The sequence below is a fragment of the Spea bombifrons genome, chromosome 1 (genome assembly GCF_027358695.1).
Source record: "Spea bombifrons isolate aSpeBom1 chromosome 1, aSpeBom1.2.pri, whole genome shotgun sequence".
NCBI classification, from domain to species: domain Eukaryota; kingdom Metazoa; phylum Chordata; class Amphibia; order Anura; family Pelobatidae; genus Spea; species Spea bombifrons.
In genome coordinates this window covers 88,357,695-88,495,937 of record NC_071087.1, presented here as the reverse complement: position 1 = coordinate 88,495,937, position 138,243 = coordinate 88,357,695, and the positions used below count along the sequence as shown (strand labels likewise).

Genomic DNA, 138,243 nt, shown 5'->3' with positions numbered 1-138,243 from the left:
TCACAAAGAGGTACAATGAAAGACCTGAGGGAAGAAAGACTTTTAGGTGACTTTGTGAGTTTGTAAAGTGTCATGGGATAATGCAGCACATTCCACTTTTCAGCTGACCTGCACAGTTAGATCTGGGATGATCAATATAACTACCAATTAAAGTAGAGGGGATGTGTATCACTCTAACACCCTGCAGGCAGGTATACTAGCAAGTTAAAAGTAATGTAAGTAAAACCTGCCACAGAGAGGATTATCCCCCAAAAGCCATCAATCAAATGCGATTACATGCCAACACCTTCCTCGCATTGGATCCCTAACTCAATTGTTGTAATGTTCTTGTTTCCCAATAGAAGACGCACATTTAATCATTTGATATTTTTTGTCAGTTTCAAGCTACCAGAAATGTACCCACACTGTGGGTTTTTTTGTTTCATGTGTGGTTGTTATACATTCAGGAACATTTTCAAATGCCATGAAAATGCATCATGAAAATGAACCCAAATGCAGATAAATAAAAACGTGTAAAAATGTTGACATTTTAGAACTTGGTAGAAAATATACAATCTATCATCTACCTCTTACCTATCTTCCTGACTCTTGGTGAGAAGAAACAGTTGCCACAAAGGACCTTCATACAAATGAAGATAAATATGTTTTCACAATAACTAATTGATGAAGGGATATTTACATCCATTGGAAGAGCACTGGAATATAAAGGCAATGTTTGTAATCAGCTAATACGAGGTTTCGAATACTGCTGACCAATTGGACTCCTGTAGGACATATAGCTCTCAAATGTTCTTTGCATAGTCCCAAGTAAATGTGAAAAAACCCTTATTTTCTATAAATGTAACAATGTCTGGCTCTTTAGTGTATGCTGCCAAATGGTATCCATACTAGACAGTTGTACAACTGTTTTTTTTATTTCTGAGGGCCACATTAGATCCTCCACTGGACACAGAAAGGTTTACATTTGGACTTGTCTTGTTCATCGTTGGCTGCTTGTTAGCAGAGTGCCATAATATATATTTTTATGTACTCAACACTGTGATATAAAGTAAGGGTTATATAGATGAGTATTGCTATTCACACATGTGCCTCTTGGAACTGAGTATTTGTTGCAGCCAACATTAACTAGATAACAAGACATAGCATAATTATTAAGCACAGTGACGGACTATGCCCTAAATACATTTGATTGGGGAAAGTAAACGCATAGTCAGCATCCCACATCTTGCTGTAACCCTGGTCACATTCTCATACAGCATTCCATTGTTCTTTTAATAAGTATTTTTGCTCTGAATTTAATTTTCATTGCTACAACACATATTTCTGAAGCCTTGCAGTTTCCATGACCATATGTGAATAATGTGCGTAATGTTCAAAACCACCCAAATATGGAACAAAAAAGCAATAAAATAAACATCAGGAAACCCAAATCCATGTAATCTGGTTTCTATGCTATCTTTTCAAGTCCTCCTAGAGATGGACCAGAGGAGAAGGATTGGTTGTTATTTAGCTTGCCAACAGTAAATATCACATGGGATGCTGCTCCAGGATGGACTTCCCAGTGAGACCAAAAAGTTGGGCAGCCATGTGATATCTCAAAATATTTTGTGTTTCTTACATATACCGTACTTCACCAGGTATGGTATACGTGTGATACTTAGTTCATCTTTTTTATTTGCATTTTATGGCACTGTCTTGTATGCTTTTGTGTCTATTTGCCAGAATTGTTTAAACATATGTCATGGAGACTATTTGTTATATTATTGCAACTTCTGGATGTATGATATCAAATGAAACATAAATGTATTTATATTATACATATTTGTCACAGTGATCTTTAGAAGTAATTTGCAAAACAAAATACCGTTTTCCTTCGAGTGAAGCAATTAGTTTTATTTAAAAACCACTGTGTATGTAAAATTATGTTGGCTATGCATATTAATATCTCTAGAGTTCTTAAAATGCAATCAGTGAAAGCACTTACCAGATGTACAGATTAGCAGATCTTTAAGGTAAACTGTAAGTGAGTGTAATTCCATGTTCCATTGAATTAAAACCCCTTTAGGCTCTTCCCAAAAAGAATGAAAGTCACTTGTAAGTTGTTTTTAGACACAAAACCCTGCTGAGACTGCATCTGAGGATGAAACCCATTACAAAATAATTATTAATTTCTGTCAGGCAAATGTTCTTGGCTTATAAAGAACTAAAAGAAATTTGTGTTTGATAGTTAAAAATTGTTTACAAGTGTAAACATTAGGCTATATCACACTAGTATTCAATGAAATGTTAATTAACGCTCTTTCTGTTTTTCCATGCACTGATCGCTCAGGAATACTAACGTTATAGATAAGTACTTTCAGCATATTTGTTACTTTGCCCAAATCTTGTACTTTACTGTTCTGTACACTAAATAAATTGAATTAACTAATATTTACACGTTAAAATATGCAATGTAATGGTATTAGAAACCCATATATTCTGTGGCATACTTCTCTCCATCCCCCCCATGTTTGACCCAGAATCTTTGGATGAAATGCAAATTCTCTGCGTCCCCAGGTCAGTTTCATCTTTCTCTGAGTAGAGGAGCAGTGTGTGGTCCTACCAACATTACCTCTTCTCCCTGTACACTATCCCATTGCTTTTCAGTTCCCTTCCACTAAAGGTTATTCTGGCCCCTACATGCAGTTTTCCCTGCCCCTGTGTAAAGCTGTTGGTTGTTTGATAAAGAATTTACAGTAGGTAAACCAAAGGTATAGTGAAAAGCTGCAACAGTTCTCCATGAAATCTTTCATGCAGATCATGGCCTATAAATGTATATAGTTTAGTTCTGAGCTGATCTGCAACATCACCTTGTGTATCTAACTGTATATACACCACATTCATTAAAGAACAAAGCTTAACATTTATAATTAAACATGGGGAGTGTGCAGTTACCTTGCGCAGAGCCTTGTCTTCACTGCAGTTAAGGGAGAGGTAGATCTATAAGAGCTTCATGAATGATGGAAGAGTGTATATAATTGTATATGTACTGTGTGTGTTATAGTTTGGTGGTAGAGTGTGTATTACTGTAAAGTGTGCGAGGGTAGGGTGTTAGTGTGGGTGTGTTACTATATGGAGTTGAGTGTGCATGAATTAGCGCATGGTTTTAGCGTGGGTTAGTATATGGTGTTAGTATCTGTGTTATTGTATGGTGTATGGTGCTAGCATGAGTGTGTATTGGTATTTGGTGTTAGCATCCATGTGAGCGTTAGCATGTGTGTGTTTTTTAGCATTCGGTGTCAGAGTGTGTGCATATTAGCGTATGGTGTTAGCTAGATTGTAACTGTATAGAGGTAGAGTGTGCATGTATTAGCACATGGTGTTAGTGTCTGTATTACCGTATGGTGTTAGAGTGTGTGTTAATATATGGTGCTAGCATTAGTGTGTGTGTTAATGTGTGGTGTTAGCATGTGTAAATGTTAGCATGAGTGTTTAGCATTTATTGTGTATGTGTATATTAGTGTATGGTGTTAGCATGAATGTGTGTGTCACATAATGTTAAAGCCTACTTGAATCTGGGCGGTTTGGAACCTTTTTGCAGAGCAGTTACTAGTCTGTTAATACCCACAGGGTGATAGTTGGTCTGGCATTGTGTTTCAAAGGGCAGGCCAGGGTCAGCAACAGGAACTGTAAGGCTGAGTCAGAAGGCAAGCCGGAGATCAGCAACCGGTAGCAGACCATAGACCAAAACCGCGTGGTAAGGTCAGAGGGCAAGCTGGGTCAGCTGTCCAGGTAGGAAACCATAGGCAGAGGCAAAATCCGCAGACGGATTTGAGATCAAGCTATAAAACAACAGCCAGGAGGGATACAGGAGAAATGATTGGGGCCTGGAGCAGGTCTCAGGCACAGGGGAAAGGGCAGAGGCATATAAAACAAAGTTAAGTTGAAGTGGCAAGCATCAAGAGACAACTGAGCAATTAACTAAATGTGTCTTCAATAGTGCCGTAGCAATCATTGATCATGCTCCATTAAAAATTGGATGCAGGGCCTTAAAAAATAAAAGCTCTGCCTGTATAAGCATGCTGTTAAGACATAGAATAGCTGCTTCCTGACCGTCTCCCCCCATAGCATCAGGCAGACATCGTGGTACCATGGCATGACACGGAGGGATCCGTGTCTGCTGCACAGATGTTCCTTCTGACTGCCGAAAGACCAGAGACCACTGCAGGGGTCTGTGAGCTGCAGCGGTTTGATGGGCCCTTGTTTTGAAGTTAAGTGCCAGTTTTGACAGTGTGCTAGTATCTGATACTAGTTTTTATATGTGGGTGTTAGTGTACACTGTTAGTGTGAGTGTGTGTGTCAATGTATGGTGCTAGAGTGTCAGGAATAAGCTTAGGGTTAGTGATGCCAGGGAGAGGGGGAGATTGTGTGTAAGTGTATGGTGTTTTAGTTGGTGTTAGAGTGAGTTTGTGTGTTAGTATGTGCATGCATGTAGTTACAGGGTGCCACCAACCCTAGGCTCACCTACATTATAATATACTATCAGTGTCTTGTGCAAATTGTTGTTACTTTTACTATTTTCTTTGGGGCAAAATACATTTTCTGGGGGTGGTCAGGTGCACTGTTTGCCTTATCTAGGTATATATATATATATATATATATATATATATATATATATATACCGGTATATATATAATTTGTGTGTTCCTATGTATATTGTAAACTGCTTACTACAAAGGATAGCCTGACCTTCCACAAGGAAAAGTGTGTCCATACCACAGGACTCTTATGCACTAAAAAGTTCATAGAAACTGAATGTGTAACCACTGGTGTGTAACACATCAATGGGAGAAATTGCAATATTACAATATAGTGTATCTTTTTTTTAATGTTCTGGTTACATATGAAAAAATAGCAATTTTTGCCAGCATATTTATAATCGCATAAAACAAAAGTTTTATAAAAATATACTAGAAGGCACGGACCGAAAAATGTTTCGCAATTTATCGTGTTGCATGGCTGAAACATTTGCACATCCCAGGCTTCTTTTTACAATCACAGCATGAAGGAAGAGCAGAGATGGCAATACAGCAGTCACCTCTACGGAGGGGGCGTAATTAAAACAAACATTTAATTACTTTATTGGCATGAAAGGCAAAAGAGGAAGGGCTGGAAATAAGGATCACAGGGGAGAAGAAATGCCCGTTATACTGTAAAATACACTTTTTGTAAGCAAAATGTAAAATGAAATATATAAAGAAGATATAGAAAATATTGTACCGTGTCCTCTCTATATATCTTGATTAATTTATAGAGGTATTTATAGAATAGATTTATTTACCTATTTCATTTAATTGATACCGTCAATCACTTTTAAACAAGTAAAATAAGACCTGAAAACTGAGTCTGTACAGACGTCCCCTATGTAGGGTCTCCTTACATGCAATTACTACAAAAATGACACTAGTTAAAAGGACAGTCTAGCCCCCGATGAAGGAATCCAATGCATGTCACTGGGGTTAGAAAATGAGAATTCTGTCTCATTTGACTCCTCCACCTGCATGCTACTACTGAAGCAGGAAATTGACTTAAGTGTGATCATAAATTATTTTTAATTTAAGTTCTGCTTACATAAGCAGCATCCATTATTCATTTTATATTAAATTGGGGTTTCCTTTAGGCTTAAAGGGGCAATAATTGCCATTTATTTTAGGCCTCAGTGTGCCAAACCCATAATCCTGACAGGAAGCACTCATTCTCTTTTTTGTGATAACTTGATAATTATGTGATCTTGCAGGAATATTGTGTAGTTTGTGGGCCTTAGTGTCAGATTAGTGCAACATGTTGGAACAGAGTTCCTGTAATTAGTCTCAAATTCATAGTGGGTTGGGTTCTTGCGTACCATCATTCTTGCTTCTTAAAATGAATGAGTCATGTTGCCACATTGGCCAGTAACAGATCAAAATGACAGAGTATACAGGAATATAAAGTACCGGGTACTTTTTATCTCCTTTAACTTGGTATGATGATCAACAAATGTGACATTTTGTTTAAAAAAAAGAGGCTCTGGGCCTTAAAGTGCCAGGGTCACTTTTTTTTCCCAATCCAGCCCTGCTCCCTCCTATTGTGGAGTCTGCTGGGGCTCTTTACATAAAATGCAATGTAAAAATCTCTACTTAGGGCCTTCACTCCTCATCAAGTTTATAATTATTTTTTTTTTCTAAACCAAACGTCATTGCATTTCTTAATAAATGTGTAATCAATGTCATCGTGGACTATTCAGTTTTGTTATTTATGAAGCCGATAGTTCATTCATGTTGCTAAATCCAGATCGCTTCCAGTTTCATGCTCCTATAAAACTATTTGATCATAAGAGGTTTTGGACACTGATCTTGCAATACTGCTACTTAGTGAATTCCTTTCTGTCGTTCTATGTTTTTTTTAGCTTCAGACTAATAATTGCTATATGATTGCAACAACCCATTCACAGGCATATCATCTAGTTTGATATTGCAAAATATCCACTTCTTTTAATTCATGCCAAATAATATATTTTTCTATACCCATATTTTCCCAGAAATGCCTGGCTAGCTACCTAAAAGAAATATTGTTTAATTTATTAGACCTAACAGAGTCAAACCCCATAAGTGTACTTTAGGGCCGAAATACCAAAATACTTGCTGTGTAAGGTTATTTAGATTGGTACCACTGCATTTTAATTTGTCAAGGTGTTCTATATGATTGTTTATCCATGCAATGAAGCAGGCAAAACTAAAATGGAAAAACATATATTGTTAGTGAAAGGTGAACAAAACACCTAAGGATAAATAAAACCAATTATTTTCTCTTCCGCTACAGACTGTGAACTAAGACCTTGGCTACCGTTAGGTCATGGTTTGCTCATTTTTAATGAAAATGGAATCATTTCATAATATTATGAGACATACCTTTTTTTTTCCTTTTCCACTCCTTAAAATGCACAGTTTTTTGACATATTAAAAATTCTTCTTGTAGTCCCCCTTGTGTAAATTACAATTTAGAAATGTATTTTGAAAAAGTTTAATTACACAGCCCAGGCCTCCATCAGGGGGTACACTCAGTACTGGTGTACAGGGCTCGGCTGGACAGGTTGGACTGGCCTCCTTCTTCTTTCACTTTAGTTTATTCATATGCCATTTTGTTTTTCATTCAAGTAATGGATAGGAAAAGAGTTTTGAGACAATCGGCTCTGATGGGCATTAGCAAGCACTGCCTACCAAGATCTTCTTCATGTAAGGATAAAGTGTAATGTGTTCCTCCATGGTGGGGAAACAGTTTAAGAAATAGGCAGGGCTGAGAACAGAGGTGTATTTATCTTGGGCATTACCCTGGGCCTGAGCCTTCCACAGCAGCTGTCCTCACTGTGGAATGGCGGGATATGACATTATATCCTGGCGCTCCCTGACACAAACACATGCTGCACTTTTTAGAGCATTTTATGTAGGATGTGCCGGCTCGATACAGACTCCGTAGTATAAATGGGCCGGTTGGGGGTACCTTCCTTATATCCTGCCAATTGAGCAGCGACACATTGTGGAGCCTGATCATCAAAGGGGGCAATCTGCTTCCTGTTTTTTTATCCCGGGGCGAATGCTAGTCCCCTGTAAATTGAAGATAGGAAAGGATGAGATGTAATTAAAAATGGCAGGGAAGAAGGGAAACTGAAAGAGGTGGAATACAAGATTTACTGCTTTGCCTTTGACTTAATCTCCCTCTGAAAATTGTGTCGACAAAACCACAAGGAGTTAACCTGAGAATCGAATTCATGTGCATCCCTGGAGGACTCATTCAAGAAAAAAATCACAATAATTAAAAAACATATTCATGTGAAAAATAACTGCAAACAAAAAAGATATTAAATACCTCTGTCTGCTAGTTATTATCTATGAGACGCTATCATTGACAGGTGTCAGTAATAATTCTTAATTTGACTTACAGTTGAGTTTATCAAACTTCCGTTTGTTGTGGTATAGCTGTGTAGTAAATTGTGTAGTGTTTGTTTAGTGAAGTAGTGAGCTTTCTGGTGCCCTCTCTGCGCCAGTCTGAAGCCACATGTTGCCAAAAATAAGACCACATTTGCAACTTTTTTGAAATAAGTGGCTTCTGTATGGGACATTCAATGCCATTTGCAACCACCTTATTTACGTTTATATACATTGTCATCAATACAGACTTCCAAGTGTATGAGTATTTATTAAAAAAAAACAATTGTTTTTGCCTTTAATTATTGCAACGTTAATATAAAATGTATGAAAATGTATAATTGACAAATTTTTGCCCCTATGGTGCACCCTCTTTTTAAGGCTACAATTCCCATAATCATCATTACTATGTCTGATGTTAATCAGAGTTGTAAGTCACAAAATCTTACCAGCCTGTTTTTTTTTTAACAACCATTTATTTGAATAGATTTTTCTTTTTTTATGGCTGGTGGTGGTCACAATCACTAGTCCTTGCAGCGAACATGCTCCATGGTAACTAAAAATTTAATTTAATTAATTATACTGTTCTTTATAATTGTAGAAGTTGCTGGTCGGCCTGTGACGAGAAGAAGTTTTAACATCTAGCTATAAAGGTAAAGCTTCTCTCTTTAATGAAAGTATGGTGTGTAGCGATAACATGCAAGACTTTGGATAGGCGGGAGAAAGATGGCTGCTGGTCATCCAGGAGAGGACTGAGAGCTGTTCTGGTGCCAATATTTTGAGCAATAGCCTGAGGTACCCAGGACTTTTACATTCTTACTGGATGCTTTCTTTGCTCTTTTTATTGGTTTACTACACATTGTCTTGTTGGAAATGTGTCTTAGAGAGGGTTGGATAATACATTTTAAACATTTTTTTTCTGGCAGGTATATTAGACTGCTTTATTACAGGACCATTACACTAAACAAAACCGATTTTCTGTAATTGCTTTTAGCAATCACAGACAGGGGATCCTAAAATGCCACCACATGTTATGTGGTGAGTTATGTCATTGTGGTTGGTATCTCGGGTTCACTTTATCAACAATGTATCACAAATGCTTTATGCCCTGAAAGAGTTAAAGGGAAAGACTTAGCCAGAAGAGCGAAAAAAAACCAAGTCTATTTAAAATACTTGATGCCTGAACCCGGGGCAAGTCTGTTATGATTAAGCACTTTATGGCAGACAGCCTCCAAATAATATATATGCAGCCACCAGCTGGTAAGACGCGGTCACACCTTACATTATTACCGTATACCCTCACAGAGTGTGGTCGTGTGTATCCAGCCAGCACCCGCACACTGCACGATTCAATCTCCACGGATAAACCACTGATCCACCAGACATTTGACCAGTATGCCATATGGCCAGTATGAAAAAAAAGGATTACACATACTGTTTAGTGTAATTGATTTAAGATGGAGTAAAATTTCCATAAGCCATCTCCCTTAAAGTGCGAAAGAGGCAAGGATAAGCTTGCAGTCTTGTCAACCTACCACTAACCCCAAGACAGTTGCAACTGGGACCTCCAAGTGCTGGCATAAGATCTCCCTTTTTCATATGGGAGCTAGGAGTAATTAATCCAGACTAGGGATGCTAGGCTATTCATACAAGGATACCCTCGCAAGGGGAAGTGATAGAATTGGTTGGGGAGTAGTTGGGGACAAACAGCTCTACAAAGATAAAATTTCTGCCTTACAAGCCCACTAATTAAATGTTGTACCTGATGCCTATAAGGCAAATCTAAAGAGAACCCAGATTACAGTAAAATGTAATTTCATCCACAACTGAAGGACTACTAGACCTGATGATATCAAATAACACAGGCATATGATATGGTCATTATGATCTAACCTTCTTGGATGAGATTAAGTGAGTTGCTCAATTCAATTTATCTGAGTTTGTGGATGTGACAAGCCATCCCTCTATAAAGCGCAGTTTAGACGTCACCGAGAATATGCCGAATTAATGGGTATTATGACTATCATTAACACTTAGGAAGCTAAGATATAAATCAAGTGTTCATGCAGAGAATTCAAGTGCTATATATCAATGAGGGAAGCACCATCTGGGATGTTCAGGTACTATTAAATCAGAGTAGAGTATGATAGTGTCAGCTCCAGGCTCTATGACCTTGAGAATTTGCCCATTTACCATAAAGAGACATTACATCAGCATAGACCCTGAAACTCAAGTCAAACCTGAAAGTTCCTATTTGGTATTATGATATTAAAAACAGTGCTTACCAGATGGAGGATTTCTTTACAGAGGGCAGTAGATCTGTAGAACATGCTACCTGGTGACATAGTTTCTGCAGATACTGTTAATGCTTTTGAGATTTGAATTAATTTAAGGCAAGTGAGATAATTCATAAAGGCACAACTCTAGTTTTTAGAAACTGAATCAACCTTTAGTTTTAAACAATAAGAATACTAAATTACGCCTAGGACACAGTTTACTGCTGTGAGTAATACATAAAGTTCTATGTGTTTAAGGATAAAAGTATTCTTTTTAAAATGCACACTGGTCCTTCACTATTTTGTGCTGGTCAGCATATTTTTATGCTGTTATACTACCTTTTGAGATGGATCCAAGCCCTACCTTAAATGCATTGTCAACTTTTGACATTAATCTCTCCATTGCCATATATTTTTCTATTGCATAAAATTTGCCTATACAAGTTATTATGATATGGGTAAATTAATTCATGCCAAACATACTTCCCATACATACGTATTAATATCTCAGCCAGTATAAAAGAAAAACCATCCTAATCTAAGCTTCTTCAGTGGCATATGTGTTATTGTTCCGGTTAGCAAATATAAAAAAAACACACACACACAGCTAACAATGCATGCAATGATTCCATCATTCCTTTATGCAAACAATTTAATCATCAAAACCCTGAAAGGCATGATTTTGAATTACATAAATAATCAATAATATTAATAGATATTGCATAATAAGTTTTATTCCTGGGCAGAAACAAAGTACAACTATATATATATATATATATATGCATGTAGGATCATCTAACAGAGCCATTCATCATAATCACAAGCAAATTTAGAGTGGAATTTATTTTTCAACATTTTTTTTTTGAAAATAAAGACATTTTTAAATTCCAGGAGGACCTAATTTTTTCTTCAGTTTTTTCTAGGTCACACATTTTCTATTTGTTTTTTGCATGCCTCAAGAAAACAGTAATAATAATAGTAGAAAAAATTACCCACTGTGTACCAGGATTGTATTATCCATTACAAGCCTATGCAATGTACTCTCAAATTACCTTCCATCCAGTTCAACTGGTCATCAATGTGTAACCTTAGGTTTTGGGTCATATATGTTTTATTAAAGAAATGGCCCTTACTAGAAGACAAGATATATCTCACGAGTTTCTCATCTCATCAATTTGCCTCAGCTTCTATCTCTACATTTGTGTCGTCTGTAACATTCAATACACATGTCCTGTGGTCCTGGTTCTGATCCATATCAAGGCACTATATTGAAAGATGACATAATTGGTCCAAGTCGGTAGAAACGAATAAGTCGCTCTTAACATGCTGGTCCATAGTAATAACATTTGAGAAAAAAGGTTGTTAACATAAGTATCTGGGCTGCTTTCAACAATGACCCAGAACCTCCATGCAGTGCAATCCGTTTAAAAAAAGGTTTGTTTGTAAAGATTTAAACAACAGTCTCTTGGTCCCATTTCAATTCCGTGGGTTTTACGTAACAGCAATACATTTTGTTGGGACTGCCCTCTTTTTGAGGACAGACACTGGCATCCTTATCCCTAGGATCAAAAGTAACTTTCTCATCTGTAGCAGTGTAAATGACTCTGTCCGAAGAACATGTCTTATCAAAAACAGAACAGATGTTATGGCTCCCCCCTCCACCTGGTAATGTGTTTTTGGAATAACATTGTTCCAGATACTTGACTACCACATCTTCTTCCACTCCACTACCGAGCGTCCTGGCATCCCCTATAGTGACAACTTTTCCAGACTCAGCATCCTCACCTTTTTCCTTTGACTCTCCTTTTTTGTCCAATTCATTAGAGCTCCCTTTTCCAGACTCCATTTCCGATGGGGTCTTTAAAAGCTCAACATCTTCTTTATCCTTTGTTTTCTTGCAGCAGGAGTATCGTTTGTAGGGCCACTTGGAACAGCCTTCGGTTCTCCTCGTAATTGCAATTGCAGCTGCTCCAGGGAGAAAAATAGCTGGGCCTATAGCAATAAGAGGAATGGAGCCCAGAGTCTCTCCTTTGAACCCAGAAACAGTAAACATAAAACCAAAAACAAGAAATATGCTCATCAAAGCCACCACTAGTCCTGTACGAGGGTTGATATCATCTGGTCTCATCTCTTTATACCATTAGACAGTGCTTTTTGATCACAGGTACATTGAGAGCCCTTGTTCCTTGTTATTCTTATCCGTAAAGAAAGTAACGTAGTCTTGACTCTGTAAGAAGCAAATAATTTCCAGTTTCTCTGCTGGTTGCACAGAAGGCACCAAGCTGGAGCCTCTTAGAATTCTTTTATTCCCATGTAGGGCAGCCTAAAGACAACAATAATAACTCCTGAATGCGATAGATTATTCTTCTGTGCGAACATTGCTCCTGGAGCAGATGCGATCCTAACATTGATGTCCACTGGGAGTCTTATGCTGTAATTTCGGATGCCAGAACAGTGAAATTCTCCGTGTGTTCAAACTGTGCCTCAGTGCAAACTGAGACAGTCATCTCTTAATGCAAGAGTATGTGAGAAGAGGGAGGAGATAGAGAAAGAGCAGGGGAGTCGAGTTAAAATACTAGAAAGGGAAAGCTTCATATAGCCCCTGCCTTATTATTCTGAAGAACAAAATAGAAATGTGATCTCTAACCGGTCCTAGAAGCAAACAAATGGGAAAAAATGCGACATGCACTCTGTAAATATTTGTAAGTCACTGAATTTAAACTAGTTATGATGTCATGGCACAGATATGTTACAAAGGGCTCTTTTAACCTCTTTGAACATGAGAGGGATTAGAATACACTAAACACACGGACAGATAACGTGTACATGTTACTTATAAATATTGCATTTTTTAATTGAAAAAAAAAATAGGAACGGTTTGTTTTGCTATCATGGGACACAGAATAATTTCAGTGAAAAAATAGTATATTGAAAATGATCTGTTAAAAAACAGTACATTTCTCGTAGCATTTAACATTACTTGTTCTTTAAGCTCTCTTTTAATATATTAGACTATATACCGGCATATTATATTTCCTGAATATTTACCGTTATATCTTTCTTGAAAAATATACAATATTTGTTTGCCTGGTAGATGTAGCAGATTAAAAATTCTCAAAACATCAGACTTTTTTGTCAATGTTTTTTTTTTTTTTTTTTTTTACAGTAAAATACATCTCAGACAACTTATGACCTTGTTGCGCCTCACTGCTTATATTTTTTTGGGTCGGTAAGCAACTTCATGATTGCAATGTATAAGTGACGGAGATCAAATAAACCTTATTATTTTTAATCAAATAAAATAGGTCCATCAAGTTTTATGTGGTGTAAAGAGATCTGTCTCATATACAAAAATAACAAGCAACATATATATATGAAGTGCCTCGGGAAACAAATTAGTGCAGACAGAATGTTTTAGTGTTGTTTTAGAGCAAAATGCAAGATCATCATACTTGTCCACTCCTATTTCTCGGGCTTATATAACACTGACCTTTTAATGACACATACACTTCATTTTATGATTAAAATGTTCTAGATTTATTTTTAACCCTACGACTACTTCAGAAAAAGTGCCGTACAAGCTAATCTTTTACTTGCCCATCTTAGAAAGAAACAGATTTTAGAATCAGCATGATTAACCACACACACTCACACCTCATACTGTTAAATTGCTGATTGTTGTTGGTAAGTAAAGGTAAGGTAAGTAAAAATAGATATCCCAGTTCTGCCATCTTCTGTCTCAAGTTTTGATTTTAAACCAAATTTCTCTGTAATTAATTTTATGTATGAATAGTATATATATATATATATATATATATATCACATTTGCTAAATTATAAGACTACCCTGATTATAAGATGACCCCCCCAAAATGTGAATATTAATTTAGGAAAAAAGAAAAAGCCTGAATATAAGACTACCCTATAGGAATTTTTTTTACTAGTAAATTCACATGTAAACGATTTGTTCATATTTAATAAAAACTATTATTGAAATAAAAGATTTTTTTTGTTTATTATTTCCTTTTATTTCCCACTCTGCCCCAGTTACGCCTTTTAACCCCCTTATTTGCCACTCTGCCCCCAGATATGCCTTATACACCCATTTATGCCACTCTGCCTCCCTGACATGCCTTTTAACCCCCTACACTCCACTCTGCCTCCAGAAAACCATTAAACCCAACCCTCATGCCACTCTTACCCCCTCCCCCCGACTTACCAGTACTTGTCCCCCGTGTTTCAAACTCCCTGCGATGCAGACCTCCACTGCTGCTGGCCAGTACTTCGGCCGGGGCTTCTATCACGGAGCACCGGCATCACATGACGTTTCGGTGCTCCACCATAGCAGCCCCGCCGGAAGTGCCGGCAGCAGCGGAGGTTGCCTGCGTGCAGACGTTCACCGGCTGCTTTGAATTTAGTTATGCTAAAAACTGTGAAGGCAACAGTACCCTTTTAGAATTAGCAACTAAGTATGAGAAAGAGAACATTGAATGAAAGCTGTGCCTTCTAAGAAGTTCAGCAGAATGGTGGGCATGTGACCAGTATGATAACAAGACCCTTAAATAACCCTTTTCCCTCGAAACACAGGTGTTTTCTTTACATTACACCTAAACATACTGGAAGGTCTATAGCATCAGAAGAGCTGAATGAAAAGGTTTAAAACAGCAAAAGCCATTGTGCACAAAAAAATACTATCCAGTCAAACATCAGCCAACCTGATAATGCATTTTGTTTCCATAGCAACATCAACCAACTTGGCAATGCAGATAAAGTTTCCTCAGCAACTTCATCTATCCATCAATTAACATTTTCAAAGGTAAAGAACACTGAAAAAAAGAATTACTATCTTAAGCCATTTTAAAATCAAATTTGTCGTGCTAGAACATAATCGTACCTTATTTGGTGGAAGACAATTGTACTGGCAGTGGAGAAATCAGTTGAAAAAAGAAATGTATTAAATAACTTGCAGAATTTTAGATGGAGTGGTTTTTTAATGTAATATTTTTGTAGACTTATGATAATTCACAAAAAGCAGAACTTATGCATCAAAGTACAGATATTAAAAAGTGTCACTGAACCCCAAAGTTGGAAAACTTGCATTAGAACTTGGGCCTAGACGCATACATACATGAACAGTGGCCTATGAGTTCATACATGATCATGCTTCCCATACTCACCATCATTTCCTTGCTGGATCCCGGGACCAGGGGGCAGGTCCTAAAGACAGCGGGGATACATACTCATGAGATCCTGCAGCATTGAGCGCTAGTAACTGTTGGCAAGTATGGCCTAGCTGCAGTTGTGTGTCTGGCACTGGCCACTGGATTCAACTCAGTTCATCATCTGAACCAAAGGTAGCCTTCCATATACCGACAGTCATCATCATACCTGGCAACTCTCTGGGTTTGACCTTCAGGTGAAGCACCGCTTTCAGGGTCAACACCCGAATCCTCTGGACCCCGCTTCCCTGCCCATTTGTCCTTTAAATGGGGGTGTTCTCACTCAACGACGGCAGCGGGACCGGCCACCGATGTCAGCGGGCAGTCCTGGCCACGTCCCGCAAGGGAAGGCTCTGGGTAGCCGGAGTGAAGAAGTTCCCAGGTATGGTCAACATGGGCCTTCATCTGGGTCACTGAGAGGTTAACAAAATAAATAGGAACAGAAACGTGATTCTAAGCTGAACTTTTTTCTTTTTCTCTGTCTTTTGGCTCTGTCTCATCTGTTGCAATATAACTGTCTGTGTGAGGCACATGCTCCACTACACACTGCTGCAGTAAGAAGATACCACCACTGTACTCCCTGTACCTGGTGTAGATGCTTTTGGGAAAAATAGACCATGTGGGCCAATTGTGGCGATCATCTGATCTCCCCTGACCAGCCCAGTAAGCTGTGACATTAAGGTGTGTAGTTATCCAGTATAGACCTCAATCACAACTCCCATTGGCCGGATAGGTAAGAAAGGTAAATGGTCCTGCCCAGCCTGGCCTTCAACCCCACCTCACCTCTTAATGAACGGGTCCCAATTTGGACACCTAGTTTATGTATATGGGGGATGGGGTGTTTGTACCTGGACTGTGGCATATTCAGTGCTTTATGTCATCATTTTGCCGAGTTCACTCTTAGACTTTACATCATTTTATTGGTTATATAACTTACCTTACCCCACAAATGTTATGTATAAAAAAAAGCAATTCTGGTATAAGTTCATCAGTCAACAGGAACATTATATTGTTGCTATGGTGATTGCACAACTTTTACTAATTTCCACTAAAGTAGCTCTTAATGTGTAAAGTTAGATCTGTTCAAAACAAACAAACTTTCTACATAGATTAGCCAAGTATAAAGTCTGTAAAAAAATGCTTTTCTAGTTCTTAATCACTGAAAGGTTTTATATTCTACACAATTTATGTTAAACTGTGTCTTCCCCGGTTTTGGAGAAGGCATTGTACGGCCACTTGACCTAATTCTTTCTTGTACCTTCAAGACGTTGTTTTATTATACCACTCCAGCCAAGTATGGTACTGGAATAGAAAGAAGCAGACAAAAAAATTTGGGTCAAATGCTTTCTGCGTCTCCTGCATAATTAGAAATGGCAGTTTAATGTAAAATATTGTTATAATAAAACAGAGTAGGAGAAACTATTGTTTAATATTTCTGTTCCTTAAACTTAAGAAACACACAGATAAAAATAATTTATGGACAATTTAACAATTTACTAGATTAAAAAAATTAAACAATTTTGAAGCTCTGTCGAAAGAATATGGTTGTACTTGTAATCACAGTTATCAGTCAATATGTAGTATTAAAGGGATCATTGCTAGACTGGGGATAACGATACAAACCTGGCACTTTATGGCCGATGGCCACCTAATGATGGACTCAGAGCCAACGACTGGATACGACAGGCCACACGTAATGTTTTTATGCTCACATGGTGTGCGACCAGGCCTATCCAGCCATTGATCATGCACTGCAGCACCATCATTACACTTTATGGACAAAAGTATTGAGACACATGATGATTATACCAGCAGGGGCTTTTATTACATTGCATTAGCCCGTCTAGTCAGCCCAACCTCTGAATAATTTCCTTACTCTCTGGCCTTGTCTTATATCTAGCTTAGCCTTATGCTGTTTGAAAGCTATTCCATGTATCCACCACCGTTTCAGTACAGTAATATTTCCTGGTATTACTTTTAAACCACCAATACAAATATTAAAGAGAATGGGTCCAATTACAGATCCCTGAGGCACCCCGCTGGTAACAAGACCTTGCTCCAAATGTATTCCATTGACTACAACCCTCTGTTGTCTGTCACTCAGCCGCTGCCTGATCCATTTAACAACATTGGGATCTAAACTCAGAGATTGCAGTTTTTTTGGTAAGTCTTCCATGTGGGACAGTGTCAAAGGCCTTACTGAAATCCATATACGCAAAGTCTACTGCACCACCTTGATCAATTACTTTAGTCACCCTATCAAAAGTCAATGTGATTAATTGAAACCAATGTGACTTTAGATGTTTAACAATCTTATCCTTTAACATAGCTTCCATTGATTTCCCCACTACTGATGTAAGACTAACTGGCCTGTAGTTGCCCGACTCCTCCCTACTGCCTTTTTTGTGAATTAGCACAGCATTCGCTAATTTCCAATCTTCTGAAACCACTCCCATTAACAATGATTTGCTAGTACACCACTAAGCTCTAACATGGGGTGTATCAGGCCCCATCAACCTACTTGTCTTTACCCTTTAGACAGCTGAATAAGAAGCTCTTACTCAATAAATTCATGTTTACCATTAGTCTATACTGAACGGTATACTCTAATCCAGTATACTCTAAAATGAACCAAAACAAAGTTAATTAATACTTCCAATCCCAAAGGTATATATATACATATAACTATATAGAGATTGCAATCTTTTGGCCCCAGGACATACCCATTATATTTATTATATACTTGCCCCGATTATGGGCCACACCCTTAAAGTTTGGTGCTATTTTAAAGAAAAAAATATATTTAAAGAAAAAAACACACATTAGTGGAATGGTAAAACAGTATTTTATCTAATGAACAGGAATACATGTATTTTAACATTTTTGGTATCTATTATGCAGTTAGTCAGCATAAACTTGGAAAACCAATAGCCATTTTAAGATCCTCCCCCTTAATTCATAATACATCTTACTTATATATATGTCACTCTAACCCCCTGCTATGCCACTCTGCCCCCCTGATATGCTTTATACCCCCAGATATGCCACTCTGCCCCCACTCTGTGCGTAGACAACCTCTGCTGCTCGCCGCTTCCGACAGGGCTTCTATGACAGAACGCCAGAAGGTCATGTCACGCCTGCGCTCCACCATAGAATCCCCAGTGGAAGTGCCGTCAGCAGCGGTGGTTATCTGCGTGGATCGCGCAGACGTCCACCAGCTGCCAGAGAGGAGGATCCCACAAATAGGGAGGAAAAGTGTGGCCTATAATCGTGCCAATACAGTATATAGGAGGCAAAGAAGAAAGAACAATAGTACAGCACTGTATGGTTTAACAGTGTAAATGAAAAATATTTACAAATGCTCTCACAAATAAGACTGGACTGAGATCCTGCTTAAGTACAAAAACAGCTTATAAAGTATGCAGGATACCAGTACATCATTGGGGAGGTCCTGAGGCAATCAGCTAGTCCTTTATCCTTGTCTACATACCGTATTTGCTCGATTATAAGACGACCCCCCAAAATCTGAATATTAATTTATGAAAAAAAGAAAAAGCCTGAATATAAGACGACACTATAGGGAAAAAGTTTTACCAGTAAATGTTAATTCATGTAAACTATGTGAATAATTTTTTTTTTATAAAAGCTATGATTGAGAAAAATATTTTGTTTTTATTTCCTTTTTTTCAACCTGCCCCCCAGTTATGCACATCTGCCCCCTGGCTTGCCACTCTGCCCCAGAAATATACCCCCTATATGCCACTGTGCCCCGTGATATGCCTTTTAACCCTCTAAATGCCACTGTGCTCCATCATATGCCTTTTGACCCCCCTATGTGCCACTCTGCCTCCAGAATTGCCTTATACCCCTATATGCCACTCTGGCATTTAGGGGGTTAAAAGGCATATTATGGGGCAGAATGGCATATAGGGAGGTATAAGGCATTTCAGGAGGCAGAGTGGTGTATAGAGGGTTAAAAGGCATTTCTGGAGACAGGGTGGCATTAAGGGGGTTAAAAGGCATTTCACAGAGCACTCTGCCTACAGAAATGCTTTATGCCCCCATTTAACACTCCCTCCACCTCCCTCCTCCAAACTTACCGGAGCTTCTGAGTCCCGGTGCGTAGTCCGTGCAGCGTGTAGAGCTCTACGTGATTCGCGTAGACAACTTCCGCTGCAGCCGGGAGGAGGTGCGGTTAGCAGCGGAGGTTGTCTGCGTCCATCGCGCAGACCTTCCCCGGCTGTCAGAGATCACGGGGAACTCTGATCTCTGACAGCCGGGGAAGTACCACGCACTTTTTCACAAATGTTTGTAAATGCAGACTGCATGGCTAGGTGCTTGATTTTATACAGTTGCTGCAATGGGTCTGATTAAAACACCTGAATTCAATAATTAAGAGGTGTGTCCCAATACATTTGTCCATATAGTATATATATATATATATATATATATATCTATATAAATGCCAACTTGTTCACTAGCACAATGTACATATAAAGTGTGTGTGGAAAACATTTATACAGGTGTACATACTGTATACTGGATTATATTGTATAGTACATCAAAGAAAATAATTGACACACCGAGAAAGTGGCATGTCGATTACTTGACATTTGTCTTAACACTTCTGAAACCCAGAGTCTTCTGCTTAAATTAGCAGGTACAGTTGTGTATTGTGTTTAGTGATTTAGTATGTTCAGCAATAGGTTTCCTTTGGTAAATGATCCCAGAAGTGTTATGAAATATTTTGTCCATTCATGTGCAACATTTTTAGCAATGTGCTGCAGCCTAGAATTTCTGCAAGAACATCATTAGTCAGGCCTAATGATGTAGTGCAGATTCCTGTGGCATTCCCCATTATTCCCTTAACGTAGCTCTGTCTAACTTTTACATGGGGTCAGCCGAAGAACTTCATGAAGTATATTCTGGAAGCCTAGCGAGATTGATGACACAACCTAATAACGTCTATAGATTAATTAAGCAGAATCATCAGACAGAGGATCTTTCATGTCAAAGTCATATCTTAACTTGATGCCCTACTTAGCTAAACTCAAAAGCATCAACTGAAACAAAAAGAAATTGTCTTGACTTGTATGGAATAGTATCAAAGTAGACTAATGTGGAAATAAATCTTAGTTAAACACCTGCATTATGAGATTGAGAACATACTTGGAGGCCATGACAGATGAGACAGGCACTTGTAGTCATAAACCAAGACAAGTTAGCCACTGGGGTGAGCCTACTATAATCTGAGCTCAATGGTTATATATAAAATAAGGAAGATATTGTCTTTATATTTCATCCAAATGCAGGACCTCACCCAGTATCCATCCAAAGCAAGTACTGTGCATGTTGACAGCACATCACCATCCATTCAACATAGTTGAATGTGTTCTCACTCCTATCCCTAAATATTGGGATAAAATTCCTTATGATCATATCTGGAAGCACTAATTCCCCAGGACTCCAAATTAGAGCCTTCCATCTCCAGAAAGAGGTTTTTGGTCATGCCCGCTCTTGCTTATTCTTTATCTAGACATCAATCTACTTCCTTCCCCTTTAAAGTCTGGTTGGGGCTAGCCCTACTCATGATGGCAACAACACCCTCTAGAGATGCGGTGCTCTGGGCTACCAACCAAGGAGAGGTCTTAGTTATGCCTGATCTTTCCTGTCAGCTATTAGCCCCCACAGACAGCTAGACCCCCAGCAAGAAAAACAGACTGTGACCATTTATTTAGTAAGAAAAAATAAATATCCATTCTCTCTCATTTAAGGATCCATTATTCTAACAAAGGTACAAAGAAAAGAGTCAGTTACTGAGAAGGTGAAATTTCTACAAATGCTAAAAAAAGACTGAACATGGAGCTATTTACAAAAACCCTTATGTGCATAGGCTGCAGCTGTCTTCCGACTATAATTAATTGCATGTGAACGTTAGAGTTAGTATAATAGACCTTAATCTTCTGACATTTTTTAATCTGTGGAAATACCATATCAATAGGCCTTTACTAGCAAATGAGAAAGGCATTCAAAATTGCTAATTAGCGAGGTGCCTAAGCAGCATTTTTTAGGAAACATGGGAATATCTGCTTGCATTTAGTTTAATGATGAGGCCATTGAATACATTTGCCAAGGATTATTCAGAAGAAATTCCTCAAAAAAAAAAAAAAGGTATGAAATTGGAAATGTAAGTAGAAATATTTTTTTTGAAGTCACAAAAAAAGAAACAGTGCTGGAGGAGAGTTATAATATTATAGTCGTACAAAAAACTGCAGCCATGGATAGATTTGTGCCATTTTTTCCCCCAAAATCTGTCTGTATACTGAAAACAAGGTTTACAGTTACTGTAGAAAGAGTGGTATATATATCTATATCTATATATATATATATATATATATATATATATAAAGAGGGTATTTTCACATATATTTACATGTTGACATTTTATCTGCAAATGGAAAAATGCTGAAAATAAAGAAAAATAAAAAAAGATGGCTTAGAAACTTTAAAAAAAAAAAAAAAAAAATATATATATATATATATATACTGCCCTATATGAAAAAGTCCTAAGAGGGAAAAAAGAACATAACTAGACTCCAAGTACCCTGCTTATTAGGTCACATTTAGTTAATAAACTATAGGTAATCCTAAAACTAATCCTATCAGAGATAGACTACTATACTACCTAAGATAATATGAACTAGAAGGAGTTGCTAGTTATAAAGAGGAGCAGGAGATACATGAAAACATCCATTCCTAAACTTTCCCTAATTGGGTTAGAAGTTAAGCTTTCCCTGCACCTCTCAGAGGAAAGAGCATGCCCAACGTGCGTTTCACTGGTTACTGTACTGTCTTCATCAGATATTACGTGCCACTTTCAAAGTGATTGTGAAATAGATGCTGGAAGAGGGTAGAAGCAGGCAGATAGTGGAGCCAAAAATCACTGCCCCCATCCTAGGGCTGTAGGGCAGTTCACCCACAGTCAGAGCCCGGGCTGCTCGGTGGCAATGGCCCTGTGCCTCCTCAAGATTCCCTCCACTATCGAAAGTGTGTTTGACATTAGCATGGGACAAAACCTTATACCAGACATCAAGATTCAAAGTTACACGTCTGCTACACCCAAAACAAGGTGTCCAGGAAGTCTGCCCATGAGGCCACACAATCAGCTGTGGCCCCATAAGTATAAACGTTGTAAGTTGTCAAAAAATAATTTGAAGCGCAGATGTGAGGTTTATTGTAAGGTTATTTGAACTAATGTTAAAAAATAAAATGTAAATTTAGTTCCTAAACAAGTATTAACTAATTCACTAAGCTTTCAATCATGGTAGGGATAAGGCCCATGAGGCAGACAAGGCAATTTTGGGTGAGACAAATGGAGCAATGGCAGTTGATGACCCCTGCCCTGTTTCTTTTCTGGCTCATCAGAAAGTATTTTTAATGTTTTGTCATTTGTTAATCTAGGTATTGGGTGTGTATGTCTAATGTGTGTGTAAAGCCAGAGAGCTGACCTAGTAAAAACAATTAATTTTAACATAAAATATTTTGTAGTTTCTTGGCCTGGTCCTGGCCCTTGATGGCTCATTAGTCTTTTTGGGCTAGAGTATGTCCGATGTGCTAGGGTTAAAATAAAGAAGTTTATCTTCAACTTTTTCTAATACTTTCTTCTGAAGAATGACTTTATTTTCCCTTGTATATTGACAGAGATTAATGAAGTTCATATTGTTGGTATATGCCTCCAGTCAGTGTTATTACTGCTAAAATAATCATATTTGTCCCATGAGTGGCAGTATTGGTCAATGAGAGATAGGAGCCCTTCATCAGCTATCCTATTCCTGTTGTAATGTTACATATATCACAGTCAGATATGACTATAGCTTGTGGGCAAGAGTTATGGAATTAACAGCTAGGCAGCTGCTTAAGGGTATAGGGGTTAAACCAAACCCAGCCTTGCCTAACCCACTTTACATCCACACAATGAGGTTTTATATATATATATATATATATATATATATATATAAGTTACCCCAAACTTTTAAACGTTATATATACAAGTATCTCACAAAAGTGAGTACACCCTTCACATTTTTGTAAATATTTTATTATATCTTTTCATGTGACAGCACTGAAGAAATGTCACTCTGCTACAATGTAGTGCGTGTACAGTCTGTATAACAGAGTAAATTTTCTGTCCCCTCACAATAACTTAACACACAGCCATTAATGTCTAAACCTTGGCAACAAAAGTGAGTACACCCCTAAATGGAAATGTCCAAATTGGGCCCAATTAGCCACTTCCCCTCCCGCTGTCATGTGATGTTATTGTTACAAGGTCTCAGGCATGAATGGGGAGCAGGTGTGTTAAATTTGGTGTTACCGCTCTCACACTCTCTCATACCGGTCACTGGAAGTTCAACATGGCACCTCATTGAAAAGAACTCTCTGAGGATCTGAAAAAAAGAATTGTTGCTCTACATAAACATGGCCTAGGCTATAAGAAGATCACCATGACCCTGAAACTGAGCTGCAGCATGGTGGGCAAGACCATACAGCGGTTTCACAGGACAGGTTCCATTCAGAACAGGCCTAGCCATGGTCAACCAAAGACGTTGAGTACACGTGTTCAGCATCATATCCAGAGGTTGTCTTTGGGAAACAGACGTATGAGTGCTGCCAGCATTGCTGAAGAGGTTGAAGGGGTAGGGGTCAGCCTGTCAGTGCTCAGACCATACGCCGCACACTGCATCAAATTGGTCTGCATGGCTGTCGTCCCAGAAGGAAGCCTCTTCTAAAGATGATGCACAAGAAAGCCTGCAAACAGTTTGCTGAAGACAAGCAGACTAAGGACATGGACTACTGGAACAATGGCTCTTATTTTGGGGTACAGACTGTTGTACTTCAGATAAGATGATTAAAGTGCAAGATAAGCTTGTACTCCTCACCTGGCAGCAACCAGGTGAAGCTTACAAAGACAAGTGTTTCTTGCCTACAGTCAAGCACGGTGGTGGGAGTGTCATGGTCTGGGTCTGCATGAGTGCTGCCGTCACTGGGGAGCTACAGTTCATTGAAGGAACCATGAATGCCAACATGTACTGTGACATACTGAAGCAGAGCATGACCCCTGCCTTTCAGAGATTGGGCCACAGGGCAGTATTATAACGACCCCAAACACACCTCCAAGACAACCACTGCATTGCTAAAGAAGCTGAGGGTAAAGGTGATGGACTGGCCAAGCATGTCTCCAGACCTAAACCCTATTGAGCATCTGTGGGGCATCCTCAAATGGAAGGTGGGGGAGCGCAAGGTCTTTAACATCCACCAGCTCTGTAATGTCATCATGGAGGAGTGGAAGAGGACTCCAGTGGCAACCTGTGAAGCTCTGGTGAACTCAATGCCCAAGAGGGTTAAGGCAGTGCTGTAAAATAATGGTGGCCACACCAAATTTTGACACTTTTGGCCCAATTTGGACATTTCCACTTAGGGTGTACTCACTTTTATTGCCAAGGTTTAGACATTAATGGTGTGTTGAGTTATTTTGAGGGGAACAGCAAAGTTACACTGTTATAGGCTATATTGGTTACAAAGTTACAGGCTGTACACTCACTACTTTACATTGTAGCAGAGTGTCATTTCTTAAGTGTTGTCACATGAAACGTTATAATATAACATTTACAAAAATGTGAGGGGTGTACTCACTTTTGTGAGATACTGTATATACTATTCAAGAGACATTTCCTTACTATTATAGTAACTAATGGTATGGCCCAATCGGCTTAAACATTTCCTTGGCTGCTGTGGGCTATAGTCACTTTAAATACCGTATTGGCTCGGACTAAAAGTTTGGTGCTTTTTTAAAGAAAAAGTTTTGTAACAGATATGCTGCCACTCTGTCCCCCCCACCCCTGAGATATTCTGCCACTCTGCCCTCCCCGATATATGCTGCCACTCTGTCGTCCCCCACCATATGCTGCCACTCTGTCCCCCCCCCGAGATATGCTGCCACTCTGTCCTCCCCCCCTCGAGATATGCTGCCACTCTGCCCCCCCCCAAATTTACCAGAGCAGACTCCCGGGTGTCTTGTGGGGCCGGAGGGGGACATCTACGCAATACGCGTATACAAGTACCAGTGCCGGCACTCAGCGGAAGTGGCGGTACCGGACGTTGTATACGCACATTGCGTAGATGTCCCCCGCCGGCCCCGCAAGACACCCGGGAGTCTGCTCTGGTAAGTCTTGGGGGCAGAGGTAAAACGCATCGTGCAGACGTTCACCGGCTGCGGCGATGCGCGTAAACAACCTCCGCTGCCTGCACGTCTGAACGATATGCTTTAACAATCTCCCTTGCCGGGACTCCCCCCGCGAGGGTTGTTTACGCACATTGCCGCAGCCGGTGAACGTCTGCGCGATGCGCTTAGACAATCCCCCTTGCAGGCTCTCCCCCCGTGGAAAGTGCCGGCAGGGGAGGCTGTCTGAGCGTATCAGAGAGTAGGATATGGGTCCCCTGCACCGCTGCGGGGGATCTGTATCCTAACCCTGCTGCCTGCCCGGTGCCCGGAACTGCATGTCCCGGGCGTCGGGCGCTAGACCCCGAATATAGGCCGCACCCCCACTTTAAAGACTTAAAGTGGGGGGGGGAGTGCGGCCTATATTCGGGCCAATACGGTAAGTATAACTCGCACTCTCTCACAATCACACTCCTAACTTCCATCAGTCTGTGTCTGCTACTGACAAGTTGAAAATTGTACGAATCCAAATGCACAAGTCTATCAGCAACCCCTTTGGCTACCCCTGGTGTGCATAAAATCAAGTATAAAATTGTATACATTTTCAGTAATAGTGTATGTATTATTATATCTGAGCGAGAGAGAGAGAGAGAGAGAGAGAGACAGACAGATGATAGATGGATAGATCTTGAACACCATTTAGAAGGTTAAATAATGTCAATATCCTTCAGCCTTCCATAATAGAAAATCTCTCCATGTATTTCAAGTGCTTTAAAAGAGATAGATGTAATGACAAATATATGATCTTAATCTATATGGCTGATTCCAAGTTTATGAAACTGCTGATGTTAAAAATAAGGAGACTGACTCAGTCAGTGAGCGAAGACAGATTTGCTGATTCTCATATTTGGGAACTAATTGCACACTTTCCTTAAGTCAGATATGTACTTTCTTAATTGGTTTATAGAAAACTATGTGTGTTGCGTAATTTTCCTGTGAGTTTTTTAATGGGCTTCCGACTCCCAATGAACCAAGTTTACAGGGTACTCAATTATATAGCAGATATATGCTGTACTAGTGTAGCTACTGTTCTAAGGTGACACCGATATATGTTTTTTGAGCAACACTATTTCCCAGGCTTTTTTTTGTCTTGGTTTTCAAAAATGCCTGCTCAGCAGTAAAGCAAAATAAAATAATTCCTGCACGTGTAACTTGAAATATTGTAAAAATAACCACAAGGCCTCAGAGGCTTTGCATACAGGGATTGGAACAATTAAACAAGACAATGCGTGTTGTACTGTCATGACATCAAATGATGCTGATGGATAATGATTGTGAAGACATCTTTTCTCCTTCACTATATATATATATATATATATATATATATATATATATATGTAGTAGAAGCATTATTAAACACTCATCTACAGACACCAGACAAGCGAGAAGGCTTGTTTTTCCCCTCAGAAACCTCATGGTGCTGCCACAACCACAAGGGATTCTGGGTAGGTGCATGCAAATAAGGTCAACAATGATCACCTTTTGCCTCTATATCCAGAGGCAAAAGGCGATTATTGTTGACCTTATAAAACTAGAGGGTTCCAAGAGAGTTGCAGATAAATGGAACAAACTCCCAGGAGAAGTGGTGGAGGTTAATACAGTAAGGGAATTCAAGCATAATGCACATGGGACAGGCATATCACTATCCTGATTCTAGGACGAGACAAAGGACTGATTATGGTTTGGGCAAACTAAATGGGCTAAACTATAAATTTTCTGTTAAGGCAAGACCTAGCTCAGTTGAGGTTTTATTTGGGTTTCTGGGCTCACATACCAGATATTCAGCATAGGACCAAATTTCTAATCTGTACCAAATTGTTTGATGTTATCATTGTTTGTATAATCTGCACTGGTCAAATCAATGTTTACTAATTGTTTCTCATGTTTGCAGGCAATTCAGAGTTCACATTATATGACCCATGTTTTGTTATAATAGACAAATATGTGCCAAGGAATGGCAATCTTTTTATACCATATTTTGTTTCAATTAATAATATCACTACTACGAAATGTAAGCCAGTCAGTGACTGTATATTTCGTTTGCAGCCGTTGGTGGCTATATTTGGAAACACAGAGGAACACAGGTGCAATAAGTTATTCTGAATCATGGTGAACATTTACATTTTCAAAATAAATGTACACTTTTAAGAAAAATATGACACCCATGTGGATTTGTTTTGTTAATTTCAACAAATATTCATTATTTAAACCCCATTTAGCATAAACAGGTTTATAAAGAATGTGAAAATCACTACTGTAAACCGTAATATTGCAAGGAGCAAGTGACAGATATCTGTGTGATATTCTTTATGCTTTTGGGTAGCTGGTACAAAAAGAAATAATAGATGTTAATATTGGAAAAATAATAGTTCTATTGTAATGCCTGCACTGAAACTGTGTTTATTACTTGCAATCCACTCATATTACACTGTCTTCTTTTGTTATATCATATATAACACTTTTGTTAGTAAAATGTATTTCACTGGAAAGTATATAATGTATCACATGAAAGAATAAAATCTAAATTAGCAATAGCAAGCTGATGTTTTATATGTACTGCTCAAGTCGCTTGTGAGCTGTGACATCGTACATGAGATATATACAGTATATTGTATGAAGTCCCACGGACTCTCATGTGATCCTGGGCCCTCGAGGAATACCACAAGCAGGTGTTGTCGCTTGACATACAGAAAATGAAGTGACGCTTGATCACTTTTTTCCAAGCAAGCAAAATCATCTTAATAATAGCAAGATGATGGATTTGGTAAATAATCTTCAGGTCATGACAAATCCAAGAGGGATTAGTAATGAAGTATGTGCCAGATGTACTGACTGTACAGGCCCCAAGAGAAAAGCATATTATCATGGACCATCCCCCATCATAAAAAAAACTTCAAATAAAAAGAAGCCTCTGTGAAAAATAAATAAAAATCAGAATAGTACTTTATACTTTATTCAGAGTATAAATTGTGGTAGCCATGTTTAATATTAATAGTCATTGGATCAAAAATATTTCATTCTCCCTAGTCTTGACCACCTTCTGTTTTTTATTCTTCATGCCCATTGATTGTTTAATAATCCATGCTTGTGATACAACCATAAAATAACAAAGTGGACTAACATAGCTCCATATTTTAACAGTGTTAACCAAACCAGGTTCTACCAGGCGATTGGGCAGTTCATGCAAACTCACAGTATGAAGAGTCTAAGTCCAGGCGTGCCTTAAACCCCGGGCAATGACAGCCTAGTTGCCCCATCTCACTAATAATACTTGTACCTGTCTAAGAACTCTATTAAATATACTCGGACCATTGTGGTTTGCTGGGCTCATACCAAACCGGTCGAGGAATGACCTCTGACCAGATTATGTTTGATATCATTAACTCTATAGTACTGTTACAATCGGTGGCTGCATCTAGGTGTCAGGAAACCACAGCCCCTAGAGCATCCTGATTTCACCAGAAACACCTGGCCATAAAAGTCAGTAAAGGTAAGTGTTACCAGATAACAGAAGAAAACCCTCTACAATAAGTAATAATAAAATAAAAACAACAAATAATATGTTTATGGACAACTGTGAAGTCATATCACATTATCAGGTATACTGTCGTTACATGAGAAATCCTTGATGTTTATAGAGAACCCTAAGAGATCTTTAGTCAAGTTTAAAAAGGCAAATAATAGTAATAATAATAATAATATATCAATGCTATATGTGAAAACATTTTGTACCCTTCCTAGTAGAAATATTAAGTGGTGTCACAGCCATGGTCGCAGGGGTTGAACAAACATATAATTAAAATTGGGGGGGGGAAATCTGGTCTTTAAGGCCTTAAATGACCTTGGTCATGAATGGGTTGAATCACTTCCGGGGCAAAGTTTTATAAGTTGTCATATCACTAAAGGAATGAACCTACTGGAGGTAAAAGCAGGTTTTGCCAACAACTGTCACATACTAAGATAAAATAGATGTTATTTTAGCCAAATATTTATAAACAAATTGAACTTCCTAGAAGAAATCACACAGATTTTGGACAATGCAGGAGGCAGGTCAAGTGTAAACATTAAGGAGAAACGATCTTGAATAAACAAAGGAATTTTATTCCCACTAACAATTATGTGTTATATACACAGTACAGTTATATACGACGAGCCGCTGTTGTATTTTTGTTACTGTAACCTCTTGGAAAATCCATATATTTGTTCACGCTAGACTCTTGCCTCCAGTAATCCCTGTCAAACTTTCTAATCCCACAGGGCTGCTGCAGTTTATACCGGCGGCTCCAGTAAAATGTTGCTATTCCAAACAGTGTCCCAGAAGTGTTACCAGCAAAAGCAGCTAACTGATCAGAGATTAGCACCCCCTTCATTATACAGTAACCCTTGCTGTCTCTGCTTGTCTGCATTGATCATGCCAAGCGCACGAATTAGTATAAAACATGCTCTCTCGTTAAGGGAAGCATTGATACGTTTGCTTTAGTATAGGTTATTTCAGCATACGCTAGCCCATTTTTTCAAATTCAGATTTTCAATGTAACAAAGTACAGGAATTTCACTGTTACATTGCATTTTCCGTGTCCACACCGGCAGGACACATATACATTTTAGAAGTACTGTCCTGCCGGATGTAAAATGTATACATTCAGTTACTCAGTTATTCCTCCAACATCCTGCAGGACAGCACTTACTTACATGTGCTGGTGAGCAATATGTGAAATATTTACATGTCCTGGAAATTGTATATAATTGTAGTTATATATATATATAGTATGATTAAAAACACCATGATTTACGTGTTGTTTTTTTTTAGAGAAATAAAAACTAGTTAACAATATTTCAGTTGAGATAACTCCTGAAGAAGGATCTTTACAGCAGTCACTAACTAGCTATTTATAATCATTACAGAAGTAGAATTGTTGGTAATTTTTTAAACCATAGGGAAGAGAAATTCAGACAAGAAGCATCTGAGAAAAAAACAAAAATGTGCTTTCTTTTTGTTCTTGTTATCAGCAAGGTTATTATTATTATTATTATTTATTTAGTGCCGTCGTATTCTGCAGCGCGGTACAATCTGTAAAAGGAGCCTTAAACACTGATTAAATATCAAACCAACAGATGGCAAATATCCCTGGGTAAACATGATAGTCAATAGCACTTAGTGATCGTTGCTTCATGCCACCTTCCTGTAGTTGTCACCTGTGTCTTCAGCCGGATTTATTTAAAGTTATATAATGTACTTCAAGCGTCAATCCCCAGTGCTTAGCAAGGCATGTCACAAATGCCATTCCTGTCCTATGACTCTGATACTTCCTTTCGTGTTCGCCTGTTACAGCAAAACTTAGCAGCAGTCTAAAAGCAAGAGTGCTGTTTTCATCTAGGGTGTCTTCTTACGATGACTGACAAACGCCATGCCTTTTTTATTCATAATTAACGGCTAACATCAGGATGTCCAGACCATACCGACATCCTGATAAGGTTACTCATAAGTTGGACTGCATCCGTAAGTTCAAATAACTAACCATAAACCTCAAAGAGTAACCAGTTTGCAAATTGTACAAGGAAAATATATACCTTTATGGACTGCATTCAATAGTCTCTACTATAAAATAATGTCTCTCAAAGTGTAAACCATGTAAAAATGCAAATATGAAACATGACCTTATACACGGATTCAAGAAATTTATTGTTACATTAAGATGTAAGGTTTCTGGGGTTTTTTTGACATTCTTTATTTTTAGCAGATTTGGCATGACAAACAAGGACACTGGCAAAGTGTTCAAGATGTTCGTACGTATACATCCATCTGCCATAGATCTATCCCCATAAAGGCAATATGTTCCCAGACACTATGGAAGATCTAGCTGTTTCATGGACCAAAGTTGTCAGTCTGTCCATTTCTATTGCTTCCAAATTTTTTGTCCTAACTACAAAGACGGATGGGATGTCTGGTGAATTCCATTTCTCGCCTATCGTTCTTCTAGTAGCTAGAGCTTTTTTAAACACCAGTTTGTTTTCATTTTAAGTGAGAGAGGGGGTCTGCCTTGACAGTAATTATAACCATGGGTCTAATGGGATCAGCTTACCAAGCGCTCCTGTGATCAATTTATTTCTTATACCCCATAGTATAGCTATCTTTGAACACGACAACGAAATGTGCTTATGGATGCTCACCTGGCTACAGTGTTTCCAGCATGAATCAGTGAGCTTAGACCCCATAGAGTGCAGCTACACTGGAGTCAAGTACCATCTATGGAGGGTCTTGAAAGCTTGCTCTTTATGATTAACACAAATGGAAGCACTAAATGTAGCACTCCACATCTCCTGCCAATCCTCAGAATCCAAGGAGGCACCAAAGTCCCTCTCCCATTTGCACATGTATGGGAGACCATCCTCAATATCTTATTGTATAATATAGATATTTGTGATTTACCCCAGGTAAATTTAATAATGAGCTCTCTAAGAGTAAGCGAGACTGCGTGATAAAACCCCTGAATTGCAAAAAGAGAAAATAATGAAAGCTGCTTAGCTGCTTGTGTCCTTCAATGTCTGTGAATTGTATGGGAGCTTTTCCTCTGAATATGTCACTGTATCTCATTATGCCATGTGACTGTAGGTTCTTAAACAATCTTAAACATCCCTTGGGCAAAATACCTGTTTTTAAATAGTGGTGTGAGTGGCGAGGGGGAGCTGATAAGCTTTCTCCTTACAACTGTTTTGTCCCATACATCTAGCGAGGTACAGATGCTCGGACAGGTAGGGCAGGGAAGCGGTTGAGAAGTCCTAGATAGCCAAATATGTTGTATGAGAGCAAAGCATGTTCCAGATCACCCCATCGTTACTCATCAGTACATCCTCTTATTGACATGTAGTTGATGAACTAAAACAAGTTGTGACACTATAAAATATTGTGTTAAATTTGGTAATCTCACATTTTAAAATACATTCAGGCTTCATTATACACCGGTGTGTGAGTGCTGGTGGCCAAGTTGCAAGCTCCTTTCTATTGACCTGTGGTATTGGTTAGGAATGGGATATTTAAATGCTGAGTATTTACATAAAGTGCTATGCATTATATTTAACGTTAAACACGGTATGTCATCCTCAAAGCAATAGTTCTTTGTGACCATGAGGACAGCATAGATATCCACTGTTCTAACACTCACCACTCCTGCAGTGAGTGTGATTCACTGGAGATGGGGCTGTCTAATGACAACCCAGTCTTCCCTTTGTCAGCAAGAACTCTATAATATACCGATATTGGACAGAGGGTACAAAAGGTAGAAGAAAACAGTTGATCATTTTCACCATATAGTCATATTTAAAGGAGAAAGTAGCAGAAATGGTTTCATGTCATTGTTATGCTTATTCAAATCAAGGCTATGTCTTCTATACTCACAAATACGTTCTAGTTAATTTTCTAGTATTGGGCTGTAAGGCTCATAAAATGCTATGTGTCAGTTACTGAATATAAGCTTTCAACAGCATTCATGTTCCTACAGAATTCTAAATGAACCTACCACAACCCTTACACAGCATCAGGCACCACAGTTGAATGTACTCATCTATTCACTCATTCTTTTTCCCAGTGTCTGCATATGGTGTACAGACAAACATCAAATTTTATGTAAGCAATGATGTCAACAATATACAAGAAGGGGTGGCTCTAGGTTTTTAAGCTTCTGCGTAATATTAGTGTGAACCTCTACAAAAATTATACAGTAAAGGAAAAAATTATTTGACCCCCTGGTGATTTATTACTGACATCAATCTGTAATTTTAATGGTAGGTTTATTTGAACAGTGAGAGACAGAATAACAACAAAACAATCCAGAATAACGCATTTCAAATAAGTTATCAATTGATTTGCATTTTACTCAGTGAAATAAGTATTTGAGGAGAGTGTTCCTAATCTCAGCTTGTTACCCGTATAAAAGACACCTGTCCACAGAAGCAATCAATTAAACAGATTCCAAACTCTCCACCATGGCCAAGACCAAAGAGCTCTCCAAGGATGTCAAGGACAAGATTGTAGACCTACACAAGGCTGGAATGGGCTACAAGACCATTGCCAAGCAGCTTGGTCAGAAGGTGACAACAGATGGTGCGATTATTCGCAAATGGAAGAAACCTCAGTCAATCATGTCAATCTCCTCAGTCTGGGGCTCCATGCAAGATCTCACCTCGTGGAGCTTTAATGATCATGAGAACGGTGAGGAATCAGCCCAGAACTATCAACTATCAATGATCTCAAGGCCGCTGGAACCAGAGTCACCCAGAAAACAATTGGTAACACACTACGGCGTGGAGGACTGAAATCCTGCATGCCCGCAAGGTCCCCCTGCTCAAGAAAGCGCATGTACAGGCCCGTCTAAAGTTTCCCAATGAATATCTGAATGATTCAGAGGAGAACTGGGTGAAAGTGTTGTGGTCAGATGTGACCAAAATCTAGCTAGTTGGCATCAACTCAACTCATCGTGTTTGGAGGAGGAGGAATGCTGCCCATGGCCCCAAGAAAACCATCCCCACCACCATGGAAACATTATGCATTGGGGTATTTTTCTACTAAGGTGGCAGGACAACTTCACCGCATTAAAGAGACAATGGATGGGGCCATGTACCGTCAAATCCTGGGTGAGAAACTCAGCCAGGGCATTAAAAAAGAGTTTTGGATGGGTATTCCAGCATGACATGAACATAAACATCAGCCTCTAAACCTTAATGACTTGGAGAGGATGGGCAAAGAGGAGTAGGATAAAATCCCTCCTGAGATGTGTGCAAACCTGGTGGAAAACTACAAGAAACGTCTGACCTCTGTGATTGCCAACAAGGATTTTGCCACCAAGTCATGTTTTGTAAAGGGGTCAAATACTTATTTCACTGAGTAAAATGCAAATCAATGTATAACTTATTTGAAATGTATTATTCTGGATTGTTTTGTTGTTATTCTGTCTCTCACTGTTCAAATAAACCTACCATTAACAATATAGACTGATCATGTCATTGTCACTGGGCAAACGTACAAAATCAGCAGGGGATCAAATAATTTTTTCCTTCTTTGTAGGAGGATGTACTGCTATATTTATTAAAAAGACACTCCAGTCATCAAATGTACTTTCATGCATATAATATCTGAGGGGTCCCTTTAAATAGCCGATTATTTCCTTGCAAATGCATGGAGGGAATGTGTATGTGCATAAAGTGCAATTGGACCATGGAGGGGAGTGTGCAACAGTTTGTCCTAATAGTATTTTTTGAAGAAAACAGGTTGAAGAATAAATTAAATACACTATATGACTAAAAGTATGTGCACACTTGACCATCACACCTATATGAGCTTAGGACATCCCATTGCAAAACTATAGACATTAATATGGGTCCTCCCCACCACCACCACTGGCACTTTGCAGATATAACAGCCATTCAAGTGTCACACAGTTGGAGACAAATGATTGTCTAAAATGTCTCTGTATGCTCTATTAATTGGAAACCACTGTCACAGTATAAAATATTACATTTTTTTATTTTAAAGATGAGATTTCAAGAGTATCAACCTCCCTTTATCAAGTCAATAGCAGTAGTCCCCCAGACCATTATCTCTCCTTCACCAAACATTACAGTAGGCACTATGCATTCTGGTAAGTAGTGTTCCTCTGGAATCCGCAAACCCAGATTTGTCCATTGCAGATAGTAATGTGTGATTTATCACTCCAGAGAACACCTCTCTACTGCTCCAGAGCCTAGTGGTAAGGTGCCTTACGCCACTTCTGTAACTGAACAGAAAATACCTTCTGTCAGTAAACTAGTTCAGATCCCGAAATAACGTAACACCAAACACACTCTTGAAAAAAACAGAAATATTTTATTTAATAAAAGACAAAAAAAGAGCATATACTTTGGTTACTTCAGCTACGTGGGGGAAGCCCATGTCAGTATCAGCCAATGCCCACGATCAAGATTACACTACACAACAGTTGTATGCGACGCTGTAGTCCCTCGTTCCAGAACAGCTTCAAATTAATAACCGCACAGCAAGTCTTTTTATTACTCTCAGAACTGGGAGGTGACGACACAACCTTATCTAAATGGAATGTGGCCCAAGACCCAGCAATAGCCTGTGCGCAGACACTATGCAAAAACATTGTGCGTAGGAAAGGAGAAAGATAAGAAAGAACAGAACAGCAAGGAGAAAGAATAGATGCATGAGCACTGAGGAGCCATAGAAAAAATGACTCCCGTCAAAACTCAGCTTGGCATTGTTCATGGTGATCTTCGGCTTGTGTGCAGCTGCTCTGCCATGGAAACCTATTTCATGAAGCTCCCGACGGACAGTGCTTGTTCTGATGTTGCTTTCAGAGGCAGTTTAGAATAATGTAGTGATGCTACAGAGGACAGATCATTTTTACGTGCTATGAGATTCAGCACTCAGTGGCTCTAGTCTGTGAGTGTGCGTGGTCTGACGCTTTATGGCCGAGCTGTTGCTACACCTACAGGAGATGCTTCTACTTCGCAATAATAGTAATTATGGTGGGTCGGGGCAGATCTAGCAGGACAGAAAGTTTACAAACTGACTTGTGGCAAAAGTGGCATCCTATGACACTGCCATGTTTAAAGTCACTGAGCTTTTTAGTACCACCCTGCCAATGTTTGTCTATGGAGATGGCTGCCTATGTGCTTGATTTTATACACGTTAGCAATGGAGGAGACTGAAACACCTTAATTCAATAATTAGAAGGGATGTCCACATACTTTTGGTAATATAGTGTATTAAAGTACAGGGTACTTTAATATGCATTGGTTTCTTTTTGGCAAGGCTTCACGTCACACTAATCTGTCCCTTTTACTCTTTCAGAGTGACACAAACATTAGCCTTGCCTACTATTTGCAAGTTATTTGTTGGTGCTCAATGAATAAAGTCACAAAAACAGATGTTTTAACTTGAATTTGGAACCTGGTTTTGTAATTTGCAACCAATTTAAAGTTGATCAAATTCTGCTACTGGAATTTGCATTCAAAATCTGGTTTCCTATTGAAAAGGGAAAAATACATCATATTGCTCGTATTTCAATTCAAACCTGCACAACAGCACAGTTGCCTCTTTCTTATTGCAGTACCCATAAAGAGTACAAAGAGTGAAAGCACATTGTTAAAATGTAGTACAGCAATGGTCTCTCTTTTCTTTTAACCATCATTTTCCTAAGAATTAATCTCTTTCTTTTCAAAGCTATAACCAATTGTATTGAGCCACTGGAACGAGCTAAAACAGCTAAAATATAGCTGCATTAAATGAGCAGGAGGAATGTTCAAAACTATAATTAACCCCTTAAGGACAATGGGGGTCCCTAAACCCATTGAAAACAATGCATTTTGAGCCCGTACATGTACGGGCTTTGTCATTAAGGGGTTAAATAAAATGAACACCATTTAAATGGTGCTTTCTCCCATGTAGGATCTTCCGGGGCTGAGATATGTGCACTAAACTGGTAGATCTAGAGATAGCTATCACGATTCAGATGAGAGTCCGTGATATAAATGCTGATGCTTCTATAGGTCTTTTCAGTTCCTCTGTTATTCTTAATGTTTATAGAATGCCTTTCTCACTAGTTTGCGGTTTAATTAAAGAGGATACTTTCTCTGGTGTCCAGTCCTATAGGCAAAGTAGGCTGCTGCCCAGGGTAGTGAGCTAGCAGGGGATTACACCAAGGAGTTCTTCACTATGTTAGCAGTCAAGTGCATGCAAGAGGAGAGATGTGGAGGCATACCTCTGCCCTCTCCTCCTCGAAGTCTGCACTGCCTTAAAAAGCATGCGGTGCCTTTAAGACACAGAGCACCTGGATATGATGTCATATCCTTGTGCTCCGTGCGTTAACCCCTTCGAAACCGGGACATACCTGGTATGCCATGGTTACATGGCAGCTGAAGACCGGGACGTACCAGGTACGTCATCTCAAAAAAATGCCCCCACTTTGCCACAATTGTGATGATCGCAGGGGCGCTGCTGCCGGGTTTTTATAGGTGAAACTTTGAAAATATTTCCTTTTTTCCTAATCTTCCCCACATTTTTAGATATTTTTTATACTTAATGATGGTTTATATACATTATTATTTTTTCAAAAGAAAGCCCTACTTGAGCTGAAAAAAACCAATATATGATTTGTGTGGGTGCACTAATTGAGAAGAGAGAAGACATAGCAAAAACACAAAAACTGCTCTGGTCTTTTAGCGGAAACGTAGTAACAAAAACCCAGTCCTGAAGGGGTTAAAGATGTGCAGACGATGCAGACTGTGTTGAGTCGGTAAATGAGCCAGTTGAGGAGATCAAAGATCTTCCCTGTAACTGGCTGATTGGGGCTGCCGCCCCTCCTGGACATGCAGCCATTGTTCACTATATATATAATTTTTGGCTTTTAGAAAAAGTGTACAAATCTACAACTGACTGTAGTTCAATGCAAAAATATTTATTATAATATGGACTGTCTAAATACATTATTATACATCTAGAAAAATATGTTTAGGAGACCATTTGCCATTTTGAGAACAGTTACACAGAAAATAATTATTTATTATTTAATTTGTCTCTATAGAAATCTCATCATAAAATTAAACCAATTAATAAACTCATGCAATATGACATAAGCTGAACATCTTTTGTTCGTTTTTGTAAAGAAAAAAAAGCTGAATTGCAGACACAGTGGATAGCGTAATGGTGTTGATCTGTGAAGCATTAAAAGAGAACAGATGCTTTCATGCAATTGTTTCGTTGAAGTAGATTGCCTGGTATCACATTACTGCATGAACCTCCTGGGCTAAAGGAGCCTGTGCTTATTACCTGTCTTTTTAGGAAAAAATAATATGACACAATATAAATTACATAAAAAAGATATTTATCCAAAGCAAAATGGACTTTTAAAATGGGAGTCCTTCTAGCTTTCTAACATATTGGTTTATACAGTGCCATCATATTCTGCAGTGCCTGTACAGAATGTTATTAATATTTACAAAATAACAGGACCACAACAGACAGTAAAAATGGTCATACTATGGGAAAATAGACTTGTGCATTCGGATTCATCCCAAATTTTATTCAATTTCAGTAATTACCGGTAGTATGAATGTCGAAAAATGAGTAGGGACCTCTGACTAAATAAACAAAAGCAACGCAGAAAGCAAAACATTTTTTAGTTAGTCTTCTTTCTTGGTCTACTTGGTCTCCCCACTATTTGCTCCATTAACCTGTACTCCCGGAGCACTTTCCGCAAAACGGTGGAGCCTCTGTGCACACCTTCTCCCCAGCGGAAGGAATGGGGAGGAGGCTGTCCTTTTGCAGAAGTGCTCCAAGAGGACAGAATAATGTCTGCGGAGAAGTTTAGAAATTGGGCAGGGCTCCTCCCTGTTGCAAAAGTTCTCCAGAAGGGCCAGTTTAACTGACCAGGTTGTGAGAAGAATAGAATGGTATGCCAAAGTTTACTATCTGTTGTGGTCCTATTATTTTGTAAATATTATGTCCAGGCACTGCAGAACACAAGGGCACTATATAAATCAAGATGTGCTATTCCCTGTTGGCAGAAGCCAACGTCAGTGTCCCTCCTAAACAGATATATAAGGAATGCCTGATCATGTGATGGGGCATTCCCTTCCAGTAGGTGTAAATGCTGACACTCACTGAAAATTCAGTGGAGAACAGAATGTTTTTTAAGAGTGCCCCAATATCCCTTAGCCCTAACACTACAAATAAACATATTTAAATAAAAAAAAAACACACTATCTCCAAACCTCTTAAGCCAGTAGTATTAACAAATGTATAATATAGGGTATAATGTAAAATATGGATGTGACCCTCTTGAACATATAAAAAAATATGTATGTTGGGTATGACTGTAATTAGACGATGCTGCAGAACATAAATTGGATCATTGTTCAGCTGTGCCACCTACTGTGTAGAAGAAATTCTAGACAAGATTGCAAAAAAAAAAATTGATTAGCATTGCTATATACTGTAAATGTTATTTATGTCATTATGTAGCAGTGTGAAAGCCAATGTGGCAAATCAAAGATAATGAATTGGTGTAGAAAACCCCCAACAGGATATATTCATGTAAAAAAATGTTTTTCAATGCTATAATCTGTATTTGTAATACTATGTAGAAAATGTCTTCTTTTCCCTGATTGTAAAATCAGATGTGTTTTCTCATCATTTTAGAATTGATTGAATTTAATGATATGATTAATTAAATCAACCTAGTAAACAATGATTAAATGAGATGAGGCCTTGATCTGGAGCAGTTGCCATGAATACTAATTTCCTATTACAATAATTTAAATACGAAAGGCTTCCACTCTGTAAGATGTCTCTTTTAAATTTGTATGGAAAGATGATCAAATGAACACAATTAATGATACAGTTTTAAGGATATGCTAATACTCTCTCAATACAAATTGTAATTACTAGAATTAAAGTAAGAAATATTTTCCCACTGCAAAGTACTGATTTTTGACAATAATGTGAGCAAATAGGAAGTAAATAGTGAGAGGGGAGCAGAAGAAGCTATAAATGCCTTCTATACTCCCACATTTCTGAAAGGATGAAAGCAAGAAAACACTGGTATCTAAAGGGGTGATCTGGCTTGGCTCGTGCACAGGTTTAGGGAGATGAATATTTGACTCTGTTCAAGATAACTTCTGCTCTGTATCATGTTTAGAAACTTACCTTTAGTTTCATGGTGTGGGCCTGCATGAGTGCTGCCATCACTGGGGAGCTACAGTTCATTGAGGGAACCATGAATGCCAACATGTACTGTGACATACTGAAGCAGAGCATGATCCCCTCCCTTCAGAGACTGGGCCACTGGGCAGTATTCCAACATGATAACGACCCCAAACACACCTCCAAGACGACCACTGCCTTGCTAAAGAAGCTGAGGGTAAATGTGATGGACTGACCAAGCATGTCACCAGACCTAATACCTATTGAGCATCTGTGGGGCATCCTCAAACAGAAAGTGGGGGAGCACAAGGTCTCTAACATCCACCAGCTCCGTGATGTCGTCATGGAGGAGTGGAAGAGGACTCCAGTGACAACCTGTGAAGCTCTGGTGAACTCCATGCCCAAGGCAGTGCTGGAAAATAATGGTGGCCACACAAAATATTGACACTTTGGGCCCAATTTGGACATTTCCACTTAGTGGTGTACTCACTTTTGTTGCAAAAGGTTTAGACATAAATGGCTGTGTGTTGAGTTATTTTGAGGGGACAGCAAATTTACACTATTATACAGGCTGTACACTTACTACTTTACATTGTAGCAGAGTGTCATTTCTTCAGTGTTGTCACATGAAAAGATATAATAAATATATTTACAAAATTGTGAGGAGTGTTCTCACTTTTGTGAGATACTATATGTGTTGTTCACCCTTTTTGGTATGAAGAATGATCCACAAAGGTTCTGTTAAGTCAACATTTATTTATTCCAGTGACACCTTAGGTGCTTGCTTTGCACTCTACTCTGGGTGTCTGCAGTTTTGGTTCTTGCTGAGGCATGATGCCACTTCCTGTTATCTGACCCTTATGCATATTCATAAGGCTCAGCTCAGCACACTATATATATATATATATAGTCCACACATACATTCTACAGCTGTTTTCTTGTGCAGTGCTATATTAGATGATGATTTAACAGTATTTTTTAAGGTACCGTTTTATTGTATGAGATGCCGTGGTGAACTTATTGAGTGACCCTCTTAAGATAAAGTGTAATATTTGAAGTTGGTAAAATTTGCCTTAGGTGAGATTAACACCTAATACACTAATGACCATAGTAAATCAGTTCATATCAATGATACATAAATGAACAAAAAATTAAACCCGGATTATGCATTGCCAAGTTTTAGAGAACATTGCAAAGGTTTCAAGTCCTGACTGATCTCCATAACATTTTGAAAAGTAAAAAGAGCAATCATCATCTAATGTACGCTAATAGTATAGCTATTCTCCAGCTGTGCTGAGCACATTACAAAAGATACATCACTGCTGACATAAGTATTAGGTATTTGTAATTAATTGATGAATTTGTACATTCCTAAATGGAAGTGCAGGAAGACATCAGTGTAATCAAAAACAAGATGTCAACAAGAAGTGCCTCATCATTGCTTTCAAATAAAGATGTAATTTATGTTCCTTTAATATCTGAAGAATCATAAATCCGTATAGTCCTAAAAGGGCTGTGTTGGTCAGTTCAGGATTATAGGGGTCCGTGAAAAAGCAGCACAATCTGCTGAAGGCTTTTCCCTGGTGATTCAATTTCCTAAATACCTACTTTATTTGTAAGAGCACATGAAGAATGACTAGAACGGTGTTATTATGAGTACGTACATTACAATTGCCATTAGAATCACCAGATAATGTATATTCCTTTTGATATTCCAGCTATTTATGAGATGTCGATCAACTGCCATGGTGATGGATCCATTCTGGATAGAACTTTCTGAGCACCACTTAAATATTGAGCCTTCTGAGTAGGAGTATCCTTTAGATGTAGCTGATTAAACATGAATAGGCGCTATTGAATGAAGGAGCGTTAGATACTGTAGGTTAACAGAGAAACAAGAAAGTATGACCAGAGAAGTATGCTGGCCTAGGCTGACCAGGCCTAGGGTGGCAGGTCCAGAAGGGGCGGCAGGCCTCTTCTGCAAAACTAGGGGACAAATAACCCTCTAGGATGATCTAGCCTTCTAATATGCAGCTACTTCATAGGCTGTTTAAAAATAAATTTCTGATCTAGTTCTTAACCAAGTGTGGGGTGCGGGAGAGCAAGTATGTTTGTATGAATGTGAGCATGAATGTCTATGTGTAAGTGTATATGAGCATGGATGTCTATGTATAAGTGTGTGTGGGCATAAATGTCTGTGTATAAGTATGTGAACAAAGAAAAGGAATCCTAGCACTCCAAACAGCTTCCAATCTTTAGGATACTTTATTTAGAGAAAGCAAAAAAAAAAAAAAAAAGCAAAGTTTCGGCCAAACAGGGCCTTTGTTGGCCTAAGGCCCGTCCTGCTTACACCCCAGCACTCACTACAATGAAATCACCCTCATCTAAGCATTCCTTTTACGTCTATCTCATTCCCCCTCAACCACCTAACAGTTAAGCTTTCCAGAGAAGAGCTTTTCTTTCTGTATCAGCGTGTTTATCTTATTGTATTATTGAATATCATAAATGTTATGGTTTATTTTCACTTGCCCGCTATTGTAATATTGAGGAACCTAGTAATATAGTACTCACTCACCTAGTTCCCATTACTTCATTCTGTGTCTCTGGGTGACTGATGTCCTTCCCTTTTGATGATTTGATTATGTTACCTAATATTAAATGTATGCTTGTGTCTGCACTGTTCAAACCTCTGATACAAATATAGCTACTATACTATAATCCCAAAACACAAATAATATAAATGATCTATTGAAAATAAAAAAGAAATAAATAACAGAATGGCAGTAAATTCTAATCACAGGGTTCCAGCTGCTGCTGTTCAGAAAAGAATTAATGGTTAGGACAGGGAGAATTAATACTGTTATACATTTCTCACGGCAAAGATATATTAACACTCTGTGCTATGAAAATTTTATGTAGGGCAACACACACTGCGTTAGCGCATGCTTTGATTTAGAATGCAAATAGTATGCGTAAACACAGGTGAGAGAACAATAAAGTGTCTCTGATAGTCTACCACTCATTTCATTAGCTATATAAATATGCACCCCATCCAACTGGATGCTCTTTTAGCAGATGTTGAAGGATAAAGAATGAGCATATAAAAACAACAGCAATATGTCGGTTTTAAAACTGTTAAAGGTACAGTATAACCCGAAAATGAAAAACCATGTATACATTGTAATCCCCTGTGTTGCTTTTGTATAAAATTTTGGGCAAGGGCCATAAATATATGTTGTAAATGTTATCTTACTCTTGACATGAATCCAGCCATAGCTTATATTGATGTTTGCCTAACAGTGATCTTTCTTATTTGTGCATTTTTTTTTTATTATAAACTTTTAATTGCAAAGAATCAAATGAGTGCCTGTTAGAGGGGGGGAAACCTGGTCCTCTGGCCTCAAGGTTTGCCCAGTTAAAACCCTGAGGGGTTTTTTGGTCCCCCATTTTTTATTTTATTTTTTGAGAGACTGAGGTTCATGCTCTTCATCATCTACTACCATTCAAAATGAAAATGTGGTGATTGGTGATCCAAACTATGTAGAGCCACAGGGGAGCCTAGTCCCCAGTCTTCGTCTTATGGGGCTGCACTCCCTCAAAGGCATATGCAGCCCCCTTCTTCCCACCCAGGCAGAAGCCTTGGATGGGCTGGATCTTCTAGAGAGACCCACTGAAGTCTTCACATCCTGAAGAAACAGTCTTCAAGTCTTCATTGTGCCTTCTGGCCCCCACTCCCCCCACCAATACTGGACAGCGACCCTATGGTGCTTAAGTTACCACTGAAACCTGAAATCATACATGCACTGAAACCAAAAAAAATGAAATGTTCAGGTGCAAAATAACTGCCAGTGAAAATATCCACAGGTCCCAGCCAATGTAGTGGTTGAATGTGGGTACATGCCACTTAGGGTGAGGAGTGCACTTTTCATGCATGGTAGTGGGGAAGATAAATCCACCATTAGTATTAAGGACACTTCCTTTATGCTTTCTATTTGTTTCTATTTTTTCTTTCTGGCCTAGCCTTTGGCTGGATCTTTATTATTCTTTTCTTTTACCCTCATGATCTGCACTTTGAAAGACAATTGCAATTGAAAGACAATTGGGACACAGTCCAGTGTAGCTCGTCTTTTCCCCAATGGGACACATCATGGTTGTTCTTGATATTGGAGCACATCAGTTTTGGCTTCAATAAAATAAAAAGTTGTAGTAACTAAATGTTTCTAGTATGGGTTCTCACCGAAATCCTAACTAATCAATTTGGATAGTAATGCATTATAGGATCAGAATCCCGAGATTCCATCCATTCATCCATTAATATACTGTGAATGGGGTTAAAACATCAAGCTAAGAGTTTTACTCATATTTGTGTATTATATATAAATTTTAACAGAGTGTAAAAAGAAACAACTTGAGATGAATAACAGTACTATAAAACGAAAGGGAATTGGATATAGACAAAGAGAAGGATATATATATATATATATATATATATATGGAAACAAAATCTGATGCAAAATGGTAAAAATGCTCTAATTGTAACAACTGAATGTTCTATTAATTGTATACAAATACAAAAATATATGTGTGGTCCTCTAAGACCTAAAAGTGAGACGCACTTGGATAGTGAGAAACTGCTACCCTCTTGTGGTGGGTGGTAATAATGTCCTAGTATAAGCAAACTTTCAAATCTTTTGCTCTTCTTAACGGAACAATTTTCTAACTAAATTCAGTATTTAAAACAGCATTCCTAGCTCTGTTGAATATCCAAACCCTTTGTAGAAATATCTTTAATTTTGTTTACATTTGTCTAAATCAATATTTTTTTTAAGGAACACTCAAACGCAGGTACATGTAAAAATACTTTGAAAGGTTTTGACATCATTTTCCTTCACAGGAAAAATTAAAATGTTAGGTCTACTAAGGTATATTTGTTTAACATGCTGTAGATATTAATGTGTTGTGTAAGTGGAACTGGCCAAGCTGAAAAGGTCGTGCGATTTAACCTTTTTTGTTTAGCTAATATATGCAATCAAAATTAGCTAGAAAATTGAACTGTGATTTACAGAACACGCCCCCATAAAATATAATCTCCTGAGAACTGTATTATCTCATTGGAGGTGTGAGAGAAGGGGTATCCAGCAGTCCTAAATATCTCACCCTAATTTTCTTCCACAGAACAGAACACTCCATGTGTAGTAGAGTTATGTATCCATCTACGCCAGAAAAAAAGACTATTACGAATAAAATTGAAAAATATCATGAACATCTCGATCCATATAACATCCTTGTCACCAGGGGAATTGTTAGTCACACTACATTTAAAGTGATCTACCTTTCTATGCGCTAGTGAGAATTCACACCAAGGCTCTGACAGAGAGTGACAGATATGCAGAGAACATGAGCTGGGGGATCATGTGTGCAGAAAAGGGAAAGGCTGATGGATGTTGTGGTGCGCAGGAGTAGAAGGGGTCTGCCACACATCGTTTAGTGCAGGGATCCTTGGATCAAGAAGCTCTAGTCTAAGGCATCTAATGAAGGCATCTAATGTATTTGATAAAACCACCTCCCTTGGCAGTGAATTCCATACCTTTATTGTCTTTACTGTAAAGAATCCCTTCCTTTGTCGTCTGTGAAATCTCCGCTCTTCCAGTCTCAGAGGGTGACCTCTTGTTCTTTGTACATTTCTGTTAATGAACAGGTCACCGAAGAGCTCTTTATATTGGCCCTGCATATATTTATATAATGTTATCATATCCCCTGAGACGCCATTTTTCCAGCGTATATAATTTTGACTTTTTTAGTCTCTTTTCATAACTAGTATCCCCTTATTAATTTTGTAGCCCTCCTTTGCACTTTTTCTAATCCCATAATGTCCTTTTAATTACCCGGCCTAATTTTGTGTCATCAGCAAAAACTGTGACATGGCTCTCAATGCATCTTGGGAGATCATTTATAAATTAAAAAGAAGAGGACCGAGCCTGAGGCACTCCACTTAATACCTGCGTACAGGCTGAGAAACATCCATTCACAACAACTCTCTCCATTCTATCTTTTAGCCAATTTCTGATCCAAATACATAGATTTGCCCCTAAGCCTATTTCACATGTCCTAGTGTAACAAAAAGCATTAATTAAAAGCTTAAATACCCAAAGTTTTTCTTCTTTTTAATTCATATTATAGATCGTTTGTCTTGCTGGTCGCCGTTCCCTTGCATATCACAATGTCTTGCACAGTGGCATGCACCATGCAATCTGAGTTTTTATCCAGTTGATATTGTGGCCCTAGTTCACAGACACTGATGTACATATGTATAGTTTTCATTTATTAAGCGTTGTGCTAACAGGTGTTCTTAGCCTAGTACACTAGTCTACAGACATTTTGATTGGGGTGCAAAATGAATGAATACATGAAAGGAGGTCCCTAAGAAACATTGATGCCTCCTTATTTTGGGTGCAAACCTATACCACTCTAAATTGTTGTGAAATCAGATAAACTTAAACAAAAAATTACTTCATTTTATGCTTATCCATTCTGTTGGATTTTGTTGAGATTAAGGCCCGGCTACCAATATTTAAAATTGACATGGAGAGATTTTTGTTTCAGAGGGTGTGGTTAGAGGCCTATGTGACAGGCCTTGAAGGGGTATTCCTAACATGTATTCTTTAATACCGATATCAAATCAAAAATAAGTTTTCAAAAGTATAGTTGTTTTCTTGTAAAAAAAAAAACTGTTCTAGTTTTTGCATTATATGTTTCCAGGCATATTAGCCATTTGTGTTATATCTCTGTTATCTTCTATGCTAGACAAGCACTTGTCTCTTAAGTCGCAGATTTACCTCTTTGTGTCCATAATTTCAAGAAGGGAGTGAGGTTGAAGGTGTGTGTGTGCATGTGTGTTATTGTTAAGTGTCTGCATGTGTGAGTGTGTTAGTGTGAGTTGCCCTACCAAGGCCAGCCTCTGGATCTGCCTCTGGTCTGAGCAGTGAAAGACGTAAAATATCACATGACAAAAATGGAAAGTTTAGTGGACCAAAATGACATAATATCAAGTTTGTCAATACTAACCTGTGTTACTGTGTATAGCACTGTGCTTTATGCTCAGGGAGAAAAGTATTGTTTTCTGCATGTGTCACATTTATATTGTCAGTAGGGTACCTAGCAATGTGCTGTAAGTAGGTTTTTGTTACTTTTTCTATTTTTGCGACATGTCTTGGATAAGAACGTGTGGCACCATTTGGGACTAATAATTTATATAAATTTGTACATTGTGTTTCAATATATTTACTTGATTTCATTTAGAGCAGAGTCACTTCTGACACTTCTGTTCAGTTCTCCAAGAGACTTCCTTATAACAAGAGCTAGCTTCTTACAGCAGATGAATAGGGGAATGGTGAATAGGGGAATATTCAAGTGAAACCTAGAAAAAAATCATAAGGTTACTATTTTTGCAAAGTTTGAAAAAAAAATTTTTGCGTGCATACGTATTTCTTACATCTATATTACAATATCCATACCTAGTAACTTACCAGGGCAGACTACTCAAAGCTTTGGGAGGTAGTGTGGCCAGTTGTGCTAGGGGGAGTGGTTAGCCTTCTAGGGGGAGTGGTTAGCCTGCTAGGGCCAGGGCTAGGCCCAGATAGCACTAAACGCAGTGCTTCTAGTGATGGGAAGTACGGATCATTAAAGTGAATCGGATCATTTCGATTCGTTCACTGAAATGATCCGATTCATGATCCGGATCTTCGGATCACTCAGTGTGTCTGCACGGAGTTACTGTTTTCCAGTAACTCCGTGCAGGCACACTAACGATTGGCCCCGCCCCTTTCATTATGAATCCTCCCCCCTGCCTCCAGTGATGTCAATGAAGGCAGAGAGTCGTTCAAAGATTCGGATCTTACAGGGATCCGAATCTTACAGTGATCCGGATCATTGTAAGATCCGGATCATTGTAAGATCCGGATCATTGTAAGATCCGGATCATTGTAAGATCCGGATCATTGTAAGATCCGGATCTTTGAACGACTCTCTGCCTTCATTGGCATTGTAATCATTCAGAGAATGTCACCATACTGTTATAAATAATACATTCATAATCACTGCCCCAGGATTTACATTCCCCTTTACCTGCAACTGCACCTTAAGCTAACTTTATTAAATTAATTAAATTAACCCTCACCATTAAATTAACCCTAAACACCCCATCAACCATGACTGCCCTAAAATTAACCCTTAACACCCCATCAACCATGACTGCCCCTAAAATTAACCCTTAACACCCTATTAACCATAACTGCCTCCAAATTAACCCTAAACACCCCATTAAGCATAACTGCCCCTAAATTAACCCTAAACACCCCGTTAAGCATAACTGCCCCCAAATTAACCCTAAACACCCCATTAAGCATAACTGCCCCCAAATTAACCCTAAACACCCCATTAAGCATAACTGCCCCCAAATTAACCCTAAACACCCCATTAAGCATAACTGCCCCCAAATAAACACTAAAGACCCCATTAAGCATAACTGCCCCCAAATTAACACTAAAGACCCCTTTAAGCATAACTGCCCCCAAATTAACACTTAAGACCCCATTAAGCATAACTGCCCCCAAATTAACCCTAAACACCCCATTAAGCATAACTGCCCCCCAATTAACCCTAAACACCTCATTAAGCATAAATGCCCCTAAATTAACACTAAAAACCCCATTAAGCATAACTGCCCCCAAATTAACCCTAAACACCTCATTAAGCATAACTGCCCCTAAATTAACACTAAAGACCCATTAAGCATAACTGCCCCCAAATTAACCCTAAACACCTCATTAAGCATAACTGCCCCTAAATTAACACTAAAGACCCCATTAAGCATAACTGCCCCTAAATTATCCTTAAACACCCCATTAAGCATAACTGCCCCCAAATTAACACTAAAGACCCCATCAACCATACCAATTTATTAGGTAATTTATCTGGAGTACATGCAATTAATTTAGGGGCAGTTATGGTTAATGGAGTATTTAGGGTTAATTTCAGGGGCCGTTGTGGTTAATGGGGTCTTTAGGGTTAATTTCAGGGGCCGTTATGGTTAATGGGATCTTTACGGTTAATTTCAGGGGCAGTTATGGTTGATGGGGTATAAGGGTTAATTTTATGCTGATGATTGAGGGTTAATTTAATTAATTTAATAAAGTTAACTGTAGGTGCAGTTATAGGTAAAGGGGGACAAACTCAGGGGAATCTAAATCCTGGGGGCAGTGTGAACATTATTAATGTATTTATTTATAAAAGTATGGTATCAGTGATATTCTCTGAATGATTCGAATCTCTGTAAGATTCGGATCCTTGTAAGATCCGGATCCCTGTAAGATTCGAATCATTCGACTCTTCGGTTCATTCGACTCTTCGGTTCATTCGACTCTTCGGTTCATTCGACTCTTCGGTTCATTCGACTCTTCGGATCATTCGACTCTTTGAACGACTCTCTGACTCTATGAGTCATCGTTCCTGTGAGAATTAATGAGCTGTAATCTGACCCCAGAGTGCTCTGCAGATGACTCACAGCTCTAGGATCAGGTTACAGCTGCATGATGATTCACAGACTGAACCGCTACAAACGAATCGTTCAGTCTAGTGAACCGACTCATCCGGATCACTAAAAAGAACCGGATCAAATGAACGATTCGTTCATGATCCGGACATCACTAAGTGCTTCCCCGAAGACTCCAGGTCAAACCCAGAGAGGTCTCGTGTGTGAGAATACCTAATATTTATGTATTATGTAGACACCACCTTTTTTTTATTATTAAATACAAGTAATTTTAAATTACAACATAATATTATTTATAACATTTTATTTTTACTTCACTTTCTTAATTACTAATATTACAAACAACTAACTATTTATTCAATTGCTTAACACATGTTAAAGTTGTGACAACATATAAATTCTCCATTTAACTGAACCCTATAATTTCACAGTCGTTTGTGTATGAGAACCTGTTTCTGGATCTGCAAAATTATATTTGTGACTTACCGTAAAATCCAGTTAGTAGGCTAATTTTATTTCAGTAAGCACACTTATTGCATCACCGTACACCACTCTCTTTTAAGGTTAAAATAATTTGGTGCTTGTTTTTGCATGTACGTTTTGACGGAAGAATCCCTTTTTCTTAAAAAAAAATGTGATTGCATAATTTTCAGTGTTAGGTAAGTCCCAAATTTTCATTGAAGAACTGTCACTGAACCTTCTTCAGGTGGCACCCGGATAACACACAAGTACTGAAGAATAATGTATTCCGTTTACAGTATTTAATTTATAGACACATTTTTTTATTGTTTATATAGACATTGTTGTGACTATATCTGCAGAACACCAGGATAGACTCATATCGAACAAACATTGAGGGACATCATGGGCATACCTGGGAACTACCTGGAGCCAACCCTTGCGGGACGTGGCCAGGACTGCCCATTGGCGTTGGTGGGCGGTCGCACTTACGTTGGGGGGGTTCCTTTTTGTCGCTGGTCGTTTCTACCATCAGTGGAAGTTCCTGCAAAAGTCACAGGAAACGCTCGGGGAGTATGGTGTGTTATGACCCTGCAGCTCGGGTGATTCGGGTGTTGTCGTGGAGAACTGGAGAAGCGGTGCTTCTCCCGGAGTTCTCCAGGCCAAACTTGGAGAGTTCCCAGGCATGATTATGGGGCTGAATGAGGCATTTGGCCCCTATGATGAAGGAACTTTAACAAATGTTTTCTGATACAATTTCATTTTTAGATCACATAACGTACACATTTTTTATTTTGTATTTATTTTTTTGCAATATGGTTTACCATATGTGGTTAGAAAATCTATTTTTACATGTTAATTTCATAAACAAACAGCAGATGGCGATAGAAATCACATTTGTGCTGTGCTGACGTCATTAACGTGCGCTCACTGCGCTGAAGCCGCCGTGTGCCCTCTGCGAGGTTGGAAAGACAGGAGGGTCACATCAGGTGGGGAGCAGTGAAAGCCTAACGTTCGGTGAGCCGGGTCGGTGTGACGTCATGTCGGGATATTCTCCGGACGAGAAGCTCCGTTTGGAGCAACTGCGGGCTCTTAGGAGGCGCTGGCTGAAGGACCAGGAACTCAGTGCCCGGGAGCCCGTCCTGCCACATACCAAGAAGGGACCTATAGAGCGATTCTGGGGCAATTTCCTGCAACAGAGGAGCCTGTGGAGGATCTACGTGGGTAACTGTGAGAGGGATAGGGTTAATGCAGGCTAGGTCGGGTCTAATACTGTATATTGTATGGATTGTATTGGTTTGGGGTGTGTGTGGTTGAAATCATGCTAGCAGTTAGGCACATCCCCTTTACATAAATACATGGTCATTCTGGATCCAAAAAGACACCTGTACCTGGGCTGGTTAGTACAGGGTTAAATAGAGGCAGGGGTGGACACATCTGTGTAGACTTTTGGAGTCATCTTGGTATTTTGGGAGCCAGGAAAGGATGTACAATAGAAATCAATATAGTAGAAAGTTATACAGCCACGGGTAGAAAAACAGATTTGGAGTTAGGAAAGGTGTTTCCTATAAATTTTTGGCCGATGTGCTTCTCGCTCCTCCTGTGGCGTGCCTGTTAATGTTGCCTGTTTCTTTTTTACAGACATTCAAAACCTATAATGCCGGTGTTTTCGCCTTGACAAAACTGCTGATCCCAGCCTGGGTTATTCATTACTACGTCAAGTACCATATTATGGTAATGTGAATCGATTAGGAGAAACCTGTGTGTGTGTGTATATATATATATATATATATATATATGTGTGTGTATTGGTATTTGTGCAATACCCATACATATAACTATATGTATTGAGCATTCTTGGTGTGTTGGAAAACGGTATTGGGTGATTACCCACAATTCTAGACACTACATTTCTGTAATATAAAGGCTTATTTTAATGTAATAAGATTTTGCTTCATTACTTATCACACCTTGAATTTAGAAAAAAAAATAATACATTGATTTTAGCTTTCAAGATTAGTATTTAGTTAAAGCCATGATTTAACTGGGAATGTTTACACTGCCATGAACACTAGATGACGTCCAAAATCATATCAGGGTATGTAGATCATCTAAAGAGACATGGAATTATATTTTGCACGGAAGCAGTTTAGTAATACTAGACTGCTTAGCCATCTCTCTGTCTCTTGGCAGAAGAGTTTGAAAATGAGTGGTCTCAGGAGTGGGCCCTCATAAGCTTTGGCTAAATGGCAAGACCTCAATGCCTGTTGAACGCGTTTGCGTTAATGTGTGTTTTTAATCTCACAAGCGGGGCTCTCAAAAGCCCACCATTCCTGCCAGGAACTTTGTATAATGTACCATAAGGCTATATGGCAAGCTCACAGGCAAGATTTTTTATCGCCCGATGTATCTGTACGTATTCATGTATATTTGTTATGTGTGATAACAGCACTAAATAAATGAGCCATTTGATGTTACTGTGTGCTATATTAATCTACAGACACACCGGCATCTATTTACTAAAGGTCGAATTGAGAGGAGAGTTTGCAGAAGAGTTGTATTTCAGTTCCTTGACTTTGCATTCTGAGTTTCCAACCCCGATGAGCTTCTGCTTCAGGAACAGATGGCTGGCCCTGTATAATGCTTTTTTTTAAAGTCCCATTACTTATCATTTATGCATTAAGCAGGGCCACATCAGCACTTCTTGCTTGAGGGACCTGTGGGTGTTTTCTCATCACAGTGAAAAGTGAAGCGAGGGCCGTTGAAACCACAACTATCCTGCAAACGCTCCCAAATAAACCTCAATGTATAAAACAGGTTGAATCCCCCCCCCCCATAATCTGTGTTATGTATGCATATGCTGTATGACATTACTAAAACCAGTGTTAAGGGTGGGCATATAGTTCTTATTATGATAAACTATGTGAGATGTAAAACTGGTATCTGTTTTCATTCCAGGAAAAGCCCTATGGAATTGTGAATTTGAAACCACGAGTTTTCCCAGTAAGTGTATTTTTATTTCATTGTTGTATAATGGCATACAATGTGGCAAATGCGATATAGTGCTACTAATAAGTCTTATTTGTGCAATTTTACACAATCACATGAGTCATTCTGTATCGTACCTAGTTTGGCAGTGTGTCGTTCAGCCCTCATTTAGTACGGGTGTTTAAAACGTATAACCGCACAGACAAAAAAAAGCAGCCTGCTTGGTGTGAAGTGCAAAGAAGTTGCTATGTATTTTACATCATTTGAGCATCAACACAGGCAGGCTGCATTTAAATGTTATGTGTTATTTTGCGATACAAAATGTATTGTGAATGCAGATTCTAAAGACTTATGGAAACTACAAATATTTCATTCTTTTTTTTTTTAGGGTGATGTCATTCTAGAGACTGGAGAAGTTATTCCTCCGCTGGAGGAGACGCACAATGAACATCATTGAAGGACTGCAATGCTTGTTCGGTTTCCACCTTTTCATTGCTAAATGTGTTGCAGAAATTTGTATTTAACAATAAAATGGAAGCTTCAAAGTATTTATCCATACAAGTGATTGGCCATCCTGTAGTCTCTCTCGTGTGTGTGTGTGTGTGTGTAATATATACCGTATTTATCGGCGTATAACACACACTGGTGTATAACACGCACCCCCATTTTAACAAGGAAATTTGAGTAAGAAAAAATAAATTTAAACTTGGAAGCTATGAACTTAATGTTGGAATAATGTTTATAACATTTATTATAATGTAATAAAAGAAATAAAGAATAAAGAAAAAGCACAAAAAAAACTTCATCAGAATCACTGCTATCTGGGAAACCACACACACTAAGACACTAAGACACACACACACTAAGACAGACACACACACTCAGACACACATGCAGCCAGACACACACTTAGACACACACACAAACACACTCAGACACACACACTCAGACACACACATTAAATTTATATATTACTCCCTACCGTTTGGGAGATCTGGTATGGGTCCTCTTTATCTTCCAGCATTTAACTTTTTGTGCTGATGCCGGGGCCGGTGTGACGTCATCACCCGGCTCCCGGCATCAGAGAGGGCGCGCGAGAGAGCTGTGCAGGGGAAGATTGTGCAGCTCTAGGATTTATCGGCGTATAACACGCAGGTAGGGTTTCAACTTCATATTTTAGTTTAAAATTGCGTGTTATACGCCGATAAATACAGTATATATATATATGTGTGTGTGGTTTTTATCTGAATTTCAGCGGCATTGAGATAGTAGCTAAAAATCTTTTGCTGGTCTTCCTCTTCTACTTTCTTAATAGTTGGTAGCATAGGTAAATCCTGCTTTAAGAAGAGTTGCAATCTCACCTTCCCTATTTCTTTGTGTATTAAGAATCCGTTCCAGGAAGGATAATGTTCTGGGGCTGTTTTTGAGGAGTTGGGCTTGGGCCCTTGGTTCCAGTAAAGGGTAATGTTAATGCTACAGACACACAGGTATTTTAGACAGTTGTATGCATCCAACTTTGTGGAAACATGACTGTGCCCCAGTGCACAAAGCAAGGTCCATAAAGTTTTGGTTGGATGAGTTTGATGTGGAAGAACTTGACTGGCCCACACAGAGCCCAGACCTCAACCTCCTTTGGAATAAACTAGAAAGCTGCCATGGCTTATTGTAGCTGATTTTAATGGAATATCTTAATAGGAGTACAGAGAAGCCCCATATCCGCAACCATCACTGCTGAGTTCAATGTTTAAAAAGGCTAATTGATCATTGGAAAACCCTTTTGCAATTATGTTACACAGCTAGAAATGTCCTTGTTCTCCATGAAAACAGCTAAGTGATCCCAACGGGAAGTGCAAATAATGGCTGTGTATATATACGGTGTGTGTATATATATATATATATATATATATATATATATATATATATATATATATATATACACCATATTTGCCCGAATATAGGCCGCACTTTTTTCCCCCACTTTAAGTCTTTAAAGTGGGGGTGCGGCCTATATTCGGGGTCTAGCGCCCGACGCCCGGGACATGGAGTCCCGGACGCCGGGCAGGCAGCAGGGTTAGGATACAGATCCCCCGCAGCGGTGCAGGGGACCCGTATCCTACTGTCTGATACGCCCAGACAGCCTCCCCTGCCAGCACTTTCCACGGGGGGAGTGCCGGCACGGGAGGTTGTCTAAGCGCATCGTGCAGACGTTCACCGGCAGCGGCGATTCGCATAAACGGCCTCCGCTGCCGGCACGTCTGCACGATGTGCTTTAACAATCTCCCTTGCCGGGAATTCCCACGGGGGGAGTCCTGGCAAGGGAGATTGTTAAAGCACATCGTGCAGACGTGGCGGCAGCGGAGGTTGTATACGCACAATGTACGTTAACAACCTTCCTTGCCGGTAATTGCTGGCACCGGAAGTTGAATACGCATATTGCGTAGATGTCCCCTGCCGGGGGCAGAGTGGCAGCATATCTGTTCCACTGAGTGTTTTTTTTAACTTAGAAAATGTTTTCTTTACAAAAGCACCTAACTTTTAGGGTGCGGCCTATAATCGAGCCAATACGGTATATAATATATAATATCGATCATTTAAATCCCATTAGTGTAATAATGCTCCTGGTGATGGCCTGATTTCCTGCCAATTCAGAAAACCATTTATTGCCAACCTTTAAGAGGTTAAACGATGGCAAGTTACAAAATCACTTTAAGGTAAGGATGAAGGATTATTAATGTGTGAAAAAAGATGGGATCATACAAACAGTGGAGACCATTCGCAGTGGGTTAGGTCGTAAAGTGCATAGCACTTTTCTTAACTGTATTTACTAAAGGGAGAGTTTGCAGAATTGTGATTTCAACACTCACTCCATTATTCATTCTGAAAGGGCAAACGCTGGCAGGGTTCTCCTGCAAGAAGGGATGAGCTGGCCCTGTATAATTCAATGTATAAAGATTCTGAAGAAATCACTGATTTTACTATACATTGTACAGGGCCAGCCAAGCTCATTCTACAGCAGAAGCTCACTGGGGATTGGCCTTCATAATGAACAGTGAGGTCAGGCAGCCGATTCACTACTTTCTGGTCAATGCTCCCCCTTCGGCTACTCAGATTTAAAAAATGACAACTGAATTTAGTAAAGTGCTGGTAGCAGCTGTCAGTATTTGTATTGATTTGGGAACAATCCTTGTTGCCAATAACGATATCTAAATTTGGTTTTTAGGCTAGGTTTCCACTTGGGTTTTTTATGCTAAAAACGCCTATAAAAACGCCAATAGCGCCACCTGGCGTTTTTTTGTGAAAAACGCATGCAGCCAGATGTTAGCTGTAATTCAATGGGAAATCGCAAAATGCCATTTCCACTTGGCGTTTTTCTGTTTGGCGTTTTTTCAGTCCTCTTTGGCGTTTTTCTGCTTTTTTGGGCTCTGTGGCAGTTTTTCAAAACTGCAGCATGTTGACACTCTGGCGTTTTTTGCAAGAAATCTTGGCTTTTTTTCTCCAATAGAAGTCTATGGGAGAGAAAAAACGCCATGAAAAAGCCATGTGGGTTTATTGCCTTGGCGTTTTTTATGGCGTTTTTTCCACAGTTACAATGCAGAGGATGGACCCAGTATCTGTGTGTCCTACGAGAAATAGGCTGGAAACAAACAGTTTCACACAAAACAAAGTCCTGGACTGGTTCATATTGAATTTTACACCATTTGGAACAAACATGCCATTACAAACAAACATTCGCGACCGGATCCTGCGTGCCAAAAGCAACAGCAAACAATTTGCACCATCATTTGGGGCCAATCTTCCCAGAGGAGCAGACATTCGGAATAAAGCATGCCTTACAAACCACAGAAAAGAGACAAAAGGGTCTACCAAGTAAATGACATCAGGAGAGGGCAGATACTTGCCATTTATCCTAATCCCTTTTAGCTGGGTGAAACTTCTAACTTGTAAAGGCTGGAAAAACTGCCTAAGGTCAAAAAAAGCAATTTCCACAGAAAGGCTAAAACGCCAGAAAAAACTGCAGAAAAAACGCCAAAACGCAGCTAAATGCAGTGGCAGTTTTCTTGGCAGTTTTCCTGGCGTTTTTCATCAAGAAAAAAACGCCGGACAAAAACCCAAGTGGAAACCTAGCCTAAGGCTAGATTTCCACTTGGTTTTTTTTTGCTAAAAACGCCTATAAAAACGCCAATAGCGCCACCTGGCGTTTTTTTGTGAAAAACGCATGCAGCCAGATGTTAGCTGTAATTCAATAGGAAATCGCAAAATGCAATTTCCACTTGGCGTTTTTCTGTCTGGCGTTTTTTCAGTCCTCTTTGGCGTTTTTCTGCTTTTTTGGGCTCTGTGGCAGTTTTTCAAAACTGCAGCATGTTGACACTCTGGCGTTTTTTGCAAGAAATCTTGGCTTTTTTTCTCCAATAGAAGTCTATGGGAGAGAAAAAACGCCATGAAAAAGCCATGTGGGTTTATTGCCTTGGCGTTTTTTATGGCGTTTTTTCCACAGTTACAATGCAGAGGATGGACCCAGTATCTGTGTGTCCTACGAGAAATAGGCTGAAAACAAACAGTTTCACACAAAACAAAGTCCTGGACTGGTTCATATTGAATTTTACACCATTTGGAACAAACATGCCATTACAAACAAACATACACGACTGGATCCTGCGTGCCAAAAGCAACAGCAAACAATTTGCACCATCATTTGGGGCCAATCTTCCCAGAGGAGCAGACATTCGAAATAAAGCATGCCTTACAAACCACAGAAAAGAGACAAAAGGGTCTACCAAGTAAATGACATCAGGAGAGGGCAGATACTTGCCATTTATCCTAATCCCTTTTAGCTGGGTGAAACTTCTAACTTGTAAAGGCTGGAAAAACTGCCTAAGGTCAAAAAAAGCAATTTCCACAGAAAGGCTAAAACGCCAGAAAAAACTCCAGAAAAAACGGCAAAACGCAGGTAAATGCAGTGGCAGTTTTCTTGGCAGTTTTCCTGGCGTTTTTCATCAAGAAAAAAACGCCGGACAAAAACCCAAGTGGAAACCTAGCCTAATAATGATTTTTATTTTTTTTTAGATTTCCAGCAACAAATACAGGTCTTAGTGACTAAAACCCTGTAGATTATTTTGTATGATGTATATGGAACTGCATACTAAAGGTTGTACTTCTATACTGAACACATAAGACGTGACAAAATCCAGGTATTTGAATATTTACTTAGAAACAAAATAGAATTCTACAGCATGTCCAAAAAGATTACATTTTTATACAAAAATAAAATTATTACATTTGTTTTATTTAATTTATTTTAGTCATTTAGTGTCCTTTTTTCTTGATTCAATGCTTAACCGGACACTTAATAAAAGACCCAAGTACCATTCAATATTGCTAGTTAATATGTAAACATATTGGAAGTAATTATATGAGGTTAAGCAATGGTTTTAGGAATGTGGATCCAAGAAAACGTCGTGGTGGTAAATCTCTTCCGTCATGGAGGAGGACCGGCTTCTTCCGTCATCTCCTGCAGCACAGATCTCTTTAGCTGCTCGGTGTGATGCCTACGTCCAGCTGCAAAGCACCGGTTTCAGTGTCGAGGTGTATCTGAACGGCACTTTCCACCTCTTCAGAGGATTAGTTGATTTGGATATTTTTTCTGCAGCTGCCAAAGAGCCGCAAGCCGTGTAGCATAGAGAACGTAACCCCAAGAGATCAGCACAATGCATAGTAGTACCTAAAAAAAAAGGAAGCACAACAAATGTATGATTTAAAGGTCAGAATAGTGTTGAGTGTAGCATCATGTAACAATTTGGATTTACAGAGGCAAAAGGTGATGGAAGCCCTGCACAAACAGCTTACAATCTAGAAGGAGGCGGATGTAAGATTGCTAATGCTTCAGGTGGACCACTTGAGTATTGCAGTGTCAATGATGATGATGATGATACTGGACAAAAGCACAGACTGACAGCAGGAGCGTGACGGGGAAAAGGGTCACTCCAGCCATCATATGCACGTTAATACATAGCATTGCTGTCCCCTTGTAAATGCATGGGAGGGTCTGCAGAATCCCCCCCATATGCATTGCCCATTTTCCACCCCCAGCTACTTGGCTTGCTGGAGAAATATTCTGCGGCATCTCCCAGTATGTGATGTACTAACCTCCAGCCACCTGGCTTGGTGAATGCTGCGCGTGGGGGTCTATTCACGCGCAGAATGTTCTCCCTTTGATTTTTATAGGAGTGCATTCCTCCGCTACATCAGTGCGGAGATGTAGTGTTTAACAAACCTTTATTAGTAACTCTAAATGTAAAGGTATACATATTGGATACGAGTTTCCCATATGGGGTCTGGACAGGGATTGACGCCAACATTATGGTGGACATTTACCGGGGTCAGCAGTGGACAATTTAATGGTGTTCTTTAGACCTTCACGAACCTCGCCGCGGATGTCCTGGTTAAACGGGACATTATCACACACACACACACATGCGCTTCACTTCGATATGGACTTCACAAACACTTTAACTCCTTATGAATATAGAGCACTTCCGGCACAAAGTAGTGATGCAATCACCATGGCAACCAATAGACAGTCCCTGCTGATTGCTTCATACTTTTACCAGCAACGCTCTTTATATGTAAAACCCCATTCAATCTTTAGCAGAATAAATACGCTAAATCTCCCTGAATGGCGAATATACAGCAAAAACAAACATTAAATCCTGTGAATAGAATCTGTTTCATGCTGCCATTTGCCTGCTTACTTTGTGCTTAATGAAGGCATCCTTTACTACTTACCAGAGAGTAAACCCACTCCACCGCCCTCTTGCTGATCACAATCATGTCTACGGGTGCGCTGATCTAAGTGGATCTGACGGCTTCGCATTGACCGCCAGTCATTCCCGAGCAGTTTGAAAAGAGTTGTGTGAAGCTTTGTGCTATAGCAACATGGTTAACATCATTAAGGCTAACAGCGCAGGCGCCAACTGCCCGAGTATGCGTCTCCAGTCACGTGGACGTGTTTGCTTGTAGCCATCTTTGAATAGGGCAAAATAAAAACGGGAAGCTGTGGCGGCGGCATAATGGTGGAATGAACCTTCACTCTGTGTTAATCTTAGCGCTGCTGTTCAGGCCTGCGCACGGTCTCGGTTTCTAACTGTGAAGTCTGCACGCTTGTCGCTAGGTGGGCAGTTGTTCCTCCTCGGCGCTAGGTGGCAGCGCAGTATGGCACATGGCAGTCGCGTTTCTGGCCACCCTGTTACAGTGTCTCCCGGCATGCCGAGAGCGCGCTACTAGAGTATTGGTGGTTAGGAGGAGGAGAAGGAGGAGGAACCGGAACCGGGGTTTGTTGTGTAACCCACTCGGGACAGCACGGAGGTTGGTGGGAAATGAGCTTATAACCCACGGCAGCATTTCCTACGCCGTCCCAATTGAAGACGTGATGAGGGAGCGGAGGTCCCGGCGGCGGAAAGCAGGAGGCGGCAGCGAGGAGGCAGCAGACCCGGTAAGACATGTCACTTCATAGCTGTGCTAGAGGTGCCCCGTTGTTAAAAGGGGCTGCTGGAATACCCCAGAGGGACAGTGTGTCTGGAGGCCGGGGGTTCCGGGTCTGACGGTTGGGAGTGGAGCAAGGTGAAGGCACAGGGGTTACTTCAGTCTAGACTTCCGCGTATCGGCCTCCATTACCTGTGGTGGCTATGGTACAAGGCAGGGTTTGGGAGCCACATTCACAGGGAAACGATTCATATGGCCGCCTGTCATCATGTGGGTAGCGGGGGGGGGGTTAAATTAATATTTGTAATGTACTTTCCATAGCAGAACTGTCAAAACCCCACCTTGTAGACTTCCTGCAGGACTAACTGTATTCTCACCGGCTCTTTAGAGTTTTTCGTGTAAACTGTAACAGTGCAGATGAGTTCACATTCTCATGGATTGGTAAACTTCTCTGCCCATTTATCATTATCTGATGTGTAAGAGCTGGCTTAGTCTAATAAGGCAGCCATCATTTACCTGTCCAATAAGACACAAGATGTTTAAAATCATGACATGGAGTGCATTGGCTTGTGCCACCTCTGCTATTCTATAGCCATTTTCTTTCATTTATAATTTCTGTTTGGCGCTGTTATCTGGGTGTATTCCTATTGATGGTTGAAATACATAAAGGGTTTTAGGAGAAGAGAGACAGAGTGTCTTAAGTCAAGGGGTTCAGAAGCTAAGATGTAATATAAGAGATGGCAAATAAGTGGCGTGTTGTTGTTCAAACTCCCAGGCTTTACCGTTTATTACGAAGGGCCAACACTGGCAGGTTTCTCCAATGAAAAGCGCTAAGCTAGCCATGTATTATGCATAGTTCAGTTATTGGGGGGCCATGGGGAATATCACTGGTTTAACTACAGGGCTACCCAAGCTCTTTCTACAACAGAAGCTCATTGATGATTGGCCCCACAACTCTGCTGCAAAGGCTCCTGTCAACTCTCCCTTAAGTGATACGCCCCATAGCTTTCCAGCAGAATGAGGTGAGGTTAAAACAAGCTATCAGAAAGCATGAGGCTGTCCCATACATTACCCATACGTCTTGAGGCCAAGTAATGTTTGAGTTTTACTTAAGATATAGTAAAATAATGTAGATGGTTTCATGTATTTTTGCATTTCATTGCCAAAATGCATCTACCTTGGAGGAAAGTTAGCTGGGCATAGTTTTAGTTGTAATTTAACACATGCTGTAGGGAAAACCCAAGATCTGCCGTGGCTTCAACAAATGAAGTTTGGTTCCATTTTCTTTTCTGCTTTTCAGCATCGTAAACTCTTAACTAATAAGTACGGTAAATACTCTACGTCAGTGATGTGTATGATATGATCCATGTGCGCTCCAACTGAAATGATAGTGTCTTACAGTAATCAAGTATTTCTTGATTAGTGTTTGCTGCTTACTCAGGATATGTTTTGTGTGTGTCATATCAATTGGGGGGGGGCACTAGTTACTCTTTGGTTGAGTCAGGTACTGCTTTGTCATCATGAGTACTGTAGGGGTAACTGCATCCCAGTTATGAGTCATTTAAATCAGACTTTCTCTGCCTTTCAGTGAAATTGTGCCACCTAGTGGCTGTGCTCTGCAACCACGCATGTATTCTGTACCTTATGTGACTCCCCATCTGTGTACGTTATTCGTTTTGGCAAAATTATTTTTCTTCTTGAATAGCTACATAATTTGAACTGTATTTGGGGAACTTATCGATTCTAATTTAATAAGAACCGCTCTTGTTTTCTCAAATGACAAGAAATTAATATTATAAAATAGCAAAATTGTTGTATAACACCCCAGGACTTTACCAAAAATAGCCCATGAATGATCAAAAGTAAAAAGGAGGTGCATCTTATCTGGGAATTGTAACTGATCTGTAACTATTCATGATCTTTAAAATAAAAAAGACTTGGGAATGTTTTATGGATTTCTTTTTTTTTTTTTTTTTTTTTTTTTTTCTTCAGATGATGGCTTCCACAACAGAGGACACAAGTAAACTTCAAGGCCATGGTGCGCCAGCTGATGCCTCCCCAGACTCAAAATGTCCCATATGCCTTGACAGATTTGATAACGTGTCCCACTTAGACAGATGCCTGCATAGATTCTGCTTTCGCTGTATCCAGGAGTGGGCAAAAAACAAAACTGAGTGTCCTCTATGCAAGCAACCGTTTTATTCAATCTTCCATAGTATTCGAGCTGAGGATGATTTCAAGGAATATGTATTGAGGCCTACAATGAATGGCTCTTTTGGCAGCCCAGATGGACGCAGATTTCGCTACCGCACTACCCTTACCCGAGACTACCGCCTACCTGTTCGATCACTGAGATCCTCATCGTCACAAAGGACATTTTCACCTCCAGACCATGGTATTCTTTTTGAGGGGATTTCTAATCAAACTTCACGACAAATGGGTGGGGAGATTCGGCAAATGATGCGAAGGTTGGCATCCAGACGGCAGGCCAGTGCAGAAGGACGGTCTATGAGGCAAATCCAGGAGCAGGAACTTATCAATTTCAGAAGGGCATTATACCGATCTGGTATGCGTGTGAGGAATATTCAGGATGGAGGGCGCTACCGTGACATTTCTGCTGGATTTTTCCAACGAAATCCTGCTTGCCTTCATCGTCTTATACCCTGGCTAAAGAGAGAGTTAACTGTCCTATTTGGAACCCATGGCTCTCTTGCCAATATTGTGCAGCACATCATCATGAGCAATATGACACGCTACGACATGGAAAGCCAAGCATTTGTGGAGGACCTGAGACCTTTCCTGCTTCATCGTACAGACCATTTTCTACATGAATTCATTAACTTTGCCCGCTGCCCTTATAATATTGAGGCATATGATCAGCATGCTAACTATGATTGCCCTGCCCCATCATACGAGGAAGGAAGTCATTCTGAGTCATCAGTTATCACTATTTCACCTGATGAGGCACATGCTAGGGAGCCAGATGTATCCGAGCCTTTTCTTTCTGTTGGACAAACCCCATGGGATGATGAGACCCCTGGACCTTCATATTCCACCTTGGAGCAACCAACTGCTACAACGTCAACAACTGTTGATATATCTGAAAGTTCGGATGAGGAACCTTTAGGCAGCAGATTGGTTGCCCAGGACTCTAAACATGGGTCCCCTGAAAATACACGTAACTCACTTAATTCTGATGACTGTGTCATAGTTGGTTATGTTAAACCATTATCAGAAAGAACTCCAGAATTAGTTGAACTATCTTCTGACTCAGAAGGGTCTCTGTGTGAGGTAAATTATGAGGACACTAAAAAACCATTGCTGAAGCCATTCACTTTGAGTGATAGTAATGCATCAAGTGGATCCTCTTCTCCTATACCCTCTCTTACATGTCATAACGCACACAAAGCTGCCCTTAAAGCGAGCATCTCACCTAAAAAAAACACAATTTCTCCAAAAAAAGACAAGGGTAAAAAGCCACTTGGTGTGTCTTCTAGGATTACACTGGAGTCCAGGAAAGATAACAGTCGTTCATGTAGCAGCCACTCTGTGTCAGAATGGAGATCAAGGTCGAGAAGCTCAGATTGTTACTCTCGTTCATCACACAATAGAGGCCACAGCACTAAAAGGCAGCATCATGCCAAAACTCGCGTAAGAACGAAGACTCCAGAAAAAAGCAGACACAAAGGTAGGAGGGAAAAGAAGAAATCTAGGAGCAGGGACAGGAGTTTGTCATTGAGGAGTAGGACTGTGTCACTGACAAGTGAAAGCTCCAGAGAAAGGGCTGGATCCAGCTCTAGAAGCAAAAACCGCTGCAAAGGCAGATCGAGAAGCCGTGATGGTGACTTTACTAGAGAAAAGTATCACAACAAATATCAATGGGAGTACACCTACTACAGCAGGAATCGAGTCGGTGATGGTTATGAACAGTCCTACCGAAGGCGAACATGTGTCAGAGGTCATTATTCTAGAAATTCTAGTAGTCCAGAATACAAGGTACCGTCTTCCTCTGAGAGAAGAGGTGTTAGTCGTGAAAGGCGACATGTTACTGGCAGACAACATCATCGTGAAAGGTACAGATCCAGGAGTTGTTCCAGCAGTCAAATAAACACCTCTAGTACAGAACGCAATCTGTCTGAGAAACCAGGTGGAAAAAGAAAGTATAAAACGCGGCACCTTGAGAATAAGGAGAATGATGATGGTGCTCGGGCGGCACAGCCCAGGTCAACAGAACAGTACAGAGATGAGTTACCTGCTTCCTCCTCCAAAGAACCAAAGAAAAAGTGGAAAAAGAAGACAAGAAGCCCCAGTGTGGAAATAGTTTATGAAGGTAAAACAGCAGAAAGTACAAGGCACCATAAAAAGAAGAAAAAGAAAAAGCATAAGAAGAAGCGTCGTAGGGAACAGTCATCCCGTTCTCCAGCTACTTCGCCTGTTATAATTACTATTGATAGCGGCAGCGAAACTCCTATTGTTGATGACCCCCTTTGCAATGATAACAGTACTCCCTCACAGGATGAAAGCAACAACGCCACCTCTATTGCTGCACCAAGCCAAACCACATCTACCTCTGCCATGGCCAGCACCACTGATATATCAGCACCTGATATCAGCACAGCTGAAGAGGCCGAGCCTTATTCTAAAGGCTATGGTTTATGCTCTAGCAGTGGCAACTTGGTTGACCCCACAGGTATTTTGGATGGTTTACTCCTCGGCGAGAAACCCGTTGAACAGCACCTTCCAGCAAAATGCACTTCACCTAGTAGACAGACTCACCATGTAGAAAACCCTATAACAACTGAGCTGAGCCCATCAGACCCAGAGGCTGCACAAGACACTGCAGCTCCATTAACGGGTCCGACCAGAAGTGAGCTTCAACAAGATCTTGCCGAGGAAACTTATGCAAGTCCTCTCTTGGAACAGATGACAGCTGGGGAAACAGAAGCATAAGGGAACGTCGTCTTTTGTCCTGATTTTATTTTACTATGTTCAGAACTGGCTTAAAGGGACAGTTTATTGTCCTATGCCTCCTCGCCAACACAAATGCATAATAAACTACTTTGTAATTACTTTAATATGTGTCTGTAGGAAAAAAAAATAGATAAAAATAAAGCCGCACACTTGCAGCGCGCCACCTCCTCTACTGTCCACTTGACATAGTGACAAGAAAGCACTGGACGTGTGCGGAGTGAGTCGCATTAGACCCCAATGCTGGGGCTGGCTGGTGGTGTGTATGCCGTGCATCTGTATATTAAGTGGATACTTGGCTATTATAGGCTTTATGATGGCTGGAGTGTCCCTTTTAATGATTACAACTTCTGTCAGGTTGGCATTACAGTCAGTATTGCTTGCACACGATCAACTGCTTAAGGTGCCATCCAGTGAATGCAGGATGAAGTTGCAGATTTTATGTACGTATTTTTTAATTGACCCTATATTAACCTTAGTACCTTTTCAAAAAATGTCAATAGTTTAAAATGATAATACGTAAATAAAATACTTATGGGATTCCTGCTCAAAATGTGCTGTTAAGTGTGTGTGTTCCAACAAACTTAACGTTTGGAACAAATGGGTTCTGTACTTAACTACACTATGTATTCTATTCTGATTACATCCTTGAGGCAGGAGTATAGACTTTCATATCATCCTATTGTGCAAGATATTACCAGACTGAGCTTTTTTGGAAGCCGTATACCTAAACAATATGCCCCCAAAACATTCACCCTGGCATCACAGAAGTGACTTAGCTTGGGTGCAGGGAAAGGGAAGATCACTGCTGTAGAATCTTTTCCAGAAATACTAGATCGCTTTAAAAAGGATAATTTTATTTACATTTCCATACATTTTATTCCAACATTATAGTTCCATAATCAAAATTACACGCACGTGCGCACACACACAAACAATATTGCATGGATGCTTTTCTGTAGCACCTGAGCTAAGGATTTAATCCAGCTGTTACCCATTGTTCCGGGTGATGCTAGTAAACCCCAAGTGCACATTCTGCGGGTGTTTTGGGGAATGCCTGGGGGCTTCAATTATTTTATGAACAAATTTACTATTCTCGTAACTGCTGATATGGCGCCAGAGAGTGAGTCGATTACACATGCAGAAGTAACAGCTTATGTATATGCAATAATGCACAGAACCCCTCAGGGTTACCGACAGATGATGACAGAATTTGTATGCGTCGCGACAACTTGCCGCCTTGCATTTGGAAGAATATCATAAGATTATTTTTTTGGGCGATTTAATCAGTGATGGCTTTTTTTTTTTTCTTTTTCATTTACTTTTTTAAGATTGCGAAATATTAATCTGTATACATTTCTTTTAAACGACACAATCTAATATTTGGTGCTATTTCTTTGAAGGAATCTATATTGAACAATGCTGACCTTTTACTCTGTCTATTCGTACGGCCACTATATTTTTGTCATAGTGGTCTTTTTATTTTTGTATTTGAACAGATTTGGCTTCCGTTTTGCCTGTGAGATGTATAAAATGTACGTTGCCGAAATCTTTCAAATGTATATACAAGGTTAAATATAAGCAGTTTAAGATAAATGTGTCATTTCATTTATTCACGTTATTCACAAGAGTTCAGTCAACCAGGAATTACAGAAAATTGAATATTCTCATTGTGCAAAAGGCAACTGTTGGTGAGTTAATTCTTTGATGGTTGGGTTTGCTTTGGATTACTTTTTTTTTTGCCACAGCTCACCTACAACTCGTATTCAAGAATTGAAAATATATCTATATCAGAACTATCCCACAAGTAACTAGAGTTTGACCTAACCTGCCTCGATCTGCAGCCAGCCTGTGTCCAACATTTAGCTCAGCAACAGAAGCGTTTTAATTTGATTGTTTTAGACCTACCTGTTGCCTACTTCTGCACTCAACCTAAATACGGTACAAAAACGAGAACACATTGTGTATCGACTTGTCTCTGTGTAGTAATTTGAAATGGATATAGCAAAAGAGAAAAAAACAGAGAAGTAAGTTGATACATATGCTTTAGGGACCTCAGAGGCCCCTTCTTCATCTCATCTAAAGAGGAGACCTCTGTGGTTCTGAAAATCTCTTGACATGGTGACCATAAACACCCTGTGATAAATAAAATATCAGAATGAGGGGACATATTACCGTATTTGCTCGATTATAAGACGACCCCGATTATAAGACGACCCCCCAAAATCAAAATATTAATTTAGGAAAAAAACAAAAAGCCTGAATATAAGACGACCCTATAGGAAAAAAGTTTTACCAGTAAATATTAATTCATGTAAATTATTTTTTCATGTTTAATAAAAGCTATGATTGAGAAAAATATATTTTTTAAATTTCCTTTTATTTGCCAACCTGCCCCCCCCAGTTATGCCACTCTGCCCCCAGAAATGCTTTATACCCCCCTATTTGCCACTCTGCCCCATGATATGCCTTATACCCCTATATGCCACTCTGGCATATAGGGGGTTAAAAGGCATATCATGGGGCTGAGTGGCATATAGGGGGTTAAAATGCATTTCTGGAGGTATATAGGCATATCATGGGGCTGAGTGGCATATAGGGGGTTAAAATGCATTTCTGGAGGTCCAGAAATGCATTTTAACCCCCTATATGCCACTCAGCCCCATGATATGCCTTTTAACCCAGCATGTACTGGCTGCCTTGGCTTGATAGGAGTGTGATTGCTGTTAGCAGTTTGATATATATATATATATATATATATATATATATATATATATATATATATATATATATATATCAAACTGCTAACAGCAATCACACTCCTATCAAGCCAAGGCAGCCAGTACATGCTGGAACCTGGGGATGATAGTAGTGGGATTACAGCCTCCCTATGCCATGCTACAACCCCCACCCCCCTTACACATCCATGCTATCACACACAAACACATTTAAATACTCATTCATTCCATTAATCACACATACTTCACACATTAAACACACATACTTACCCAAAAACCCTCCCCCACCCCCTTACCTGAACTGCAGATCTCTCACTCGAAGACTTCTGCAGGGGACCGGCTGTAGAGCAACTTCTCTGGCCCCGCCCCCAGAGGAGGGAGGGGGAGATAGAGCTCTGTGAGGACGCTGCAAGCTTCCTGTCCTCCTGCTTCTAACAGAAGAGACGCTGCTCGCGATCGGTAAGCAGCATGAACCCAGCAGACATTTTTTGGGGGGTCTGAGAAGACGACCCCGATTATAAGACGAGGGGTATTTTTCAGAGCATTTGCTCTGGGAAAAAACCTCGTCTTATAATCGAGCAAATACGGTATGTCCCCAACAGTATTTACTTTAACCCATTAAGAACCAGGCTTATCTTTCCTTTTTGGACCATTTCTGACCGAGGCTGTTTTAACCTATGGCAATGGATATACATAGGACCACTGAGAAAAATTTTCAGTCAAACTGTGAGTGGATGGCCCAGGACAAGGTGCTGCAGCAACTAAAGAAAATTAATGTTAACAAGGCTCCAGGGCCTGACGGTATTCACCCACGAGTACTTAAGGAGCTGTGTCAGGAAATAAGTGAACCTCTGTTTCTAATCTTTCGGGATTCTTTTCTTTCAGGAATTGTACCAGAGGATTGGAGGAAGGCAGATGTGGTTCCTATTTTCAAAAAGGGTTCCAACTCTGTGCCCGGAAATTATAGACCTGTGAGCCTAACTTCCGTTGCTGGGAAAGTATTTGAAGGGCTGTTTAGTGATAATATTCAAGAATTCCTTGGGAAGAATAGTATTATTAGCATAAATCAGCATGGTTTTATGAAACATAGGTCCTGTCAAACTAATTTAATTGCATTCTACGAAGAAGTAAGTAGAAGTGTCGATCAGGGTGTTGCAGTGGATGTAATCTACTTGGATTTTGCCAAGGCGTTTGACACGGTTCCACACAATAGGTTAGTATTCAAACTGAAAGAAATTGGCCTAGATGCAAATTCTTGTTCTTGGGTAGAACATTGGCTTAGAGGTAGAGAACAGAGAGTTGTTATAAATGGTAAATTTTCAAGCTGGTCAAAAGTGGTAAGTGGTGTCCCTCAGGGTTCTGTTCTGGGACCAATTTTATTCAACATATTTATAAATGACCTGGCAGTAGGCATTGAAAGTCATGTTTCTGTGTTTGCAGATGACACAAAACTAGGTAAAGTTATACAGGGCGAGCAGGATATTACTGTGCTGCAGAGGGATCTAGATAGACTGGGGGACTGGGCCCTCAAATGGCAGATGAAATTCAATGTAGATAAATGTAAAGTTATGCACTTCGGGGTAGCAAATGCACAAGCAACCTACACTCTAAACCAGACCTGGGCAAAGCACGGCCCGCGGGCCACATCCGGCCCGCTGAATAGCTCGGACCGGCCCGCAAAGAGTGTCCTGGTGACTCACCAATGAGTCCGGTGTCCCCCCGCCCCGGTCACTTACCTTAAACTCCTGTGTTGGAAGCGTTTGTCTCGGGTGCCGGCGCTTTACGCTGGGCGCCGGCATATGACGTCAGACGCCGGCGATCAGCAGTGAAGCGCCGGCACCCGAGACAAACGCCTCACGCTTCCAACACAGGAGTTTAAGGTAAGTGACTGGGGCGGGGGGGGGAGATCCTGAGAAGGGGGGGTTAGGGAGTTAGAGGGGAGATACTGAGAAGGGGGGGTTAGGGAGTTAGAGGGGAGATACTGAGAAGGGGGGTTAGGGAGGGAGGTCTTACTGTGTGTGTGTCTTACTGTGTGTGTGTGTGTCTTACTGTGTGTGTGTGTATCTTACTGTGTCTGTGTGTGTCTCACTGTGTCTGTGTGTCTTACTGTGTCTGTGTGTGTCTTACTGTGTCTGTGTGTGTCTCACTGTGTCTGTGTGTGTCTTACTGTGTCTGTGTGTGTCTCACTGTGTCTGTGTGTGTCTCACTGTGTCTGTGTGTGTCTCACTGTGTCTGTGTGTGTCTCACTGTGTCTGTGTGTGTCTCACTGTGTCTGTGTGTGTCTCACTGTGTCTGTGTGTGTCTCACTGTGTCTGTGTGTGTCTTACTGTGTCTGTGTGTGTCTTACTGCGTGTCTTACTGTGTTCATAGCTTATTCAGTTATTGTAATAAATATTTTAGCCCATTTTTTAGCTCAAAATATTTTTTCCTTTTTTTTCTCCTCTAAAATCTAGGTGCGTCTTATCAGCAGGTGCGTCTTATAGAGCGAAAAATACGGTATGCACTCCGAAGCCTTGTTCATTTTGTTCACTTCTGTGCTGTGCTAATAGTTATTCAGGCCTTACTTATTCAAGCACCTCTACCAATGACGTAGGCTTGAATAACTTTATTAAACAGCACATAAGTTAACAAAATGGACAAGGCTTCGGAGTTTGTAGTTTGTAGAGGTCTGGCCCTCTAAAACCATTCCAATTTCTCATGTGGCCCCATGGGAAAATTAATTGCCCACCCCTGCTCTAAACGGTAGTGAATTAGGGGTAATGACAAATGAGAAGGATTTGGGAATTGTTATAGACAACAAACTCGGCAACAATGTGCAATGTCAGTCTGCGGTTGCTAAGGCCAGTAAGGTATTGTCGTGTATAAAAAGGGGCATCAAGTCGCGTAATAAAGATATAATTTTGCCTCTGTATAAATCAATGGTAAGGCCGCACCTTGAATATGCTGTGCAATTTTGGGCACCTTTTCTAAAGAAGGATATCATAGCACTAGAAAGGGTGCAGAGGCGGGCTACAAAATTAATAAAAGGAATGGAGCACTATAGTTATGAAGAAAGGTTAACTAATTTAAATCTGTTTAGTTTAGAAAAACGTCGCCTCAGAGGGGATATGATAACGTTATATAAATATATTCGGGGCCAATACAAACCATTGTGTGGAAATCTGTTCATAAACAGGACTATGCATAGGACACGTGGTCATGCGTTTAGACTGGAAGAAAGGAGATTTAGACTAAAGCAGAGGAAAGGGTTTTTTACACTAAGGACAATAAGGATGTGGAATTCTCTGCCTGCAGAGGTAGTTTTATCAGAGTCTGTACAGACGTTTAAACTGCGACTGGATGGATACCTGGAAAAACATAATATTCGGGGGTATAATCTTTAATTATGGGGAAACAGCTTATTGATCCAAGGAGAAATCTGACTGCCATTTTGGAGTCAAGAAGGAATTTTTTTCCCTGGTTAGTGCAAAATTGGAAAGAGCGAAGCCGGGGTTTTTTTGCCTTCTTTTGGATCAACAGCAACAAATTAACAGATATAGGAAAGGCTGAACTTGATGGACGCATGTCTTTTTTCAGCCTATGTAACTATGTAACTATGTAACACTTTTGCGGTGCTCATGTTCAGCTGTAATTTTCTCCTCACCCATTTAGTGTACCCACACAAGTTATATATTGTTTTTTTAGGACAAGATGGGCTTTCTTCATATAAGATTTCTTTTATTTGAAAAATCTTTTACTTGCCTACAAAAGCAAGTAAAAAAACTAGCTAAATAGATTCTACTATTTGTCCTGAGTTTAGAAGTACCCAATGTTTGTATGTTTTTTTTGCTGTTATAGGGCAATAAGTAAAAGTAGCGTTTTATGATTTCCAAACCTTTTTTCCCATATCTGGTCATTCTGCCTCCATCTCCTCTTTGAAGCCGGTTACTTCAAACCATATATATTTGAAAACTAGACACCCCAGGGTATTTTAAATGCTGGTATTTTAACCCGTTCCATGCACTAATTATACAACCACACTTTGTCAAACTTTGTAATAGTAATTGTAATATGTCACTGTCAAACAACCCAATATGTGTTCAGCAACATCTCCTGAGTACAGCGATACCCCTCATGCATATGTTTGTCAGATTGTTTGGCTGGTAAAAGGCTACTTTTGGGACATGCGTAATTCAGGTTTTCAACACAGACTTTTAGCATTTGGTCATTCTGCCTCCATCTCCTCTTTGGAACATCTTTGAAGCCGGCTAATTCAATTTACCCATCAAACCATATATTTTTGAAAACTAGACACTCCAAGGTATTTCAAATCAAACACCCCAATATGTGTTCAGCAACATCTCCTGAGTTCAGTGATACCCCCACATGCATGGGTTTGTTGGGTTGTTTGGGATTTAAAATGCCACATTTGGGAAGTGAGATTCTACTGCCAGCCTTTGCCAAATTTTGTGGTAGTAATTTTTTTTTGTATTTTTTCTCACAAATTGTACTTCAATTAATGAACCTTAATACTCGCATTCTCTAAGAAAATTGAAGATTGGCTACATTTGGCACAATAGTTTAACATTAATCAAAGTGGTATGTTGTGTGTATGAGCCTCTACAGCCATATCAATGCTGAGGTTTTAGAAACACTAGATGTGTCATAGGCACTGTGTATTATAACCATACCCTTCAGGAATTCTGAATCCATAGAGATGGCCATTAAGGTCTGTGTTGCCCCTGCATGCTACATAGAAATGGGCTATCGGCTGGCCCTTTACACTGTTGGTAAAAGATTAGGTGGTTAGGCTACAAGGTACATTTCTTGCCTAAAATAGCTGTTATTGACCTATTTTTGTCCTGCTTTGCAAGCAACAATAGTAGACTGTTGCTTCCACCAAGATCCTGAGCAAAATGGGGAACAGACCCTAGAAACCATAAGAAGATCTGGCATTCTAGATGGTACTACTGTGATCCCATGGTAGCTGGTTAAGTGTCCCTGATTTCCATGCTTTCTTCTCTCTCTGTCATAGTCTTCTGTCCCTTTGAAATAAACTTCCCTCCTGTACTTTATTAAATCCCTTTTAAGTATTCCAATTTTATGTCACATTTCTCTATGCTTTCATCTAAACTTTTACCTAATTAGTCTATCCAGATTATTTGTATCCTGCAACACATTTACTATTTTGCACGCTACATGACCCCGCTGGGAGCCTCACGTCACTCGCTTAACCACACGCCCGCAGGGATGCATAATGTGCCGTGGCAGGTGAGAGGGAAGTGTATGTAAATGTGAATGTATAGTGCCAGAGTCGGCATGTGTACTGTATTGTAGTGCCCGATTCAGTGTGTATGTGTGTAAATGGATAGTGCTGCAGTCACTGTGTGTATATAAATACTGTAGTGTCAAAGTCAGTGGGTATATGTATAGTGCTAGAGCCAGTGAGTTTGTGTGTGTACTCTGTCAGAGTTAGTGTGTGTGTGTGTATATATATATATATATATATATATATATATATATATATATATATATATATATATATATATATATATATATATATATATATATAAGGGCTGCAACAACTAATCGATAAAATCGATAATGAAAATCGTTGCCAACGAATTTCATTATCGATTAGTTGAATCGATTATTATCGATTATAAAATGAGGGTTTTTTCAGCGCAAACGCTCTGAAAAATCCCCCTCATTATATAATCCGTTTAGTCTGACTCACCGTCTCACGGCAGCAGCTCCTACTTACGCCCCCTCCCTGTAATCACTGTGACAACTGGCCCCGCCCCTTCCTTCTCCAGGCCAGAACCACATGGCTGTGACACTCATCTAACTGTAAGTATAAAATTAATATTTGGGCTACTGAAAGTTAGGGGAGGTGGGGGTTAATTTAGGGGCAGTTATGGTTAATGGGGTGATTAGGGTTAATTTAGGGGCAGTTATGGTTAATGGGGTGTTTAGGGTTAATGGAGTGTTTGGGGTTAATTTAGGAGCAGCTGTGGTTAATGGGGTGTTTGGGGTTAATTTGAGGCAGTTGTGGTTAATGGGGAGTTTAGGGTTAATTTAGGGGATGCTGTGGTTGATGGGGTCTTTAGGGTTAAATGGGCAGTTATGGTTAATGGGGGTCTTCTGTTCGGGGTTAATTTAATGATGAGAACTGAGGGTTAATTTAATTAATTTAATAAAGTTAACTTGAGGTGCAGTTAGAGATAAAGGGGGGCAAACTGAGGGGAATCTAAATCCTGGGGCAGTGAAGTGACATATCTGGGGGTATAAGGCATATACAGTATATAAGGCATGTCTGGGGAGGATGGAGTGGTGTATCAGGGGGTATAAGGCGTATCAGGCACAGTGGCATGTGGGGGGCAGCGTGGCGTGGCAAATGTGGGAGGCAGCGTGGCGTGGCATATGTGGGAGGCAGCGTGGCGTGGCATATATGTGGGAGGCAGCGTGGAGTGGTATATGTGGGAGGCAGCGTGGAGTGGTATATGTGGGAGGCAGTGCAGAGTGGCAAATGTGGGAGGCAGCGCGGCGTGGCAGATGTGGGAGGCAGCGTGGCGTGGCAGATGTGGGAGGCAGCGTGGAGTGGCAGATGTGGGAGGCAGCGTGGAGTAGTATATGTGGGAGGCAGCGCAGCGTGGCAGATGTGGGAGGCAGCGTGGCGTGGCATATGTGGGAGGCAGCATAGAGTGGTATATGTGGGAGGCAGCGTGGCAAGCCTGGGCTCAAATGTGCATAAATTGGGGGGCTGGTTGGGAAATAAAGACAAGAAATGCATTTTATCAAAGTTTTTTTTTATTCTGCTGTTTGTATTTAACATTGTTTGTTTATTAAATTATTTTAAATAAATGAAAAATTTACATTCATTTTTTTATCCGATTAATCGAAAAAATAATCGGCCAACTAATCGATTATGAAAATAATCGTTAGTTGCAGCCCTAATATACACACACAGTAAGCCTGCACATAGTCTCGAAAAATGTTATTGACCTGAGTGCTTCTTTCAATCAAAAAATAAAATTAAGAATACTACTAGTGTTTGTGTCTTTCAAAAAAAAAACAAAAAAACGTTATCTTATAAATAGTACTCAGGTAGTGCAAAGGAGAAAAAAATACTAAATATATTAATATACCTGCCATGAGTTTGGATGTACCTCACATGCCTAGGACTGACATTTATTAGTTTTTAACTAATTTTTACATTTTTAAGGCAAATATTAAAAGTTGCATCTTTTTTCCAAATTGTAATATTTTAAAGGTTGGTATTCGGAGACTTTAAGTTCAATATCGCCCACAAACCTCAAACTCAACATAAAACTATATGTTTCCGGAAAGCAAAGACACATGTTGAATCTATAAAGAACATCAAGCAACATAACAAAAAGTGGACTGATTAATGACAAAGAATAACCACACATACGGTGAGATGCCAAAATAGTTGATTCCAGTGGTATGCACAATATTTCCTTGAATAAGAAAACAGTAGTTGGGCAGTAGGGCTATTAAGACCAAACGTTGTTTTACCAAGTGCAATGCACACATTTTAGATGAACATTGTTCTAGTTACTTTAGACTGAGGCTTGGACTTAGGACAGAGTCAGTGTGGGACAGCATTATCAGATAACTATCTAGGTTTCTGACATTTCTGTGGAGGGAGTAGGACTAGAGGTGTGGTTGTAGATATGACTTTACAGAGATATAAAAACCATCAAAATACATAATAGACATTAATAAAAAAAAACTTGCCCGTTTAAGATACATGTTACACATGGGCCTCCTGTAAATCCTCGAGAGGTGGAAATTCCACAGTTCTTTACCTGATCCCAAGGTCTCCGTGGATATCATCTTGGTTTCCTGGTGAACTCTTAGCAACCAGGATGTTTAGCGATTACCTCCAGTGGACAGTTGCCCTGATGTGACATGCTGCAGCCCGTCTCCTTGGTCTCTAGAAGGAAAGGACTCAGCCATCCGAGGAGCGAGGGGCAGAATTTGTAGTTAGTCCTGTAGGGACCTCACAACCACCTGGTGGAAATCACAGAAGTGGCCTTGTGTACCTTATGCCTCTCGTGGAGTCCCAGCTCTTCAGTGGTAGAACAGGGAACTGTTCAGATGTTACAATCTAGCCTTTGCTAAAGTAAAGTGTAAATACCGAGAAGGAAAACTAAAACAAACTTGACATCAAGTTGCCACTAAGAATAAGCTACACACTTAAACTGCGATGATTCAAAGATATAGTGGTAGTTGGTGTTTATCTTAAATGAGGAGGCGAGCTTACATGATACGCGATATAAGCCAATAAAAATAACTGATCCAAGGTAGGTGAGCTGGACTTGGATTACTTTTATAGTTACGGTTTTACTTCCTAAGAATGAACAGCAGGTTACAAACTTGGAATGAAAGCCGGCCTGCTCCATCATCATGACTTGAGAATGTGAAGCATATCTGCTAGGTTTCCAAGGCAAACATCCACCCTCGCATTCATTAGCCAAGGCCCAACACTGACTATACGCATAAAGGACATTAAAGGAATCTAAGGCACCTACTAGGTATCCTAACATTCCCAGTTTATTTAGTCAAACATTATCGGTACAAAACAGTCATTCAATCGTAACACTTTCTTAGTGGATAGACTTTTCTTAAACATTAAAAACGCTTACCAGGGATTTGGTTTCCTCTCCTCTCTCCTTGTGGTGTGCTTCACACTGGCACTTATCTGTTCTATTCACCGTATCTTTGCCGTATCTCTCTCTCTCTCTCTAATTAATTAATTATCTCTTACAGGTGAGGTAAACCAGGGTGCCGGAACACAGGAACTGGACTCCTCAGAGTCGGCACCCGTCTCCTAGCAACATCCAAAATGCGGGCCCAAAACCTACACTCATAATATATGAAACCAGGGGGTTGGCATTCTGGGCACCCTTTTTATGGACAAGGCTGGAATCTGCTTCACTTAATGTAAGGTATTGGACCAGTGGTGGAACTACCGGGGTCGCAGGGGTCGCGACTGCGACCGGGCCCTGGAGTTCTGCCGGTCAGGGGGGCCCAAGGGGTGCCGAGCGGTTGCTGAAAACAACCGCTCGGCAACTCTTGGGCCCCCCTGACTGACAGAAATCCAGGATGCCTCCGCTCCCCGCCGCAGCCGCAGCCGCCGCCACCCCCGACGCCTGCCTCAGCGCTGCCCAGAGTGCAGTGTTGGGAGCGTGAGGCGTTTGTCTCGGGTGCCGGCGCTTCACGCTGAGCGCCGGCATATGACGTCATATGCCGGCGCTCAGGAGTGAAGCGCCGGCACCGGAGACAAACGCCTCACGCTTCCAACACAGGAGTTGACGGTAAGTGACCTACAAAGGGGGGGGGTTAGGGAGGGAGTGGGTAGATTGTGAGAAGGGGGGGTAGGGAGGGAGTGGGTAGATCGTGAGAAGGGGGGGTAGGGAGGGAGAGGGTAGATCGTGAGAAAGGGATAGATGGGTTGGGGGTGGGGGTGGCCCTTAACAGATTCTCGCACTGGGGCCCTGAGGTTTCTAGTTACGCCCCTGTAGTGGACCCTTCATAACTGTATGGTAATATGGGTGGCCCAGTAGATTTAACCCTCCGAGTTACCTATTGTATGCTGGGGGTTGGCACACTGGCCAGGGTAAAAAGCTTTTGTGCCAGGCTGGAATCAGCTGGGTGTTATGTTGGGGAGCGGACCAGTCATAGCTGTAGCGTAATGTTGATGGCCCAATGGATTTTAACCCCTCATAATCTTGTCACTTATTCAAACCTTCTGTAAATTCATGCCGCCTTCTTACTTTAGACACGTTTGTCAGTGTCTATGCAGCGCGGATGTGTTGCATTAAATGTTTTGTACAAAAATATTTTTATGGTAGATTTATAATGACTTCTTTATGCCAACGTCAGCATCATTACTTTTCTATGGTGTTTTTTAGTGGGTTTGTAATGATCCTATATTGGGCTCCAGAGCACTGTAACTCCTACAACATCCTATATTATTTAAGTGGGCGAAACCAAACATGCCGAAGTAACCAACTTTGTATATAATGTATAGAACGAGCCCATGGCGCCGCCAAAACGCTACAGGGCAGCGACCCAGAATCCTTCAGGATGTACTGACAGGTTCCAAAACTCCCTCACTACAGTACGTCCGCTGTGAACTACAACTCCCATGGTGCTAAGCTAATTTAGAATATCGGCTGAGGGTCACAGGACTTGCAGTGAGGCTCTTGGATGCCACATATCGTATACTCCTCGTACTGCACGTTGCGACACGTCGGGTTTCAGCACTCTATTGGCTAAGTGTGGATGTGTATGGCTGCCATTGGCTGGATGTCCGAGTGTACGCCTACCATTTGCTGTGGAGCCAGTCGGCGTGATGGCACTTTCAATAAAGTTATGTGATAATTGTTACTCCGCCTCCCGTGTTAGGTTTCATTCGATGAAGCAGCTGCTGACATGGCGGACCCGGGGAAGGTGGAGGGGGCGGTTTACAGTATCCCTCTCCTCCTTCCCGGGCCCTCCATGTCCCCCCGGCTTCTCTTCCTCATCAGCTTGGGGCTGCTGATGCTGGCCGGCCAGACGTCTGCCCTGACAGAAGGTCTGTACTGCGGCCATCAGGTGTGCTATGATGTGTTGGGGGTGAGCAGAGAGGCCAGTAAGCCGGAAATCGCCCGAGCGTACCGACAGCTGGCCAGAAAGTACCACCCGGACAAGTACCGGCCCGGAGAATCCCGTGACGAGGCACACGAGAAATTCCTGCTGGTGGCTACCGCCTACGAGACGTTAAAAGTGAGTGAGTGAAAGTAAGGGGTTCAGCGCTACAAAGTACGGCGGGGCCGCCTGAATCACAAACTAGTATGATAACTGGGGATAGAGGACGGTAGGGTTCGCATAGCGGGCGACGGGATGTGAAGATGAGGAGCTGGCGTGTGCTGCACTCCGGTGTATGTTGGCGCTCTTTGAAACGATAGTAGTAATGCTTATGAGTGGGATACAGGGTTATGTGTAGTGACTGGCAGTGGGCGAACACGTCACCACAGGGCCTCGCCAGAGCTGTCAGGAGGGGGGCTGGAGGGAATGGCTCGTGGGGACAGGGTGGAAATCAGGATTTACTGTCCCCCCACCTAATAAGTAGTCATTTGTAAAACTGCATTAATAGCCTAAACGTTATCTTACACACCAAGGAATCCTTGTTAATTGACATTATTTCTGAATCATCTGTCTTGAGACCTGCAGCTGATCATTAATTGATTTGTATAGCGCCATCGTATTCTGTAGCGCAGTATTGTCATTTGAGACGTTACTTATTCTCAATACTGAAGTTATTGATCTCTCTAGCCTTGTGCTTGGCAGCACTGTACAATGGGCTAGTAGAACATTAGTACATCACATAGCAATGTGGCCTTACAGAAACCAAAGAAGGGCCTTGCTGGAACAAGTTTATGAAACTTACTTATTGTGTTGCATGTTAAATAAATGCCAAATAACTGATTAAAACGTTTAGTTAAAGTTAATTCTTACTGGAAGTTTAGTTTATTATCTGATCTTGTAATAGCTGATATTTATTTCTTTTCCCTAGGATGACGAGACTCGTAAGGACTATGATTACATGTTGGATCATCCCGAAGAGCACTACAGACATTACTATCGTTACTACAGCAGGCAGCTGACGCCAAAGGTGGATGTTAGGATAGTGGTCCTGGTTACAGTGTGTGCAATCTCCATCTTTCAGGTAATGCGCATATATATATATATATATATATATATATATATATATATATATAATCTTTCTATATTATACACTTTACCAACCGGTTACATAGGGGTGAATCATTGCCCGGTGTTAGAATGCCATAAGAAGCCTTTTGTTAAACTATGCTTTAAAAGAGGTGTGTATATGTGGGTGGCTGATCACAGCATATATGTGCGTTATAGTTACACCGTAGTGATATATTTGCAAACCTTTGTGTGTTCAGTGAGCCCAAACAAGAGGAATTGGGGCAGCTGGACACTGTACCAATAACCATCAGGTATAACAATGCATGCTGGCTTTTAAATATCTAGCTTATACCTCCAGGAGCGAGGCTGATTTTCAGCATGTAGTGCTTCTAGGTTGTCCAGCCAGATACTGTTAAATTCTGTACATAGAAGCATAACTGGGAATGACAAAACGCTCATCGGGGTTTCAAATGCTGTGAAGCCAACCTTGTCATGTTCTACTGGAGAGGATCCATGCCAATAAAGGACTCCTGTTGTACTGTCTGGATAAGATGCCACTTCGCTTAGACCAAATGCTGAAATGATTCCCCAAAAATATTTCATCCTATAGATCTGATTGTTACTATGACAACAGCTGTGCATACCTGAAATCATTGTTCAATAGCTCTTTGGTGTATTAACATTTTAAACTTTTTATGCCTTCTGTTTTCATTAATGTTGTTACATATTTAGTTCTACAGTTGGTGGAGCAGCTACAACGATGCTATTAACTACCTAGTGACGGTGCCAAAATACAGAATCCAAGCCGCTGAAATAGCACGGCAGCAAGGCCTCCTCAACCGAACCAAAGAAAAGGGCAAGGCTAAGAGGTCGAAAGAAGAAATCCGACAGGAGGAGGAGGAGGTGATCAGGGACATCATAAAGAACAAAATAGACATTAAAGGTGGTTATCAGAAGCCACAGATCTATGATATACTATTGTTCCAAATAGTGCTCTTCCCCTACTACATGTTCACCTATATCTCCTGGTATATCTGGTGGATATATACATTTAACATTAAAGGCGAAGAGTATGGCGAAACGGAAAAATTATACCTCATCCGGAAAAATATGAAGATCTCACAGACGCAGTTCGACAGCTTGGAGGATCATCGCAAAAAGCAGTTTCTCGAGCAGCAGCTGTGGCTGAAAGAAAACTACGAAGTAAGTGAGAGTGTTAAAAATGCCAGATCTCTTTCCAATAAGATAGCAGGGAACAGCTGTATCTGTGTGCGTGTTTTCAACGCCGTGCAAGAGATTCTCCAGCTTTGTGTTTAACTTTGTATCATGCTGTAATTACTATTAAGTGTAAACGAGAGAACATGTTTTCATGTGATGAATATACAGTATAGATTAGCGTGACTTTTCACACTCTGTTAAGCATTTAGTAAACACTTATGTAGAAGTACATAATGTAGAAGATCTCGGTGGCGCTAACTTCCATATTTTTCAACAGGCATACAAACTAGAGCAGGAAGAAGAAATGAAGCAGAAAATGGCTTTGGACCCCAGGTGGAAGAGGTATCGAAGATGGATGAAGAATGAGGGACCCGGAAGACTGACATTTGCAGATGACTGAATTGTTATGCTGCTAGATTATTTTCATCAAATTGAGGGTTTTTTTAAATATATTTCTGCAGTCGCCTAAAACTCAAGAACAATTAACTGATACAAATGTCTGTTTTTATTCTTTCGTATAGATTTTTAATAAATGATCTGGCTGGTGCCCTTTCTGGAACAACACCAAGAAACTGTTTATTTAATTATGCATATATATCTTGATGGTTGAAAAAGGCAGAGTTGACAATTGTTTTCTTAAGGGGTTAAACCATACCTTCCAACACATAATGCAAATCTGTAATTTTCAAAAATCCTACAATGAAGAGTTCTGTCCACTAGGTAAACATGTTCTTTACAGGTTAAAATTTGTATTAGAAGCCCCCTTTATGTGAATATGTGGGAGCAGCTGACATAACTTCATGTTCTCAGCATCTGCATGGTTATTCCTGCCATGATGTTGTCTCTGCCTGCTTATTAACTTGCAGTAAACTGTTTACTTTTAATTAGAGATTGTTAAAACACCGATTCCCAAGCAAAAAGCACAGGCTATGTGTATGTATTTACATATATGAATGCTGCAACGGCAGCCCCCCCCCCCCCTTTATTGCTGTTGCTGGTCACATGTTCAGAATTGATCACATCATTTCTGACGTCCAGTGTTTGATTTTGTAATGATTGTGTTTAGTGGATGTGATTTGACGGTGTCATCTACAATGCACATAAGAATGCGGAGGCCTTTCAGAGCCCTTAAACTGTATGTGCTGGTATTTATACTTTTTTAGCGAAAACATAATTTAATTCATGGGAGCTTTTTTGGCATCTGAATTAGTTATACCTGGATGTGACATGCTGGCTCTGAAGGATTGAGGAATGTGTATAGGGCAGTTTTAATACAGCCCTAAACCACTGGTCCATGTGCTGAAAGAGTTATATATTCATTATCAAGCCAGGTATAGCTCACATAGCCCCTAAATACAATTATACACTAGCCTCTGTGCCCCACTGGTGTTGACCAGTTCCACTGAGTCCAGCCCCACAGCCATGGCTACCATCAGCAGTTTGTTTACACGTTGCTGTCTACCGCTTCAAGAGTGCATTTTGGGAGATGTATAAACTTGAATGAGTAGTTTATTTCCTTTTGTGAGGTTGTATATGATGTGGAAGTGGTAGTAAAAGTTTGATGCGCCCTCCAAATAATGGTAACCTTACCCCTATAGCTCCGTATAATTTTAGAGATCAGGGTTATTTAAAGAGTGGTGTGTGTGTGTGTATACATGGGGGGTATCACAAGCTCTAAACATTTAGGTCCTTGAGAACGACATTTGTCAACTGATCACTTAAGTTAGAAAAAGAAATTGTTACCGTTTATATTCCTTCCAGTCTAGTAAAATTAAGCAAATTGTAAGTTTGACCTCATCCGCCAGCAGTAAGGTTATGGAGACTTTTAAAAGACTTTTGGTGGTGGACCCTAAATTGGCGTTAAACTCCCTGAGTGCTATCTGTGGCCTCCTTGATCAAGCTTTTTAAGGGGTCGTGGGTGTTTTTTATTCCCATTGTACACAGCTGTAGCATATGGTGGTTCTCTCTGTCTCTGTCTCTGTCTCTCTCTCTCTCTCTCTCTCAGCACTGGGGTTGGCGCTTCATAATGTATAGACAAGTCAATGAAATGACAGCACCTTAAAGTCTGATGTTGGGGCAGACATTTACCTTGTGTGCCAGATGGCTAGTCTGAGCCAGTTAACCACCATCCTAAATAACAATGCATATTAAAGTACCCTATGAAATCAATGGGATGGTTGCCCGTGCCGCAGGTGACTAGCGGTAAGTATATGGCGTGCATGGAGAGGGAGGACACCATGGAAATTACAGGTACCTCGCAGCTGTCCATTAAAGTGTCCCCTTAAACAATGCAATGGGTTCAGCCGTTCAACAGCGCTAAGAACGATGCCTCGGATTAATTCGGTAGAGTAGGTGGAAGAGCACATTTAATTTAACAATGGCCGGTCTACATCTCCATCCCAGTAGGTATTGATGCAGAAAGAAAGACATACACTTTCCCAAACATGAATCAATCAGACACTGGGGTAAGATGTTGGGAAGTGACTACTGGCTGCTTCTCAGAGTTCTGCCTGTAGATGGCGCTCTGAGTAAGACCCATCGGCAGGCAGATCCTGGAAGCTGTCTCTGGCTGCTGGATGGGTAGGAGGGCTGGAGTGTTAGTTTAGCAGCCTGTGAGCTCATTTCCTGCCCAGATCTGTCCAGGGATCACCCAAAGCAGAAAGCACAGCCTGTTGTCGAAGGAGATGTCTTCAAACTCCAGCTTGAGTGCTATGCAGAGACTGGTGGAGCAGCTGAAGCTGGAAGCTAGTGTGGAGAGGATCAAGGTAACACAACTCAGTGATGCACCATGAGGGGGACTTGCTTTTATGTCTTTAACATGAGATGCAGTCCCCTTCACATCCTTCCTGGCAGTGGTGGGGTTAATGGAGCCCTGCAAACTTTTGGACATTCACGAGTTCCTTGTAACTCATTTTTTGACGTTATTTCACGATGAGTTGGTTTGTTTTACCAGTCTGGGTGCCAGTGGGATGTTTGACACACATTGGCTTTGTCCTAGATATAAAGGGTTAAAGAGATATAAAGAGTATACTGCTAAATGAACTGTGCGTTAACCCTTTCCTCCCCATTTCCCACGTGGTGCTTTGCTTGGACAATAGGGTTTCCCCCCCAACGGTTACATTATATGTAATGTCAGGAAAGGTTTACTTTACTAAGAGGGTGTTAGATAAGTGGAGCAGCCTCCCAGCAGAAGTGTTGGCTGTTAATACAGTGAGGGGGTTTAAATATGCATGAGTTCTTATGTGCTGTCACCTTCTATGCTTCTGTGTTTCTATGTTGGTACAGGATAGCATGAAATGATTACTTTCACCCAGAGGGTTAAGCAGGGAGCTGCTTCTCTATCCTGATCTTTTGTATAATTCATGCTATCTCTAGTGGTCTGATGGCTAGGCTCCCATGTTCACTGAATCCCACACTAGTAATATTTTCCTCTAGATAAATTGGATTAAAATGACATAAATATAACTTTTCATTTTCAGGACAGTTAGTAGTAGTTACAATATTATGTTTTGTACATGCTAACTTAAACAGGTAGAGCTAAGTGGCTCCTGGATCCTTGTCCCCACCAGTAACTAACTAACTGACATACTAGTATACACGCTTACATACGCACACATAAGAGTGCACACACTTACACTAAAATATACTCTCTCTGTCCTACCCCACAGATCACTCTCTCAAACTCCTTGCTTGGTGCTCTTCCTTTTAGCTGCCCGCTCTCTGCCAGTAGCTGCGCTTTTATCTCGGGGTCATTAAACGTCACGTTATGTGACCCCACCGTGCTTGTGAAAGACTTAGGACCGGACCAGAGCTCTGACTAGATGAGATACTGTCGGTTTTAATATGAGCTTTATTTTTTCCCCTTTCCTTCCTTCCCATACAGGGGCCCAGCCTTTTTTAAAGCCGCTGTTTCAAAATATCATTTGCACCCTATAGTATGTTAAACAAATGATGCCTTTATATTATTTTATCCTAATCACATAAAAACAGCACAGTAGCGTTTAAGAATCTCTTTTTTCTTTATCTGTGGCAGCATCCAGTCACACAAAAAATGTTCCCAGCAAAAATGAAGAATGAAGCAAACACTTACATGATTAAAAAAAAAATGAGTTCTGCCAAAGGCTTGGGCATTCTAACAATGCATTGAGAAAAGTGCTAAACGCCGCAGAGTAAGTGGAACAGCACCTTTAAGAATATGGAAGATCTTGTTAGAGCCTTTGGATCCCTCTAACAATAATTGATTGACACCCTGGGAAATTGCCCTGCCCCACCTCCCTTGTAATAGTGCAGGTTAGTAGCAGAGCCATCAAGAAATGATTCTGCATTCCCCGTTTCCATTAAATATCTACCTCTCCCTGGATTTTATTTTTTGATCGCTTTTGAGTCTCCAGTCCCCTTTTATCTTTTTATCGCATCCCCAGGACACTCATAAAGAAAACAAAAGTGTCCAGTTGTCCTGGCAAAACCGTTAGCAGGCTTATTGAACCGGTTACTATTGACAGTAGTACTTCTAATTGATTAGACGCAGGCAATTGTATTACCACTTCCCAAAAAGGTAGCAGGGAGGATGCTGCTAACTACAGACCAGTAAGTCTTACTCTAGCAGTTGGGAAATTCATGGAAGCCGTGCTAGACAATAGGATTGTTAAATATCTGGAGGTAAATGGGTTGACTCAACAGAGGACAGGAGGGAAGTTTATTTTAAAGGAGGAGATTATTAGAAAAAGAGGTCAGAGACATCTAGATGGTCAGATGTAATGTATCTATGAAATACAGGCAGATTAGATGAGCCGAATGGTTCTTGACTGCCATTAAGTTCTTTGTTTACGGTACCGATCTGTGCTCTGAATTATGATGGCAGCCACATATGCTCATGCTTTGAATCCCTTTATTTTGCTTAACACAATTCCCTAATTGTTCCCAAAGTCCATCCTCCAGGCTGTGGGTGCTGGAAAAATGCATGACTCTATTTATCGACCGCTTCCCTTCTGCACTGTGACATCTATTGATTGGGATCGCATTGTAGGAAGAACAGGCTGCCATCTGCTTTGCCAGACTAATGTTAATGACACACGTTCACGTTTCATTAAAGGCGAGGATATATCGACATCACATTAAAATTGATCGTGTAGATGCATGCCTACCAACTGTCCCGCTTTGTGCGTGACAGTCCAGCTTTTGCCAACCTATCCTGTTTTTCACAAACTTCATTCTCTGTGCGCACGCCCAGCTCTGCCAGTGACGTAGCACACTAGGGTAGTCCTTACCACAAAACAGCGTACCTGGGGCTTGTGCGCGTCTGCTTACTTCCCAACGTGTGTTTGCTTCATACCGAAACGAGCAACCTGCTGACTTTTTGAGATATTGAATGCACTGTTGTTTTATAACATATATTTATATGACTCCGTTGCTTTGATCCTGCAAACAAAAACATTGGTGGGTTTGGTTTGATGGGAAGTCACGATTGTCAAAGGTGTGCAAATTCATTTTACTTTGTTGCGACTCCAAATTGAGATTTGAGGGCTCAGTCTAAGGTCCCAGTCCCCCACAATAGAAGAATAGATATGAAAGTTCTCTGTAGGTATGTATGCATTCTTCCAAAATGGGGAAAAAAATTGAAGTATTTACCTGACAGAAGATGCAGTCCTCCTCCTCCATCATCGGGTGATCCTTGTCACTGATTAAGGTGGCCAATTAGTTGCAGGAAAGCCCTTTTCACACACTTTGAGTGCCTGGGGTCAGGACACATCTTACGCCAGATTGTCATAGCCCTGTTATAGTTAGATATAGGGGAAAAACCTTATAAACGGCTTACACTTCACCCAATGAAAACTTTATACAGTATTGTTGGTAGCCGGGATCAGATTGCCACCTGACCCCACAATAGCCATACCTGGGAACTTTTTGGCTCCGGCCACCGGTAGCCTGCCTTTGTGGGATGTTGGTGGGTAATCTCGCTGATGTCGGTGGGCGATCCTGCTGCCGCCGCGGGACACGCGCTATTGATGGAGGGAAACTGGGTGATGAGTGGTACGTGCTGTAAAGCCGCTCCTGTGCCTCAGAGAGCCCCCGTAGTGACCCGGAGAATCGGCGCTTTGCACAGAGTCTCCGGGCAAAACACACAGGTATGACAATAAATCTTGCGTGTTAAACGCAAGAGACTTCTACACAAGATGGCAGCCAGTCAGTGCATACATGCATCACATACATGGTAACAACAAACATGGCAGCAGGTGGAAGGTGCTGTTCCACTTACTCTGTGGACCTTAACACTTTTGTAACCAAACCCAGCATTAGAAATATCAGTCCAAGTACTATTAAATGTTCACGGAAATATTTTTTTTTCAGGAAGGCTTAATTTTCATGGGACACAAAAGCAGGCATTCAGAGGTTGGTCCCATTAAAAAAAAAAAAAAAAAAAAACCTAGAAAACAATAGTTTTCTTTCAGGGCAAAGGCCTAAAATGAATAATTTTCTACTAATGTGTTGCCTGGGCCAGCACCTTTTACGTGTGAATGTGGCACTTGCGCAAGATCGCTGGAAGTCTAATATATTTATGATTGGAAGAAATGTGACAGTAATTTTCATGACATTTTTACTCAGGAGAAAGGAAAACGTAATTAAACACATAGTTTCCCTGCTCATATTTAATTAGTTTAATGCCACCGGCTATGTATGTTAATGTTCTACAGCAAGGTGTGTGGGTGGTGTAGACGTTCCCACCTCGTGAAATATTGTGCCCAAAAAAAGTCAAAAGTCTGCTTCTGGATACTTCATTGTGTCCCGTTGGATGGCTTTCCGTGTCACGTAACACTGGGAATAGCAGTCGGTTCCAATATTGTTGTATTCTGTATGCTGCAGGCACTATGTAGAATCTATGTAATTAATTACATTGTCTGTGTATCATACTTCCCAAGTTTCTCTTTTAGGAAAGACAGTCCCTCTTTAGACCCAAATGCCTCAGGCTCAGTTTCCTTCCCAGATGCACCTCCTACCTTGTTCTACTGCCCACAAAATCACACTAATGTGTACAGAAACAATAGAAATATGTGTATATAAGTTAATTTGTTTTAATAAATACATATTTAGACTTTTGGCTAGGATTAAGTAAGTACCTGTGAGAGAGGGAAAGCTTGGTCCTCTGGCTTTTAAGGTAAGTTCCGGAAGGCTGAGACCTGCATTAGGTTCCCTGGTGTTCCCTCGCTGGGGCACATTGCAGACCCCCTTTGAGTTGGTAAGCACGCCTCATGCACCTTGGACCCTTCTCTTGCATGATTTTATTTCTGATCCTGGCCTATTGCTGGTGGTGATTTTTTATTATTATTTAATAATTTTTTTTACTGGACCAGCCAAGGGCTGTGGCCTTAAATGCCTACCTCTTTAAATTTTGTGTGCGTTTTTTGATACTGAATTGGAAACGTTTGTTAGATCTTAACTAAATTTATGCTAATGACTGGAGTTTAAGATGCACACACATGTATATGAGACTACACAGAAATTCATAGCAACCAATGGCATGCACATCTGATTGCACCACTCATAGCAAATCTCTTTATATACGTCTTGCGTACCTGGGAACTTCCCAGGCCGGGCTGCCTCTTCTGAGGGAGTGGCTTCATGAGGGGGTGGGGCTAACTCCATATATAATGCAGTGGGAGCGGAGTTGGGCAGGTAGTGGTCCTGGGGGAAGCAGCGCTTCACGCTGAGACTCTGGGTCAAGTTCGGAGAATTCCCTGGTATGACTTCCCCTAGTGCATCTTAATAAAAACTCTCCGTTTATCCCCCAAAAGTCTGTTAATTTTTCTTGATTTACTGAAACCGTAGTGAACCTAAAATCTTAATTTTAATACATGTACTAGTTGGAATATTTGTTGCTGCCTCAATCTTTTACTTATAATCTTTATCCAGCAACTAGCAGGTGTTTCCTATGTAAGTAACCAGCACCCAGGCTAAAGATATGTATTAACAGAGGTGGTTTGATGCCAGCGTGAAGTCAAAAGGCAAATACGCCTTTTTTTGTCTGTATTTAATTAGACATCTTCCAGTCTCCTGGCATTGGCCATTGTAATTAAGGCTAAAACAGAAAAAAGACGAGTCATGGATTAGGCTGGTTCTGACCACAAAACGCTTTAAAGTTAATTGAATTATCCCCCCCAAGTTTTTGTTGCCAGGATTTAACTATTTTTGGCTTTGCCTGGGAAACCATATCATCTTGGGTACGCTTAAGTCTTTGATAAATGAGTCATACTGGATCTCAAAGTTTATTCCACTGTGTCTAACTCGTTCTTGGCACCCAATATATATTTTTTTTGTGCTATTCCAGATTTAGCTACTGCTATGTTTAATGCTGGGATAGGAATATAAAGATAATTGGTAAACTGCTGAAGGGCACATATGATTTTAAGTAGTACATTGGTAAGCTGTTTTTACTATTAATGTTACCCGTGGCTTGTCAGCAACACAACCACATGACATCTATAATCCGACTGAACAATCCTTCCAATGACCATATTAAAGGGGCATTTGTGAGTATTTTGTTCCAGAGATCATTGACACAAACCGTCATTATAATAATTGCTTATGCTTCTAACACTGCCTCTGACATTAGGCATTATTGTCGGGCATATGCAAGTACAGAGGGTTCGGAAGAATTCATTCACATGCGCCCCTACAACTAGGTTCAGGATTGAATAAGCCAATCACACGCTAGCCTGATACATGGTAGATGCAGTGGAGCTGGAGTGGCAAAGCGGCTCTATAGACCATTTCACAAATAACATTCTAAAATGGCACATGCTGGGAAAGGGATCCTCTCTTTTTCTATAAAGGGAAAAGTTGAATACATCTCTTTTATGCCACTGTGCACACACACACACACACTGTACACACCACCAGTCAGCTCCAGCACTGCTTAGCCTGAGCCTTTCAGTAGGTCTGTTAGCATATGCAGAAAGAACAATTGACTTCAGTGGGAGTGTTTTTGTCACCACTAATTTGCTGCTTCACGCAGCTCAAATTGGTGTGAAATATTTAGGGAGTGAGCTGTGTGCTGCAGCTACTCTAAAGAGGCCATTATTCTCTTTTCTTACAGCCATGCAACACTCGTTGGCGACCTGGGAGTTTTAACATTATTTTTATCTTTCCTGCACTATTCAGTTATTTTAACCTGTTGTCGATGCGGATTATCCTGCCTGGATTGTTTAGTCCCCTCTCATCTTCCCCTGTAACATAAAATACATCAGGAACACAACAATGATTTTATATATTTTATTATTTTTTGTTTGTTCTGTTGCAGAATAACTGCTGTCCAAAGATTGATGCTATCCTTAAATTTACTATTGGGCTGATCCAGAGGAAGGCAAAGAGAAACCCCAAATGAAACTCCAGCTGATTATGTTTTATAAGGGGGGAAAAAATTCTTCCTGACCCCAAATATGGCGATCGGTTTTCTCCCTGTATCAGCAGTGAGCTGTTTGCCTGCCTACTGCTGTATGTATTTACTGTATAAAATGTGATCTCTGACTGCAGAGCTTACACTTGCGTGGCCATGTTCTGCTTAACCAAGCTTGCATTCTAATATAATTGCATTTGGATGCAAATATAATATGGAGAAATTCTGACCATGCCTGCAGAGCTGAAACTGTAAAGTTCTACCTAGATCAGTAAACTGAAACAAAGAAGAGCTAGAGAAAAAAACAATATAGAAAACATCCGCCAAAACATCACAAAAATACAAAGAAAACTCCCAGTGCTGAAAGCGTTAAACACAAAAGAACTGATCCAAAATAAAAAAAAACAAATGAGTATTTTAATCCTATCTTATAATGTTCTTACAGTAATGATCCTCAGGAGGATATAGATTCAAAGCATTGTTGTGATAAGTGTGTAGCTATAGTGTCCAATATAACTTCTGCCAGTTCTTCAGTAAAGATCCCTAAAAGGACATCACAATATATATAAGAAAGGTAGGTGTCACTGCAGATAACCACTAGAACAGGGACGTCCAACATGTGGCTTGCTGGCCAAATGCGGCCCATGAGACCTTGAGGTGCGGCCCGTGCAAGATCGGCAGCCAGAGATCACAAGAGCCCTGCTGCTTACCTGTGGGAGGGTCTTTTGTACTGCACAGAGGAAGTGGAACCCACATGACTCGGCTCCAGTCCTGCTTCCTCTGTGCTGTACAAGTGAACGCAGAGGGAGGCCGCGCCCCCTGCTGAAGTCTGTGAGCGGCATCGAGAGCTGCGGTGCAGGTAAGGGGGTGGGGGAGGTTGTTTGAATGAATGAGTATATATATGAATGAGTGTGTGTGTGATAGCATGGATGTCTAAGTGCTGGAATCTAGCCATGATGGGAGTGTGATTGCTGTTAGCAATCACACTCCTATCATGCCAAGTCAGCCAGTACATGCTGAAACCTGGCTAGCTGCCCCCCTTGTGTATTGATGCTGCCAGCAGTATGGGGTCTGCACATAACTAACAGCCACCCTGTACCAGCATGTACTGGCTGACTTGGCATGATAGGAGTGTGATTGCTGTTAGCAATCACAGTCCCATCATGCCTAGGTTCCAGCATTTACTGGTTGCCTGGGTATGATAGGAGTGTGATTGCTGTTAGCAATCACACTCCTATAATGCCAAGTCATATTGTTCAATTTTTTTTGTCCAATTTTGGTTACTTACTTTTATTAAAAGTAAGTGGGTTTTTTTATTATTTTTAAAGGTGGGGGGTCATTTTCGGTTTGAACCCTGAATTTTTCATTTTCATTTCATTTTTAATTATCCTGAATTTGCAGTCACAAAACTTTCTAGGCCCAGAAATCAGTGAGAGGAAAAGTAAATGTTTGTGTCGTTTATTTTATTTTAATATGCATATCTTATTAAAGGCCATATTTTCACACACGTTTACGATTCTGATGAAGTGGCCCACTGCAGAAAAATCTTGGGCTCTCCCATTGCTCCCCCTGCTGGCTGAATGCAATTATTGTAATCTGCAATGCAGTGCTATGGAGCCCTGCTTGGTGAATAACAGTGCTCTCTCAAGGAATGCCCCGATTATGATATCGGGCATTCCCGTCCGGTAGGTGTCACTGCTGATAACCACCAGAAGTTAAAGACCCTGCTGGGCTTTCCCATTGCTCCCCCTGCTGGCTGATTGCAGTTATTGTAATCCGCAATGCTTTGGAGCTCTGCTTGCTGAATAACAGTTCTCTCCCCGAGAGCCGGTACACTATCATTCAAGGAACGCCCTGATTATGATATCGGGCATTCCCGTCCGGTAGGCGTCACTGCTGATAACCACTAGACCAGGGGCGTCCAACGTGCGGCCCTCCAGCTGCTGCAGGACTACATCTCCCATAACGCTCTTTCAGCTAAGGGGCAGGCTGAGGAGTATGGGAAATGTAGTCCTGCAGCAGCTGGAGGGCCGCACGTTGGACACCCCTGCACTAGACGTTCAAGACCCTCCTGGGCTCTCCCATTGCTCCCCCTGCTGGCTCATTGCAATTATTGTAATCTGGAATGCAGTGCTGTGTAGTCCTGCTTGCCAAACACATTGTAATCAGCACAAACCGATCAAGACGAGGTGAACTAGAACTAAAAGGATAACAATTGAATATAAATGTGAAAAATGTACAAGGGATTTTGAGCCATACTACACTGAGAACAATGCAACAACAATATATATATATATATATATATACCGGTGTGTGTGTGTATATATATATATATATATATATATATATATACCGGTGTGTGTGTGTGTATATATATATTTTTTTAATTTAACTTTTAGTAAGGGGCGCTTTTTACATTTTTTTTTTTATTATTTTTTAGAACCAAAAATGATCTCTCTCTCTCTCTCTCACATATATATATAAAATCATTGATGTGGCCCTCTACTGCATACCACTGGTAGTATAAGGAGTCAGGGTGTTTGTCTGGTGTTTAGTTCTGTTATCACAGCTCAATCTACTAAACACACACAGGCAGTTATATATTGTGTTATACAAAAACTAGAACTGTTCAAAAAGAAAGCGATATTGTTTTGAAACTCATTTGAATCTCATACAAATGGTTACAGACATTGATGAGAGTTCCCATTTTAATATATAACTATTCACATGGGAATGTGCATGGATCATTGAATGTTGTTATTCACTAAAGCGAAGGGTTTTCAAGAGAGTTGTTGACTTCACTATTCATTGGAAAGGGCCATCCCCAATAAGCTTCTGTTATGGTAAAGGCTGGGCTGGCCCTGCATAATGCATAGTGCCGATTACTACACACTGCACGTTGTATCTAGTGTCACGTTCACCAGAGTAGGTGATATCCTCCACACCTTTTCTTTGGTAAGCTTCTCTGTTGCATCAAGACCCCATGGTCCGAACTAAAGTACCTTCAAAAGAATGGTACCTGACTTATGATGCAAAATAGGTTACATAATGCATAGTGACAATTTGGCTATCAAATCCACATGGATACAGTAAAATATGATAAAGGAGTACAGTATCGGAGGGGAAATTTGCATGGTATCATAATAAAGATTAACCAGGAAACGCAAGGTACCAGTTGACATCCCAGTGGATATCAATTGAAGGATAAAGATCTTATTCGTATCATATCTGATATTCACGCACTTGCATGATCAACTTATAGGGGACATGAACATGACACTATTGGGTTCCTGCCATGTTCTAAAACCAGCATCAGTGAACAGAAAATGCTGTTTCGCACAGTACAGCAGAAGGGTTGGAGGTATCAGAAGAATAGCCCAGGGTAGTAACTTGGTAGTTAAAACCTACCTGGTAGAGAACATCCTTTAAGTCCAAATTCTTACATGATTCACTATTTGATGATATGTATGATGGCGCTATATAAGTCAATAAATAATACAAGATCCATTAGAGAGGTTACAGGCCATCTGTTGGTCGGACTGCTGGTTCTGTGATGTACAGCCAACACTGGCCTGCCCTGACGTTGATTAGAGAAACAAATTCCAAGAACCATCTCTGAATAATGTTTACTGGGAACTGCTATGAACTGTGTTATGATCACTATCGGGTATTACTGGAACTTAGAACTGTGTTTAGAATAGTTTTACTGTATAAAGTAGTTCAAAGTGATTCCATATGCATTTTACCATAGGAAAAATATATTGCTTCTCAGATTTGTATAAACAGTGTGCAATTCAGTTATTAAATGTCATGTAAAATATTAAACATAGTTTAAAGTTATACATTGTGGTTAAAACACTACACTATATATGGTGCCATGTGTAACTTACGACAAATATTCTCATATGTCTATAGACCATAAAGTTATGCTTATGATAGCTAAGTCTCACCTTTTATTTTACCCTTTCATTAAAATGCATAGAGGGATTCATCAGTCTCTGGCCTTGCTGGGGATGTGTATTTTCAGAGATGTATTTACCTCTTTAGAGGTGCTAGAGGATGAGTTGAATGAGTTTATAACTAAAGAATGCCTGCACGGATTTGTTCGCTGTAAAACGTAGTAGTGTCCGTGGAAAAGTATAGTTTGCAGGAAATTCAGGATCCTGGTAAACACCTTTTACTGTATTTAATTGATAAAGCTATTATTAACCATTTACACGTGTGTCTGTTTACAGGTGTCACAGGCGGCAGCAGAGCTCCAGCAGTACTGCATGCAGAATGCTTGCAAAGACGCATTGCTGGTTGGAATGCCTGCAGGCAGTAACCCGTTCCGGGAGCCAAGATCCTGTGTGCTGCTCTAAGGCTTGCCAGTCTGCTGCTGGCTAATGTATGTATATAACAAGAAAAATAAGACTAAGATGTCCTTTATATGAATTCTTTAAATCAGCAATTGGAACAGTTAGGGATGTAGTCATGAAGGTCTATGTAACAGGCCATAGGAACTGTGACATTGGGGTGCCTGTGATCTTATCCCTGGATAGAATTATACCTTATATTCTTATCCCTGGATAGAATTATAGGATTATATAATGACAATGCGTTTCAAAGGTAATATGGAGATGGAGGTGCCCATAATTAGTGGGCAGCTGAGAGTATTGCAATCATTATTTGGGCTTCCGTAAGTTAAGGAGGTCTGGCATAAGCACTAGACCTGAACAAATGTTGAAAAAAGATTACTTTGGTATGTTATTAGTACTGATGATCAACTCTTTCTCAGTGGGTCCACATACTTACAAATAAGTAAGAGAAATGATGCCTCCATTAACTCCCATGATCAGTCTTTGTGGAACTGGATGTATCATGCAGTGGCCCTGTCTGCTTTTTTAGGTGGTCTCCATTGCTACAGTCCAGTCTTTTTCGCAAATCAATGACCAGGTTTAGGCAGAACTCCCAGGCTAAAGAGTGTCACGGAAACCATGTATTAAATGACAAGTTTGCATATTAATTTAGGACCAAGGCAGATCTATTGGGGAGCCAGCTCGGTTTTCTGAGAATGGAAAGAATTTTTCAAACCTATACCTCCAGTGCTTGTATTGCGCAATAGCTATGTGTTAAAGGGACACTCCAACCATCATACGCACTGAAATGCAGATAACTGCATGGTCCCTTTACATTTTCTTGGTGTATTTTAGTTTTGCTAATGCCAGGGGAATTCATATGCATTTTGGCCCTTTGCACCTAGCCCGGGTAGGTCTTTTATCTAACTATATCTTTTTCTTTTTTTATTTTAGACAAGACACACTTGAAGACTTTTGACGAAAAGCAGTCTGCGTTTCCAGTACCATTCAACCATGTGGCCAACTGTCTTTATGTATTTAATAGTCATATTCTTTAAGGCTTAATGAGATATATTATTAATATTTGTTGATTCTTTGCTTTGAGACGTGGATATACAAATTTCAGAATTTAAATCCCGTTGAGCTCACCAATAAAATAAAATAACTTTTTTTTTTTTTTAAAGATACAAAACTTTTTTGTAAGATACTAATATTTCCAATTTGTAATGTAAACGAGATAAATTAAAATACGTTTTAGACACTTCAAACATTAAAAGTTGTACACAATGTATTTCCTTCTCACAAACCTGTATTGTATACTCTTTTGATGATGTCAAATAGACCATTATTTGGGGTTTTGTGTGTTTTTTTTTTTACGTTATATTAAAAAGCACTGTATTCTATACATTCCTTGTGTACCTACAAATTCTTTCTGAAAAATAAGACAATAAAAAGTGTTAGAAAGCAGTTATCATGTATGTTAAAGTTTCGCCGGTTTTCTTTAGACAAGCAGGTGACATGTGAGCCTTTTGACAAATATTATGACTTTCTTTAGGACGTTAAATTATTCTCCAGTGTCCCAGTGCCATTTTTTTTGTAACTTTTCCAAAGTAAAGTTAACCTTTAACCTTTAAATAAGCTTCAAAAGAAGCATCAACTTTGGTGTTCATTTGTAATTTCGATCCCAGGCATGCAGTCAATGGCAATTTTATTAGGTACACATATCTATCACTTCTGTAGTGGCCCATAGGCTTTGCGGATCAACACATTTAAAGATGGAGAACCTCGCACTTTTTTTTTTTTTTTTTTTTTCACTCCGTCTCGTTTGGAGTCATCAGCTATAAGAGGAAATTACAGTTTTATTTAAGTCTATATTTTATTATATTTTTTTCTTATAGCACTTTTTGGTGGTATTGGAGTAATACACATAATTCAGTGGTGAAATTGACATTTTTTTTCACTTCACTGGATATATTTTTATGTTCCTAATTGGGCACTTTAAACGTTGGGAGGTATTCAAACAGGCAGGTAACAGTATGTTTTCCATTATATTTATCTCACCATGGAGATGAGCTGTTTCGAAGATGTCGGGACCACCATATCTTGTGAATTGTATCATGTCCAATGTTTAAAGTAGGCATATGTCATCTTGTAGCATTAAATTATTGATGTACTATATATATATATATATATATATATATACTGTAAAAAAAAGTATTGCAGTGTATGCGGTGATGCCTTTTTTATTCTCTCGAAAGCTTGTCTTTTAAATATTATGTTAGTCCAACAAAAAAGGTATCAACATAATATATAAAAGACAAGCTTTCGAGAGAATAAAAAAAGGCATCACTGCATACTCTGCAATACTGTTTTTTTACATCGTGTCTACTGGACTAATACAGCTTCACCCATTTACATAATTATACCGTGTATATTGATGCACTTTTAATAGAGGAAACTCCAGTTGTTTTTTTACAGGATATTCTGTATCTGCACTGCGGATATATATTTTTTCAAACTTTAATAAGCAAATTTAATCAATTTCGATATTCCGAGATTTGGAAGTAACACTTGTCGAAAATCCTTACTATTAGCTACATCCTAAAGCTCTACAACATATGTAACAATATCCGAAAGATGCCATTTTCCTCATTTCTTATATGGTATCAGATTTATAATTTTAATACCCACAGTTATGTGTATTTTTTCTATTTTTAGCCCCCCTTCAATATTAATAATAATCTTGTTCTATACACAGATTTGTATTGTACGAAAAATGCCAGTGCTTAAAGTTGCTTATGAAACATACAGCTGTTCAGATTTAGGTTTATCCTGTTTTAGTGTTCCTGGTTCCATTGTATTATATGTAAACCTGACACATTCAGCTATATGGCATTTTATTAAGCTTTTGTAACTTGATCTATTTGGCAGTCAGCAGATGAAGTTTATCATTTCAATAAGAGCAGACAATACAACTTGTCTTTACCTGAGATCGCATTGTTTCGAGGGGAACATCCGCCAAAATATTGTATTACTAATATTGCATTAAATATGCATTTTCAAAATGTTGTGCTGTTCTCTAATTTTTTAAATAGTTAATCAAGGTGGCTCGCTGCTCCCTCCTTCCCTGGCTTTGTATAATGTGAGATGGAAGTTAAAATTATCTCTGCCTCCTTTTTCCATCCCTGTGTGCTTTGGGATGAGTACAAGGGAGGGCTGGCATGCATTTAAGCACACCCGGTCACAAACTTACATGCATACTCTCACACACAACCATACCGTCATGCTAACACACTTACGCACTTATGCTAATGCACTTGCTCTAACACACACTTATACATATACACTCATGCTAACACAGACTTACAAATACACATATACACTCATGCTAACACACACTCTAACATACATGCTCATTGCGGATGCAGTCATGAATCACAAAGAAGGTGTGTTGGTCTCTTTTGAGTAAATAACTTTATTTGATTCCTATTGTAACAAGTTATTCCATGACAGGTGAACATCAACAACCCTAATCAAAACCTGTAGGTATTTTTTTTTATCATTCAGAAGAATTTAAGCCGGGTTTGACCATCTCGTCTTCCTGGAACTTTCTCAAATGACAGTTTCCTCCTTTTTGGTTGCGGTAACTGAGCAAATTGTAATCCTGTATTTCAAATAAATTGAAGAATTATTTAATTTTCCTGATCAATAAAGCATAGTATGTATGAGCCACACTAACATGTATAGTATGACAGTGTACTACTGTGTACCTGCATTGTAACTTAATTGCACGATATTCAGTACATTAATACTTAATTGCACGATATTCAGTACATGAATACCTAATTCCTTTTGTTTGTCAGAGGTATGCTAAAAGCATTTCTGTTTCTAGCAAATATTTTCTTATACCTACACAAAGGCGAATGCTTCAGGTCTGGGTTCAACCATAACCCACAACAACATGTCATGGGATTAAAAATATGTATTAGATTAGTAGTTAACAACTGGTGGACTACATTTTGGCTCCAGTATTGTATTCTGCTTGTATATTGGCGCTTGTATATTAAGACAACCTGAATTGATTGGTGGCTCAAAATATGTCATCTACTGCCTTTAAAATTGCATGCACATTGCAGTAGAGGCAAACAAGCATTCATTTTACTAATTGATAATACAAATTTGCCGCTCAAAGAAAATCCAGTCTAAAATTTTGAAATGTAAAGTTCATTAGCATTAGTAAAGTTCTTTTTGGATGGGGGTATATTAGCCACAGCCACAGGGATCAGCTGTGGCTAATATTGTCGTTCAGTGTTAGTTGGCAATGATGAAGTTGTGTTAATTTTGTGGTGGTACAATCACTTACCAGCTCCAGGACACATCATCAGATTGCTAAAAAGATGTGATTAGAAGGCACTGATACCTACCCTTTATTTCTTCATTGTCATTTAGGATGTTGTTCTGCATAGTGACTCCTGCCTTGTCAAAAGACCTGACCGACTGCTGGTAGAAATCAGGGTTACCTAAAAAGTCATTGTTTGTATTTAAGAAAGGGGTGAAATCAAAAGCCCCTGGCTTTAGTGGTGAAGGATGAAGGAGCTGTGGCTTCTCACTGGTCACAGGCTGTTTGACACATGCCACATCTCTTAATTGATCTGGGAAGTATAGTGGCGTTTCTGGAGATCGGTGGTTTAATGAGTCTGTGAAATAACTGTTTCTCTGAGTAACGCTTCTTCCACAATAACCATTAAAGTGTTGGTGACAGATGTCATGAAGAGTATCGTCTTCCTTGTTTGAGGACACAGACCCACTAAGATTGTCCATTAGACAAACAGAATCATGACTCTGTTGTTCAAAGTCATTTACACAATCATGTGTCTTGCATGGTTGGTTAAAACAGTCCAAAAAAGTACAGAAGTTATTGTGGAATCCAGATCCCGCCGAAGGTATTATAGTACCAGCAGGCTTATCCAATGATGTTGATGTCAAACACATTTGGTCAGTCTCTCTGAACACTTCAGTATTGTTTCGGAAAGTGTCTTTCTGGCCATGCATCATATATTGGATGGGTTTGAATTCACTGTTCTCTCCGTGGTAACAATGTAAAGAACTAGAAATGCCGAAATCTACAGCTTCTGTTGCCCTCAATGGTGATACGTATCCAAGGAGTTTCGGTGATAAAACCCCATATTGAGGTTTTCCACATAAAAGCAGACTGCTGCTCGTATGCTCATGTCTGCCAGGTGATGAGTTTTGGGCATGAATATTGTATGGGTCGTAGCAATAGTCTTTCCTATGCGACTGCGTAATATCAGAGGCCACAGGAGGGGATGCTGAAGTGCTGAGTTGATGTAAAGAGGTGATATCACTAAAGTGCTAAAAAGACAAAATTTGAAATATCAGGACCAGGAATCATCACTCAAGGTAAATGTTAATCTAAATACTGAATCCTAAAACAAACAAAACAATTATAGATTATGCATGTATGTGTGATAATGTGTGGGATATGAGGACCCATGTGGTTGTAGTAGTTCATTTGTAAGTGGCACCACATGTTATGTTACATGGGGGACAACTTAAGAAGAAAGCAGCATTAATAAGGCCATTCAGTAACCTGCTATCATTTGGAATACAGGCTCTAATATTTTCTCAGACCTTTAAAACTTTTGCAGGTACTTCTGGAAAGAGCTCCTGCAGCTGGTCTTTGCTTGCAGATAGTACCCATTGTAAAGAACATCCTCTGTGTAACATTAGCTGAGCCACCATGGGATTAATACAAGGAAAGGCAAGCAGACGCTGTTCTGCCTGTACGAAAAAAAACAAAGGATGAGCTTTAAACGCTGTTCAGTAAAATATGTAGCGCAAGGGACAAATTACACAAACCATTTATGTAGCATAATAGGTCCAATAAATGTACGGTTTGCTGTACGCAGCACAAGCTACACACCATTTTTTCTAAAGAATAAAAAGTTCAATAAATGCTTAGGGCCGAGCATGGAGAAATTGTAATTCTTCATAAGAAAAAAAATCAAGTCCTTTTGAGTCTAGCAAAGCTCATGACACTTGTACCTTATGGGAGCCCATATGGGAGATTTGATGCCATTACCTGGCCCACTCTCGATTTTAAGGTCTTTCATGCTGTGTTAACCCAGACTTTCACTCCCTTGTCCAGTGATGAGGTTATGTCCAGGAAAACTAGGCAGGTGACTCCGTGTGAAAATGATACTTGGGGGAAAGACAGGGATTATTGGCCAATAGTGTAGTGGGGATTTATCCGAGGAGGGTAATAACCCCCAGCATGTTGTTCCAGGTTCCTAACATCCTGTAGGCCCCTTTTAATATAGTCCAGTAGTAGCTCCAGTAATGAAGAACACACGATTATGACCTATGTTACTGAATACTGAATATTATTATTATCTTTAAACAACCCCAACAATTTATGCAGCGCTTAATACAATACATATATTCAAGGGTTACGACAAGGCTAGAATTGACAGACTAAGACAAACCGATACATTAGAGTCCTGCTTGCAAGCTTACAATCTTGAGGACATAACATATAATTGGAATACAGAACACATTTCACAATGAAATAGATTCCCACAAGAAATTTGATCAGTTAATTATAGATCAGGAAACCATCCTCGCATGCTTTGCATTCCACTGGGAGAAAATGTCTGCAAAATTCACTGAAACTGTAATTAATTTGAACCATGCGCATTCACTTTTTCTCCGTGTATTATTTTACTGGGTTATTCGGTCTAAAGACTGTAGTGTCGCCTCTAGTACCGATTCAGCAACAATGGTAGGCAAAGTCCAGATAAAACTGGATACTTACAGACATTAGGAATTCAGTTATCACAAAAAGCCCACATAAAGCCTCCCTGAACAATGATGACTTTGAAATATCATCCTCAGAAGAGGTCATTAAACATGAAACAGATTCCAGCTCGTTCACTCAAAATAAAATGAGACATAGTATTAACTTAATAACTTATTACATACAATTGATTTATTATGCCAGTGTAAGTTAGTAAAGAATTGTTTGTAACATTTATTCGTCATGTAGCCTTCTGTAACATCTATTTCCAAGAAAATGTCATTTCAATTTGTTGGGTTTTTTGTAAGAAACTGTCTGTAATGAAAAAAATACTACCATCATTAGAGGCAATCTTTTCTTAGTAATATATTGAACCAAAAGAGATAATTAAAGGGAACTGATGGATGCTGAACTAAAAAATGATTTTTTTTTTAAAAATGATTTTATTTTGGGCCCTTTGCTTCGTATGTATAAACTAAGAAAGAAAAAAAAAATTGGTCTTGACTATGGGTAGGATGAAAATACATTTTAGGCCTTTAGCTGAAGGAGCCTTAGCTCCAAGCCAGAAGATTGCAAAAAAGCACAGCTTTTAGGATAACCACGCCACTTTTTTGTCATTGTAATTGCTTTGGAGACATTTATCTCCAAGGGTTCACCTCATGGTTGCTAGGAATGGCGGCAGCCAGTATTATCTAATCATTTCCTGTGTCTTCGCTTTACCCACCTTTACAATGGCCGCCTGAAACAATTGCCAACAATCTAGAACTTAACAACAGAGCATAGTTAAGTTAAAGGGGAGGAATAATATTGCAGAACAGTAAAGAAGTAAATAAGTGGTAGAGCATCCAGTACAGCATTGCGAGGTCAGGCACTGATGTTGGATGGGAACGCCTGTCTCGCAAACTCCGTTCCAGTTCATCCCAAAGGTGTTGCATGGGGTTGAGGTCAAGGCTCTGTGTGGGCCAGTCAAGTAATTCCCCCCCCCCCCCGAAGAGCTAGAAAGGGTCCAAGGTGCATAGTGTGCTTATGAATGTGTAAAAAAAATAGTGCTTTGAGGCACAGAACCAGATCCTGGACCTTCGCTGAGGGCTAAATGGCACCTCAGGCTTTAGTCCAGAGGATCAACTTTTTCCTCTCCCACATGTATTCACTTTATCTTAGCCAAAAGGCAGAGAAGGGTACCTCCTAAAATTTCAAATGGACAAAAAGGACACTTTTGTCTTAAAAGGTGTGGTTAGCGGTGTGGCTATGGGAGCGGGGCTTTACCCAGACCTTTTAGCACTGTTTGACAGATTGAAAGGCTACTTACAAGATGTTTTTAAGAATAATGTTTGATAGTTCCACAATTTAATATACAAATCTCTTTTCTATATGTTGGGCTGTAGAACACTATGACAGACTTGTGTCCACCAAATATTCTGAGAGGCATCTGAGTCTGAAAGAGAGATACTGGAGATTCGAAGGTCCAACCTCGGTGAGTTCCTCTCAGGGAAGTACAGGCAACATACAGCCTGGGGGCCATATTAAGCTTTTATACTCTTTTATTCTCTTGCAGAATATGTGTCCAGCCAACCACTGCAGTACACAATCTGCCACCGGAGTAGCAGTAAGTGTAAGAATGGGGAGCCCACCAGGCACTTGAATGTGCCGGATGGCCAGGATGGCCCTGTGTAAGGTATACCACAGGAGACTTGAGCCCTAGCATCGCTTAGCATAACTTAGCAAAACTACGTTTGGTACCGACCTCTGAAGTGAGTACAGACAGCCAGGACCTGTCCAACCATCCGCTGGGGGTACTCTTACAAGACCTGAGAGTGTAGTCTGCAATTTGGCGAAGTATTAATCCTGTCTTTTCCAGTCCTGAAGTAACAATAACCTAAACACAACAGTACATTTTACTTTCTGCTACTATGTAACACAGAAATCAAAATGATTGGTCACACAACATACTTGCAATTACCATATGCCAATATACAAAGTTATTGATATAGATACTACCAGGGCAGACACTGCAGAAAATAGTAGTTTGAACTAAAATTACCATTATCCCCATACCTGCGAGAAGGTTTTTGCCCCAGCATCAGATTGAATTCTCAGGGCTGATTCTCAGGGTCACACAGTCTGGAACTAACTGCTTTCTACTCTACACTGCTGCAACTTCCAGCAGTGTAGAGTACTTCACTGTTTGGGGGTCTTGCTACTAGTATGCAATGTTTGATATTAATTAATTCAAGTTTCCACAAGGACCAGTATTAGAGCCATTTGGTGAGCCCTTACATTTAATCTTCATGATGGGCTATCAAAGGGTAAATATTTCAAGAATCTCAGGGTCAGCTAATTTCCCCACTTTCTACTTGTGATTACACTTGTACCTTCACATCCAGTTCTGCAGACTTTGATGTTAGTGGAACCATGGCTGCATAAATCAATGCCAAACTGTGAAGTGTATTTTCTGAAAAAATGTATCTAAAAAACATCAATGAGCAAAAAATGCTTTAAGTAATTAGTATTGCACATTTTTACTTTTAGCACAATGTGCTGCTGACGACGAGGAATGAGTAGTCGTGCATACTGGTATGACCCTGATGCATAGAGAGATTGTATTCCAAATCTGGATTTAGAGATTCCTTATAGGAGGGATCTCAAAAAGAAAGACACTTACTGAACATACTGGCAATTTTGCAAAAGTAGTACCCAATAATTCACAACCCAAATTAGATCTGTTCCCTTAGAGCTGTGTTGGTAGTAGACTTTGCAGGGGATACTTTAAGGTACAGTCAACAGTAACTCATTTCAATTTGATTTAACTGAATGTTACAATAGGAAACAAACAGGCAAAGAAGGCACAGACAGGCGGTTTGGAGACAAAGACAGCACAGACAAGCTGAAAAGCTGTGGACAAAAAACACACAGGTAAGCAGATGGCACTGAGAAGATGCTTGAGGGCAAAGATGGCACAAACAAAGTTGCTTGAGGACAAATATGGCAAAGAGAAACTGATTGGGGCTAAGATGGCACTGATAAGTTGTTTGGGGTATAGGTAGCACTCACTAGCTTTTTGGGGCAAAGCTGATGCTGTGTTGCTTGGTGAAGTCGAGAGGCCCTTGGGCAATTTTTTGCACTGGTGCCCTGTAGTTTTTAATAATGCCCTTGTAAACATGTAAGGGATATGTTTTCCAACGTTCAGCCACGAGAAGCCACTTTTTTATTCATATTATAATAATAATAATAATAATAATAATAATCCATGTTTTATATAAGTAAAATAATAGCGTTGAATGGCCACCAGTTTATCTAGGGAAATACTTACTCAGAATGATGTATTGCTTTAGAAAATAAAAGGATCCAGCAGCAGCTGTATTGCAGAGACAAGGCCACTAGTTTTAGGATTAAGTTCTCTGATGTCTTCTCGTATTTCAGTTCATCAATGTCCTAACAAAAAACAATCCATAATTATGTTTTCATTGGAATATGTTAATATCAGCATATATATAAGATAGTTTGCTTTGTTATACTGTATAACATGTAAGCACATATTTCTAACTACATATGTTACAAACAATGATCTCTCGATTACGTGTTGGAAGCTGCTCACATCACAGTGTTGTCTATAAGTAGGACAGAGAACAACAAAGTAAAAAACATATTGACTAAAGCATAGGCAAAGATACTGCTAGAGCTTGAAATAACTCTGATGGCATAGCGCCTGAAAACAAGCATGGGAATTTTATCTGCTGTCAGCACTAAAGTTAGCACATAGAATTGTTTCCTGCGATGCTGCAGGAATGGGGTCTTAATCACAATTGATAGGGCAATCTCCTACCATGACTGTCGACTAATAAGCACAGTCAGATACCATTGACATTTAATTGTTTACACCTCTTGGCATTCATTATGGATTTACTCTTCTGAACACTGTTAGAACGTAGCCATGCACAGCAAAATAATAAAAAAGAATTTATCAAAACTTGAAGACTGGCAGAAAAAGCCCCTTGGAATAATAGTGTCTTATTGACAGATTTCTAGTAAGGCTTGTCTAATGCTTATTTACAGCGTGGATTCTATGTAAGACATCATCTGTAGTTTGAAAAAGATATATATATATATATATATATATATATATATATACTTAAACTGCTTATATCAAAAAGTAACCATGTACACAACGTCATCATTCCACCAATTAATAATAACAAAGAAGGAGAGAACACTAAGAATTTTAATCACAAACTATTTTTATATTATAATTATGGTCTACAGCAACTGAATGTTTCAGTCCCACTTGGGGTCTTTTATCTCCTTTGTCACTATCACCTTCTCTTACTTCCCTCTCCTCTAGTTCCCCATGTCCATGTCCAAGTCCCCTATATCCATATGACCGCGTGTACATGCCTGCACTGACAATTATGCCAATCCTCACCAAAGTAGTTATCTTCCAATTCCTTCAGAATACAAACACCGGATGCGTGCAGTATTATCACAAACATTTTTGCCAATTTGAAAGGGTGTTATGTTTATTCGTCCTTTCTAAAGAACAGGATGGACAACGTTTTAGATTTCATATGTAAATCAATCTGAATACCTGCATTATTATGGAAGTGCTCTCATCTACAGTGATAAGTGCACAATGGTCATGTTTTCCAAACAGTTGTAAAGATGCACTGCAGCTTCTCTCAATAAATGTGATGCCGTACCTGAAACAAAGAAGATGCAAAATTATAAGTGATCGCATCTGCTGCTCATGTGGAAGTAAAGGTATAGGACTTAAGTGTTCGGTCACTGGCCCGCTGGGTATTTGTCAGTCCAGGCCTGTTAAAAACCGATCTCTCCACTATACTTACAACAACTGGAAAGTGCATTCATTGCGTAGTGTGAATTTTAAGTGGTAAAGCCAAGCCAGTAACAACATTGGTGGTTTCCCAGGAATACTGTATAAATATTTGAAATGATCATCCTACACTTACCTTGACTCCATCATTTTCAAGATCTCTGTGTTGTTTAAAAAACCCTCGGAACATATGAAAATATATGGAATCTGCATTTTCAGAAGAATTTCTCCAAATCTGTCCGGAGCGGCGTCCCCTACAGAAAGAGCCAAAAGTTGGGTTTCGTTTTCCATCTCACAGATGCATTTTGACTTTGTTACCTTCAAGTACTCTACATGGATATACCAGGACACCTAGAAACTATTTGCCTATGTCGGTTTAATAAGAAAGGACGACTGAAAGAAAACTTACCTACTAGAAAAGCCTTTGGGAGGCAGGTTTTTAAGGTCATGTGAGGTACCTTTATGGCCTGGCATAGGTTTAGCCAGCAATCAGTGCAGTCATACTCAATAACAAGGCAGAAATGAGTCCAAGGAAAATCATTGCCTATGTGCTGGTTGTTTATTATGATGCACGTACACATTTTCAAACTGCAAGGCAAAAAACAGGCCGGCAAAGCATTACACAGGGACGAGAAAACCTTAAATATTTCATTTACTTCCTAACAGTTTTCTGTTATAGGTCCTATAGGGCAGATCGGCTGCTCGGCCTTTATTTACATTATGGATGTCTGTTCCTACCCTACACAACATCTGTAGTTTCTCATTCCCAGCACATCCATGTAACGCTGAGCATCATGTCCAGTGCTCATCACAGAGGATGCGTGGTGTGATAGAGATACCTAGAGATAGGACCAGGGGGACGCAGAGGTACTGCCCTGGGTCAGGGCTACAGCAACAACTCCCATATATATACCACTCATTATAAGTTTGTTTATGTTTGACACTGAAGGACCACAATTGACCGGGCATGTCATTCAATAATTTTTAAGATATTATATATATATATATATATATATATGGAAATTCCTCCTTGTGTCAAAGAAAGATGTTGAAATCATCTTGCACAGTATTATGGAAGCAGGGGTAAAATCTGTTCTTCTTAGTTTTACCTAGGTTTCCCCATAGTTGCCATCCCTGGCACACAGAGGTCAGCCGGATTATTGAATGCCAATCCATTGGGAAAAGGGCAACTATGTAGTGGGCCTTATAAACCTGTCCATTTAAAGAATGCCCTAACATAACCGATACCTACAGGAAACAAAACAGGTGCATAGTTTACCTTGAATATCATTTTCTGCAATAGTATAAGCAGTGTTCCATAACTCAATTGTGAGTAATGGAAATTACATCTTTCTACTTAAAAAAATGAAAAACACACAACCAGTGCCACAACGCTAGTATTAATGTGAGCCGCTATATCTATAAACCTTTATCGTTCAGCATCTGGCTCTGCTTGCATTTCCTGTGTGATAGGACCCTTGTGATCTAACGTCTATTTTTCTTTTTGTGACAAGCATCAAATTCAAAAGTCAATGTGTCACCAATGCCAAGCAGTTCAAATGTTTTTCCTTGGTCTGCATCTTTGCATTGGTGCTCAGCCAAACACAACTCCTGCAAGCCAAGGGTGCAAGAAAGACAGTCAAAAGCTTGAGGGGGGCTTCTGAAGAAGTCACCTTTTTACAAAGAGGAGAGAACAGTAATTTAAATAGGAGATCTATCATGTGCATAGCTGGAGAGTCCCATTAATGGGTATTATTCCAGTGAATTTAAAGGGTGATGTTGTTCTTGAGAATGTGAAAGTTTTCTCAATAATAGTCATTACACCCGGATATAAATGCCATTTAGTGCATTACAAAAACATGCCAGTTTTCAAACTTTGTCAAGCTAAAAAGTTTGTCAAGGTTGAACCAATGGCTGTTGTTGTAGTGGCAATGTTTAAAGGCATTGTCATGATACACTGTATGATGTCATTTTACCAATTCTGCAATAATATGCATAATATACTTAAATAATATATAGGAAGTATATATATATATATATATATATATATTTTTTTTTCTTTAAGTGTTTTATGTGTATTATTAAGAATTCCATGTGATAGAAACCAAAATGTAATATTTAATTAATATGCCAACCTTTCTAGTACTTCTTTGCTGTCCAGAATTCTTCTTCCGTAGGTAGGATATAAACTTGTGACTTTCATACCTGTTATAAAATATGATACTGTATATTAGGAAGATTAATAGAAACCAGTGATTCTAGGTGTGTGGAAAGGTCATGGAGGACGTTCATCATCTGTGCCGAGTTTAACAGAATGAGTCAATTCGGAGACCATGTAATTTATGACGATATATATAAATCTACCAATTAGCATTTTTAATTTCTGAAAAAAATGTGTGAACTTGAGTTATTCTTTTACAGTTTTTCTTCTCTGTGTTAAGATGGCAATTTGATGTATTCAAACACAGATACATGTTTTTCAGTTACCTGATTAGATGACTTATAATGTTTAAAGAGCGTTTGGTTGTAGTTTTCTATGAGTCACATGCAATATATAGGTCATTTAGGTTCCAGATGTAAAAAATGTACATTACCTTTTATTTCACAAAGGCCATCGATGATTACTGTTTTGACGTTGTCAGAATCCATACGTGTTATAATTATCACCTGTTTAGCATTTAGAAACTATGTATTATTATTTCAGCTCCAAACACCAAAATATTTAGTAATAGGAGAGAGATATTTGGACAGAGAAATTCATGAAAAGTAACATCAACCCCCCAGTGTGTTCCTCTAAAAATGGGGGGTTTAATTACATATTTAAGAGGGTATCTGGGGATAATTTTCTACAAGACACAGGATACATACTATTACACAGATCATCCCAATACACCATTATCAGTATCTGCGACTATCAGCTACTAGTTTATGTGCTGCAAAGAGATATCTTACCTCAGCGCGTCACGGCTTATATCAGCGCCGGGAGGGGGGTCTTATCTGTTTATTACACCCTAGTAAATACCCCCGTGTCAGTAAATATGAAGTATTTTTTTTTATAAACAGTGCCTTGCAGATGTACTATACTGTATAATATATTCTGCACAGCGTGAGATGTGCTCTGTGTGTGTGATACTGGTACAGATTATCACGCTGGTGCTAAAACAATTTCCAAAGTATGTAGCTATGATAAAAGTAGATAACAGAGGCTCATGAGAAAAAAAATATTCACGCGCATAACTATCTCCAACAGTTTAACTCACATGACATGTTATGTTTTATTAGCATAGTTTCCGTCACATATGAAAATTAACTGTTCAGAATCTGTATTCTTCTTTAATAAACTAAAGGATGTCTATCTAGGGGTGTAATGGGCTATGAAAATGGCGTATGTTATAATGTGCGCTCGTAAATAGCATAGTCTTGCATTGAGAGTTTACTTTGAACTGCTTCTCCCCCATTTGTTGTCTCTCCATCCATTGGGACAACTGGCTTTGCAGAACTAAAATCTTGGGGTTTAACTCTTCATTTTTTTCTTTAACAAACTGCACAATCTCCAGCTTTCGGTACATGTCATCTAAACTGGACCCCAGCAGACTTTTATACATATCCTTTGCTTCGTGCAAATACTCTGAAAGGACACAAAACAGCAAATGACATTTTGAGAAGATAAGGACACTTTTATTTTTTTGTTCTCCCTGATAATTATTTGAACAATATGATATGCCTATATGCTATTTGAAATAAAACACAGCCACCTTGAAACAATACAGTGATGTGTACGGCTAGACATATCAAGTCCTTCTCTATAAAGTAGAATGTTCACTCACCTAGAGCCATATCAAAGTCACACATGAGGATAAGGTCTCTGAGTGTCACCAGGATATGGAAAAGAGCTGCATGCTTGAATAGCATTACATCTTTATCGTCTTCGTTTCCTGGAAAATAGCAACCTAGCTTGTAATTCAAAATTAAAAATTCACATATCAATATTATCTCTCCAATATCCTATATGCATTGAGCACCTCCTTGGAGCAGGACCTTCTCATCATTTGTAACCCTATGTCTAAGTGCCATAAAATGATTAAAGCGATGCAATACTTTGCATATATTCCTTAAAATTGATTATTAATGGGAACATGCTAACTCTATTTGTCGTAAGCCTATTGAGCAATCACAGAACTAATTATAGTTTTGGGTTTTATAAAATCTGATGTTCCTTAATGCATTTTCTCCCTCTAGTGGCCATATAATCCATAGCTCTTCCGGACATGAAGCTTATTGAAAGAGAAATGTCAGCTGTTGTGGTTGTTAGTCTTGACTAGTGAGAGTATACGTAATTTCCCCTTGCCATTTAATTCTATATTCCATACTTGGAAGACTCTGAAAAAGCGGAAAAGATGACATACTCCACTGTCTACTCTCAATCCCAACATAATATCTAAACTTAAAGCAAACCGCTTCACCTGCTTTTGCTTCATCAGTGACCAGTTTTTCCCGTTGCCGCAGCAAAAAACGAGAACAGTCAAAAGCGACTGTGCCAAACTTCCAGTTCAGACAGGTAGAAATCCCAAGGCTTTGAAGTTTGTTTAGTACCGGTATGGCTGAGGCTTCAAGGATTCTGTAAGCCTGGCATTGACTCTCTGTTTACATGACAAAGTAAAAAAAAAAAAAAAAAAAAAAAAGGTATTAAATAAGGTAAGGTTAAATATAGTGCATACTCAACCACTTGTTGAGTACATTTCCATTTCTAATAATGAAGTATGAAATACCTTGCATACTGTACATTAGATTGTTTATAATAAGGTTATAGAAATAGCACCAATCACCTTCTATTGAATAAAAGTGAGCAAATTGAACTAAACATTGTACAAATAATAATTAAAAGAATGGCATATGCTATTTAAGTTTACAATCCAGATGAGTTGTGCTTTAACTGTGTCACCGATGACAGGTGAAGTTGTCTGTGTCACATAGGAACCCCAGGTCCCAATGTTCTTCTTCTGGGGCCACACTCCCCTAAGGGATTTGAAGCCTCTTCCTTGGTAAAACCATCGGCGAGCTGGATCTTCTTGGGCCACCTCCACAGGTCAAAAGCCAGAGGATACAATAATAATGATACAAGACATCACAACACAAAATGATAATGATCTATTTCTTGAAAGGAATAAATGAATACACTGCACAGGTGACATAAACAGGTGTGAAGCAGCAGTTGTTGTGGAGCAGATGCTAGAAATAATTTTTTATGCAATAACAAAGAGTTAAACAATTCCCACAAAAAACATCAAAAGGCAACGTCTTTTTACCTGAAGCTGGAACGTCAACAGATAGGTAGTTGTCTTCTGTAGGCACTTCAGTGTTGGCTTGAAGAGTGAGATGATTATGTGATTCAAGGTCTAAAGGTCTGGTAGGAATATTGCCTGTTTGTAATTTAAATATAAATATATATATTAATAAATACGTATCCCAAAATGTACTTTGTGACTAACTTACTTTACAAAATAATTTTTACACTATTTATCTGTATGTCATGCAAAACATTTGAAGTTCTCCCTAAAAAAAATGATTTTACTATGACCAAAACTCCCAATACTTCAGATGGCCAAAGAGACACTTTTGTACTAGAGGGTATATTTCGAAGGCATGTAAGTACCAAGACATTTTGTATGTGAATTTGTGACTTGTTGGTGCTACTTGTGTAATAACTTTGATCTCAATTGACTGTCCTACCATGTGACCATGTGGAAATAATGGTGGCAGCTCATACAGGGATTTTGAGTTGCATAAGAGACAGGCCTCAACTTGAGGTAAGAGGAGAGGAGAAAGCGTGGTGAGCTGCATAGATAACTGTGTGTTAGCCTGAGTGTGTTTGTCAGTGTATGGTTTTATGATGAGTGGGGATGTGTCAGCATATATATATAGTGTCATAGAGCCTAGGGTTATTGGTGCAAGAGAGAGAAGAGTGAGGTAATGTGCATATGTGTAAGGGTATGGTATTAGATTGAATGCACTGGCGTAACTACAGGGGGCCCGGTGGGACCCCTATGACCCCTTGTTCCGGTCTTCTCATACCAATTCAAATTTGTTTAGAAACTGGGCCCCACCGCTCAAGGGAAGAGCCCTTTCTAAACTGTTTTGAACCGCATGGGGAGACATGAACAAGGGTCAGCATGAATGTTGAAGCGTGTGATCGTGGATGTTTAAAGGTGTGTGTGATGCATTGCATGCATGTGTTTGAGTCACCAAAGAAATACTGTACCCCGAAAAGAAATGGAAGCATGAGGCTTATTAAATCAGTAAACTGTCATGTATATTAAATGTATTATTTAACCATGCATTTGATTTAATGAATGTATGTCACTGGAATACATGGTTTCTGTGGCTATGGTAATCTAGAAAACAAAATGTTTCTAATATATAGGACTTTCCAGAGTTATTGTTTACTTTTAGCCTTTATTGTATACAATTTATTAACCTTTGGTTATAGAATATAATAATTTACAGTATTCCATTGAGCCTGCAGTGGCGACATTCATACGATGAATGATATATCTAAATACCAAAAGGGGAGAGATTTAGTGAGCCTGTTAGCTTCTGGGGGGGTGATGGGGTCCAGTGGATGCCAAGCTAAATAATCAATGTGTGGGCTTGCCTGTGGTTTTAGGCAGTGAAGGGTCGGTGACTGATGAGCACTTATCTAGTACTAGGACAATGCCCTCGTAGCCGAGATTCACCCCTGCTGCCTGGAGATATGTTTTGATCTGCTTAGACAAGTAGTGATTTTAATCATTAGAATTACATGCTAAGCGTGTACATGTGGTGGAGTGATTAGTGCATCATAGCTTGTCTGTGTGCCCTAGGAGTTTAATTGCTAACTCATTTTTATTACAATTTAGTGCTTACTAGATGGGCCATTGAATTTGGCCCACTGTGTGTGTTTTTTTATTTTATATGATGGTAAAGCTACTTCATCATACCACATGCCTGATTAAGCCAGTAGATAATCTGATCATTTATGCATGGCCCCGTTTACATCTTCTACTGTCATGGTAGATTTGAATGAGAATAGGCTATGGAGGTTCCCTGGATAATCCCATTTACTAATTATGGGGAAGTTTACACTGTTTCGTACTCTGCATATAGTAAAGCAGTGTCAGACACATCATTTTAGCTGACAAAGACATTCTTCAAACACTCTATAAATGTCAAGAAACCGGCTTGACTAATAACATATGAGTATCCTTTCATACCACTATATAAAAACATTGATGGCTACATACACCTCTTCTAAACCTTCTTTATAGACACTTAATAATTAGTTAAAACGATAAACCTCTTATTATTTATGGAGGAATTAATAGTACCTTGTAATGGGAGCCCTTCTGTAAGTATGTCATTGGGACTTAACGCACGGTTAGTCCTAAGCATGATGAAACTGCTAAGAAGATCTGATGCATCCTTTGATCCTATCTTGTGACCATTGCTTCCATTATGAATTTCTTTTGAATAACTCTTTGTTGGGTTTAAGTGGCTTAGTGAAAAAGGTGAATTTTTCCCAACATTAACATCTTCTGAATATGAAGAAAATGTATGTAGGTTATCACAATGTGCCCTCTCATCTTTGCCAGAGTCCTCACACATTTCACTGACAGATGCATCTTTTGAATCCACCAAGAGTTCACTTTGTGAGGGAGGACACGAGAGCTTAGGCGTTGGCGAGGTGCAAGCATTAGGCAAAAAACCCTGGCCACTGTTCTGCAAACCGCCTTTTTGCTTCATAGAAAGTGTCGTCTCCTCTAACAACCCTATATAATGGAGAACAGGAAGACATGGAAGCATGAGGCTTACTAAATCAGTAAACTGTCATGTATATTAAATGTTTTATTTAACCATGTATTTGATTTAATGAATGTATGTCACTGTTTCTGTGGCTATGGTAATCTAGAAAACAAATGCTTCTAATATATAGGACTTTCCAGAGTTGTGGTTTACTTTTAGCCTTTATTGTATACATTATATTTTGCAGTAATCCATTGAGCCTGCAGTGGCGACATTCATACGATGAATGATATATCTAAATACCAAAAGGGGAGAGATTTAGTGAGCCTGGTTAGCTTCTGGGGGGGAGGTCCAGTGGATGCCAAGCTAAATAAACAATGTGTGGGCTTGCCTGTGGTTTTAGGCAGTGAAGGGCTGATGAGCACTTATCTGCTACTAGGACAATGCCCGCGTTTGTGTGAGTGGTAAACACAAGAAACGTAAGAAATTTAATTTAACGCAATCACATACATGGTTGGCACTGAAAGGGTTATTTAATAGTCTTTGTCCAGGCACACAGAGGCTGTCACAAAAGTAGTTTGTCAGCTTCAGTGTATAAGAGATGGCCTTGCGTGGAATCCCAAAGCAGCAAAGTATTGCCTTTGAACCATTAGTGACTTTAAGGTAACTGAACACTTGGTGGCACTGTGAACGCAGACATTGCAGCCTATGGCATCATTGCTGTATCTCACACCGGCTCTACAAATTAGCAGTTACACATTGAAAGAAAAAAACAATGCTAACCAGAGAACAATGATGTCATCGATCACAACAATAGGGACACCATTTCTGATCTTTTTTTGCACCTACATATTGTAACAAGCAGCGTGAAAAGGAACTTTGGCAGAGACTACTATCATTCGTCTTAGTTAACCAATAATATGTGACATTGGACTGTATAGGAGCCATGATAGGGAGGTATGGCATCCAAAGTGGCATTTGTCATTGTATTTGAGATGTCTCATCTTTTTAAACTAGGATTTTCTTTTTTTTATCAGAGGAAGCGTACTTTCTTCTATGGTCAATTTGTAGACTTACTTTCTAATTGTACAGCAGTGATTATTGCAAAATCCTCCATTGTGTTGATAATTAAGTTGTTTGCATTGTATACATCTGTAGTCAATGGCTCAAGGATATCAACAGCCTTCATATTAAGCCCCAGCTCGCCCCACCAGCTATTTCCAAGTGTGAAACCTACAGATTTCTCTGCTGTGATTGAGATTTTCTTTTTGAGCTCAGAAATAGTAGCATGGCGAAAGGTGTTTGGAATCTGTGGCACTGCAAATACATTTGAAAATGTTATCGGCAATAATATATTACATATCATAATTCAAAATGTGTAACTGCAAACATGCAAACCAGACTGTTTTCTATTTTCAAGTTTAGTGCAAATCAACATTGTCCACATACCTTAGTCTTGAACCAATACCTTTCAATGATCTCCACAAACATCTGAATTGCTGCTGTTTAGATGGAAGGATGCATATACAAGAACAAACTAACTTGAACTGATAGAGCTCAGGGCCCCCCATCTTTAACAAACAGAAATAATACTTTCTCAAGTTCTCATCACAGGGCCATCACTTGGTAAGCTGAGTGGCCATAGTATCATGGTGGTCCCAGGATGTAATTGCGGGTAACAGTAATATTAATAGGTTATACTGGAGCATTGGAAGAATTACATTGACTATTCTACTGATATATCACAGAATATATATATATAAGTATACAGCATATCTGTTGAAGTAATAAGAAAAGTTTACAATGTGGGTTCCTGTTGGCCATGCTTTTCCTACCTTTAAGCAGAAGGTGGTGTACATCTGACGTGCAGGCCCGGCTCTCTAAAATATCTTCTTGAGCCAATGCAATCTGAATCCTAGACAACAATAAAAGAGTTAAAGAAGAAAAATCTTATTACAATATAAACTTGCTGCAAGACATCTGGTCTCTGGTTGAATGATTCTAGAAAAAAGGCTTTGCTAATTTGAATAATGGTGAATAGTGGGATAGCGGAGAATATTTCTATATGAACAAAATGCTGTGGACACCTGACCTTAACACCCTTATATGAGCTTGTTGGACATGCAGTTTCAAAATCATGGGTATTATTATGGAGTCCCCATCCCGCTTTTGAAGCAATAACAGTCTCCACTCCTCTGTGAATACTTGCCACAAGATTTGGGAGTGTTTCTGCGGGAATATCTGCCCATTCAGCATTTGTGAGGTGAGGCACTGATTGGATGAGAAGGCCTGGCTCGCAATCGGTCGGTGTTACAATTCACCTAAAAGTGGTCAGTGGGGTTAAGGTCAAGGCTCTATGCACAGCACTCAAGTTCCTCCACAATGAACTTGCCTTTATGGACCTTGCTTTGTACACAGGGGCACTGTCATGTTGGTACAGAAAAAGGCCTTCCTCAAACTGGTGCCATGAGGTTGGAAGCATACAATGTTCTTGATTGTCATTTGTATGCTGTAGCATTAACATGACCCTGTAACTAAGAGGGTCTAGTCCAAACCCTGAAATAACAGCCCCAGACCGTTATCCCTCTTCATTAAACTTTACAGTAGGTAGCATTCTCCTGCCATCCGCCAAACCTATATTCGTTCATTAGACTTCCAGATAATGACGCACGATTCATAAATCCAGAGAACATGTTTCCACTGCTCCAGAGTTCAGTGGCGGTGTGCTTTACACCGCTGTAGCCAATGCTTGGCATTGCGTATAGTGATCAATGCACAGTGCTTGTGCTGACGTTGTTTTCAGAGGCAGTTTGCAACTCTGTAGTGACTGATGCTATAGAAGACAATCAATTTTTGCACATTGTGCTTCAGCACTGAACAGTCCCATTCTGTTAGTGCACATGGTCTACTGCTTTGTGAATGTTGTTACTTCTAGACGCTTCCATTTGAAAATAATAGCACTTGCAGTGGACCACTGTATGGTGTTAGTGCATGGTGTTAGCATGAGTGTGTGTCAGTATATGGTACTAGAGTCTGTTTATGTTAGTGTATGTTTTTAGCATGAGTGTGTGTTAGCATTTGGTGTCAGCATATGTATGTGTGTGTTGGTATATGGTGTTAGAGAGAGTGTGTGTCAGGGTTTGATCCTATCGTTAGTGGTGCAGGGGAGCTAGTGTGTGTATGTGTAAATGTATGGTGTTTAAGTGGGTGTTTACGTCAGTCTCCATGTTAGTAAGTGTATGTGTTTTTTGGGGATGTCAAAGAAATACTGCACCCAGGTGCAAGACTTACCCCTGATATTTAGATTATTGTGACTTACTATACATAGGATTGTACCAGACTGTACTTTTCTGCCCTCTGCCCTTAATTGTGCAACAAATCATTGTGAACTCTTTTTTTTATTTATATCTTTAGATTATAAGCTCTTCCCTTATTTAATATCTCCATGCTTCCCATAGAATTCTTAAAATGTTCCTTCACATCAATAATACTACTAACTTTTCCTCATTCAAAATGTGATGCCATTTTCTACTATACTTCCATGAGCAAACATAGCGGTGCATGCCAGGGCTTTGGGAAGTACATGGCACATTTAATCAACTGTCAAGTCTGATGGTACTTTTAAATGTCTAGGAGTGTTGTGGTCATTAGCTATCATCAAGCCACGTTACCGATTAGATCAGGGGCAAAACTATTGCCCCCACACAACTGGTCTGTGCCTTCTTTGCCCCTTGCTCCCCCCAACATACAACATATGTAAACACACTTAAACAAATTACACACACGCCATCTCACCCCACTTAGACATCCATACTCACACACACACACACACAATTACACATCAATGATCACACACTCACATTTAGACATACATGCTCACACACGCACAAGTACACATCCATGCTCACACACATACACATCTATGCTCACACACACAATTAATGATGAACAAATGCTCACATTGTCTTTTATATATACATATTGGAGACCAGTGGTGGATTATTTATGAATTGTAGTACAGCAATGCTACTTACTTCTGGGGAGCAGGTGACATTTCTTCTGTAGCAAGGTTAACACATAAGGCTTGTGCTTGAAATTTAAGTAGTGAATTGGGTGGAGTCAATGGGATCTCTAGCTCAGCTTCATGGTATGATTTGCAACACACTAAAACACAAAACATACATTATAATATATTTGCAATAATATACAGTATAAAAAGATAATTAATAAAGCATTTTGCTCAACTACACTTTCATTCAAACTAGCTCTATTTAGGTTTATATTTTCAGACATCCTCTTTGCGTGGTTGTGCTTTCATAAAACATTATCTTTTAATTTTCCAAACGCTTACATGTCTCAGTTTAAAGTTGCTCCTTTGGCCTTTTTCTGCCAAGAATGCTAAAAATAGTAGGTAACTGAAATTGATTACATTCTTGATCTATACACAAAAACAATGTGCTTAATCTAAGTAGAGGTGTAGGAACTTCTGATATAAAGTGACATTCTTAAATAAATATTACTCTATACACTTTGCCCTATGCACAAAAACATTTTATACGTTCTCTTATGATTATTATCGTAGGACACATGGAATGTCTCCTTAGAGTAGCCAAGAAAAACAATTCTTTCTTGGCAACCTTGATAATGAGTACAATGTCAGCACACAGAAAGCAGTAATTGATTTATGGGCATTAAATTATGGGTAGCATGGGATGAATTAAGGCCAGAAAAGGCAGAATATGAGCATGGACATTTGCATCTACTCAGATGCTTCCTACTAAGAAAATGAGCTTAAAATGATAAGGCTGTTAACATTACAGACAGGCAGCAGGGCGGTTAAGCATTACAGATTCTGACTGAACATTCTATAATACGCAACAGAAGTCACTTGAGTTTTAGTAATACTGCCAACTATAATCGTAAATATTCTGCAATACAGTTGTGGCATTAATGGAAGGAGCAATACTAGAATTTTCACATTAATATTTATAAAAAGGAGTATAGGCTCCTAGAGAGGACAGAGTCTTTAATGAAAGGACAATACCTTCTGGTTCCGATTTTACCTGTGTCCTCAAAGATTGGGTCAAGGTCCTTTTTAATGTAACTGTGCTCAAGAACGTCTATTTTACCTGTCGATTTGGTAATAGAATCTAAGAATAAAAAGTAAAGATAAATTAACTCACAAAATCATCAAACACATATGCCTTTCTGAAAAATGCTACAAAATTGCAATTTTATTATTTCTTCTTTTGATAAATGTTTGCCTGGCTTTCATATTAATTGCTAGTATAAACTGCCTTTCTCATTCTCCTTGTAAATTCACACTGCATTGTGATGGTCAGACATTCAATCTAATTCAAGCTTTACGCAAACCTTTTAGGTGGTAAAAACCTTTCCTGCACAAATGAGATAACAGCAAGAGTTGACAAATGCATTAGAGCATAACCTAAAAAAGGAATGTATTCATCACAAATAAAAAGAAAGGTGCATGAAGGCAAAATAATATAACTATTAGTCCATCCCTCTTTGTAACATAATGCATTATTCAAACAACAGTCTGTAAACCAATTATTCTTTGTGCTATGAATTTACACAATATGTCATTGAAATTGTTGAGGAGGACCATAAATGCATGTCCTGTAGGAGGAAGGATTATTCTTTTCTAGTCTTATCCTTGCTCGAAAATCTTCTGTATAGTCAGCACAGAGTGAACCACATCTGTGATACAGCTTGGTCTTTTTGCTGGTAATGGTCTATAGTCTATGGAATTACAGCTTTGGGGTGCATGGTGAATACATTAGACCTACACAATATTCCCCAACCCTCTCCACTGTAAAATGTCACTCTTTCTAGTGGTAAATTAAAGTTCCTTCTTCCAGTCCGCTCTATATAATCTCTGTGAGTCTCCATCATACTTCATACTGTTATCCATCTATGTTTCTTCGGTATCGTTCCCTCTCTATCCTTCAGGATTAACATGAAACACTGGGCCTTTCCAACAAAGCCCTAGTTAATAACATGTCCAATCCAAGATCAAATAGGTGAACATATGCTAAACCAGGGGAAAAACCTGCCTAATTCTTATGGGAAAAAAACAAAAAAACTTTTTCTTAATTCTTATGGGAACCAAGGTCTCAGAACACCGGCTTTTCCTGAAACACCTTGTATGTTCTGGTGTCAGACATGGAAACCAGATTTTTTTCAGTCCAATTTTTGAGATGGCATTTTTTGCCCAGCTCTAGTGTCCACCCCAACCCAATAACACATTGGGAACATGATAAAGTCAAGACACTAAGCAGCGATCTGTGCTGGCTAAGGGCTTCTCTCTTGTCGTAGCCTAGTTATTATCAACCTATGCCCCCATTGTGGATAAGCTCTTGAAGAGCAACCCTAGCGTGTAACTGAATGAAACACATCTTGTTAACACATATCGAAATTAGTCTAAACATTTTAAATTATAACTTCCCTATATTTTATTTACTACAAGCAAACATATCCAGTGCATATGAATGCAAGGTAATGTTAAGCTGTCTAGCAAAGCAGGTGTCTCCCATATGATGTGTCTGATATCTTTTCCTTTCTTTTCACATATAATGAAAACTTCTACTTAACACTCTGGGCCGTGGATTCATTGTAATAGCTCTGCATGCAAACCTCTGCAGATACGTATTTGTTTATGCTGTTTACCTGTTTTAACCATCTGCCCTTCTGCCGGTGAATGCTGTATTGTGTCAGGAGTGATCTGCAGCATTGTAATGAGTTCTGACACAGAGGTTCTGCTTACTCTATTGTGATCAGTAACATCCAGTGGGCAAGGTAGCATTAAATACTGCTGTGAACACAAATTGAATACATTAACATAATACCAACATAATAAACCACTGGAATGCCATCCTATTGTTCTTTTTTTGCCATCAAACTGTATTTTATTTGCATGCAGTGAAATTGCTTGCTTTTCGATGATTTAAGACGCTTCTTTGTTCAACAGTTTGTTATACATGAATTCTAATTTATACAGCATCTGTTAATTGTAATTATTGTTTCTTGTACGCTCCATCATGTCTATTCCTAAAAGCCTGCACGATGTTATCAATTTTTACATTAAAGCTGATCATCTTAGGAATTCACTGATTTTAACGTAACCTAATCGATGCTCAATCGGTGGTTGAATTTATCAGGCATGTTGGATTTAGGCACTTAAACAATCAATGTATACAGGCAGTGTAGATCTGTTTATTTCATAGTATAATTTGTAGTAATAATGTATACGTCGTAGCTCTTGCATGTAAAGATGTATCTACCTCCTTTGGTGGCTGAACACGGAACTCTTCTGTAATAAAATCTGAGTCGGTTTCTGTCTCTTTAGAAATGTCCATCCTGTGGTGAAATATAAATGATAAATGTAAGCGATTTCTTGTGTGGTGGGCTTAGATAAGCTTTGTCATGTTCTGTCTTTCTAAAAAAAACACACAAACATAAAGCATAGGTAGCAGAAGCCTATGGGGACACAAATAACCTCTGCATTTCTAAGACTGAGCTTTTATATGGTAAGTACAAACATATGTGAATGGGATTTCTACAAGAAAAGGTGCAGTCCCTTCTTAAAATAAAAAAACACCAGAACAGATGGCACACTAGGTTCAGAGAGTATTCTAGTGCCACAAATCAAATTCAAACACATAACAAACCTGAAAAGATGTTCTTTTGTGCAAAAGCCCTTGTGCCAGTTCGCAAGGGGGTCTTCCACAGGGATAGTTTTGAGTCTGCTTCTCAACACAGCCAAACTGGGTAAATGGCACCCGTATTTTGCAATGTGGTAATCAAATACCAAATCATCAGGGATAAAATAATCTGTAGGTAGCAGACGGAACAAAGCAAGTGTAAAATGACTCATGACATATGACATAGTATATAATGTAATAATAGTGGGGATAGTATCTAACGTAACAAGGAAAAGGTGAGATGCTGAAAGCCATTGCCTAGAAGAGATTAGTTTTCATTTGAGATTTGATATTCTGCTGATTTAATAAACCAGCAAATAAAAACTAAAGAGAGCTGTAGCGGGAACCGGGGGTCCACTGAGGGAACCCTGGCTGTCTCTGCCGCCTTCGTCGTAGTGTGAGCGGGATACACTTGGGTAACGCATAGTTCTCACAGTAAGTGTTTATTGGATGAAACATAAAAGACGCGGAACAAAGGCGTCTGTGGGTAAATGTAGAGAACACAAATGGGTCCGCTCATTGTTATCTCTGGCCAATGGGGTGTCAAATGTTACAGGAAAATATTCATTCAGTATGGCCAATAGATTAGAACCTGTGGAAGGTGTATGTATATACAATATACAGTATATATATATATATATATATATATATATATATATATATACCTGGCATGACTGTAAGCATAAATGGAAAAGGCTCCTATTGATTTCAGTGGATGTGCCTTGCTTTCCACTGATTGGTTGGTTCAAACAGCCAATCAGTGGCAAGAATTGTCAGACCACTAGGTCTAACTTTAGCTGTACTTAGTGGGTGACTATATGTTGGTACTATGAGTTACATTGAGAAAAACAAGGCAAACTAGATATTTGTGCTACATTTACACATAACCCCTAAAGGGTGACTAAAACCAGAACAGGACATTGTGAAAACTAAAGAGACATTAGCTGTGTGTAGGTAGAGATTGATAGATAGAATAGATATATAGAGACAGATTAAAAAGATAGCTGAGCGATAATTGAAATAATTATTTTTGCACTGCTATAAGCAAACTACCATGATGCTTGAAAGTAAGGGAACTATCAAAATAATAAACCGGTTATTAAAACACCTTTTAAATCTGTTATTGCTGGACTTCACCAGCCCTAGACACCAGGTTGCCATGATGACTATGCATCGTAGTGCTTAGGGTTTCATCTGCTGGATACACAAATCAGGTTCTACTTGAACTGGGTTTTTATGTGCTTCCAGCAGGGCTTCGTGACACAATGTATGTGTACATGCGCGTCCATGAAACTTCCCAGCATAGATAGATTTGGAAAGAACAGACTCATGTTATGTAGTTAATACGTAAGACAGCATACCGTCAGGTTTTTTTCCCATGGGAACACTAGTCCTCCAGCATTCTTCAGAAATATGTCCAACCTCTTCGACATCATTTTCAACAAATAACAAGATTTCCTCCTGATCGATCTGGGTGGAAGGGTTTGAGCTTGGGACAACATCGAGAATACATTCTTCTTTCTCAACAAATGTGGAACATGGAGTGTTCTGCCTAGAGGGAAACAACCCATACTATTTTGCTTAACCTGTGCTGTAAAGATAGACATATTTGTACAATATACACAGATATACTGTAGATTGTATAATCTAAGACAATTCTGGAGTTGTTACGCAGCCATGTTTTCAACTAGCCAAAATAGGCATGTCTGTAGAGCTGTCCGAAGAAAATGGGAACATACAATTTTTGTACATAACTGGCTGTGCAGTTTGGGATTCATAACTGAGTAACTGATTCCCTTCTGTGGGTTTATCTGTCCTGTATACTGCACAACAGCACTTTACATCCAGTGGTCAGAAACATGTGGAATATACAGATGCCTTGGAAAAAAAGGTCACCCTAACTGCATCAAGAGCCATTACATGGTCTCTGTCAGACATGATGGCTCCTGTTGATAGAAAGAAGATTACACGTCATCAGAAGTTCTGATCTCACTTGCCAATCCAGAATAGCGCAGCATGCACCACCAAGTCCTACATCTTCAAGAGATACATGATGCAGCTAAATTTCATATTTTAAAGTGCTAAGTATTACATGAAACAATGTGGTACTGATATGAGAAGCCAAAACTGGATAAATCTACATAGAATTCAATTGGAATTGCAATAGCCGTATGGATTAATATTAAAATCTAGCCCTAGCTACTGGGATCTGTTAAGCCATGAAATATGGAATAAGCGTAGTTTTCTACCTACCTTTCAAGACACTCATCAAAACAGATATATCTTTTCCATTCATCTAACACTGAGCCTTCTAGATGAACCTTGCAGACTGGAATTGCCGAACCTCAACAATGTAGAAGAGACCAGCAATGTGTTAGCAAGTAACATCATTCTGAATTTCTATAATGCTTTACATGGAAAGTAACACAAATCTCAGACAAAACCATAACATAATCCCATTTATCACTTGTGTCATGTTCTGTTTTTTTTTTCATTCCGATTAATATGTTTCAGTTCTGATATTCATCTAACACCGAGGGCTTGGCCATGGCATTCCAATGAATTATCTCTACATTTCATATGATCTATCAGTAAAATCTGCATTGGAATCCTATCAGCAGCCCAATTAGGAATGTGTACCATTCTTCCTGGATCATACCTGCATTGTTTTTGCCACGTGTGCATAAGCCTCTGATGTTGGTTTACAATCGTGCATTTGCTCTGTAAAGCTCTTATCACTAATATGACAGTGTAGACCGCAAGATTAACTCATGTGATGTAGAAGAAAGGTCGCTGATCCCACATACAGCTTACGGGGGAAAAAAAACAGCATTCAACCATTTAAGTAACAGATGCCAATACCAGCTGAACTATATATCTCATACATCATAAAAATCCTGGCAGCACCTTATGTGCAGATATTAATGGAGTGGTAGAGGTGAAATACATAGTGGTGTATTAAGGGGAAACTTGTTAAAATACTAGTTATGTTCCTTTATTTCCATAAGCTGTGTTACAGACCAGGTTGACAACATTTATCAGTAATCTTCTGGCAAAAGGCTGCATTTAAAGGACACCAGATGTGCTCATGAGTGTGGATCCAGCCTTTGCACACACAGGAAAGCAGTGAGCAAGCATGGGGTACATGTCCATGAACCAAGTGATGGCCCAGAATCAGGTACCTGGTACCATTAGCGCTTACATTAACCCCTTTATTAATGCACAACATAGACTGATAACACTGAGTGTGTTCATAATCCAAATCCTAGCCACAGCTATTGATATATCAATCTTCTGCATTTCATGTTGAAATGTTTAACGTTTAACTAAGTTTACCTTATGAAGTTGCCACAACAACTCCACAGGCAGCTTACGGGAATACTTGCCATCCCTTCCCTGCATTTTCATTTCAGGTAGCTATATGAGTTTAAACTGTTTTGGCAGTAGACTCATACCCAGAAAACATTTTGTACTTGTAGAAAAGAAAACACCAGAGGGCAATGAAGGACAGATGGACTTTGGCCCCTCCTAAGCAGGTATTCTAGGGAATGAGGGCTACTTGCAAACAGTCCAGGCTTTGTGGTGAATCTCTAAGGAACATCTCAAACTTTAGCTCACTTAGAGCTCACTTAAATAGAGAGAAAAACCCTCCATTAACATATCAGACTGATCCTGAATACAAGGACAGACCAGCAAAACACGAGGCACATTTTCTCTATATGAAGGAGCCGACAAACCCCAGACATACATGTTGAACTTCTTGGGACACATAAGTGGGGTGCAGTTGGTATCCTTCTGGGTACATGTGAGCAAGGATGGGCACATCTGGTAAACAGACCCTCAAGGGGAGAAATCTCATACAAAAAGAGATTGAGAATGACACATATAGCCTGCCCTGCAGTGCATCACGACTAAGAGCCATCTCAAGTTTAGCTCACTTGTGCCATTACAAAGGAAAAATCTCCACTGACAAATCAGTCTAATCCTGCACACAAGGGCAGTCCAGGACAGAAACGTGTACCAAAGTTCTTCTGGATGGGAGGATTCAACAACCCAAGCTGATTGAGCTTATTAAAGAACAGAAGTTACGTTACATACAAGTCAATGATACAGTAGTCTTTCAGGAAGCAGAAGGCCAGCCTGTGACAGTGTCTTGTTCCCTACTCAGATTAGGCAAACCACTAAACATCCTCAACTCAACACATTAGGCAAGCTTTATCAACAATAATCTCTGTGTGAGCACCTTAAAAAGAGTCTGTACAGAACTTCTCTTTCACAGAATCTCTAAATTAGTTTTCTAAGGAACCCAACAGAGCCTGTGCAGAAACGCATTGCCAGAAGAAATGTAGCGATGTTTCCACTGCCGGAGTGGGCCATGTTTGCAGCTACACAGACCCCTAGCAAACATGAACATCTTTAGTGGGAGATCTCACTAGCCAAGCAACACCTTCAGACATATATTTGAACCTTGTAGGTCTTTCCAGCTGGGTGCCGTTGGTAACTTCAAGGAGGTTCACGTCTGGACTCGCCTTTACATTTGAGGTAAGACCCAAGAGATTTCCAAGGGGAGAAACTGCATACAAAAAAGGATCAAGAACAACTCAGCAAAGAGTGGTCCACAACTTAATAGAAACACAATTTTTGTATTCAGTTTCACTCTTTAGGGATCTTGTGGGGTCCACCTCAAGTGTAAAGGTGAGTCCAGAAGCAGACCTCTTTGCTCTTGTGTGCCTAGAGGGATACCCACTGCATTCTACTGACAAGGCCTATGAAGGCTAGACTATACAGTATGTCAGGGATTGTTGGTTCCCTTGGTCAGAGCAAATCTGCCTTGCCTTTTGTTTCTGATTTGCCCTTCTCCCGAGAATCAGACTGATGTATCAATAGAGTTTCTTCTCTTGCAGTAGTACAAGTGAAGGCTATTAAGTGGCTGCCAGCTCTGAGTTGGGTAGTTTGTCAAACCTTTTTGTATGTAATATATGCACCCTTTGGGAATTTCACAGAGGCTACCTGGACTTCCTTGCTTACTTGTGCCTGAAAGGATGATACCAGCTATACTCCACTGATAAAGCTCATAAGTGCTGAAAAGTACATTTGGGGTTTTTGGTTCCCTCATGCTCTCATGCTTTCATGCTCAGATAAACTTATTCATACACATTCATGCTCACATGCACATGCTTACCTGGGGAGGGTCTTTTTTCCTGCACAGGGGAAGCAGAACGCAGCAGAGTCACGTGAATTTACGTCACATCACATGACTCTGCTCCGGAATTTTGAGTCACTTTAGAGGACTTTCTAGGCCCAGAAATCAGTGAGAGGAAAAGTAAAGGTTTTGTGTCATTGTCTTTATTTTAATCTGCATATCTTATTAAAGGCCATATTTTCTCACAGTAAAAAATGAGTGCGGCCTACGCACATATACATTTCTGGTGAAGTGGCCCACTGCAGTATAAACTTGGACACCCCTGACTTCCATGCTCACATACACTTTTACATAGACATTCATGCACACATTAATGCTTACCTACATATAGACATACTGTGACAGGGAACCGGGCATGGTGGCGGATGGCATAAATACTGCAGTGCAATGTGTTGTTTGATAACCCCAGGGAGAATGTTTTGTTGCAGACAGAATAAAGGAAATTCTGTAGTTAAGTATGGGTCCCTGGGGTGGAACATTTTGGAAAGAAAGGGGGGCCAGTGCTCGATGATGAAGGTGATGTAGCCAGTCCAGGAGTTCTGGATCTCCCAGATAGTTATTCACCTGTTAGCAATCCAGCAGCAAGAGGCTGCTACAAAAAATTGCCCTGTGAGGGATTCAGGTGAGAAAAGACACAAGCAGTGAGCGAGACTGCATTTCTTTCCAAAAGAGTCTGCTGAACGATTCCTTAAGAAGGAAAAAGGTCTGCGCTACATTATGTTTTGCTGGCAGAGGGTACCGTCCAACGATAGTCAGTTACAACTGTTAGTTAGTGCTCAGAGAGCAAGGCTTTTCTTTTTGTTTGTTTTATATTTATGTTTTGTTTGCCAAACCTTTTAATAACAAGGACTATAATTTCTAAAAGGAATTCAACCTTGTGTGGTATTTTAAACCTTAAGACTGTGAGGCTATATGATCCCAGCTCACAATACATACCCTATCACCCCACTCCCTTACCTCTCCTGAAGATTTAGGTCCGATGCTTGCATATTGTGCTCGCAGCCTCAGTTTCATCACAGGGATATGTGATGTAATGTTACCCCTCGTATTTAACCGGGGAGATCTCTCCAACCAGCAAGCACAAACAGGGAGACTAACTGCCCAATAGGACGATCTGTCCACATCAAAGTGGTCCAGGGTCTGCTCCCTCTTTGTACCCACAACCCTAGGAGGAATATGCCATTGGCTGCTGCTCCCCAATTCAGACACTCCCTAACCAGCTGCCTGGTAGTAATACTGGTTCCTATTATACAGTCAATGTATAATAATTATGCAACATTTGAGCACCATTCCAAATATTGGCTACCAGAGGCCACTGGAAATCTTTAAAAAAAAAAAAAAAAAAGCATGTCCCTTTAATGTGGATTGTTACTCTTGGTAGCCCCATATACAGAGAAGTGTGCACGAGAAGCTACAGTTTTGCTGTCTGGTCTGCAAATGGAAACAACATAAGTCACCTTGCTGAAAGCCAGCACCAATGTGTGTCATCATTAATGTTGGAGATCAGAAAATAAATAGGACACAGGTAAGAGTTACGAGTTAACATTACTTCCTAAAAATTATGCTGAGTAAAGCCTGTAGGCTTGGCTGCATTAAATGTTTAATACAAGACCCCTTATGTCTAAACCAGAACCATAAACGTTATTTAGACTAATCATCACATCTAATTAAATATTTTTGGCAGGATATATCAAGATCCTAGTCTAGACAGATCGTACTCAGAATCCTTATTAACTGTTCCATGCAAAATGTCTTGCAAGGCAAGTTTAAAGACATAACATACTTCGTTTCCAAGGTTTTCTATAATTATCACTGGTGAAAGTCCCACTGTGATAATAATTCTCATTTTGCTGAACTCCTTTTGGAAATGGAATATACATCCAAGACGTAGTAATTCTTTGCTTGATTATATTCTAAAAAAGAAAAGGAGAAAGTAGTAAAACACGCTAATATTTATTCTCATTTGTTTTTGTGTTACAGAAGGCCAGATTGAGGATCTTCTTTCCCCTTTTTTCTTGCTTGTACTGTATGTACACATATGCCCATGATAAAAGTGTCCCTGCAGGCAAGTAAGGTGTATATAGGCCCTATTTTTTATTTTAGCATAATTTTACATGTAACATATTAATACAATGTTACATGCATATATATAGAAAAAGGAATTACAGAAAAGGTAGGTAAAAATTGTGGCACGACTCGCAGCTTGTGTTGCAATTGCTATTGTTTTTGGAACATAGCAACGCCCCTGGAATTAGGAACAAAGCACTATATAAAGGAAAGAAAAAATAGAATCAATTCTTTGGTAATACGCAGGAACGTCCCACTGCTTTCTAGGATCACACCGGCTTTGCTTTGATAAATATAGCACACTGGAGGCAATCTATAAATATAAAACGCGCCACTGACAATGCTTAGCTCTGTGACAGCCTGTCTAGCTTCTTACGTAGGCAGGTCATGCATAGAATTTGGCCCTACGAGTGCGTATTTAGTACCCCTCCACTGCCTTTCCCTCCATCCCCTTAATCTCTTTTCTGAGCTCTTCTTGTCTCCAGGCAACAATTCTTCACTCGGTTTTATCCTCTCTCCACACTAATTTTCGTGTCTCTTCTGTTTTTTTCCTACCTCTTCTTACTCTCGCTCATTGGGAATTTCATAGATGTAGATAGGTAGAGTCGTTAAAAAAAAACATGAAAAAAATGTACAATAAATTATAATAATTGATAATTAAAAATTATTATATTTATTTAAAAATAGATAAAAATTCTAGGCAAACAGGGTGGTTTCCTGGTTACAAAATACATAATTATTATTTTTGATTTTCACTAATCGTGTATATTTTATACACATGTACAACTATGAATAATGGTGTACACTGTCCACAATACTTGACATACCAATGGGGAAGGGTTTTTTTGAGGATACTGTGGGGGATTAAGACGATAGGCCATGGTGGGGTAAGCACCTGGGCCTATACATTTTGATGGAGCACCTTAAGTGTGTCAATTCCCTACATAAATGCTACAAAAAAAGGCAGGCAACCTCACAACATTCCCCAATGATTCTTCAACCACTAATTAATAAAAGGGAAACAATCTGAAAAACCTCATATACGTAGTCAAGTGCAAGAAACTTGAATGCTGGAAAAAGTGCTGTGCTCATTTTCTTTCTTTCTGAAATAGGTAAATATTTTAAGTGACGAGGTTAATAACATTAATGTTATCCACAGAATTAAAGAAGAAACATGTTTTGTTAATTATTAATTATGCTGCCTAGTAATTTATAAAAATAAACATCTGGTTATTTACAATCTTCTCCATATTTTGCTCTATTTTTATTACATTGATGTTTCTATGGAACCCTATTCCATTCTCTAATTTTTCTTTCTAATTTTTCTTCCCCATTCACAATATTTTTTAGGATATGTGATGTGTCACAGAGGCTCTGTTATTAGGCGGCTGATTACTAGGCCATAGGGGCACACTGTCCTGATACTGTTACACCAGAGCCGTAACTAGGGCTTATGGTGTCTGTGGCAGGGCCAGAGGTTCTGCCCCATACTGATATCACATCTGCTTTTAGAAATGGAAGATGGTATGGGCCTTAGCTGCCAGGTGTCTTGGGCACTCCTCACTTGTGGCCACTAAGGCAGCTGCCCCACTTGCCCCATGGGAGCTATGGCAACATGTAAAACTTTGGCAGGATACAGAGATTATTTTTAATAAAGTGGCAAAACACCAGCGCTGCACTGGACACTTTATTGGGGTACAGCATGCATATACAGCATTTTTGGTGCAAAGTGGTCAGTGGTGCAATCTCCATAACAACCAGAATTGCCTTTTATATATAAACTACCCCTGCGGTAACAAATGTAACCTTTACCTGCAACATTACTCTAACGTTTTAAAAAGCCAAATCAAGGATTTCTTGAGATTAAGTTGAAGCATGTGATAAAACGCGTAGAACAAAAACGTATGCATTTATGCTTCAGAAAATTATTTATCTACAGACAGAGACAATTCTTCCTGTACTAGCAAAAGACATACCGGTATTTGGGAATGCAAAAACAATGAAATCAACTCTAATCTCTCTCTGGAGAAATCTATGGAAGAGATACAGAGATGAATAGTATGTTATTAAAACACAGTGGTAAAAGAAATTCATTAAAGATAAAAATCTGCTATACAATGGACATTTTGTATACAACAGGAGATCACCCCAGGAATATTTTATTACAGACAAAACAAGCTTGTTAAGAAATATCAACAGTGACCTTTTAGATCTTCTTCCTAAAATAAATAATTCATTGAATTATCCTTACCGTCTGATTATTGTTGTTGAAGGTTATCGTTCCCTTTCTAATGCTGCCTGCTTATTTTGGCACCAGGTCTACATGCAAGCAATACAAAGCAAGAATTAATACCATGAAAAATACACAAAATCTACAGGCGAGGTAGCAGTGTTAGCGTTAGGGTTATTTTGGAAAATACGTTTTTGGATTAAGAAGTGGTCAGGGGACAAACTTTGTGAAAAATGAGGCCGGAACTTAGCCCAAACCAGAGGACTGTCCACTGAAATCAGGGACACTTGATCACTCTGGCCTGTTCCCACCATGTGGCTAATGCATATTTCCCTTCATTATTTTATTGGGTTATGTTGATGTGATAATGTAAGCTTCCGTAATACTAAATCACATCACAGTCACAACTACGATTGCCCTTTATCTGGTATTTTGTGAGATTCCAATAATAATAACTTTAATTTTTCAGAAAAGTTAACAACTCACCGCTAATAAGGAATATTCATTCCCAATAGGATTTACAGCCAGGGACCATTACCACAAAATGATAAATATATCATCTAGAAACCAAGGCAACCGACAAATATTACATATACTAAAATCTGAGTTCACCCACTATGTAGTTACTATAATAACAGTAAATGTTCACTGTAAAATAAAATTTAAAAAAAACTATTGGCGTCACTAGTGTGATGGGAATTTACATGATGCTTTTTTAACTTAAAAAAAACCTTTATGGACACTTTCTTTGTGAAGTACTACAGAAAAGTATGCATCACCTCATACATGTCATAAGAAAGATAGCAGGCATGTTATGTCTGTGAAGCTTTCCAGCTGGAAGGGGCCTAGAGCAGTATAGTTGCCATAGCAACTCTAAAGCAGGCTTGGGGCCTAGTGAAAAGGATGTTGCTGTGCCTCAATAATAAAAGTGCAGGGATTGTATGGTGTCCCACGGCTGTTTCCCTCTTTTTAGTTATTTCTGTGTTTAGTATTGATTGATATCATTGATGCCAATTTTGGTTAAAAAAAAAACCTGCTTAAAACGTGTAAACGTTAGAGTGAGGGCTGAAGTCTAAATGGGGACCACATTCTTTAGATAATAGTGATTTTCTAAGAATAGGTATACTAATAAGGTACCAGGTCACCTTAGTTTCATGTGTTACCTAATTTTGTAACTTTGTAAAACTTTTAATAGCTCATCATTATAGCTTGTCAGGTGACTGGGGTGAAAACCCTGAGAAAAATAATGTATTCTAATTATATAATATTGTAATTCATAAACATGTTTGATTCATTTCTATACATTCTTTTGACTTTTCATGTTCTAAAATGTGTGACATCACACAGTATACAACTCCAGTCTTTGAACGTCACAAAAAGACCACAATTTTTGCGATATCCCTCCTTGTGGATGGACATCTCAATTGGACGTTCATTAAGGTGCTTGTTTTCGGGCAAGGATTCAGTGAATTACTAGCAAGTTTGCGATCCTCAAGGACTTGGAGCTGTGCAGACTTTCAATAGGAATTCAATTTTGCACGAACCACCAAAAAACAGCACAGAAAAAGTGGAGCAGGATGGTGGAATTTCACAAAAATGAGGAGAAACTGTATTTATGAGGAACCACCCAGCTATGATAACACGTGCCATTTTTATACAGGAGCATAACATTTTAATCTCTGGATCCCCATAAAATTGAAGTTATTTAGTGGAAGGACTTTCACGAAGTCATTGTAATAATATGAAATAATCAGTAAGCCCTCTCACTGCGCACAAAACCTTTAACTAGTGATAGCAGAAAGTCAACAAGATAACATAGAAACATAGAAAGTGACGGCAGATAAGAACCATTAGGCCCATTCAGTCTGCCCAACCTCTGAATACTTTTCTTAGTCCATGTCCTTATCCTATATTTAGCTTAGCCTTATGCCTATCCCATGCTTGCTTTACTCGATTAACATCTACCACTTCTGCTGGTAGGATATTCCATGCATCCACTACCCTTTCAGTAAGGTCATATTTCCTGATGTCACTTTTACATTTTTGCCCCTCTAGCTTAAGACTACGTCCTCTTATTGTGGTAGTATTATTTCTCCTTTTAAATAAACTCTCTTCCATTATCATGTTGACTCTCTTTAAGTATTTAAAAGTTTCTATCATATTTTCTATATATGTTAAGATCCTTCACCGTTTCCTGGTTTATCCTATAATCCATGAACGTTCTCCAACGTATCTATATCCTTCTGGAGATACGGTCTCCAGTACTGTACACAATACTCCAAGTGAGGTCTCACCAGTGATCTGTACAACGGCATGAGCTCTTCCCTCTTTCTACTGCTAATACCTCTCGCTATCCAACCAAGCATTCTGCTAGCATTACCTGCTGCTCTACTGCATTGTCTGCCTTCCTTTAAATCCTCAGAAATAATTACCCCTAAATCCCTTTCCTCGCACATTGAGGTTAGGACAGTATCAAATATTCTACACTCTGCCCTTGGGTTTGTATGCCCTAGATGCATTACTTTGCATTTATCCACATTAAATGCCAGTTGCCACAGTTCCCTCCAGGAACATCAACCCTTTTGCTAATTTTTGTGTCGTCAGCAAATAGACAAACCATTCCATCAAGACCATCTGCAATATCACTAATAAAAATATTAAAGAGAATGGGTCCAAGTACAGATCCCTGAGGTATCCCACTGGTTACAAGACTTTGCTCTGAATATACGCCATTTACCACAACGCTCTGTTGTCTGTCATTCAGCCACACCTTAATCCATTCAACAGCATTGGGATCTAAACTCAGAGATTGCAGTTTTTTGATAATGTGGGACAGCATGAAAGGCCTTACTGAAATCCAGATATGCAATGTCTACTGCACCACCTTCATCAATTATTTTGGTTAGGTAAACTCATGTTGTTTGTGATCTTGAAACCCATGTGATGTTCAACAATCCTTTAATATAGTTAATGTTACTATGTAGAATGTGCAATTTTTGTAATCATTCATATAATATGTTATTATGTTTTACTTTCAGGAGACTCGAGTCACAAATATAAGACTCACTGTATGATTGGTAACATAGGAACCAGAAACACAGTATCACCATGAGTTTAATAAATTGTTCATCCAGGGCTACTTAACCGTGCTGGTGGGGGGCTCCTCTCTAACTCCACCAGGGTCATTTTTATAAATTTTATATTATTTGACAGGATTTCTCAAAAATAACAATAAATTGAGAATAAGTCTTCAATGACATGACCAGCAGGTGGCTCTGTTAAGCTGCTTCATCCCTAGCTTGCACTTCCTGTAAAGGGGCGGTTCTGCTAAATCGAATTTCTTTGCTATGAAAGAGCATGCTGGCAGATGTTAAAAATGTATAAAATGGGGCACTAATAATCATAACAATTTGCTACGTTATCAGTAAAGCAAAAAAGTGCTTGCGTTGAATGGTTGGTGGGTATGAGTGTATCATGTGACAATGTTTATAGAAAGAGCACTATAATCATCTTATCTGAAGTACAACAGTCTGTACCCCAAAATAAGAGAGTTTGATGAGGAACTGATTGTTGACCACTTTTTCAGACAATGTTTAGATAAGAGATGATAGTTCCAATGAATTAAATCATTGTCAGGACCTGACTCTTCTTAACCACAAAATAATTAATGCAATAAAAATAAACAAAGGCAAGTTTCCAAGACACATGTAGTATAAGTGTGCTTTAATATACAGTATTAGCAACTTATGTTTAGGCAAAACTATATTTTTGAGCAGGGCCACCAGTTACCAACTTAGGTCCTGGCCTGCCACTGGGTCACAAACCATGATGTTAATCCACCAAAGTACACTACATGTTAAAAAGTAGACTTGTGCATTCGTCTTCGGGCGAACATGAAAACGAGCACGAAGAGGCCGTTTTTTTGTTCGTTCCGAAGGAACGTAGAACAGAATACAGTGCCGGCAAACCGTAGGCGAAGACGAAGACTCACAATCACGAAGAATCGAAGATTCTTCGTGATCGTCTTCGTTTTTGCCGCGCAACCGCCAAAATTTCAAACAGGAGTGAGCTGATCCTCGTCTGTCCAATCAGCTCACTCTTGTGACGTAACGCTAAGGGTCTCGTCCAATGCCTGTGCTGCTGTTTTTTGAATTCTGAAGGCGCCTTTATAAGACCAGAGCTTGCCTGAGAGATCCATTCATTTTTCGCTGTGACTGCTTTGGCAACACTGCTGTGCTGCATCCGAGCGTTACAGAGAGAGATTGTTCTGTTCTGTGTGAGACTGGTAAGCCTTTCTCACAGTGTACTTCATCCTCACTTCAGTGCTACTTAATATAATTAATTTAATAATAATAATTTGATTAATTTAATTTTTTTAAAATTAATTTGTCATCAACTTTAGTGTAAGTGCTGTTGAGTTGACAGTGCACCCAGTGCCTCAGTGGCACTGGGGTGCCCTTGCCCTGGGCTGGCACTAGTGCCTATTGCCTGTCCTGCTTAAATAAATTAAATAGAATTTATAAATTACAATTTAATAGAATCTATAATTTAATAGTTCATTATAATATATATATATATATATTTGTCAGTCATATATATATATATACTATAGTATACTAGTGTAGAGTGTACTGTAGACATTCATCTACTAGTGTCTAATTTAAAATCAGTAATATTAATTAATATAATTAATAATTGAATTCATTATAAAATATATATATTTGTCAGTTATAGTTAGTAATAGTATACTAGTGTAGAGTGTACTGTAGACATTCAGAACATCTACTAGTGTCTAATCTAAAATCAGTAATATCAATAATTCTCTAATTCTTTCTTATCTTAATAGTTAATTAAATTAGCTATAAATAAAAGTAATAATATTAATTAATTACTACTAGCGTATAGTTCAGCTAATCTTATTAGTACTGGTGCTGCAGCTCTATAGTTTGTGCTTTGTTTTAGCAACAGTAAGAGACCAAGTCAATTTTTCTTAATTAATCTTTCATTTTATTTCATTTGTTTTGCTCACCTCAGTCCATCAGTGAAGTGAACTTGTTGGGCTAGTGAGTGCAGCCGCATAAGTGCTGTGTTTTTTTTTGATCAGCAAGCAGTGACGTTAACTGTTTTGCAAAGATTTTCTCATTTATTTTACATTTTATTTCAATTTTATTAAAAGTACCCTTAGTGTTTTGCTCACCTCAGTCCATCAGTGAAGTGAACTTGTTGGGCTAGTGAGTGCAGCAAGCAGTGAAGATAACTGTTTTGCTGTGACATTTTATTTTATTTCTAATTCTTTTCAAGAAAAATTGACTGTGACGAGCTGTACTAAGCAAAGCTTCAAGCTACTAGCTGTAGTACTAAAATAATTCTAATCTTCTTTAATCTTAATCTATAATATATTATAAATAATAATATTCTAATTCATAATCTATAATATAAGTAATTCTAATTCTAAATTCTAATTCATAATCTATATTCTTCTATCTATAATACATAATATATAAGTAAATTAGTTCTAATCTATTAATATTATATAACTTAATATTAATTAATAAATCATATACTGAATCTGATTTAACCTCACTTTAGCTTAGTGGGTTTGAGAGCGTCTGCCTAGAGGTAGACTTATAGTAAGGAAATATAGCTTTAGGCTAGCATAGTAGTAGGCTAAGCTCTTAGGCCCGTGTAAATTCAAATTAAAAATAAAATACTGCTAGTTATTAAATAGTTAATCTTGAGTTAATAATTTAAATAACTTTAGGATTTTGGCAGATTGCACACAGCACAGTGCAGTAGTGCATAGTTTTACTTTTTAAGCAGTAGCACTGAAGAGAACTTCCTCTAATTTTTTTGTCTTTAATTCGTTTTTCCTTTTTTTTATTTTTATTTTTTTATTTTTTTTTATAGTTTTTTAAACACTACACTACACTACACTACACTACACTACACACACAACACAAAATTTGAAATGGATCCTCCTTTTGGGACTAAGGAGGGACAAGCTCCATCTACCACCACCACCACCAGCACCACCACCAGCACCACCACCAGTTCTAAGATGCAGCCTTTGCGTCAGTCTAGTCGGCCAAGTAGGCCAAGCTCTCGCTTATCATTTGGGGAAGCATTGCTTGAAGGATCATCAAGTAAAGGAAAGGCACCAAAAGCAGGCAGTAGTAGTGCGGCTAGGCCCACAAGCTCTATGGTTTTTTACGGAAAGCCTAAAGCACCAGAAGCACGTTCAAAGTTAAAGGGTAGCACAAGTAGTACCAGCCCAGTGACTAAAAAGAAGTGCCTTTTGCCCCAAGCAGCATCTTCCCCATCCACCAGCAGCATGCAAGGTACCAAGCAGA

The 138,243-nt window shown here is 39.5% G+C and overlaps 7 protein-coding genes across 8 annotated transcripts; 4 read left to right on the top strand and 3 right to left on the bottom strand.

Moving 5' to 3' along the window:
• Nucleotides 1-11,267: 11,267 nt before the first annotated feature.
• TMEM215 (transmembrane protein 215) lies at nucleotides 11,268-12,692 on the bottom strand. Its single transcript, XM_053456459.1, has one exon. It carries the CDS (start codon nucleotides 12,342-12,344, stop codon nucleotides 11,667-11,669), a length of 678 nt encoding a protein of 225 aa, XP_053312434.1. The 5' UTR covers nucleotides 12,345-12,692; the 3' UTR covers nucleotides 11,268-11,666.
• Nucleotides 12,693-22,289: 9,597 nt separating this feature from the next.
• Nucleotides 22,290-96,655, top strand: GNG10 (G protein subunit gamma 10). 2 transcript variants are annotated; one of them, XM_053465844.1, is made up of 4 exons: nucleotides 22,290-22,294; nucleotides 84,197-84,285; nucleotides 95,147-95,298; nucleotides 96,203-96,655. In XM_053465844.1, the coding sequence occupies exons 2-3, from the start codon at nucleotides 84,205-84,207 to the stop codon at nucleotides 95,270-95,272; spliced, it is 207 nt and encodes a 68-aa protein (XP_053321819.1). In that variant the 5' UTR covers nucleotides 22,290-22,294; nucleotides 84,197-84,204; the 3' UTR covers nucleotides 95,273-95,298; nucleotides 96,203-96,655. The 2 variants fall into 2 exon arrangements, with proteins under 2 accessions (XP_053321819.1, XP_053321818.1); XM_053465843.1 differs by lacking the exon at nucleotides 22,290-22,294 and having other exon boundaries at nucleotides 84,145-84,285.
• On the top strand, nucleotides 51,359-53,972 carry NDUFB6 (NADH:ubiquinone oxidoreductase subunit B6). The gene is made up of 4 exons (XM_053465842.1): nucleotides 51,359-51,643; nucleotides 52,065-52,157; nucleotides 53,382-53,426; nucleotides 53,800-53,972. The coding sequence occupies exons 1-4, from the start codon at nucleotides 51,464-51,466 to the stop codon at nucleotides 53,866-53,868; spliced, it is 387 nt and encodes a 128-aa protein (XP_053321817.1). The 5' UTR covers nucleotides 51,359-51,463; the 3' UTR covers nucleotides 53,869-53,972.
• Nucleotides 58,490-60,366, bottom strand: SMIM27 (small integral membrane protein 27). Its single transcript, XM_053465845.1, has 2 exons — nucleotides 60,195-60,366; nucleotides 58,490-59,130 (listed from the first exon to the last, which is right to left on the bottom strand). Exons 1-2 carry the CDS (start codon nucleotides 60,237-60,239, stop codon nucleotides 59,023-59,025), a joined length of 153 nt encoding a protein of 50 aa, XP_053321820.1. The 5' UTR covers nucleotides 60,240-60,366; the 3' UTR covers nucleotides 58,490-59,022.
• TOPORS (TOP1 binding arginine/serine rich protein, E3 ubiquitin ligase) lies at nucleotides 60,750-66,060 on the top strand. The gene is made up of 2 exons (XM_053465836.1): nucleotides 60,750-60,900; nucleotides 62,883-66,060. The coding sequence occupies exons 1-2, from the start codon at nucleotides 60,838-60,840 to the stop codon at nucleotides 65,838-65,840; spliced, it is 3,021 nt and encodes a 1,006-aa protein (XP_053321811.1). The 5' UTR covers nucleotides 60,750-60,837; the 3' UTR covers nucleotides 65,841-66,060.
• Nucleotides 78,998-82,092, top strand: DNAJC25 (DnaJ heat shock protein family (Hsp40) member C25). The gene is made up of 4 exons (XM_053465841.1): nucleotides 78,998-79,372; nucleotides 80,163-80,315; nucleotides 81,035-81,505; nucleotides 81,798-82,092. The coding sequence occupies exons 1-4, from the start codon at nucleotides 79,040-79,042 to the stop codon at nucleotides 81,918-81,920; spliced, it is 1,080 nt and encodes a 359-aa protein (XP_053321816.1). The 5' UTR covers nucleotides 78,998-79,039; the 3' UTR covers nucleotides 81,921-82,092.
• A 2,094-nt stretch (nucleotides 96,656-98,749) lies between the features above and the next one.
• Nucleotides 98,750-130,755, bottom strand: SHOC1 (shortage in chiasmata 1). Its single transcript, XM_053470302.1, has 27 exons — nucleotides 130,699-130,755; nucleotides 129,380-129,509; nucleotides 126,827-126,966; nucleotides 126,142-126,218; nucleotides 123,755-123,945; nucleotides 122,361-122,523; nucleotides 121,974-122,049; nucleotides 121,360-121,504; nucleotides 119,736-119,822; nucleotides 118,707-118,836; nucleotides 116,508-116,587; nucleotides 115,750-115,989; nucleotides 114,258-114,698; nucleotides 111,357-111,533; nucleotides 110,721-110,828; nucleotides 110,331-110,521; nucleotides 109,488-109,560; nucleotides 109,029-109,098; nucleotides 107,285-107,481; nucleotides 107,030-107,120; nucleotides 106,648-106,759; nucleotides 105,376-105,497; nucleotides 104,438-104,531; nucleotides 103,810-103,941; nucleotides 100,901-101,050; nucleotides 99,673-100,621; nucleotides 98,750-98,912 (listed from the first exon to the last, which is right to left on the bottom strand). The coding sequence occupies exons 1-27, from the start codon at nucleotides 130,753-130,755 to the stop codon at nucleotides 98,812-98,814; spliced, it is 4,524 nt and encodes a 1,507-aa protein (XP_053326277.1). The 3' UTR covers nucleotides 98,750-98,811.
• Between the last annotated feature and the right edge of the window lie 7,488 nt (nucleotides 130,756-138,243).

Excerpts from the sequence above, each read along its gene's own strand:
- TMEM215 (XM_053456459.1), bottom strand. The coding sequence starts at position 12,344 with ATGAGACCAGATGATATCAACCCTCGTACAGGACTAGTGGTGGCTTTG.
- SMIM27 (XM_053465845.1), bottom strand. The coding sequence starts at position 60,239 with ATGATTGTGATCAGCAAGAGGGCGGTGGAGTGGGTTTACTCTCTG. Across the intron at positions 59,131-60,194 it reads TGGAGTGGGTTTACTCTCTG|GTACTACTATGCATTGTGCT; the intron begins GTAAGTAGTAAA and ends CTTTTTTTTTAG.
- SHOC1 (XM_053470302.1), bottom strand. The coding sequence starts at position 130,755 with ATGAGCACAGCACTTTTTCCAGCATTCAAGTTTCTTGCACTTGACTAC. Across the intron at positions 115,990-116,507 it reads ACACCACCTTCTGCTTAAAG|TGCCACAGATTCCAAACACC; the intron begins GTAGGAAAAGCA and ends ATGTATTTGCAG. Across the intron at positions 100,622-100,900 it reads TACCTGCAAAAGTTTTAAAG|CACTTTAGTGATATCACCTC; the intron begins GTCTGAGAAAAT and ends TTGTCTTTTTAG.
- GNG10 (XM_053465844.1), top strand. The coding sequence starts at position 84,205 with ATGTCTTCAAACTCCAGCTTGAGTGCTATGCAGAGACTGGTGGAGCAG. Across the intron at positions 84,286-95,146 it reads CTAGTGTGGAGAGGATCAAG|GTGTCACAGGCGGCAGCAGA; the intron begins GTAACACAACTC and ends GTCTGTTTACAG.
- NDUFB6 (XM_053465842.1), top strand. The coding sequence starts at position 51,464 with ATGTCGGGATATTCTCCGGACGAGAAGCTCCGTTTGGAGCAACTGCGG. Across the intron at positions 51,644-52,064 it reads GGAGCCTGTGGAGGATCTAC|ACATTCAAAACCTATAATGC; the intron begins GTGGGTAACTGT and ends TCTTTTTTACAG. Across the intron at positions 52,158-53,381 it reads ACGTCAAGTACCATATTATG|GAAAAGCCCTATGGAATTGT; the intron begins GTAATGTGAATC and ends TTTTCATTCCAG.
- DNAJC25 (XM_053465841.1), top strand. The coding sequence starts at position 79,040 with ATGGCGGACCCGGGGAAGGTGGAGGGGGCGGTTTACAGTATCCCTCTC. Across the intron at positions 79,373-80,162 it reads CCGCCTACGAGACGTTAAAA|GATGACGAGACTCGTAAGGA; the intron begins GTGAGTGAGTGA and ends TCTTTTCCCTAG. Across the intron at positions 80,316-81,034 it reads GTGCAATCTCCATCTTTCAG|TTCTACAGTTGGTGGAGCAG; the intron begins GTAATGCGCATA and ends TTACATATTTAG.
- TOPORS (XM_053465836.1), top strand. The coding sequence starts at position 60,838 with ATGAGGGAGCGGAGGTCCCGGCGGCGGAAAGCAGGAGGCGGCAGCGAG. Across the intron at positions 60,901-62,882 it reads GCGAGGAGGCAGCAGACCCG|ATGATGGCTTCCACAACAGA; the intron begins GTAAGACATGTC and ends TTTTTTCTTCAG.